The following is a 128,634-nucleotide window of genomic DNA, read 5'->3' on the forward strand; positions in this document are numbered from 1 at the left end:
CTCTTGGCTGTAGTCAAAAAGGCTGGGGGAATTTGTGGCAGTTTTCATGCAAGTGATGTTTGAGTGCTGTAATTCCCCCCGCACCCAGTGTTGCATTCTGGGTTGTATCTGGTATTTAGTGAAAATACGTTTTCAGTGGTGGTCCTGAATTTCTTATTTTCATTTTAGTCTCATGCTGAAGACTCTGCAATGGATCATCACTTCCGCAAGCCAGCAAATGATATCACATCTCAGCTGGAAATCAATTTTGGAGATCTTGGTCGTCCTGGGCGTGGTGGCAGAGGTGGAAGAGGAGGACGTGGACGCGGGGGGAGAGCTAATCGCGGAAGCAGAACTGACAAGGTAACAGTTCTTTCTATTTACCGTACTTTTCGCTCCATTGGACGCACCTAGTTTTTTAGAGGAGGAAAACAAGAAAAAAAAGTCCTTTGCTTTCTTGAATTCTCTTAGGCATAGCAGCCAACTCCTAGAGGTCTAGGTGCCTTTGCCCCCCATTAAATATTTGAGGAAGCTTCTTTTGCAAAAGGGGGAAAGCTCCAATTTTTTTGAGGATCAGCGCAAAGTTGTGCAGCTTTTTTGCAAATGGGAAAAGCCCCATGGGGGGGGGGGGTCAGCTCACAGTTGTGCATCTTTTTTGCAAAGGGGGAAAGCTCCATTTTTGAGGATCAGCTCAAAGTTGCTGAGCTTACCTTGCAAAGGGAAAAATCCTGTTTTTATGGGCTTCAACTCACAGTTTTGCAGCTTCTCTAGGAAAGGAAAGGGACCCATTTCTACAGTTTCCAGACAGATAATCTAATCAGCCAGTCTCATGTCGCTGGGGAAACAAGCGCCTCCCTCTGCAGACAACAATTGAGGCCTGGGCAAGGGGCCTCGGTGAGGCAGGAAGGGAGCTAGCTCCCTTATCTCCCTCCCAGATCTCTTGCATTCAGCTGCTGAGCGGGTCCTTTCAACATTCTCTTTCCCTCTTGTTAGCCTTTAGCTCTTTTTTTTAAAAAGCGTGATCTGACTTTCGCCCCTGGGCAATTTGGCTCCAGGGGCCACGCATTTGCTCCATAAGACGCACAGACAGCTCCTCTTACTTTTTAGGAGGGAAAAAGTGTGTCTTATGGAGCGAAAAATACGGTAAACGAAACAGGTTTTTGTATACTTATTGATGGTACTTAAAAACAACATGGGCAGGTTTTCAGTGACTAAGCTGCTGCCGGGCATGTTACCATAATATTACGCATAGATTTACCCTTCCAATCTATCGTAGTCGTTCCCTTTAGTCTAGCCTTCACACCTGTGCCCTAATTAATGGTCCTTTGTAGTGGAGCAAACAGTTAGTTTAAGAGGTGGTACTTATTTTAATATTAGTGGTGTTAATCCATGTGTGTGCACGCAGAATACATTAGTTTGCCACCATGAATTTGAAAGTTGACATAGGCTTGAATCCAAATCCCCTGTCTGAACAGTAGACACTTCTGCAAGTACTTTGGGTGTTACTTAAGCTTTCCCCCACATGTGCATGACTGAAAACTATTTCATGGGATCTTTAATCTTTGTGAAATACTAAGGGGTATTGCCAGAAGGAAGGGACTGAAATGCCCTCTTGACTGAGCTGAAACGCCCTCATACAAATTTGGATTTAAGACATTGTTTTCTTGACAAAATGTAGACATGCTCATGATGTTACCATGTATATTGCATGTGTTGTCTTTGCACACTTGGATGCAACTTAATTATGCCTATTTCTCAGGCAAAAACATGAAGTCCCCAAATGTGCTGGGTACCACAGCTTGCAAACAGCAATTGATACTCCAATGAATTCTCAATCACAAACAGGAATATTTTTCTTTATTGGCTTTAATGTGCTTAAAAAGAGTGTGTAGTCTATTTTCACTATGAATTCAGTTGCTGGATTTCTCTTTGAAAGGCTTTTCCAGTAGAACTAATTGAGAATCCAGCATTTCTGTTTTGTGATTTTGCTCATAATGAATGTGCAGATCCACACTAATACTTGTGTCTTGACTGTGTCTCCTTCTAGTTGGTTAAGGAGTTTGATGTGATCCACACACCCAGCCAGGTTGGTGACTTGTTTATAAATCTCTCAGGATGTGTATACAATTGTAGCCTTAATCCTGGTCAGACATGGTCAGGATGAATTAAATCATGTAACGCTTATCAGAAATTCTGGTTAAAGTATTTGCAGGCATTTTGATACTCTTAATTTGTGTTTGTTGTTTGATTAAAAACGACAACCTGCTTTCACATTTTTATTTGCTTGCCCAAAGCATTTATAGATGACAGCCATTTTTTAATCCTCCTGGACTCCCCCCCCCCAGCTTTGACATGTCTTCATTTCTGTAATGCTTGCATGTTGGGGCTGTTTGAGGTTGTATTGGGTATAAAATAGAAACACTGTAACCATTATATTATTAAGGTATTGTTTTTAAAGTTTAGACAGATCACAACAACCACAGTAACAGTTTCTCTCCATTCTGGAAATTGTTCTTGGTATCTAGGCTGTTGGGGTTTCTTAATGTCATCTAAAATGAAGATACCCGTTTACCATCAGCATACAACATAACATAGCATTTACATATGTAGGTTGACTTAGAAGTAACATCCGGATGAAACTCTGTCCTTATGTGGAAGTAGGCAAGACTTTACCATAGTTACATGGGTTCTAAGAATCCATTTTTCAGTACACTATCTCCAGAAATTGATTTGGCTTAATAAATGGAGTGTTGCAGTGTTATAATGGACTTGTGTATGAGTGCACATAATTGTCTACAAAGTATCTGAAGTAAGTTCAGAGAAGGCACCAAGAAGATCAGGGTCTGGTAGGTTTGTATTGGGAGGGGTGTTCCAAAATATTTTGAGGTTCTGGGCCAATCAGCAATCGGCTAGCCACATTCTGCACTAGCAGCCGTTTCCAAACAGTGTTCAACGGCAGCCCCATGTAAAGCGATCAAAAACTGAGGTTAACAGAGCATAGATTATTGTAGCTGGGTTATTCCAGGCCAGATAGGGTCATAGTTGGGCCACCAACCTAAACTGATGGAAGGCACTCCACGCCACCAAGGCCTCCTGTGATGGCAGTGGATCCAGGAGGACCCCCAGACTGCAGACTTGCTCTTTCTGAGAGTGTGTGTCCATATCTAGAGAAGGCTGCACACCACTCAGCCAGACAAGACAACCACCCACTAGCAGTGTCCGAGCCTTGTCTAAATTAAGCTTCAGTTTGTTGACCCTCATCCAGTTCATCATTACAGCCAGGCCCTGATTTAGTGCATTAATTCAATGTGAACATTCTGTTACTTATAGAATGCCGCAAACTAAAATGGTTACATGGACTCTCCAGATAAAGTACATTCTGTTTTTCTTTCAGTCAAGTGCTTCTGCTCCTGATGTTGATGACCCAGAAGCTTTCCCAGCTCTGTCCTAAACTGGATGCCCTAAGCCAACCCTGCCCCTTGTTGGGCCCTCCTCTACAAGGCTTGCATGCTTAAGGATCCTAAAAACAACTTAAGAAATTAAAAAGGGGACTTTCATTCATACCATTCACACCTGAAGACTGAATTTTACCTGTTTTGAAAATGAACTTCTCTTGCTACACAGAAGCAACAATATGGTAGTCAGTTTTGTATTTAGAAATGTAATGGTAGCAGGGATGTTTTCATAATTTTTTTCAGAAATTATGCATTCTTCATGGATACTTTTTTGTATTGCTGCTTGAAAATATGCGTTTCCAAACTTGAAATATAGGTGTGAACAGTGTGTACCAGTTAAAGCTTTCACTTCATTTGTTTTTATTTTTTTAAGTTAGGTTTTTAGATGTTTCCCCCCGAACTACAAACAATTTAACTCTTGCACACTCTTTTAATACTGCTTGGCAGATTGTTTTCAGTCCACAGTCAGCTGGGATATGTACAAAAATAATTTGGAAAATTGTTAGTACTGTGTGGAATACTAACTTCTGAAGTATTTTAAGTTTTTAATACTTAAATTCAAACTTGGAAAAGTCAATTTTCTTCTATCTTTGGTAGTTTGTGTATTCAAAGTCTTTATAGAAAATTAATATCAGATACTTGAAAAATAGTCAAAGCACATTGGTTTTTACTCAAATACCTTCTTATGAATCCAGCAGCTCTGTTTGGATAATTGGTCTAAGCCATTTAAAAAAACCTCGGTGTTACACCTCTCATATACATCTCTTTAATCTTACTCCCTTTTTTTCTTCAACAAAGCTAGTTGTTTGTTTGGTAAACTTTGTTTAAACTTGTTAATATTGTTGCTACCAAAAATACTTTGTAGACTGGAGCAACTTTTTTTTTCAAAACATGGGAGGTTGGGGAGCGGCATCTGTTTCTAATACAGTTCGTTTAAACTACATTTGGTATTTGTCTGGCAGTGCAGTATATCTACACAAAAATGCACATATACTGGATGCATTCAGGCACTTCCATTAGATGCAACCCTGGGCCTAAAGAAGAAACCAAAGGGCACTGTGTGCTACTTGGGAGGAGGATTGCTTGACTTGTGTAAGTTGGAGAACAAAGAGCATCAAAGTGGGACGGCTGTGGTCTCCGTGGGACAGAAACCAAAACCTCTCCACCTAATTGAAATGTGGATTTTTGCTCTTACTGCTTCAGCTCCTGGTCTTCTGCTAGCTGACAAGTGAATGTTTTATTTTCAGAGGGCGATTGTAAGAAGTTCTCCTTCCACTGTAGAATTTTCTTAATAGTTTAACATAATCCATGAGAACAGGAATGTTACCACTTTCAAAACACAAAAGGACTTGAACAGCAAATAATAAAAAGGACTACTTAGGCTTTTTGTCTGCAACTTTTGTTAGGAGGCTAGAGCAGGAAATAACCCATCTTTTCAAGGTTTCGACACTTTGAGGAGTGTGTAGCATTCATGGGTTTCTTAGATAGAAAGCTTAACGGTGATGCCCTTTTTTTTTTAAAGCTACAGGATGGGCAACAGTATTGGGCAGCTGAATATAAACTCAACGATTGCAGTGATCAGTTGGCTTGCATTATCTGAATGATTTTTTAATGAACATTTGTTTACATAAGCAAAGGTTACTGTATTTTATTGGACTTCTGGTACACTCAAATTCAGTATTGCAGCCAGGAAGAAGAGGAAAGATCACATTTTTAACTGTATGAAATCAATTTTGCCCCTAGAAGGGTGGTGTTAAAAATGCTAAGCATTCTTTCAAAGTTTTCTAGGTGCTTAGCATGGAAATATACCATTTTGGAGGTAGTCAAATTTCTTGCGTCAACAGGTACATAGGTTTTCAGTAGTTCTTTGTTCCCTGCCCCTCCTCATCTCATTGTTCAGAATATGTTGGAAAATAGTGGATGTTGTCTGTATCCTTAAAGAGCATTTTCATATAACCACTGTGCAAGTATTATGGTCCCCAAAGACATGCTTACTGAATAGGTTTTTTTTGCTGTTCTTTATATTCCCCCCTTCCCTTTTCCAGGCTAATAATGACTTCCCACCCCCAAACCATAGCCCCTTTATACCTGTTATTCCTGAAAGCCACTCATGCCAGGCCATGCCAATTTGATACTCGACACATGCTTTCTTCATCTTATAGCATATATGTAATATAGAACAGGCATAGGAAGGCTTCTTAAAGACAACCGATTTGCTGTTCTTTTAATAGCTGTATTCTTAATTTGTGTCAAGCTGTGAATTTTTTTCTCTTAATATTGGTGTGTGTTAAATACAGGTTTATTTTCATGCTCTTTTATAAAAACTTAAGGGAAGGTAGGCATTCTGAATGCCTCTAATGTCAGGCATCTTACCTGATTTCTGCCCTACAAGCCCCTAAATCTTTTCCCCACAGGATGGTGCCCTTGTAGCAGGTTTGGCAAAATACCTACCTGTATGTTCTAGTATTAGCTATTAACGAATTTGACCTCATTTTCTCCTGCTTGCTTATCCTGCTGTTGCACCACTGCATTTAGGGGTGATGCCTCTCTTAAAAAATATGGGTCAGTTGAATATCAATTGATTGGCTTATTTTAATGTTTGAGCATGAAAGTTCATCTTGCTTCAACTGACAGGCAGAGAAGTTAACCAAATTAGTAAAAGGGAAAAAGAAAAAGAGCACAAGACCTTCTAAGGTGACCCTAAGGATCAAAACTATGTCTGTTGTGAATATACATCGTCTTTCTGTTGGATGGGTGCAACATCTAATGGTTGATTACATCTTGCCCGATGAGATTCACTTGCATACCATACCTGTTGACTTAATAAAAGCAGGACTGATGCTTCTGGCTGTCTTGAGTGCTCAGAGTATAGATATGCATTCACCTTCAGCTGAATACTAGTTGGGGTGTGAACTGAAATAATAAAATAAATTGTAGTAAGGCAGCTGCCTTTTTGCAGGTTTGTGTGATCTTGGAAAATGCACAGATCACAGTATGGTGACTGTTTATTGTTGCTTTTCAGCAGACATGAGCAGGACATCTATCCTAATTCACAGAAGGTTTGCGGTGCACTGAAGAGAAATGTTGGCTACCCAGGGTCCTGCACTTCCTCTCTACACAATCCAGTTGAAGCTTTAGAAAAGACACTAAGGGCTATGTAGATTTGGGGAGGGGGGAGCAGCTCCAAAAGGGGATGCATTGGTTGTCTTCACTCTTAGAATAAGCATTATTTCACTACTTGCCTGTGATTTCAGGTTCATTGCGTTTGCCACTGCTTCCACCAGTTTAGGCTTTTATATCGTAATTGTATCTGTAAACACTTGGCCTTGGATCAGTTTTGCAATTTGTTGTAAGCTTGGGGGGGGTGTCTTGAGACTTGGCAATACATAAGGGAAGGCGTAAACAGAAACAAGTTAAAGAATACTGGATAACTTTTGAGCTCTGTTTACATCTCAAAGTGCAGAAGGGGTCAAAGAACCGTTTAGAAATACAATCTGTCAGCTCTTGCTGCCTTCTGGAGAGCTGTTAAATATGCAAAACTTGTTTTTTGGATTAAAAAACTAAAGTTGGGAGGATGCAAATAAGAGTTAAAAGTCAAGCTTTTTTCCCCTTTTTAGCGAGCTAACTCATAATAAGTTCCTTGGTTGAAAATCAGAAGTGGAGCTAGTATAATATTGCAGCCGCCACCTGTTTGATTCTTAAGTGTGTGGGAACAGGCTCTGGTTGCTTGGCAAGCAGAAGGAAAGAGTACTTTGCAGATGCTTAGAGGTGTTTTTTCCCCTAGTTCCATATTTTAGAACTCAAGTCCTGGTTAAGAAAAACAAACTTGTTTGTTTCTAAAGCCTTAAATTTTTCGAGCACTTGTGCATTAAACACTAACGAGTGACGACCTCTCTCTCTCTTTTTGTAAATTGTGCATTGCTGTATATTGTTACATTTGGTTGTATGAACTATATTTCAGCTTGTCTTTAAAATTTTCTGTACTTGGACAGTGCTTTATGTTCTAGGCTGATAGGGGTGGACGAGACTTAAATGAATAGCTGTGTGCAGAAATATTCCGCATTTTCTGGAATTTGCAGGCTGAGCCTGTGCATATCTGTTTATAAGCAATTTCCTACTGATTTGAATGGGACTTTTTGTAAGTACTTTGAATTGCATGCAGCTTTAGTTGGGTTGGTTAATTTTTGGAGTGGCATGTTTTGACTTCTCATACCTATCTTCGATCATGGTCCACATTGAGAGCAGGCCTCATTAACATTGGGTTATATCCAACACTCCACATTGGGAGTTGCACTTGCACAATGGACTTCTCCATTTGCCCCTCACTGTGTGCCTTCAAAGTCTGCCCTGGAGGGTCCTCCAACCCTCTGGAGCAGATGCTGAGGTATGCAGGAACCTGGAGAAGAGGGGAAGGTTCCATTGTGGTAGCTGAACAGTGTTGGATATGACCCATAGCTAGGATGTGGCTACTCATGTTGGAATGTGTTCTGTGATGGAGGATACAGTATTCCAGCTCTGTTCAGTGGAGGTTCGTTACAAATGTCCACCACCACTATTCTCATAAACTCAAATGACTGACTTTGGGGTTGCCAGTTTTGTCACTCATTTTTATCTTCCTCACCTGTCTTCGACCAAGTTATGCAGCTCCCCTGGTATATTTTTAATTGGAATCATTGATCCACCAGTAGCTCCAGATGTGAATTGATTCCTGTAGGTGTGGTCACACAAGTGTACACTTTGAAGGATGAAGCATACTGTCACTGGCTCTGCCCCCTGAGCCACCAGTTTGGCTCTTAATTGGCTGATCCCAGAATTCTAGTAAAAACAAACAGAAGCCTGAAGTTTGCCTGCCTCTGCTATGAAAATGCATACAGTGAAGCTTCTGAGGTTTTGAAATAATTTTCACTTGTGTGCACAGTAAGGTAGACAAGCTGTACAGTAAGCTATAGCATATTAAAATAATGGGACAATTATGAGCAAATAACTTTTTAGAAGAATATAGTCTGCAGAGCCCCATAAAGTCTTAGTGTTTGGAAATTAATGAACATGTATTTCTACAAAAAAAAAGAGGATGTGTAGATCAAATTCTGCTGTTAGCAATTTGCATACATTGCAGTAGAGATTTTGGGTTGCTTGACTCCACATATTTTTATTCTTGTAATCATATTTCAACATTCCTTGGTATGAACATAATACTCTGGAAGTTAGGATCCCTCAACCTGCCATGATTAGCCATTAGAAAACAATCCCCATTTATTTTGTGTGGTAAATGCACAGACTACATTTCTCGTTCATCATACAGTCATTTGGGTTGCTGGTCACAATGACTTGACTTCAATGTTGTAGGTTTTGAAGCAGTGTTCAAAACGGGTAGAAAAGGTAACAGCCATGTGGGACCTGGGTTGTGGGCACCAAAAAAGAATGTCTAGTCACCATTTTAATTCAATTATTTCTTCACACTGGCTTTCTTTTCAAGCACACATGCAGTAGATTGTTTGGTTTTCTGTATATAGAATGTCTTTTCTGAATACTTTAGGGGCTGTAGAGGCGGTCTCTTCAAGAATGGATAGGATCATAACATATTGGACTTTGTGGGTATAAAAGTGATGAGGAAAGCTGAAATACAGCTCTTGTGGGAATCCTCATAGTATGTAGCCACTTCTTTGGAAAAGCACTGTCTGAAAGTATATGGTTCCAGCTCGTCTTTCCTCTCATGTTCCATGCTACTTGAGGTGATCTTGTACCAAGTTGAGAGAATGGGTGTTTTTAAAACAAACAAACAAACAAACATCATGCTACTTGCACATCATCTGATTGTGTCATCACCAGGACCCACCAGGCAAATCACTTGTATACTTTAATAATAACTACTACTACTTGTACTCTGCCCATCTGACTGGGTTGGCCCAGTCACTGGGCATCTTCCAATGAGAGTATAACAAAACGGAAACAACAGATATTAAAAACATCCTGATACAGGGCTACCTTCAGATGTCTATGGAAAGTTGCATAATCGTTTTATCTCTTCAACATCTGATGGGAGGGCATTCCACAGGGCGGGTGCCACTACAAAGAAGGCCCTCTGCCTGGTTCCCTGTAACTTCTTGCAACGAAGGAACCACCAGAAGGCCCTCAGAACTGGACCTCCATGTCCTGGCTGGATGATGAGGGTGGAGATGCTCCTTCAGGTATACTGGGCAGAGGCCATTTAGAGCTTTAAAGGTCACAGGCAATGCACTGAATTGTTCTCTGAAATGTACTGTGAGCCAGTTTTTTTAGGATCAGTGTTCTACAGTCCCAGTGGCTGCTCCCAGTCACCAGCCTGGCAGCTACATTCTGGATTAATTGTAGTTTCCAAATCATTTCAAAGGTGGCCCCATGCAGAGTTTATTGCAATAGTCCCAAGTGGGAAGTAATGAAAGCATGCACCACTCTGGTGAGACACTATGTAGGCAGGTAGGATCTCAGATGGAGTTGGTAATCTCCCTCGACACAGAACCATCTTCTGAATTTTTAAAGAAGCTGGGATTGCTTCCTCTGAAAAAGAGATAATCTGAGCTAGATTTAGTGAGACACAAAGGGTAATGAAAAGGGGCTGATCCATGGTGCTCTTAACAGTAGGTGCCCAGCCAGAGAGTGAATTATTAACATATTATCAACAGAAAGCTTCCACCGGAACGTGAATCTTCACCAGGCTTTTCATTTTTCAAAAGAGTATAAAACATCTTACAAGTCAGTGTGCCCTCTGAACATCATTTTCTGGCTGTTGGCAGCTCCCAAACCCTTCTGTAAGGGGAAATTGACCACAAAGAAGGCTACCGTTCCCATCATACTGGTGGGATTGATGTTGCATGTCAAAAATAGGCATTTGGTGCCTCTGTTAGATCAGCGTTGAAACATTGCAAATCCAAGCTACTTTCAGACACAAGCTTCTGTCAAGTGTGGTGCATGGTGGAATGCTCCCAACACATGGGAAATGGCAGTTATTAGATTGGGTCTATACAACCTTAGATCAATACAAATTTCTTTGGGAAAGTGGTGAGAGCCATCACTCTAGGATAACACAATTGCATTTTGGGTGCATTTACGCTTTGCGTAAATCGATAGCAGCAAGGGTCTGTGTGTGCAAATGCTCAGAAGTACTGCAGTACGTGTGCTGGAGAAGCGCTCACAAGGCTACCTAAGAAGTGTATCTAAATGAACAAGGTGTGCATGTAAAGGTGGTGGTGGTGAAAGAACAGTCTTCTAAGGTTACTTCTGATGCAACTGATAAATGCAAATTATGGAGGGGTTTAGATCTTGTTGATGTAAATATTTGTGTCCTGTTGCAATATATCTTTGCTGTCTTGGAATTGTGTGGTACAAAATCCAGAATGTTGGGTCCAGTCTGCCCAGTTCCATGAATGGAAGGGCTCCACTCTAGTTGTAACTCCCCAGTGGAGCAATGTGTGGTTTTTGCAGATTCCCCCTTCTGCAGGTCCCACCAATACCACCTGTTTTCACACTCGCAGGACTCCATGCCCTCTTAGGTCCTCATTGGGCTGCTTCTGGGGGGGTCCCCCTCTTAGGATTTTTCTAGTTATTTCCCCCCTATTCCTGCAAACCTCTGGGTCTCTCTCTCTCTGTCTGTGTGTGTGTGTGTTCGTGCATACGGTAGTTTTGGAGACATCTGGACAACTGGGAAAGATGTAAATTGGAAATCGAGGGAGTGATAATGGAACAAAGTGTAACAAAAAGTGTAAATCCTTCAACAAGTTCTGTGTTTTAAAGACCTGCTCTTACGATCAGTTATTGGAGAACAACCCATGATCTCACTTCAAGGAATTTAAAGGCTCAAAGAAAACCACAGTATTTGTTTTAATCTCCTACCCTAGAAAGAACAAGAGGCAAGCTAAGTGGTGATGAAACTATTGTTATCCTTAAGTAATGTTTAAAACTCTCAGCCCAAAGCAGCGTGGCCAATGGGTCAGGGATGGTGAGTTTTCATCTGAAACCTCTGGAGGGCACCATGTTGGCTACTCCTGCTCTAGAGAAATGCAATGACGAAGGTATGTCTTGGGAGTAGGCATCAGTATCACAATAAACTGACCTCTGTTGGAACAAGCTTTTCAGGTTTGGCACCTCAAGCCACCTATATAGTACTGTCTTGTTCTTTTAATAAAAAAAAATAGGCATTGCAGACAACCTGGAATGGCTGCTTTGTCAAAATGGCATTTTTAATATCAAACAAGGCAAAGTAGAAATCTCAGAATTTTGCTGCCATAACAGGTGGAACCTGCCTTAAGTTACTACTCATTACTGCTACAAGAGACTCACCTGCCTTATCTGAGGCTGGCACCCAATAATTGGAATTTTCATTCAAGGAATTGGTAACAGTGATACTCTCTGTTAACAGGAGTCAGCTGAAGTTGTGCAAAAGTTGCCAGGTGCCTATGATTAAATAGCTGCAGAACTCATTTCAAGGCTGCAAGAAAAACGAAGGTTTCTGCTCCACTGTCACAGAGACTGAGTTGTTCCATTGAGATCTTAGCCAAATGGCATTTCATACAAGCATTTAGAAATGGCAAATTAGGAATAGCAAATGTTAAAGAAGGCGGAAAATTGTGAGAGCATGCTATAAAGGTAAGATTGTTTTAGTAAACACATTTTACTGTGGAAGATTTTATAAGCTAGGCAATGATGGTGTCTATTGGAAAGTATGGGGTTGTGTTTCAGGTTTCCTACATTGAAAATGTATGGGGAATCGCTTGAAAATGCATGCATAGGATTTGAAAATTAAACCATGTTTTTAGCTCTTCTCTACTTTTTAATTAATGCAATGAACTCTGAATCTGCATTGGTTTATTTTTGGCAGTGCTGATTCATTTTCCCTGTTTCTTTGTTCCTGCTGCTACTGTTGGGGAAAATATGGTTTATTACGCAGAAAACATTGTTTTGGATAGATTTTTATTATTGGGACGATGGAAACTGCAAATAATCACTACACTTTAGTGTCTAGAGCTACCTTGCCATGTATGAGATGAGGAAGAGATGATGGCAGTCTTAATAACCTGTAGAAGATGAGAGGCAAGTATTATGGTGGTATTATGTTACTACCATAATAGCAGCTGGCTATAAAGTGGCGCTTTTCTGAGGATATTCAGTGGATATCTGTTAATATTTCTATCTTTTGCCACTTTAGTATCCTATCCTGGTAGTGTGTTATTCTTACCACAACCCTTTTAGAAATTGGGACCTTATTTTTCCTGCATCTAAACCCAATAATCTAGACCAGGGGTTGCCAAACTAAGGCGCGGGGGCCAGATGCGACCCAGTCGCCTTCTAAATCCGGCCTGTGGATGGTCCGGGAATCAGCATGTTTTTACATGAGTAGAATGTGTCCTTTTATTTAAAATGCATCTCTGGGTTATTTGTGGGGTCTGCCTGGTGTTTTTTACATGAGTAGAATGTGTCCTTTTATTTAAAATGCATCTCTGGGTTATTTGTGGGGCATAGCAATTCATTCATATTTTTTTCCAAAATATAGTCCGGCCCCCCACAAGGTCTGAGGGACAGTGGACCGGCCCCCTGCTGGAAAAGTTTGCTGACCCCTGATCTAGACTGTGTAGGGAAATTATTACACAATATCATGATGTTGATTTAGATCAGGCATCCCCAAACTGCGGCCCTCCAGATGTTTTGGCCTACAACTCCCATGATCCCTAGCTAACAGGGCCAGTTTTTGGGGAAGACGGGAATTGTAGTCCAAAACATCTGGAGGGCCGAAGTTTGGGGATGCCTGATTTAGATACATACTCAGGCAATGAACTGTGTCTGTAAGATGGTGGACCTGAATGCCTGGACTTCAGGTTTTCCGGTTTCAAAATATTACTTCTTTAGGCTTGAGAGGCAAGGGCAATGCATCACATCCACATTGTTCATGGACTGTGGACAATGGATGCTTGCTATGCAATGGAGTAGAAGAGAAGGGGGCTTCTACTTGAGAGAGCAAACAGCCAGAAAGTCCCACTGGGCTCAAACATCTCCCTCACACTCCTCTGCATTGCAACCTGTTTGGCTTTTTAATTGGGAGCTTCATACACATTCAGGATTGTATCCAAAGAAGACATCCTGTTAGAACAATGGCTTTGACCTGCACAACAGGATTTCCTTTCCACATGTCCCCACATCTGTTCTAAGGGTTCCCTCAACCCTTTGGAGCAGATGGGCACACAGGGAGAAGTCTGGCTGCCTAGGCAGAATTCCTTGCCTAAATGGGCTAACTTGGCTACAACCCGCAGTTCTCTGAAACCACTTTTGAGATACATTCTCACTATTCTAGATGCGGCAACGTTTTAACTTTCATTTCTTGTGTGGCTGAGCTAGTGCAGCAATTACTACCTCATATTTATGCTGGGACCTAAATGAGGGACTTTGTCCTCGTGAACTTCCTCATGCTAGGTTTCACATAAAGGGGTGAGGGGATTAAGGGAGGCCTGTTGTGCTATATCCTATCATGTCTACTCCCATTAAGTTTAAAGCATTCCTGGATAAGATGTTACACAAATGTGGCCTTACTCTGTGAAAGAATCACAGTCCATTTGTATAGCGTCTAGAGTAAGCTTTCCACCAAAGGGGAATGCCTGTGGTAGAAAAGAGGTTCTTTGGAAAATAAATAACGGGTTTAGTTCAGATTCGCCGTTGTCTTCACCAGTGTCCATAATGGCAGGTGAAATAGTCGGCAAGTAGTCCACTGTTACATTTCCATGTGGACTGGCAAGGTACACTGAAAATTCCTGGCCTTGAATTGGTTCTTCGGGTCCAACCTTTCTGTACAAAGGCAGCAGCTGGTGCTGGCTGGCATCCTCTGTCCTGCTGGTGATCAAAGGGTCATAGTCCAAGTTTTTCACAATTGGATCCTCTCCCTGGAAACTGACAGCAGTTGGCCAGTTGTGGCTCTCTCCTTCCTCTGTGGGTTTGAAGAGGGACACATCCACAAATGGCATCTGTTGCCTCTTCATGAAGACCTCCTCTATTTGTAGAGTTTCGGGCTCTTCAGCGCTGTTCAGGTTCTTTAGGAACTGTGTAGAATAGAAGCTGCGTTCATCCTTTTTGAGGAGATAGGGGATGAATTTCAGTTCATGCACAATTGTCTACTACCTTTCCCTAAATGCAAACTGCTTTTCCATAAAAGCAAATGATTCTGCACAGGTATAGCAAATTGCAGAAACTAGCTCATCAGCAAAGAGATTTCTACAGGTGACACCAGTGACAGGCAAGCTTACCTCTACAGATGCGAACTCTCTAGCACATGAAGAGTTGGCTGGATCTGGAACAGCTTTCCCATGCCACCCACAAAGCAGAACAGAAAGCAATGAGGAAAGCCTAGAAGGAAACAGTACAAAACAATACTTTCAAATCTATTTGTGAAATACTAATCCAGATAGTTATGCAAGGAGACATGTTTCTAGCACAATATGCTGGGATTTTATACATGATGCTGTTTTCCTTATGTTAATGGGGTCTTTGCAGGGCCAAATGAAGTTGTCTGCCTTAAATGGCTTGGCCTCTATGTCTCTGTTTTATGATTATCATATATTCAAGTTAAAAATTGTAATTCTGGTTAGTATTCGGCTATGGTCCATTATCTTAGGGACTTGATGCTCCTAAACCTAAGAACCCCACACCAAAATGTCCCTATTATCTATATCTGCAACATACACCACCCCTGCCACTAATTCTGCTTCCTCAACCACATTGTGGCCGCTCACTTCTATTTCTCCTTTTCTCTTACTTTCCTTCGCACTCAAGCCATTCTCTGCTGTTTCTTTTTGCTCCAAGAAACTGCTGTACCCATGGAGCCCCTTAGGTTGGACCTTCTACCTCCTAGTACCAGGCATCCCCAAACTGTGACCCTCCAGGTGTTTTAGCTTACAACTACCGTGATCCCTAGCTAACAGGACCAGTGGTCGGGGATGATGGGAATTTTAGTCAAAAACATCTGGAGGGTCGAAGTCTGGGGATGCCTGTCCTAGTACTCTTGGCTGGGGAAGAGTCGCATCATGAAACTGTGTTTCCTATTTTAATTCTCCTGACATAAGCTGCCTATGAGCCACTATTGGCTCACAAGCTCTCCTGTAGCATAGATTTCCAGAGTATTCCTCAGAGATGAAGTACTGAAATTGTCAAAATCGGATTTGTTGATAACTTGTGAAAGTCACAACTTTTTAAATTCTCTTTGGAGCTTTCCGTTTAAAACCTATTGAGAAGTCAACAGGAGATTTGGAGTTTGGCTTTAATGAGTGTAGGGCCTGACCGTGTAACCTGAACACCTTTTTCCTATGTATGCATTTTTTTAAATCATTACTGTTCTTCAGTATACCATTTGCATGCTGTTAAATGTTTAGAAAGAAAGCATTCACTTACACTTGCCTAATGGATGGCACAAAGCAGAGGCAGATGGAAAGACCCACAATAATGCAGATAGATAGAGCAGGACCCCAGCTGGGTACATCTGTAAGAGCAAGATATCTGTTACTTTAGAAAGACTTATTTATCATAATTATGCCAACTTCTTCTAATGGGAAGAGAGCTTCAAAACATTCTCCAACCTATTGCTAAAAATCTGAGATGCACTCCTCTGATGCCTTCAGCAATTCTTGCAATTCTTACGCAGAACTAGTATTATTTCAGATTTATGATGCTGTTCACTGTGTTGAGGAAATGTCACAACTTTGTGGCATAACAAATTATTTGCATGCAGAAGATTCAATCTTCAGGTAAGGCTGGGAGAGACCCTTGCCTGAAATCCTGGCGAGCCATTGTCATTACAGACAGTACTGAGTTAGAAAAATGGTTTGATTCAGTATAGGTCAGCGTTTGCATTCCTAATGATGCTTGAAAGACCTCCAAAGAAGGAGACTCCACCACTCTCCTTGGTAGCAAATTCCACTGCCTGACAGTAAGAGCTGTTCGGCAGTGGAATTTGCTACCAAGGAGTGTGGTGGAGTCTCCTCCTTTGGAGGTCTAAGCAGAGGCTTGACAGGCATATGTCAAGAATGCTTTGATTGTGTTTCTTGCTTGGCAGGGGGTTGGACTGGATGGCCCTTGTGGTCTCTTCCAACTCTATGATTCTATGATAGGCAGAATTACATCTGAATCAAGCTGATAAATCCACCAACACTGGTGACCAAACTCTTCCCCAAACCTGTCTTCAATGCCAGTAGCTCATCCTGTAGTGTGCAAAGTTGGAAGTGCCTTCAGTGTATGAAGCCAAAACCTCCCCCCCCCCAATAATGACCTTTTATGTAAACCTCTTGTTTGTTTCCTTTAGGGCTCTCTCCAGCTTTTGTGGAAGCTGTCATCCATAAAACATATGTAGCACCAGGCTCTAGACTTCTTACAGAGAACGGCTGTGTGGCTGTATTAGGTATATCTGCGGGGGGGGGGGGGGTGTGTGTGAAAAGGAAGAGAATGAGGGAAATATGAGTATCAGCTAGCATCAAGTCACAAGGACTTTCTCCCATCCACACCCATCTTCCACCAAGCATTTGCAATAGTCTTGCAACTTCAATAAGCCCTTCTGAGCTTCCCCATCTGCTGCCAACCATTTCAGCTTAGGGTCTCACAAGTTAATTTGCTTCTGAAGTGAAACCCAGTGTAGCTCCTCCTTGTGCAGCAGAGATTGTCCTTCCTCCCATCCCCTCTGCAGCTCCTCCTTGCATATCCCTGAAATCTGCTCCAGAGGATTGGGATCTTCTCCAGAGCGTATTTTGAGGGTGCATCAAGGGAAAAGAAACTGGAAGTCCCTTTACGCAAGCAGGCACACCTCCACTGGATGTCTCCCAATATATTTTTGGGCAAAATTTGCTTTCACTGTGATTTCGCAGTAAAATGCCCAGCATTAATTAACAAAATCAAAAGAATAACAACAGTGCCTCGAAGTGATTTGTGCATCTGTTGTCATGTTGTGGGATGGGAGCCAGGGCACCCCTCCCCTCTGTTGAGAAACTTTGCTCCCATTTTTTCCATAGAGGGACAGCTCCAGATGTTGCAAGGCTCCCACACCTATCACCTTTGACCGTGATGGCTGGAGCCAATGGGAGTTGGAAGTTTCAACAGCATCTGTATGGTCACAGATTTGCCACCTCTGCAAAGCCCTAATTTTTAACAGATACCTACCATAGACTTTAGGGGGCACCATGGCAAATTGCTTTTGCAAGTATAACCTGAAGTGAACGGTGCAGCCCACTCGATCGTCCGGAATTTCCTGCCAGGAGACCAAAATGCTTCTTTCTTTTACTGTTGTGTTAATTTGAGGTCCTGTTAATGGGGCTGCAAAACATGAAATCTTCTTGAGAAATCTGAATTGACCATGTTGGGTCTCAAAGGTATATTTAGGTCTGGAGTGCCTTTGCCCTTACCTTTTGCTGATACATCTTCTGTTGTGGAAGCAGCTCTTCCTGCTCTGCTCTGGTAGAGGGCAAACACACTGATTCGATAACAGGTGTTAGGCTTTAGGTTCTCTAGAAAGGACAATAATGGTATTTGGTGTAAATTTGTCTATTGTGAGACCAAGCCTAGTTTGAGAGAAAGCATGGGCTGCACAACACCTGATATTAGTCATAGATTGAACAGAGGTGTAAATCATGATTTTTTAGAGCACTGCATTTACAAAGCTGCTGTTCCTGTGAGTCAAATGGAATGACCCAAATAAACAGGGAACAAAGGAAAATAATAAATAATAATGCTCTAGTGGTGGATTTGTTCTGTTTTGCCAGTTCTCTGAGGCTTCCCCAATGCTACCACATTATTGCTGTCTGGAGAGGCTACAGCACTTCACAAGCGAAAGAAAAATAAACCACAACTTTTGTGATATAAAAAGTTAGGGGTTTTTGGCTGGAAGCAATGGCTATGCACTGACTGGAAATGAAGCTTTTCCAAGCCCCTAAACTTTTCCAGTTGCAAACAGTATTGAATGTGGGATCATGTATGCCCACCCTGAGAGCATCATTAGCACAAATCATCCTGAATGCGCAATTAAAAAAAAGGACATGGAGGGAACCGAAAGCTAGCATTGAGTTTGATAGTAATAAGGTGTTGAGCAGCTTGCTTTTATTAGATGAGTTCAGCTCATTGAGACTGACAACACAAATTCCTCTTTTGCCTCCAGTGACTATGATGAGAGCTGCAGCTCAAAAGAGATAATCTCGTGCCATCTGGAAAAATTGGAAGGCAGAACGAACTATTGTGCAGTGCAAAGCTGCAGCCTAATGTGTGGGGTGTGTGTGTGTGAAGTGCTATCCAAAAAGCTATAATTGACCATCCTTTGCCAGGTTCTCAGAGCCAACCTTCCCCCTAATAAAGCCCACAGCGATGTCCACTGCTCTCCTCCTGTGCAATTTACCTGTTGTTGCTGTGAGATTGGAGACTGGGATTTTGAGCCAGGTTATGGGAGTTCTCAAGTGACTGCTGTGATGGAGCTCTGCCCACTGTAGAACATATCCATTGATAAAAGGGAAAGGTGCAATTGGGGCTTCCCATGCAACAGCGATTCTTCCGTTCCCCAGTGATACAGTAGAAAGATGGTTCGGGGGTGGCAGATCTTTTGAAAAGTTTTGGGGGGGGGAGGGAGAGAGAGAGGGACACCAGGAAAAAATATTAAATCCTTAGCTGAACACAGGAGTACAACATCAGAAATCAAAATTATCCAAGAGTAAAAGTAACTTGAGATGCAATAAGAACTGGAACTAAGCAATATGGATTAAGTCTAGGCTATAATAAATCATGCTTTAGTTCTGTTGATCATGGCTAACTTGTCCCATTGATTTCTAGTGAGACTAAATAAGAACTTGCTTAGCCTGGACCCAAGTGTAATTCTAAGTCAGGGGTCCCCAGACTACGGCCCGGGGGCCGGATGCGGCCCAATTGGCCTGCCAATCCGGCCCGCGACGACCCCCGCTGCCCGCTCTTACGGCGCGCAGCGCGGCAGCGCTCTTCCGGGTCGGGAAAAAAGCGCTGAAAATCCTTTGTGCGCATGCGTATGGGCCTCTCCCGACCCGGAAGAGGTCATTTCTGGTGCACTTCCGGGTTGGGGGAGGCCCATACGCATGCGCACAACGGATTTTCAGCGCTTTTTCCACCCTGGAAGCGCGCCGCCGCGCCAGTAAGCGCCCGTGCGCATGCGCACGGGCGCGCACTCCCTCGCCCGCCGGCCCGCCGCGCGATCGGCGCGGTGGGAACCGGCCCAAACGCCAGTAAGTCTGGGGACCCCTGTTCTAAGTCATCTGTGTGCCATTGATAACAAATACAGTAGCAACAATAATACATTATTTATAAAGCACCTAAAATTGCTAGGCATTATTATACAGGAACATAATAGTTACCATAATTAATGCCATGGTCCTTGCCAGTTATGGGTTTTCTCTTTCCACTAGGAAATTATGGGAGGGCTACCTGTGATCGAATACTAAACACAAAACTAAACAAAGCTGTGTGTGTACCTCCCTCCTCGGGACAATGCTGACCTATTACAACTGAAGTCTGGAGTCAAAAAATCTAATAAACTTAAAATGATGGTTTGCCATGTATAAAAATGAACATTCCAGTGTAGTTTTGTAATAGACAGAATCATATTGAAAGCAAATGAATTGGAGGAAAGGGTCTTACCTGTAATTCCTAGTTTAGTAGTGATATAAATGGGTTGGGATATTCCCCGTGAATTGTGAGAACAAATTGTAATGCTATAGTCTGTCTTAGGTATGATTTGTGAGAATATGGTCTGCACTGTAGAATATTTTTCTGTGGCTCTTTGATGCATCTGGTTTAGGGCCGAAAACATCACTCTATAATCATGACTTTTCCTTCTCACTTCTAATTTGCTCGTCTATTAAAAAAAGGGGGGGAAATAGCATATGTTTTTATTTGCATGTTTCACCAACGCCCACACACAAAACAAGTTTTAGCAGCAGTTTGAAGCCAGCGTTCATTCAGTTGCCCATAAGAGACTGGTTCAAATTACCTCCCCCCCCCCCCCGCCATGAAGCTCTCTGGGTGAACTTGGGCCAGCAACGTATACCCCTTCCAAGCATAACTGGCCTTCCTTGCAGGGGGATTGTGAGGATAAAATGGTAGTGGAGGGGCGTCATGGAAGCCTTCTTAAGAAACTCCTAAGGTTACCATTTGTTATATTTTAAAAGGAATTTCAACTGCATTTTCTAACACACATGTCACTTAGTCTAAGAAACCTCCAAGGGAAGCCAGGCTGAGAGATGGAGATGTGTTCAAATAATCCTCGTTAGTATTTATGGGTGAGTGCAGATGTGGTACTTGGCTTCCCATATTGAAGCAAGCTGCTGTCCCTCAAGTATCAGTGTAGCCTTTTAAAATGCAGGGTTCTTTCAGACTGCCCTCACAAAAGCCCTCTGATATTGTTCCAATTTGACAGATGGGGAGTTGGAGCTGAGAGAGAATGAATTTGGCTGCCACAGCAAAAGGAAACATCTCTTCTTCCCTCAGACTCCCTTCATTGTTTATATTACTACAATTTGATGAGAAGCTTGCTTGAGGGAAGTGGCTGAGTGGGTGTAAGTACCTTCACCTCCCACAATGCATTGCATGGAAGGTGAAGTGGGCCCATGGCTGGTCCAATTGTAGCAAGTATATTCTTCCCCCCCCCCTCAAAAAAACCCCCTCTCAAAGTGCTCTTGACAAAAAAAAACAGTCAAGAGTATACTTCACTAGCTTGGCACAGACTACTGGTACTTTCATTTTGAGAGCAGACTTGGGCACATGAACTACAAACTCTCCTTATTAATTCCCCTTATATTGAGGCTCCATGTCCCTTCACATTTAAAGCAGTTTCAGACCACTTTAAACCATCATGGCGTCCCCTAAAGAACCCTAGAAACTGGTGTTTGTGAAGGGTACTGAGAGATGTTAGGAGACCCCAACTCCCCTCAGAGAGTGACAATTCCCAGTGTTCCATGGGAAGAGGGATTGATTGTTAAACTACTTAGAATTCCAGGATTATTTGGGGAAACTACTTAGAATTCCAGGATTATTTGGGGAAGCCGTGTGTGTGTGTGTGTGTGTGTGTGTGTGTGTGTGTGTGTGTGTTAGTATTATGAAGCAAAGCACTGCCATTATTGAACTTCTTAGAGGGAATGTGAGGGAAAGACATCATAGTCCAGGGGTCAGCAACCTTTTTCAGTCGTGGGCCGGTCCACCGTCCCTCACACCATGTGGTGGGCTGGACTATATTAGGGGGGGGATTGAATGAATTCCTATCCCCCACAAATACCCCAGAGATGCATTTTAAATAATGTAAAAACATGCTGATTCTCGGACCATCCATCCGCAGGCCGGATTGAGAAGGCAATTGGGCTGCATCCGGCCCCTGGGCCTTAGATTGCCTACCCTTGTCATAGTCTACTAGCCTACTATTGTAGGGTGTGCCTCATTAAGGATTCTTAACTCTAAGAGGCAAAGGTGACAAATGGGTGGAACCAAGAATACCACAAGCTGAAGAAAGCACAGGTGAAACTGCAGCATGGCTTTCCTCTCTTCTAAGAAGCAGCCAGTATGAATGAGAATCTACTTTCAGTGTGAATAACAAAAAAAGGTAAGAAACTGCTTGTTTTAACAAAGCTGTACCAAGAATTGAGTAGCAGAGGGGAATGAGGGGGAGGCAGTGGTATAGTGGAACAGGAAGTGGGTATGTGGGGAGAGAAACTTTGCTCGTGGCCTTTTCCCATGGCACGAATGGTGTTATCTAGCAGAGCAACTGATACACCTTCATTGGTCTGGCATATGCATGGTTTCTAAGTTTGCTTTGTGGAGAGATTGGCATAGTGCAGGCATGGCCAAACTTGGCCCTCCAGCTGTTTTGGGACTACAACTCCCATTATCCCTAGCTAACAGTGGTCAGGGATGAAGGGAATTGTAGTCACAAAACAGCTGGAGAGCCAAGTTTGGTCATGCCTGACATAAAGGAAGGGTGCCTGTATTTTGAGTCGGGGATTTAAGCACATTCCAGAATTTTAAGTTTGCACATTTAAAGTGGATTCAAGTGCTCTGTTACCCTAGTGCAAAACCACATACTGTACATGAAAAGACTCCTTGCTGTTTGGAAAGTGACAGGGAAATGCATTGAAAATGTGGGATAAATGAATTATCAACAAGATGATGTGTAACACTTTGTAAAGCAATCAGAATGAATGCTTCATGAAGATCAGACCTAGTCTAACCAACATGTAAACTTTGTGCAAGTAAGTAAGGATGAATGCCTAGGTACCGTAATTAAATGGTGCTCATCTGGAGGCACCTAGAGTTGGAACCTCATCAAAGGAAATCAGTCCCTAGCCCTTGATTATTTCCCTCATTCTCTTACTACATGTTAGTACTTTACAGGTAGGTAGCCGTGTTGGTCTGATGTAGTCGAAACAAAAAAAATAAAAAAATCCTTCCAGTAGCACCATAGAGACCAACTAAGTTTGTCATTGGTATGGGCTTTTGTGTGCATGCACACTTCTTCAGATACCTGAAGAAGTGTGCATGCACACAAAAGCTCACACCAATGACAAACTTAGTTGGTCTCTAAGGTGCTACTGGAAGGAATTTTGACTACATGTTAGTATGAAGGAAGCCCCCCAAGCTGTTCCTCAAAAAGGCACTCCTTAAAGATAGGAAAGGAATGCTAGTCAGGCTACATTTCTGGGGGCCCCAAGCCATGACTCTCCCATGGACAATATATGAGCTTGTAAAATAATATAATAAGGAAATACTTTGCCCCATCATCTTGCTTAATGGGAATTTACAAGACCCCCGCTGTGGAGGGCCTCCGGCTTGCCCAACACAAGGCTGGAATGTACCAACGCAGCCAAGGCTGGAATGTATCAACGTGGCACTCCAGAACAGAGGGGTAGGATTGCCCCACCCCACAGGAACAAGGGTATATAATGTAGCTACAAACTCAACACAGTGTGTTTTGTGTGAATTTAACACAGATCACCTTTTGCTCTGCTTGCATGCACAGCAAAATAAAGCTCTTTTCTCTGAAAAACCCAGTGTCATTTGACTCCTTTCCTCCTCCACGGTGGCCATGTTGGACTAGGCTCTGGCTGGCAGCCTACATTTCTGGGGGCTCGTCCGGGATGGCCCCCCGATGGGGGAGTGAAAGGAAAGGGTGATGTCACCACTGTGAACAGCTCTGGGGCGTCGCCTGACCCAGCGCGCACATGCTAAATTTGCATGAGGGAAAAGGACACGCTTAAGTGAGTGGAGACATAGTGGTGGCGAGAGAAACGGGCGCGGCCGCAGGGGAACGGACGTCCTGGGGGTAAGGTAAGCCCAAAGGCTTGGGAAGGAAAAAGCCCACAGCAGAATTAGGGCAGGGAGACTTAGCCAGTCTCCCGGGAGTGGTCTAGTAAGCACGCACTGGATGTAAGACGTGTCAACAATCCTCCCATAGGGAAATGGAGCAAGGCATTGGGAGAGCTCCGGGGAAGGAAAATAGCTAGGTTGGGAGGGGGATATTGGGAATATGTGTGTGAAGAGTGGTTCCACCTCTGTGACTGAAGTGTATGAGGCGTTGGGGTCCAGGACCACTGACGAAGCGATGTGTGGTTCTGTGAGTGAATGATTTATTGTTCTTAGGAGTAAAGAGGTGGAACAATGGGAGGTAGGGTCAGCAAACAAGGCTGCAACCCCTTGCAGTATTTTATAGACAATTGGAAGAAAGCAAAGAAAGCAAGGAAGAGGTAGCAGCAGTCATGACGACCCCCTTGTGCAGTGTGTATGACGCCCCAAGGGTCCTGGCAGCGGCAGGACAACTTCCCCTCCCCATAATTAGTATATAATTGGAGGAATCAGACCAGAAGTTCTGAGCAGGACCCAGAGAAGACAATTAAATTGTTTGGGAATATTAAAAAAAAAACAACCAACAACAACAACAACAAAATATGACCCAACTTATGATGATTGCATCTATTTATTGGATGCCTTGCTTAGTAGTGAAGAAATCAGGAATATGAAGGGGCAAGATAGCACATGCATGACACCCAAGTGCCAGAAGATTAGTGGAAAAATAGGTACCCATGCCACAACCCCAATTGGGATTATAACACTCCATATGGGATTGCCTCCTTGGGAATTTATAGGGAGACACTCCTTCATGGAATGAGGAGGGTGGTATGCAGGCCAATTAATATGTCCAAAGTATCAGAAATCATATAGTAGTTAGATGAGATGCCCACAGAAGATACACCCCGATTAATCCGTGGGCCAGCATGCAGTAGTAAAGGCAGCCTTCGTGGGACAATCTGCCCCATATATAGATGTATAGAGAGAGACAGAGAGAGAGAGAGACAGAGAGAGAGAGACAGAGAGAGAGAGAGAGAGACACAGAGAGAGGGATTCAAAAGAAGGATAATTTCATGGGGAAAACTCTGGATTGGATGCTAGCTTTAGCCCAGAAGATTTATGGACAGAGAGAGGAAAAGGAAGTGCAGCAGAAGGAAGAGAGGAGAGGAGAAGAAAGCAGGAGCAGGAGGGAAAGGGAGGAATGGGCCCTGCAGGCAGGTTCCCATTGCAAGTGGTATATGATAATCCCTCAATGACACTGTCAGGAAGCTATGGAAAGTTTGGGAAAGGGAGAATTGACTCTCAATCTGAACTGATTCCTGTTAATACAGATGTGGAATATTTTTCCAGCTGCTTTTGTCAGGAAAAATGTTTTATTTTAAAAGGAAAAGCTTATCCCAGTGAATTTAAATTTCTGAATTTAATCAATGGGACTTTTAATCAGAAAAGTTTACAGCACAGGCACAAGTGACTTTCTTTAGAATGACAAATGATATTAGCCTGTGGAATTAATTTCTGCAAACAACCAATTCCTGTACCAATATGCAAATGCCCACAAGTTGAAAGCCACACCAGGACCAACTATATTTAATGAGACTGACCAACTGAATTTAAAGTATAAGATGAGCTCTATTTAATGAAAGGAATTGGCTTGGCAGGATTGGCACATCAGAGACTGTGAAAAGGGGGTTGACCTTATTATCCGCCCAGCGTTTTGGTGCAAGAAGCCTCAGCAAGACTTACAGTATAAAGTGCAGCTTGATTTTATATCATCAGACTGTTATAAGAGGCTGAAATATCCGATGCATAACTTTTGTGCAATTTTTTTTTCATTGAGATTTTATTGAACTGGGTGAAGATTTATTTCATCTCTCTTGGCCAAGTACCGGGACTGTTAGATTCATTGGCCTATTGATTATTATATGAACTATTGGAAATGGAGATGGGCCTACATTCATAGATTGTTTATGGCCTTGAACAGGGGCAGTTTCCCCTGTGTTCTATTTTTATCCTTTTTACAGGATCATGTGATGCTGCCTGGCTATGAGATTCGGCCGATTCTATCACAGGGACGAAAGGTGGCTGGCATCACGGAGGTCAGTCGCTGGGTTCAACTACCAGAGGTCTGAGGATCAGTGGAACTGGGAACAGCAATGCAGAGGCCCTGACCAGGAGAAGAAGTGTGGGTCAAAGACTGGGCTAACACCCTACTGCAGCCCCAGTTCCTGGACAGCCCCTGAAGCTCACCATCTCCAGAGGACAGTGGAACCAGCAGCCTGCTGCCATCACCCCAGCTGATGGCCCTACGCACGCTGGAAGCTTGAGGACAGAAGGACAACACGGGACAAAAGAGACTGTTATCATATAGGAGGATCTGTAACTGTGAGCTAACTGTTCGATTCCCCGATAATTAAGAACAATCTATCCCTGTCCAATTAGTGGAAGAAACAATAGGCCCCCAAATTGCTTATGCTGGGCCTATTGTAGGGGGATTAGCTGCGCCTATCTAGCAGTAGTTTGCTATTCTTGTGGGTGCATCTACCTCTTAGAGGCACATTTTGAGGGGGGTTATATCCACATACGCAGCCTACACTACAAATGTACTTGTCGTTTTGCTTAAAATGATCTCCTGTCGCTTTTCAAATGGCAGCCTTTAAAACTAGAGACTTGTCTAATCTGGCCAGAGTTCCCCTCTGCTTCCTACTACAAAGAGACCAGGCGGGTAGAACAGAGCGCAGATTTCCCTGTGCCAAACAGCAACCCCACAGTTTGCCTTACTGCACTTCATAGTGGGTGGGGCAGGGCAGGGAGGCTGTGAACCAAATAGACACAAGCTCTTGGGCAGACAGAATGCAACACTCTCCCCCCAACCTTAAAAAGCCATTCAAGAGATTTAATAGAAATGGGATTAAGATACAGACAGGGTTCTGTTTAAGCCATGAATTCTATTTTAGATTTGCCCTGAAATGAGTGGAATAACTTGCAGGTCTCCTCAGTGTGAGTGGTGGGTATTTGGCCTTGCTACTGCACAACTATCAGCAGCCCCCTCTATGGAGTAGGGTTGGTCCTAAGTGCCTTGGGCTAAAACTCATCAGGGCAGGGTGGGAGCCCTAGAAATCTGTTTGTAAAGAGTTTCAGCATGCATATAGGGTCACAAGCTGCGTGACAGGCTGGCTGGAACTCCCAATTGCTTCTCTTTAGAATGGGGCGGAGGCAACTTCCTTCTTTGAAGCGCTGTTGACCCCGCGAGAAAAAAAAAAAGTTGGAACCAACATTGGGCCCAGAATGTCTGGAGGGCCACATTAAAATAAGCTTAGGGCCACATGTGGCTCCAGGGTTTCAGGTTTCCTAGTGCTGCTTTAGAAACTAACTCCTCCTTTTCAGCCCTCTGCTAAGATGGGGAAGGTGAGCAGGGTAATTGTAGGCACTTAAGACACACACACCCTCAGAAGCTGGCAGAATTTTTGCCAACACACTGAAGAAGGGGGAATCAAGAGCATATTGAACTTTGATGCATGGCTATGTTTCAGTACGTGCGTTCTTTGGGAATTTTTAGAACGTGTGATTTAGGTAGGTTCTTCTTTAAATGCAGACTGAATCAAAATTACGCCCCAGTCTAACCTCTGGATGAACACAGAAAGCTGCAAGATAATTGGACCATCTAGACCAGGGATCCCCAGACTAAAGCCCGGGGGCCGGATGCGGCCCAATTGCCTTCTAAATCCGGCCCGCGGACGGTCCGGGAATCAGCATTTTTTTTAACATGAGTAGAATGTGTCATTTTGTTTAAAATGCATCTGTGGGTTATTTGTGGGGCATAGGAATTCGTTCAGTTTTATAAAAAAAATACAGTCTGGCCCCCCACAAGGTCTGGGAGACAGTGGACCGGCCCCCTGCTGAAAAAAGTTTGCTGACCCCTGATCTAGACAATGTACTGCCCACACCACAGCCTTCCACAACTGAGGGGACTCCAAATGTTTTGTACTACAATTCCCATCCACCCCAGGCAGCATTGCCTATAGTCAGGGGTAGGGATGTGCATTAAGTCTGTATTTTTGAATTGCTTACAAAATATGTAATTCGCTAGGCTATTTCATGCCTTCATCAAAGCAAGCACACATCAAGTGAGATTCTGTGAGTGTTTATAGGATTACGATGCCCTGAACTATATTATTGTTTTGGGAACAGTTTTTTTTTTTTTGGAGTAGGGGACATCTTGCTTAAGTATCCTGCTAAGTTAGCTCCACTTTTTGCAAGTAATCTCATTAACACATATATTGCACTCCTGTAGTACAATTATGTAAACCAAAGAGTGCTAATGATTGCGTGGCCTGAATCCACGTGATGAAACATGCACCAAAGTTTTCAAAAACAATTACAAAATCTTAACGCAGGCAAAGAGCGCAGGGATGAAGGAGCAACAAAATTACGGCTCTTCCCCTCACCATTTTGAGGTCTGCCAGGCTGGAGCAATTTTAAGTACTTGTGTTAAAGTTATAGATCAGGGATGCGGAGAGCAATATTTGCTCATGGCCACCTGCACTCTTGCCAGTTATAGTTTTTATAGTTTAAAGGGAGATTCCCTGAAGGACCAACTGCACACATACAAGCTTGCCCCGGTTCTTATAATCAATTTCTATTAGATTTGGGACAGGACCTTTTGATGGTGGCCAATTCCACTAACAGCATGGAGTGCTTGGTATGCACACTAGGCCCCGCCAAAGTAATCGGTGGAATGCCTTTCCTCCCTGTGTCGTGGAATGAGACTACTCTGACCAGCCCAGTATTTGAATTTGATTCCCTGAATGCCCATTTGTGGAATTCCACAATCCCTCTGCGAGTCCACCGACTCACAGGATGGCATTGTGTCCACCAAAGGAAAGGGAGCTCTCACAATATAACATACGAAGGGCTATCCCAGTGTAACCAAACGTACGATGCTACCACTGTCCAAATTAAGAGCACATGGGATATTGCAGATAGCCTCAATTTTATAGTCTGAATAGCCAAAGAAGGGAGCACCAGTACCAGCACCAGCAGTATGACAATGGGAAGGATGGGACATGTCGTGGCTAAATGACATATTCCCGGGGTTGGCATGGCTCAAGGGTTTGTTAATGATGTTCTTAGGACCTATTATTATTTTATTGCTTCTTTGCTTATGTATACCCTGCTTCTTGCAAATGTACCAAAATATGATGCAGCGTATTGCTAATGAATCCATAAGGCCCCGAATCCTTGCCCTTGCAGAATATCAACCCCTCCCCCTGGACGAGCTAGGAAGCTGTCCAAAAGAAGAGGAGGGAATGAAGGAAGCCCCCCAAGCTGTTCCTCAAAAAGGCACTCCTTAAAGATAGGAAAGGAATGCTAGTCAGGCTACATTTCTGGGGGCCCCAAGCCATGACTCTCCCATGGACAATATATGAGCTTGTAAAATAATATAATAAGGAAATACTTTGCCCCATCATCTTGCTTAATGGGAATTTACAAGACCCCCGCTGTGGAGGGCCTCCGGCTTGCCCAACACAAGGCTGGAATGTACCAACGCAGCCAAGGCTGGAATGTATCAACGTGGCACTCCAGAACAGAGGGGTAGGATTGCCCCACCCCACAGGAACAAGGGTATATAATGTAGCTACAAACTCAACACAGTGTGTTTTGTGTGAATTTAACACAGATCACCTTTTGCTCTGCTTGCATGCACAGCAAAATAAAGCTCTTTTCTCTGAAAAACCCAGTGTCATTTGACTCCTTTCCTCCTCCACGGTGGCCATGTTGGACTAGGCTCTGGCTGGCAGCCTACAAGTAGTTTAAATGGTAGCACTTCTTTGTACTTCTATGTACTTCTTTCTTCTGTGCATTTGCAATGAAAAGCCAATGGTTGCATTTCTGCTAGGAAAAGGTTTTTTTTGGAGTTGTAGGCCATGTTAGTCAAACTCAAAGTAGGCCCGTTGAAATTAATGGACATGACTAACTTAGGCCCATCAATTTTAATGGGCCTGTTGTGGGTACAACTTCCTTGAATTCAACCTGATGTGTTTTACAAGTTACACCTAGGCCACCAAAAGCACCACTGAATTCAATGGGGCAGGCTATTCATAGAATTGCAGTCATGCCATATGGCTGATCAGGGATGCAATCCAGCCAAGTTCTAACAGGCCAACTATTACACCACCCTTTGTCAGCTCACTATTCTATGGAATGTCAGCTGATCCAAAGAAATTCGGAACTATGCTATGTACTTTTGCTCTTTGAAGAGGAGTTGTTTTTCTAATGCAGTAATGGGGAACCTGTCAATTACCCAAACTCCCATCAACCCCAGCCAGCTTGGCAGTTGGAGTCCCAACAAAACCTGGGCAGCCACAGGTTTCCCACCCCTAAATTAGGGTAAGGAACTATTACACTTTTGGTTTACAGCAACACCCTCAAAATGGCGTAGGTGCGTAGATATTCTTACCTTCCAAAAAAGTGTAATATTCTGCATTTCAGAAGACACATCTTCCATTAAATACCAGACATCAATTGGCTGAAATGGTACTGGATGAAGGGAGAAAGAAAAGCTTTATAACACATTGCATAGTTGATTTGGGTGTGGTTTTTGCAAAGTATTGGACAGCACATAGAAAACAAATGGGAAGGAATAGTTGCTTTATCTAGTGGCAGGTCCTCACTGAAGAATGAGGTAGGTTGGTGTAGTTGGAGCAAGCGAGGTGTGTGTGTGTAGGTGGGGGGGGGTAGTGGAAAGGTGATGTGCCTGAATGGCATCATCATCATGATGTGTTGTTGCTTCCTCCCCTTACTTAGCCATCTTTTCTCTGTTTTCTTTGGTAACTGTATTATTACTTCCTCTACAACCAAAGTAGTAGCTTGGCTAGTTCTCCACGCTGACCTATGGCATTGTTTACCACAGAAACCAACCAGATCTTTCTTGGAAGCCCCTAAACCGAGATGATGAGGGCAATAGCCCTCCCTCACTGTTCACAAATGCATGCTGTTTCTGATTCCAGAGGCAGCAATAGCTATCATGGCTAGGAGCTATTGATACCCTTATACTCCATTTATTCCAAGCCCTTTTAAAAGGTTTGCAGGTATTACTATAAAATGTCAGTTGCCGCAAACGGGCGAGAGGGTGACGTTCACACCTCTTGCTGCATCTGTCAGTGACAGGAACTGATTATGTCACTAGTGGTCAGTGATGCAAGGGTGACAATTTATAGTAACGTCTTTCTGTGCTCGACAGAAACCCACAAAGACATCAAAGACCATAGCTACAAATTGTTGCTGAAAGTTTTCTAAGTGACAGAGGAAATGAAAGCTTTGTGGCATGGTTCTGTGCGATGGTCCAGTTTGAAGGAAAGTGGACTGTGTTTTTTATAAGTATGAAGCAGGTCTTGCATGTTAGAATTTGAATACCTTTCAACTGGCCAAAGGCTGTCATGCTCATGCATCAGACTTACTCCTGCAGTGGAACCTTCTCCTCTTTAGCTCCTTCCTGCAGCCTTCCGTATACAGTACCCTCAAAATCTGCTCTAGAGGCTTGGAGGACCCTCCAGGGCAGATATTGGAGCCTGCAGGGAGAGGACAAGGCAGGGAAGTTCTGTTGTGCAGGCCACACAACATTGGTTCCGCATCCTTGCTGTGTTAGTGGGTATTCTGCATGTATACCTTGTTGCCGATTTGTGATGACTGCTATGAGAGCTTTTCACTATAGACCCTTGATTCCTCTGATCTAGTCTTGTGTATCTGTTTCACCGAACAGAGAAAAATATTTCTTTCTTATGTCTTGTTTTGTTGCTTGGGTCTCCAGGCTATATGAATATTATTTCTATTCCTCACCGAATTCCTATGAGATGATAGTCTGGCTGCGAGCATGAATGTGTTATCCGTAGCTGATTTCCACATAGGTACAAAAATAAATGCTAGGCATTTCAAAATTGTATCACCTGCTTCTGTTTGAAACAACATACTCCAGTCACTCCATAAGCCTTTGTTGGGCAGGAACTTGCAAGAAACCTGGAATTTGTATGCTATATCTGGCTTCAGGTCATGTAGATAATATCTTCTACTGTTTATATTTTCAAGCTTGAATGAAAAGGAAAATACAGTGAACATCAAAATAACATAGGAAGCTACTTTGTGCTGAGTATTGGTCTATTCTAGCTCAACTTTCTCTACATCAGCCTAACCTGGTGCCCTCCAGAAATTTTGGGTGACAATTGGCTGGGGTTGATGACTGGTTTTTTTCTTAATTTTTTAAAATATAAACTTTATTGAAATTCCAATCAAAATTATACAAATAAAATACATACAAATAATATAATATATATATAAACAAAACAAAACATACCTATTACGCAAAGTATATAAATTAAAAACCTACTAGTGAATAGCTAAATCATAGCCTAATTCGGATAAATCGTATATTAATATTTATCAAACAGCATAATTTATTTTATCTTCACAAAAACTCTTCCATAAATCGACTTCCACTTGTCATCGTCCCGGGCTGGTAAATTCACATACTTTTGTACTGCTTTCCTTTACTTTCCCTCTTGGGATCTCTACGGAGTATTAAAAATAAATCCAAGTCTTTATTAAGGGGCACTGCTTTTTCAAATAGTCTCCAAATTTCCCCCAATTCTGATTGAATTTCTGATTGCTGCCTCCTCTGATTGAATTTGTCAATTTGGCCAATTGTATATAGCTAATTACTTTTTCCTGCCATTCTCTGATACTGTTTTTCTCAATAACTGGCAATTAGAATTCTCGCTGCTACCACTGCATACAAAAAAAACCTTTTTGTCTTGTTTATTTATATCTTCATTTACCATTCCTAATAAGAAAGACTCCGGGTTTTTTTTTTAATGTTATTTTTTTAAAAAAAAAATCAATTCCTCAAATATTTCGTTCCAAAAGGGTTTTATTTTATCGCAGTGCCACCATGTATGTATAAAGGTCCCCTGACTGTTGCAGGGCACCAGGTTGCCCAAGACTGACTGGCCAGCAGCTCTACAAAGCTTCAGGTAGGAGGTCTTTCCCAGCCTTACCTGGAGATGCCGAGGACTGAACTAGGATAGCTCAGTTGGTTACAGCATGGTGCTGATAATGCCAAGGTTGCAAGCTTGATCCCCGTATGGGACTCCTGTATATTCCTGCATTGCAGGTGGGTGGACTGCTGTGCCACTGAGCGCCAGCCTTCCATAGACACAGAAGGGTTCTTTGCACAGGCATAGAAAGAAACCCCAGCCATCCTGCGGATGCAATTAGTTTATGGTCCAGATATACATCGCAGGGGAGCTGCACTGTTTTCTAAACCAAATGCTAGGCTGATGTTTCCCAAACGTGGGTCTCCAGCTGTTTTTGGACTACAATTCCCATCATCCCTGACCACTGGTCCTGCTAGCTAGGGATGGTGGCAGTTGTAGTCCAAAAACAGCTGGAGACCCAAATTTGGGAAACACTGTGCTAGGGCCAAGCCAGGACCACAAGTACAGTGGTACCTCTGGTTACAGACACCTCTGTAAGATGCTTCAGGTTACAGACTCCGCTAACCCAGAAGTAGTACCTCAGGTTGAGAACTTTACCTCAGGATGAGAACAAAAATTGCGCAGCGGCTGTGCAGTGGCAGCGGGAGGCCCCATTAGCTAAAGTGGTACCTCAGGTTAAGAACGGACCTCTGGAACGAATTAAGTTCTTAACCCGAGGTACCAGTGTACTATATACTAGGTAAAGGTAAAGGGACCCCTGACCATTAGGTCCAGTCGTGACCGACTCTGGGGTTGCGCGCTCATCTCACATTATTGGCCGAGGGAGCCGGCGTATAGCTTCCAGGTCATGTGGCCAGCATGACAAAGCCGCTTCTGGAAAACCAGAGCAGCACATGGAAACGCCGTTTACCTTCCCGCTGTAGCGGTTCCTATTTATCTACTTGCATTTTGACGTGCTTCCGAACTGCTAGGTTGGCAGGACTATATACTATACTATATACTACTAATTGCTGAATGGAATGAATGCTGCATCTCCTTTACCACAAGGCCTCATCCTGTCTCTTCAGAGGTGTGTTCAACTGAGGAGTAATTAACAGTGTTGGTGCCATTAGCACCTCATTAACCCATTAAAGTTGAATGGAACAGCAGGTTGTGAGGTCATTTCTTTCACTGTCACCTGGAGAATCACATGCTTTTTTACCTTATGCTTGGTGGTGCATTTAGGTGATTTTAGACCTTATGATCCTGGTGGAGGCATCTCTTTGCATTGGGGTGGTTGGAATGTGGCACTTCAGACATATAGCTTCTGTCGTCCCTGGCCATTGGCCATGCTAGCTCTGGCTGATGGGAGTTGGAGTCCAAACAAGGTAAGCCACCCCTGCTTTAGATGGTAATGGACTTCACTTCATTTCCTTAAGAGTGTTTTAAGGCAGCCCTTCTGTGTTTAGGGGCCCTCCTCTTCCTTCTGCTAACAGGGGCCCTGGATATCAGCCCAAAGCTCTTCTCTAAATGCACTACTGCTTTTACTATGAGGAACTCTATGAGTGCAAGATTTACATACCGTATTTTTCCATCTATAAGACGACCCCCCTATTGGGGGGGACTCAGATTTAAGAAAATTGGGGTATATGGCCCCGTGTATAAGACGACCCCTAATTTTTGACATTATTTTAAAGGGGGGAAACCTAGTCTTATACACAGAAAAATACGGTATTATCTATAGGCTTACAAAATGGCGAATAAATGTATGGAGGAGCCCAGAGCCCAGAAACTTCTAGGTTCCTTGCTTCTGTTAGTAGAAATCCATTTAGAAGTATGATCTAAGTTGGTAACTGGGTTGTGAGTCTATACAAAGTTGCCTCTTTTGAAACTAGGATGACTGCAGAATCAGAAGTGTGTGCTTTGTGTACACACCAATCATATTTTTCTATGCTGCTTCTTTTTCATCCTTGCAGTGTTCAGGCAAGTATGTATACTCAGGATCATCTATGAGCAGGTTGTCCTGGGAGATATTCCAAGTCTAGAAATTCTGAGATAAATATCCAAAAAATAATTCCGTATAACATGCTCTTAATTCCTTCAGTATGGGTTGCTTAGGTTGGGTATGGAAAGAGGAATTTACATTGCTGTAAATAATTTGTAAACAACCAAGGCGTTTTGCCACATTAGTAATATAAGAATACATTTAGAAAACATTACCATGGTCCAAGAGTTGCTGTTCATTGGTTGGTATCTTAATCTAAAGTGTTGTGCCTCTTGTTGATCTTGCCACGAAATGTTGCAGTTTCTTGCATCAAAACCATCAAATGCCACTGAGAGGTTCACGGGTGCGTGCGGCTTCACTGATTTAGGGTGACCAAAAATACATTTGAATGCGATGAAATAAATGAAAACACAGAGATTAGTACTCTTGAAATTGCCAGTAGCCATACACAGAAAGCTTATACTAGTGATCCTTATTTTTTGAGGAATGAGCTGCAGACCCCTCTGCTGGATTGGGAACTGCTTGTGAAAACATAATGCGTCCAGCAATGTATGCTATTTTATGAGTCCATTCCTGTTGCTGTGCTAGGACCAGCCTGGTCAGCTGTTTTACATGGGGAGCCTTCACCATGTTCATTCAAAGAAGAGGACAGGGTCCAGCTCCTTCCCCCCGCCCAAATAATAATAATAATAATAATAATAATAATAAAATAACAGATGCCCCAGTCAAGTACAAATGACTGACTGGTAAAATGCTGATATGTGCTGGCATGCATTAGCCCCTGTGCATTTTCACCTCCAACTGTTCTTTATTCCCACTGCTATATATCACTATCTAGAAGATAACCTATTATTCTAACTATCTCTCTACTTGGGACAGTTAGGAGTACAGGTGTCTAACAAATCTAAAAGATAAACAGCACCTCTTTTTCTCTTTATGGGTGTCAGATTTTAATGGGAAAAGGCAGGTTTGCCACCATGTGCTTTTTCAAAAACATGCTAAGCAATATGGCCACTACGTGAAGTCCTCACTCTTCACACGACTCATTCATATGGGAACTCTGCAATCACAGCTTTAAAATAAAATAAAATAAAATAAAAGGTGATTCAGTGTTTTGTGTGTGAGTCAGGGCTGATTCATAGTACTGCCGTTCTCACAAGTTGACTACTCAACCGTGGCCCGAGTTTAATACGTCATTCTCTGTATACAGCATTTACTTTCATTTCTGAACAATTGTGTCCTATACCACAGAAGCTGCACACAACCCTCCTATTTCTGATATACTGTGATAGAGTGGGAGCCTGCAAACAATCACCACCATAGGAGCCAACGCCTAGTGGGCAAGATCCTTTTGCACTCCCCTAAAATATATGAGAGGAGCTCAGGTTGCACTGTGGTCTAAACCACAGAGCCTAGGGCTTGCCGATCGGAAGGTCGGTGGTTCAAGTCCCCGCGATAGGGTGAGCTCCCATTGTTCGGTCCCAGCTCCTGCCCACCTAGCAGTTTGAAAGCACGTCAAGTGCAAGTAGATAAATGGGTGCCGCTCTGGTGGGAAGGTAAACAGTGTTTCCGTGCACTGCTCTGGTTCACCAGAGCATGCTGGCCACATGACCCGGAAGCTGTCTGCAGACAAACACCAGCTCCTTCAGCCTATAGAGCGAGATGAGCGCCGCAACCCCAGAGTCGTCCGTGACTGGACCTAATGGTCAGGGGTAACTTTACTTTTAAAATATTTGAGGGGGCCAGGCAACCCCAAAGTTGATGGGCATCAGCATTCAATAGTGTGTGTGTGCTGTGTCTTGTAATTGATTGTGTGGGTGGGGCTTATCCCCCCCAAAAAAATATTTTATTTGGCACCTCTGCCACTGACCAAGTGAATTCTGGCACAGGCTTCTTTTGTTTCATTGGCTTTTTGGCGGGTGAAAGGAAATTGCACCCAAACAAATACTCTCTTGAAAGCCTTTGGAGTGCCAGCTAAATAATATGAATTTAATTGAGGCAAATTCCTGGCATTTACCTATGTCTATTAATGTGAATTGAACTGGTTGGGAAGAAACCTCCCTCAGTCCATTGGTGGCATTGATAACAACTGTATAAGTGGACTCAAAATTCAACTTCACTCTGAGCTCTACTGAGCCATATGAGCTATTTTGATTCCTTTCCTCTTTCCATACTGTTGCTTCATTGGTGGTTCCATTTGTTAGCCTGCAATAGAAAGATAAACCTGGATGAAAATGCCACCCCTTTTCTACCCTAAAAGAATGTTGCTTTGCTGCTGAGGTTAGAATAATTCCACACCCATAAAACATTGTGTGACAGTTAATGGAATACTGCTTAGTGTTATATTATACAGTATACAGTCAATTGACACTTCTGTTTAGCTGCAGATTACATGATCTGAACCCAGAGCTGCTTAGGTCCACGACTTGGGACCATAGCAGATGACACAATTAGCAACCCACAAAGTAGTTCAGAAAGCAGCGAGAAAATCCTAGAAGGAAACAGTACAAAACAATATGTGCAAGTCCATTTGTGAAGGACTAACCCAGATGGTTTCACAAAGAGTCATGTTTCCAGCACAAGTTCAATATGCTGCTGGTGGTGGGACTTTAGGAGGTTACGGTAGCAAGAACTCAGGCAACAGGCAGGTGCAATTGAACAGGAATACAGTAAAAACTGAGACACAAGTGAGACTTACTGTAATGTATAGGTAGTATCAAGGTAGGTATAGTGTCCTTTATCCCAAGTGCAAATGGTACTTCCATCCTTTCCATGCTGAATGCAGAGTATATTTTTGGGCTGGGCTGGATGAACTTAAAAGGAGACAACTTAAGTGGCTTAATATCTGTTAATAGGAATCCTTCCTTTGGCATCTAGGACTTGTATTTATCCATTTATTCTTAATTAAATGGGCCTGTAGATTACATGTATGCAAAGAGTTCATATTTGCTTATTTCATTATTTTTATTAGGAGAAAGTGTAAAATGGGATTGTGCTGCTGACCCAAAGTTCTAAAGCATGATTCAGAGTCCATCAATGAATGAATGATATAAGGGGGGGGGGGGCTGGATATCTAGAGATGATCAGATTTTGCCTGGTACAAAAGTGCTTGTAAAACTCTCTCCCTGCCACAAAAATTTTGCCTTGAGGAAAGTCATGCTGCAGATTATGCATGACAAAAGTAAATTTATTGCAAAAAGAAAAAGTTAGGGAGAGGAATGCCCTGAGTCTGATGCCCTTTTTATGCGAAGAGTTTGGTGCACAATATAATATTACTAAAGAATAAAATAGCTGAAAAAATAATACCCCCCTTTACACAGGTCTGAAAAATATGGAATGACCACCCCAAACTATGTCCCATTGATTTCATTGGGAAAGTACGTAAATCACTGGCTTAAATCTCTTTAATTTAGAATGGGATTTATAAATGCTTGACTTCTAGCTGGATTGTGCTGCTGGGCGCAATCCAGGGATGTCTCTGTGTAAAGCCCCACTGGGTTTTAAAAAAAGAAGTATATGGAAAAAATAATACCTCATGTTTCTATGACACAACGTTCCATTCCTCAGTAAATGAAAGCTCTTGACCGAAAGGCACCAGAGTCTCTTGATTTTGCCATCCCTGCTGCCATTTTGCCATCCCTGTTATATACATATATTTGTTTGCACACACACATATTGTCTGTGAGCACCGGCAAAACACTTACAGACAAAAGCACCTCCTTACTTCCAACATTGACGTAAATTCCACATACGAGCACTCCTTTTGGTTTCTGCGGAGAACTCCATTGGCATTTGAACGTCTGCTCCCCAAATGTGTGCTGTGAACTGTGAGCACTGACCCAAGAGCCAGAGCTGCTGTTTACTGCCGTGTGGTTGCGTAAAATAGTTATTGTACGTTTGTTCTGCAAATTGCTAGATGATCCACTGTTGTTTATCCAGCAGGACAGAATCACAGTTGATCCATTGGACACGACTGTGCTACTAGCATTCATGCCTCCCCTGTAATGCAGGAAACAAACATGTTGTGTGCTGCAATAATTTGTTGGAAACTTAATCAGCTTCGGATACCGCAATGGAAAATTGCTTCACCTACTGCCTTTATATGGTAAGAGAAATGTGTTCTAAATCAGGGTGTCTGGAGCAACCATCCTGATGCTGACAGCTGTTACCCCCCAATGAAAGGATATTTTTGTCACCATGTACTGCTAAACTTTAGAATTAGGGTTTAAACCTGCCAGTCCAGCATGCTGTGATTGGGAAGAAAACTCCCTCTCTCAGATGACTGATCAGGTGCAGAATGGTGGGATCGATTTCATCCTCGTCACAGGGAATCCCCAGCACCCACACTTAACTTTGTTCTGCGCTTTCTAGACACAGGTCTGGGCTTTCCAGGTCCTCTTCTCTAGCCTTTTACATAACTAATTGCACACCCCCAACCCTGTGCTAAAAGCATGCCTGCTGCTTTTGCTTCCATCATTGTTTAGATTCAGGCACACGATCAGAAAAACCCCACCTACAGGTGTCTTTTTCCCTTGCAATGAACTCCTGTGTCACTCGGCCAGATTCCATGGTGTTTGGAGGGCGGCTGAGCCTTGTGAAGAAGGGAGATTAAGGGGAAATGATCCCTTCTACAACTACCGTATTTTTCCGTGTATTAGACAAGGTTTTTTGACTCAAAAACCATGTCAAAAACGGGGGTTGTCCAATACATGGATAGTGGCATTGGGGGGGGGGGAGAAGCGGTGCGCCCGCCAGCCAGCCGGTTGGTGGGAGCGCAACTTCCTCCGATGCCGCTGTGCGTGGGAAACGATCTTTAGGGGGTGTTTCCTGCCTGCAGCTGGGGGGGGGGGGAGAAGCTCAACAACTTTGGGCCATCTCCCCTCATTTTCTTAAAATTGAGTCCCCCAAAATAGGGCGGTTCCTTATACACGGGGGCGTCTTATAGACGGAAAAATACGGTATGTGCCTGGCAGGCCTGACATTATTTAATTATAACACAGGGAGCAAGTGAATTCTTTCAGTGTATATACAGAAATAATACAGTTGGTGCTCATTTTAGTTTGAACAGTTATATTTTCCAGTGATTTGATCCTAATGAATTAATTTAGGGCTTGTCCATTAATTTTTCAGCTTGCCCTGTGCTTTCTAGGTAGGGGGGTCTGAGCAGTTTTCTGTTTGCATTGCCCCTTCACCCAGGAAAACTTGCTCTTTAGCACTGAATCGGAGCAAATGTCAATGCATGGAAAACCCGACTGACATTTGCTCTGATTCAGCGGTAAAGAGTGGGTTTTCCTGTGGGAAAGCTGTGTAGGGTTGCTATACATCCTCCTTTTCCAGGACTAAGTCCTCTTTTTCAGAGTTAAATTTCTGTCTGGGTAGATTTTTTGAATTTGCCAAAATGTCCGAGGAGTTTCCTTTGGTACCGAATTTTCCTGCTTCACTCTGGTGACCACCAATGTCACTCCCATGCGCACCCCACCATGGCATGGCCCTGCTCCCGCATCCCCTACCCCCTGCCCCAGTCGCTGGCAAATGTGTCCTCTTTTTTTCTTCTTCAAAATATGGCAACCCTAGCTGTGGGACAAATGGAAGTTTGGATGAGCCCCTACATGCGATCAAAAGCAACAAATGAGCCGTCTTATTGTAGACTTCTCAATAAACTGTAAGGTATATATGGCCATAGGGCAGATTCCTACACTCTCACACACAACTGAAAATGGCTGGAAACAATTACGGAAAATGAAATAATCATATCCCTTAAGGCTTAAGTAGTTCCTTTGTCAATATCAATGCAGGTTCTTTAGAGATAATTCAGCCTGTCTGTTTATCTGCAATTACAATTGCTGCAGCAATAGGCCCCACAGTCAATATGCAGTTCCTAGTAGGTAAATCTATGTATCGGTGCTGAAGAGTGATATACAATTAGGAATTCTGATGAGTGGTTCTTAACAATGTTTTAGCCTAATACATAAACAGAATATTTGTTAGAGAGCGAGAGAGAGCAATGCTACTCAACTGTTTTTCGATGCAAGTATTTGAGCTCCCAAAATGTACTCCTAGATTGAAAAAAGGAAAGGAAAATGTGATGCTTTCTGATAGAACAGTTCAAATAAAAGGAAGAGTTTTCCCCAGAACATACAGTTCCCCCAAATGAGGAAGGTTTCTTAACAGATGGAAACTCACTTGGCAAAGACAGTGTGGCAGGCCTAGTCCCCAAAGGATCCCGCGACTGGGATTTAGTGGCAGCCTGATAAAAGGTTGGTTGGGGACAGTATGCATTTGAATACCAGTGTCTGGAACATAGCTGTCAAGTTCTCCCTTTTTTTAAAGGAAATTCCCTTATGCTGAATAGGCTTCCTCGCGAGAAAAGGGAAAACTTGACAGCTATGGTCTGGAAACTGCAGGAGGCGAGAAGGCTCAGGACTCGCTCGCGGGCTTTCCATAGGTGTCTAGTTGACCACTGGGAAAACAAGATGGTGGACTAACTGGGCCACTGGCCTGATCTAGCAGGCACTCCTTATGTTGTTATGCTCATCACTCCCAACTGGGGGTGGTACTATGCATCGTGGCGATAGCAGGCCATGTTATTTGCATTCATAAGGATCTAGGCTTAACCTCTGAAACCTTCAAGATAGCACGTGATGAGAGAGACCTCTGCCTAAAGCCGTTGGGACTTGCAGTAGATCAGAGTAGACTGTACTGAGCCAAAGGGAGCCAATTGTCTTACTTGGTAGGAGCATCTTCATGAGAAGATTCTCAGGTTTGCGCCTGCTACGCACAAAACACTTCCAGGTTTAGGAATCCTACTGAGGGTGTTTGGACCAAGGACCCCCCCCCAACCCCAAACAGTGAAGCCACTATAAATACTTACCTATTCCCATGTGTACTAAAAGCCAAACCGTTAAGGGACCATGTGCCGTGAAGAACATCTTGATGCATGAGTTTTTGCTGGGGTTTGCTTGCCCTGTTTTAAAACAAACAAATAAATCTCTCTGGTGAGGGGGGGGGGGAATAACCCTTTAGCTACTCATCAAAGGTAATGGGGTTGAGGGATCTTTTCTACTTCTCAGAACAGTAAGGCAGAACACCACCACCACATCCCAAGCTCCTGGGACTTTTCAATGCAATGTTGAGCAGCTGGATTTTTACAAGAAACAACAGACAGTTACAATAAAACATGAAGCTCATTCTAGGAGCAGGGCCCAATTTTAGGGATTCCCCAGCTCTTTGTATTTTATTTTATTTGCCTTTCATGAGCAATATTTCTCGGGTTTCTTTTCTGGTTCATGACCAAATGCTTCTTCTTCTCTGTCTCTTCTGGAAGCACAAGTGCTTAAACAAAAACTGAGAAACAGAATCATACCAAAGGTCATAGCAGCCTTTGGTTTGCATCAACTCAGATAAACATACTACTGCTGATTTTTTTCAAAATGTGCTGCTCATAGTGTTAGAGTTGACAGGTCCTCTCTGAAAAGAGGGTGCCTGCGTCAGGGCAATGGGCAGCCTTCCTTCTATCAAGAACCACATTGCTGGTGGTGGGCAGACCCAGAGATGAAGATGTTTTGGATTAACTAATCCAGGATATAGACTGTCCTGCTTCCATTTTCACCATGGCTACCACAGATAACCCCCTAATCCCATGTGATAAACCCCACTGGGTTTAATGGGGTTACTGTCTAATGATATTTACCGATTAATTTTGTACACAAGACCAGCTACAGCTACTGTTCTGGAAAGCAAATGAAAGTAATTACTTTCTGACTTTAGTGTGACACACACACAACTGGATCCTCCTAATTTGTTGTCAGTTAGTTGGGTGGGAAATCTTTCCCTAAGGAAGTGCCAGTGCTGCATTAGATGCGGTTGCTGTAGTTTACTCACTTGTGGTCTATATTCAAATATGGTGGAACCATTGAAATGATTGCCATCCCTTGCCTGCCAAGGGGCAAAAGTGGGGTTTTGTTTGCCTCCGTAGGTTTATGAGGTGGAAGAGCAAGAATAGTGGAGACAGGTTAGGACTGTGAAGGGTTGTTAAATAGCAGCAATCCCATTCTATTTTGTTTGCTGTGCTGAAATAACTTAGATTGCACATTACAAGAAAAGGTACAATAGACATGAATTGATCTTTGAATCTTTCAGAGGAATTGCAAGTGCAAATGAATCCAATTGGAATCATATGTATACTGTATTTAATTGGGGAGTATGGTCAGCAGAATTCTGTACTGTCACGGTGGCCGGAGTGGGCTACTTCAGAGTAACGACTCTACACAGCTCTGCATTTTATCTTTTTATTGGTGCTGCGTATTTACAGTGTTAACGGCAGTGCTATTTACAAAGACACATCTGCTCAGCTTGAATCAGAACCTCCAAGTGGCTTTTGGTGCGTCTTGCGCCAGCATAACAACTTGGGGAGACCCATCCTCTTCCCCCGACGCTTTCTGCGCAATTCCGGAGTTGGGGGGATGGGTCTGCCCCCCTTCCTTCCCCCTTCCTGTCCCACCTGGGACGATGGCTCCTCTACCCTGCCAGAGCCTTGGACACAACTTCCTGTTTCCCCACTTGAGCTGGAGCTTTCCCTCTTTTCAGCCTCGCTCTGGGCTGGGCTGGAACTCAGGAGGGGAGGGACTTCACGATAGCCCTTGTCCCTCACATGTACGAACAGAAAAGTTCCTCCACAGTTGTTTTTGTCTGCAAAATTACTTCTGCTTTCATATGCTTTGTGCCATAGGTAATATAACTGGCAATAAGAATGTAACAACTTAACTAGTAATGTTGAACTAGAACAGGTGTTCATTATCTATACCTTCTGGGAAAAAATGAATACATTTTTCTTTCGAAAAACACTTTTAGCTGGATGAAAATGTCTGTGCCTTTAGGTGTTCATTTTGTTTCTAAATCTATCTTTAGTTATTATTTTTGGTACTATTGTTTTAATGATTCAAAGCTGTTTTTATGGTACGTTTGTAAATGAGTCACATTTAGAAGGCAGTTCAAAAAATTAATAAATAATAATGATGATAACGGCAACAAATTGGATTTTCGTATTTATTATCATCATCATTTGCACAGGTCTCTTTTTGACAGTGAAAGTGTGAATGTATAATTGACCTGAATCAACAAGAAGGAAAATTCAGTCAGCCCACATGGATCTAAAGCTAAATGTGTGCCATTAATGTTTTCAGACAATGAGCTATTGAACATAGGGGTGGGAACATTTGGCCCTCCAGAAGTTGTTGGGCTACAGCAGGCATCCCCAAACTTCGGCCCTCCAGATGTTTTGGACTACAATTCCCATCATCCCTGACCACTGGTCCTCTTAGCTAGGGATCATGGGAGTTGTAGGCCAAAACATCTGGAGGGCCAAAGTTTGGGGGTGCCTGGGCTACAGTTTGCATCAGCCCCAGCCAGTATGGCCAATGACGAAGGATGATAGTGGTAGTTCAGCAACATCTGGAGAACCAATGGTTCCCCATACTATTTTGTGTTACAATATAAAAATTGTGAAAAGGAAAATATAAGTATAAAGTGACCATTTAGAAAAGAATATATTAAGAATTGGCTTATCAAAAAACCTTACTCTGTGACTGGAAGAAGCTTTAAATGGCACTTCTGGCTACACTGCAGTGTGTTCCTTTTTATGTACGGTAACCATACACCACCTGTTGTTTTCAGTTATGCTGGCATTCTGGGCATGATAGTTTCTCCAAGATTTTAAATTGGTATGACAAGAGAGTCAACACCGCTCACTTTGCGTGTCTGTGTGTACAATATCAGCTTCACCCTCCCCCACATCTGCTCAAATTTAACAGATTTCTGTTAACGTTTCAGAATTACAAGGCCCAGCTAGAGAGAAAGGAAAATAGCTTGTGTGCCAAGAACAAAGGTGGTTTAATTATATCACCTTTGAATTTCCTTAAACAATTCTCTGCCTCTAAGCCATCTCATGTGGGTGACAATACAGTCACTGAGTACAGCTGGCATTGAACATTTGACTGCTGTTTTGAGGGGAAGGGAGGCAGGAGCAACCAAATAGGGCAGGGCTTTTTTCAGCCGGAACTCGCCGGAACTCAGTTCCAGCATCTCTCAAGTGGGTGCCATTGCCATTCTAAGAGAACAAGGGAGGCGTTCATGGTGAGTTCTGGCAACTCTTTTTCTAGAAAAATAGCACTGAAATGGAGGGTATTTTGCCAACAAAAGTATTCTGCAATAGCAGTACTTCAATAATGTACTATATTTTATATTTCCACATCCTCCAACATTTCCCAAATGAAGATAAGGATGGCCTTGTATTCTCCTTTGTGCTTCCACAGCAAATATTACTGCCCCTGCCACTATAACACATTGCTGTCTACAACAGCACAAAACTATCACCTTCGTGGGATTACTACCGACTGCTTCCAGCTCCACAGTCACTGTAGAAAATCGTTGTTTGTAGGAAATTTGGACCTTCTTTTTGAGCCTTTTCTTTCACCATCAGGAAGGAATATAAGTTTCTTCACTAAATCTTGTTCCCACAGTCTCTTTGGAAGATGGTGTGTGGCTATCTGGCTTGTTCAGGTTGATACGTCATGTAACAAGGCAAACCAGATGAATCGCTTTTCTTTTCAGTTTCTTTTACTGTCAAGCACTCAGAAATGGATGAGTGATCAGTCCAGGCCATTTACAAGAAAGAAGTGTGATTCCTTTTTACAAGAACTGTTTTTAATGTAGGCAGTTTGTTGAGGGAGAGCAGGGTGTGAAGCAAATACCTCACAGGTTTAAGTCGGAAAATATCAAATGCAGTCCTCATCCTCTTTGGAATTCCTCCATTGGGGACCAATTCATGGATTTCTGTCTTTAGAATCATATGTCTCTTCGCCTGAAACCATATATCCAGAAACCTACTGGGTACCATACTGTCTCCAAGTCGACCAATGCCATGAGAACATAGGAAGCTGCCTTAAAGTGTGTCAGACCATGGCTCCATTTACTTCAGTACTGCCTACATCAGGGATGTCCAACCAGTAGATTGTGATCTACCGGTCGATCCCCGGCTGATCCTGGTAGATCGCAGGATTCTTATCATATACAAAAAGTTACGGGGGAGAAGCTAAAAACCTCTGTGCAATCCTCCCCAAAAAAGCTCAACAACCGGAAGCTGCTGTCCAGGGTTTCAGGAAAGCACTTTTCCAAGCCCTACTTGGAGACCCCAGAACCTTGAACTTTCTGCATGCAAGGCAGATGTTGCCCCACTGGGCCATGGTCCTTTCCTCATGTAAAAATTAGAGGGGAGTGGGGATGGGAAAGTGAGAAACCAGTTGTGGGGCAATATAATGCGGCAGCTTTATAAAGCTGCTCTGATCTTCAAATATATCTACGCATAGACTCTTCCCCTCTCTCTTCACACCCACTAAACAATATAGAAGCCTAAAAATAAAGAAAAAGTACTCTTCACAAATGGGATTATTATGGAAAGAAAAATTGTGGGAGCAACAACCATTATTTGCAAGTGCCAGGAATACTAATTTCATCAATAGGAGAATTAAACAAGGAAGTGGGCATACAAATGATTTTTAAAATTGTGACATTTGTGATAAATTGGGGAAGAGTTGAGAACAAAGAAGATATGCTGTGGGGTTTTCAAGTGCCTAAATCCTTCGTAAAGGGATCAGTGAAATTGAAGCATTCCTTTTCAGAGCTATATATTTCCTAAAATGGAACCTGCTTGGTAATCTTCCACATTCCCCAATCTTGGACTACGTCTTACACACAAACACACACAAGTGATATTCTGATTTGTATAGCAGCTTTAATGTTCTAGTCTTCACTTTGAAATCCCTCCATCACTTTGTCCTGCTGACCATCTCTCATCCCCTGCTTCTTGCTGCAGCCATGCTTTGCACAGCAAGCTCATCTCCCTTTTCCCCCTCTCTCTTTCAGCTGTGTCCTTTGCCATGAAGCACCTGACTAGAGCAGCTTCCCCATCATTGTCAGGGACTTTTCCATGGATTTATTATTAATTTTGCAGTGTTACACAGCTACGGGAAGACTAGGTGGATGCTTTTTGGATAGCGTTTATGCTATAATAATGAGCTCCTCTCTGCCCTATGCCTGCACCACTTAGGGACCCTTTAAAAAGATTTATTTAAGACAAAATTAATGGAGGCTCAGCACCTCCATCTCCCCCAAAATCATTTGTGAAATGGCAAACACCAGCAAATCTCCTGTCACATCACTTTTTATTTAAAAAATAATGCATTATTTGTAGGCTCTGCATTTCATCTATTTTTTTTGGGGGGGATATATATATATATATCCTGTTTCCCCTTTTTTAATACGTAGTCATAAAGTAAGCCACGGCAGGGTTTTTAAGCATTTGAGAAATATAAGACATACCCCGAAAATAAGCCATACTTCCGCGCCGCGGAAACCAACCCCCACAGGCACCTCCACTCACAGGGTCACTCCATGCGGCCGGCACTGCAGGAGAGCGATTAGCTGTGAAGCGGCGCTCCAAAAGCTCCCGCTTAACAGCTGAACGCACTCCCGCCTTGCTGGCTGCATCCCTGCACTCCGCCTTCTCATCCACCGCCGTCCCTGCTGCTTCCATGCTTGCCACCACCGCTGGGCTCACTGCTTCTTCCTTGCCTGGCCTGGCCCGGCCAAGGAGCTTGGAGCGCCCTGCAGCTAGCGGCCTCTGTCTGGCCCGGCCAAGGATGCCTGCCGCCCCACCACGGGTGGCTGATGCAGCGCCGAGCACTCAAGAGAGCCCAGCAGCGCCCTGATCCGTAAACCGTACCGGTAGTAATAAAAAAAAAGACATCCCACTGAAAGTAAGCCATCCTGTGTTTTTTTTGAGGAAAAAAAGTTATAAGATGGTGTCTTAAAAAAGGGAAAACACTGTATACACCATTTAGAGATTTTTGAAACATGAATCCACTGCAACAAGATTTAACCTGGCTTATCCATTTGGTGTGATTGGTTTATTGTACTGGCTCAAGACTTGCTTAATTAAAAAATAAAATAAAAAATCGTTTGGGGAAAGCTTTTGGAAAGGGCCTCTATTCCCTCCTACAAGTTCTCCTTTAAGAGAGCTGCTTCCACACAAGGCATGAAGTGGAGCGTTTCCATGCCTTGTTCACCTGTTTGACTCTTTGGCAAGGCATTTCCTCCACTGTTATAAGGCTGCTGACCTCATCTCCACCGCTCATGTACATGCCTCTGACTCCTCCACTCCTCCACTTTTTTCTTTAGCAAAAGTTTTGATACACCAGGAGCTGTAGGATTTCTGTGGGCACTGCCCATGCCCAGCTGGGACCTTACCTGCACTATGTTCAAGAAGGGCTGTGAACCCATACCCAATGACCTAAGAGTAAGCTCTGTGAACCAAATAGGACGTTCTATTTTAAAACCATAGATCTTCCTATGGAATCAGAGGGAACAATTTGGCTTCTTTCTGCTTTAAAAAGATGAGGGGGAGTAAGCCACAATACTTTTGCCCAGCAAGGAGGCTTTTGTCCCTGATTTCTCCTCAGGTGCCAAGCAAATACGAGCTCCTTCTTCCCCTTCCTTTTCAGTTATATATCCAATGCTTTTTTCCCCTTAAAAATGTTTAGAGGTACTCTCATTTCAACTCAAGAAAATCACCATTTTATAGTTCAAACCAGGAAAAATAAATACAGTAAATGGACAAAAGTACAAAGATTCACAAAATGTTTAGGGGTATGCGTACCACTGCGTCCCCCCCAGAAAAAAAACCACCACTGTTTATATCTCTTATCTGCATCTATGCGGCAACTCACCCCAGTTCACTGCAGATGTAATTTCAAGTTCCTCTTCCCATCAGCACCTCATGGGCTGGCCACAGAGAAGCTGCTTAGAGCAAGCGTCGCTCTGTGTGTGTGTGTGTGTGTAAGCAACAAAGTTCCTGCCCGCCCATACTTGCTTCCTCACTCACCACCTGACAATTCTGTTTCTAGTCAGTAAGGTGCCATGTACAGCCACATTTCAAGGATTGAGCCTCACTCAGCCCCAGCTGGCTATTTCCCCCCATTCAGGTTTCTCTGTCGGTTGGATAAAAATTAAAACTCTGGCTTCTTTTATCCTGTCATGGCACTTTCTCTCCCCCTCCTACCTCTTGAGTGGTCGCTGTTCTAGTATATTTCGTAAACCAACTTTAATAATGGAAGTGTTGAGTAATTCCTTTTTAGGAGAGGAGAGGTTATAAACCAACTTGATAGTGAGGTTTTAAATCATTTGTTAAAAAGGGCGGAGCAAGTCAGTGCTGCAATTAGCATTGCACTAGTTTCTTCTCATTGGAACTGCAGATCTGTGATGTGAATTCCTGCTATTCAGGAAGTTCCTTCGTGGTGCCTCTGTCTTCCATTTGGGATGGAATCAAAGAAAGATAGAACTGCAGAGTTGGAAAGGAGTGTGCGGGTCCCCTGCAATGCAGGAATATTTTGCCTAATGGGAGGATCGAACCCTACATTAGCAAGATCGGTTAAACCACTGAGCCTAGGGCTTGCTGATCAGAAGGTCGGCGGTTCGAATCCCTGTGATGGGGTGAGCTCCCGTTGCTTGATCCCAGCTCCTGCCAGCCATGCAGTTCGAAAGCACGTCGAAATGCAAGTAGATAAATAGGAACCGCTACAGCGGGAAGGTAAACGGCGTTTCCATGTGCTGCTCTGGTTTGCCAGAAGCGGCTTTGTCATGCTGGCCACATGACCTGGAAGCTATACGCCGGCTCCCTCGGCCAATAATGCGAGATGAGCGCGCAACCCCAGAGTCGGTCACGACTGGACCTAATGGTCAGGGGTCCCTTTACCTTTTAGTTTCTTCTCATTGGAACTGCAGATCTGTGATGTGAATTCCTGCTATTCAGGAAGTTCCTTTGTGGTGCCTCTGTCTTCCATTTGGGATGGAATCAAAGAAAGATAGAACTGCAGAGTTGGAAAGGAGCGTGCGGGTCCCCTGCAATGCAGGAATATTTTGCCTAATGGGAGGATCGAACCCTACATTAGCAATATCGTGATTATTTCCCGTTTCATTGGTTAAAAACAACCAAAAACAACACACGTTCCCAAGTTTTGTTTGGGAACTACTAACACAACTCAGAATCCATACTCTGAAATCCATACATTTCAGGTCACATTCTCGCAATTGTTTGAACAAACATGTTAATATTTCAGAGACCATAAACCTATTTTGTGTGTGTTTGTGTGTCTAATGGCAATTTACCCTCTCCATCCTTTTCAAAACATATGTCATTGGGTATTTTCTCAACTACAGTTCCAATTGTTTTTTTTTTTTTAGTAAATTTTAGTAAATCAGGTCCAGAAAGATGACTCTGGGCTCTTTCAGACTTGCCCTTGCCCCGGGGAAACCCGATCTTCCTTGCTGAATTGGAGCAAACATCAATCGGGTTTTCTTAGGGCTGACATTTGTTCTTATTTATCGCTAGAGTGGGTTTTCCTGAGGAAAGCAGCAGGGCAAGGGCAAATCCAGGCATGCTTAGAAAGCCCTGGTCTGAATGGTTTCCCACTTGTCTTTGTGCTTTCTAGGCACAGGTCAAATGCAAGTCTGAATTAGCCCTCCATCTTTTACTAAGTGGGATTGGAAAAAGTCCACTTTTATTCCATTTGTAACTACTGAAGTTGTGTGAACAAAGGAATTTTAGAATCCGAGTACAACATAGTGACAAAGAAAATAAGAGGCATAGACCGTGGGTGGAAGAGATGGTTAGGGGACACGGAAAAACTGAAGGAGTTGGGTATGTTTAGCGTGGAGAAGATACGAGCGATATATGAAATGACCGCTGTCTTCAAAGGCTAGAAATATTGGAGCCGATTTGCTTTTTTTCTGCTTCAGAGGGTAAGACCTGAACCAACAGGATCAAATGACAAGAAAGGGGATTTTGGCCAAAAAGGGATTTTGGCCAACAAGGAGAACACCACAAGCTGCTCAACAGTGGGGAAGACTGTTGCAGAAAATGGTGGGTTTTCCTTCATTGCAGGATTTTAAACCAAGGTTTAAGGATGGCCAACTGATTCAGGCATACTGTAGCATTGCCTCTTACAATGTAGTTTTAGAAAAAGGTGTTTTACAAAACTTTTGTAAAATTTCATCATATACTTTGAAAGCATTTTCCAGAAAAACCAGGTGTTGGGCTGATTAACATTTGATGTACTTTTGATTGTATTTGTGGGAGCTGGGGTTTTGGTTTGTTCTTGTTTTCTTTTCTTTTCTTTTCTTTTTTTTAAAATATTTTTTATTGGATTTTAGCAAGAAATACAGAAAAAAAGAAAAAGCATACAAAACCACTTTGTCCATTCGTATTTCCCAAAATTCTTCACATCTTGTTTTCATTGTGTATTTTGTGTTCTTCCTTTGTATTTTTATGTTGTGATCTTTGGATGAAGGGTGGCATACACATTTAATAAACAGTAATAGTAAACTTTGATGTACCACTTAGCTTCACAAGGAGATACATGTTGAAAGAAAAAGCAAGAGAAAGAGGGAGAACGAAAACAAACTCCAATCTACTACTAACTTTTATAAAGATGTTTGTAAATGTATCCAACCTTCTCTTTTCAATATATTAAAACATATACTGGAGCATATATGGGGCAGAGGGAATCAGCAGCACAAGCAATTTATTTCTCTGTACAGCATATAACTTACTATCTACAAAGGATACAATTTTAATATCCATTTCCAAACCATCACTGCTATTAACCTCAAGCTAGCAAAATCAGCAAAAACTGACTGAGAATCTGAGACTGCAGGAGTCACCAGTTTCTTTTCCTCTTCTTCTATGGGCCACAGATTTTATTGTTAGGCTTGGGTCTTCCAGTTGGCGTTGCTTTGCAGTTTCATTTACTTGAAAAGTTCTGTTAGTAACCATTTAGCTAAACTAGTAACTTTCACATAAAATATGCTTTCCGCAGTTATTCTTTTCCTATTGTTATAATATTGTACTGTTCCTTAGAATGTTCAAAAGAGCTTTAACACAGGGCTGTCTCTAGAATAACCATGCAGTGCCGCCTCTCAGGCCCACATCCAAACAAGATATTGCCCTATATTCACCTAGATCTTCAGTCCCCTTACTATCTAGCAGAACTCTAGACATCACAATGTTTTGTGTATCCCCTGCCCCTGAGCCCCACTAGCAGCCAGTTATGTGGGGCTGGATTCAGCTCCACATGACACAATATAAAATTCTACTGAATGTTAGGGATTACAGTAGTACCTCTGGTTAAGAACTTAATTTGTTCCAGAGGTCTGTTCTTAATCTGAAACTGATCTTAACCTGAAGCACCACTTTAGCTAATGGGGCCTCCTGCTGTCACCACGTCAACGGAGCTCAATTTCTGTTCTCATCCTGAAGCAAAGTTCTTAACCCGAGGTACTATTTCTGGGTTAGTGGAGTCTGTAACCTGAAGCGTTTGTAACCTGAAGCGTTTGTAATCCGAGGTACCACTGTAAATGGTTAACAACACATCCACTGTTAGCAGAAACCAGACATCAGGGTAATAACTAGTTTGGCTCAACTTCAGCAATGGAAGAACATGAAATGGTCCTAGACCACTTATTACAATTACCCTGGGATGTCCAACCAGCTAATCTCAGTGACTGTGTAAATCTGGCAACCAAGATAATCAGGGCAGAATGGACTGCCCATATCACACACCCTTCAACCCAATTCTGCTCCCCATGCAGCTGTGAATATGAGATACAGAGTCTTAAATTCTGTCAACATTACCTGCTATAGGAAAATTGAGCATAATATTATTAGACTATTACTTCTTTGAATTATATATACCTGGTGCTTTCAAAGTGTTCTTTAGAGGACATTTCATTCACATTTACACTGAACTAGTCTTGTTGATATCAATTCATTGAGAAGTTAAATCATTGACCAACTAAGGTTAATCTAGTTTGGAAGCAGCAAGTGTCATCTCAAAATGTTTAGAAAGGAAGCAGGAGACATGGAACCTATCCTGTGAACCATTCATATATACTGCAATTGTTTGAAACATTAGGTTAGTTGCAGACTTAGTGATGTTTAGAGCTGACCAAGTGAAATCAACAGAATGCAAGTTAGTCATGACTTACTGAAGTCTCATAGGCTTCAGTTAGTCTACTCAAAGTATGCCTAAGTCATATTGCCTACCGTAGATATTATTTATAACTGGTTTTGAGATGAGATCTGTGAATAGCGGAGTCCATTGATCTTACTGTTCCCAACTCTCCTCTGGGGGGAAAAATGTTGCAGAGAAGTAGGAAAATAACTGGTTTGCATGCAGAAGGTCTCATGTTCAATCCCTGACATTTTGAGACACTGACCTGGTGCTCCGCTGCTAGTCAATGTTGACAATGCTGAACTAGATTGACCAGTGGACTAACTCAGTAGAAGGCTGTGTACACATATTATATTCTAGAATCTATGGAAGCTGGATTTTTTATATATATATGCAGACCACACACAATCTAGATCTATTGCATATTTTCGCCCCTGAAAAGCACTTCTTGAGAAACTGGTTTCATTCACTAAAGCTCATTACAGATTGATTCTGCATTAACCTGAAGTGTGTCCATTTGGAAACATATGTAGGTGGTTTCAGCAATGGGTGATGTATCCCCAGCTGCCCAGTGAGGCTGTGGGTGGGTGAATGCCTAGAGCGCAATCACCACTTCCTTCTTCATTCGCCTGGGGCATGTGCAGACAGGAAAGGGGTGGATAACCTAATAAAGGGCAGGGTTTTCACATGATCTCAAGTAACCACAACCACCCTTGTGGATGACAGGATCTAGAATCGATCTACATTGAAAGTAGCTTGTTGAGGACTAGCACAAATGATTCTGGACTGAGAAAAAAACTATATTTTTATGATACAAACGGAATAGTGTGTCAGGCAGCTTCCTATGTTCCTATGTTCACATTAATCCATCAAGATGTTTTCTAGTAGAAGCTCCATTTAAATTACTAGAAGCTGCACAAGAGCTCAGCTGTGTGTTGTTCAGGAAAACATCCCTTAATCTGCAGTACTATCAGCTGTGTGATCAATAATATAGTTCCAAAATAGACGCTTAGTCTCAGGGTTGTAAGTTTGAGCCCCACGTTGGGCAAAAAGATTCCTGTGTTGTGTTTAGTCTTTAGGGTAACTCAAAGCTATTTTGTGTGTGTTTGTATCATTGCATTTAGTGATGATAATGATCATATCCTATAGTTGAAGAGGTGGATATGAAAGGATTATTTTCTGTTCCCTAAATTTAATTGCTATTTGCAGTAGAACGTTATGGCTCTTGGCAGAACAGAAATATTACCCAATTATATAACAAGAAATGAATGGATTTCTATTTGAACTGCATAAAATGTCCGGAGCGCAACAACCAAAGAACTTTCTATATCATATGTCTTATGTGTGTGGCTTTCCTTTACTATTTCCTTCCTGCAAGAGCAACAACTACTAATTTTAGACCAACTTGCATTCTAGAGACTTCTTTGTGTTAAGTGTCATTTTTCAGTTTCTAGGAAATCATACGCCTTCAGATGTTAAATTTTCTAAAGTCAGCTACTGGTATATCCTCTCACTAAGCGCTAAATTAAGGTTGTGTGTTTTAGACACATCTTGAAAGCTTCTTAATAGGTATGTGACTTATCTTTTAAAGGGACCATGAGTAAACTACCGGGTATGTGGGGACTGTCCCAGTCCTGGCTCATAAGTTATTTCAGCAAGATGGTTGCTACTGCAAAATTTGCTTCATCATGGCTGGCTTTTACCTCACAAAGGAAGGTAGGAAAACTGCCTTTGCCACCTCCTGCCTTGACAGAGTCCACTGGTGTTTGCAGGAGAGGGATCTATGTGATGAGGGTTCTGTTGTGAGGAACATTCATATGCTACCTTGGCAAAATGAGAATGAGTTACAAGGAACAGTTTTAAGCAATGGCTTAGCCAGCCTGCAGTAGGTAGGTACTCCATGTCTGCAAAACAGGGGTAGGGAACTCACGTCATTCCTGGCCATTGTCCATAATGTGTTATAATGTGTGGGGCTGATCAAAATGGTACGTTTAGCAACACCTGGTGAGCCAAGGCCTCCCCATACCTGCTGTATTACTTATTACTATATTTAACTTCTATTCCCACCTTCCTCCCAAAGGAGCTCAAGACAGCAAATACATCCACATTTTAATAGCAAAAAAGCATTTAAAACATTATTTAAAAAACAGTTACAATTTAAAACATTATTTCATCTATTATTTCATGGCAGTATTCTGCAGCCACCAGAGGAATGTTTTTCAGATTCCTCTGGAAAGTTAATGACAATGGAAGCAGAAACACCCCACTAGGGAGGGAATTCCACAAACGGAATCATTATTGAAAAGGCCCCGTCATGGGTCAATGCCAACTGGGCAATGGTAGAAGAACAGGCACTTGCAGCTGGAAAGGAATTGACCCTCATTAGAAACATATTTGATCAAGAGCTGGGTAAACTGGGGGGAGGGGAGCCTCATAATTTGATTCTTCCCCTTTTTGGTGGCATTGGAAACTGATACAACTACAGTGGTACCTTGGGTTAAGAACTTAATTCGTTCTGGAGGTCCGTTCTTAACCTTGAAATTGTTCTTAACCTGAAGCACCACTTTAGCTAATGGGGCCTCCTGCTGCCGCCGCACGATTTCTGTTCTCATCCTGAACTGAAGCAAAGTTCTTAACCCGAGGTACTATTTCTGGGTTAGTGGAGTCTGTAACCTGAAGCGTCTGTAACCCAAGGTACCACTGTAAGGAGACAAGGTGTCAGGTATGGTGGAATTGTAACCAAAATAAAATTTCTCCATGTCTTGATTTGGGTCACACTTATCTTGCTGTTCATCATAATTGTGAATAATTCTTCCTTCAGCAAGACTATATGGATTTTGAGATATCTTTGCCGTTACCTGGCTTTGGCTCACTTGCTTGGGTTATCTGTAGTTACTTGCTGTGCAGTTGCTTGGTTGGACACCCTGCAGTTGCAGCTGATGCAGTTCATAACCGTGATAGGCTCATACGATGAAATCTTTTGCCTTTTAGAAGAGGATTCACAAGATGGCATTCTGGTCTCATCTCATCTCGAGGTAAGAACCACTTATAATGTTTGCATAAAGTGGCATGAGAAAGTAATGCTAGGGTTGCAATTGCAATTGCAGCTGTTTTGTTTTTTTAAATTGGACAACGAGAACTGAGAATGTTGAGGATACTTTTGAGTTATTCTACTTGAAAATGCAGAACAATGTTGTTTGTCATGGTTGCAGAAGTCTTATATTCAGTCCTAATAAGAAAGTCACTTTGCAACGTTTTGAGGAAAGTAAGACATTATATCGGAAGAATCTTCATTCACAGCATTCAAGCAAGAGAGAAGTTCATCTGGTATTAAGGTCTGTTCTTGAATATCTTCATCTGAAAGTAGGGGCTTCCATTGGTTTTCTGTTGGTGTGTGTGGCTCTTCATCTGCTGAGCTGACCATGTTGCTCTGTCCACTTTTACAGTTGTTCAAAACAAGACTGATTTTATCAAATAAAAATGTATTTTCATTGGTACCAACAATAGGCCATGTGGTAGCCATGGGAATTGGGAAATCTTCTATTAAACTACTCACGGGAAAAGCTGGGGAGTTTGTTTTTTTATCTGGACTTTGAGGATGTATTTCATAAGTACTGCCTTGTAAGACTGCTGGGCTAGAAATCTGAGGTTTGTAGCCATTTTCCTCCATCGTGTCCGAATTGCCAACAAACAGTATGTCTTCTGGAATGTTAACATTATCCAGAACTGCTTCTCTAGTTTCCTCTTTATGATCTATAACCTTATACTCCTTGTGTACCAGTGTCTCCTCCACTTCAGTTACTACAGTATCCTCATAATCGATGAACAACCCAGTGGAATTGTGTGTTATGCCACCATTTTCCCCCTGAGAAACAATTACAGAAAAAATTAATCAAATGTAGGCAGGGGGAGGCAGCAAACGTCTGTTCAGTTTCAGTATCTAGTCTAGAGCAATTGCTTTAACACAGAAATAACACATTATAATAAAATTAATTGAAGCATCTGTAAAACTGATAGGAAACCTGAATAAAAAGATGATAACTACATAAATGTTAAAATAAGGTTTGCATATGTGGATACAGGCAAAATCTATGCAATGCAACTTGAACCAATCTAGCTAAAGTTAAGTTGTGATTAACTTCATACTGTAGTTCCATTCTTTCCTCTCATGTGATGGGAATCTCATGAGGGTGAACGCCTGGCTAGTTCTATAGATAAGGCCTTATCCTAGGTCAGACTTGTCCATAATCTAGCCCACTATTGTCCACTCTGACTGACAGCAGCTCTTCAGGATTACAGAGTTAAGGCGGGAATTTCTTCATTGCTTTTCTTTACTTGTTGTTTGATACTAAACTATTTCCCCTTTATGCTTTTAAGTCAGCAGTTAACAGAGTTAGTCCATTTTAATTACTGTAAGCCTTTGTTTATGTATAGAAAGAGAAGAGAGTATTCACACTTCAAAAGATTACTTTTTGTGATTTAAAGTTAAGGTTACACTTGAATGTAAGAATGAAATAGCTATGGAACTAAGTTGAACAATAGGCGATGTATGCTGCTAATAGTAGATCAAGTCATATACCTGTACTGTATTAAATTGAGCAATTCCACGTCCAAGTAAATTTGGATCTCCTAATCTGGCAGTTTTATGTTGGACTTGTAGCAAGGGGAAGGAGTGCAAAGTCCTGATCATACCATGTAGAGAGATGAACATGAGAAGCAATAGCCAAATAGGCCCACAACATATTCTGAATGTATTGGTCATAAAATAAAGCATCCATATACAGGGCTGTTGTTTTTTTAAAAGTCATGCAAACATTTCTTCCTACAAATGCAAGGTGCCACCTTGCTTCACTCTAGTTTCTTTAGACACATTAAATAAACAGAATGTTGACTTGTGGAGTTACCTGAAGTGATTTGATCACACTGCTGTTCTGCACTCTAGGATAATCTTCAAAAAGCCATTTCGGTGTTAACGACCAAAATGCTGTTTTAACCCTTTAAAAAAAAGCACACATCATCAATTGCATTTTGGAAGAACTGATCATGGTTCAAATTCACTACTGGAGGGTAAATGCTTATGAAGTTTAGATAAGGTTGAGAGCAGAATTATATGTAATTGCCTTCAAATGCAGTTACCAAGAAACACAAGTGAAATTGGGTTTGGAATGATTTTGGTGCAAGAGTGGCAAGCAACTACAGTAGGAGGAGTGCTAAACCCTTTTTCTGTTCTCCCAGAGCCCTTTCCCAGGTCACCCCCCCTCACCCCCAGCACATTTCTGGTTGAGAGAAAAATAACTCTGATGAGGAAAGTGGAGAAAATCTTTTGTTGAATATGTCATAGGATCTTTCTCTTGCTCACCACTTCTGTGCATGAAGTTACCTCACATCCTGCTTTTCAACTGTTTTACACTTGAACCCACAGCTTTGCCATCAATTTCAACCTAACTGCAGTCAGATACTACATCTAAGCACCAATCTTTCATCAGCCCTAAATAACTTTACAAATCAATTACGAAACCATCACCCTTGCCCTGCTTTAATAAGGGAGAATATGCATGCAAACAGGCACTGCACACACATTTTCCAAGGCTGGAAAGTATGCTCCGAAGACTAAGGAGAAAAGTCTGGGAAAACACTTCAAGCTTGTACCTCTTAATGTTTGTAGCAATCAGACTCAAAATAATTATAAATAAGAAGAACATTCCAAAGCCAGTTCCCCACAGAACACCACCACCATCATCACCTTAAGAGAGAGAGAGAGAGAAATGATCAGCACTTTGATTTTACACTATATGTGTATTCATAATTTACTCAGTGTGCACCTCACTTGCTGAATAAAAGCAATTCATCATAACATTATGATGCTTGACCAATTGCTTGTGAAGTATAGATGTATATCATCACAGTGCTTTGTTCTTGCTTTTGCGCAACCTGCATCTTAGAAATGTGGCCTGTATAGACAGTGGTGAAGCTGTATGCTCCGGTACCAGGGGGGCGGAGAGCAGACGGGGGCGTGGCTGGCGCGCGTCCTGGGGGCAGCTGCAATAGTACCCCCCTCCCCAATGGTGCCGGGGGCAGTGTGCTCCCCTCGCCCCTCCCTTCCTCCGCCAGTGTGTATAGACAATCATTTGCCTCTACTCATAGCTGTTCACATGATGCCATATCAACCACTGAATGGGTAAGCTGATGCACCAAGGAGGGCTTTTCAAATTGTCAAGGTTTCTTATAATGTTTTTCAGTACAAGGTGCCATTGAAACTGGCTGGGAACCTTATGCTTATTATGAAGCTTTGGTTTGACCATGCTTGACAAATTCAATAGAACTCATGAATATGATGGCAATGGCACTTGCTACTCAAGATGCACATTGTTAGCCTTTCTTATCTTTAGCAGAGTGATAAACATGTTTAACTAGAGAATTGTGTTTCCTTGGCAAACTAGATAATTAGATCCACATTTGATAAATCAAGTCTTGAGTAAATTCTGAGAGGTATCATGCCAGTTTGATGGAATGTGAGATATGGAGCAAGATAGCAATTGGTGGTGGCAGGTTATGTTTACTGAAGAGCAAACACGTCAGCTCACCCCTGTTGTTTTATGTAGACCAAATCTCCTCTGTGTGCCTTTATCCACTCGACTGACAATTTTAAAGATCAACCATTAAAAGTTCATATGAGTATTTTCATATTGTATATTCAACCCAGGATGTCTCTGGATTGAGAATAATTTGAGTTAGCTCTTTTATGTGTGAAAACACCCTGAACTTTCATTTCTCTATAATCACGTCAATGAATTCTACACTCAGTTCCCACCTCTTTGAGATCTTATCACTGGCTGGTGTAAAAAACAATAACAACCCAACAACCAAAAAACCCTCCCAAATCTGGTAGCACAGAAAACCTCTCTTCTGGAAACCTGACACAGAGACATTTCCTACCGTTGGTAACCGCAAATATATTTCCTGGACCATTATCAGTGTCCTGAGTCTGATTTCCCCCCGGCAATGCTATTCAGAGAACGGGAGAAAGAAAAGCAAAAAAGAAAAATGACTTTCACTGTGGTACAACAGCAAGTGCAGCTAATACTTCGTTCCCTTGTATTGCGATTAGTTTACCAAAAGCCCTTTTTCCCAAGGGATGAAACCCTTCAGTACTTTCATTTAAACTGCAATTTGTATTTACTGGCTGTTGGATGAATATTCTCAAAGCTGGAGTTGGTGTAAATTTGTAGCTCCTGTGAACAAGCAACATAGGTAACTTCCAATGACAAACTTAGTTGGTCTCTAAGGTGCTACTGGAAGGAATTTTTTTATTTTGTTCCATAAAGGGAGGAATTCATCTAGTGCAGGCACCCCCAAACTGCGGCCCTCAAGATGTTTTGGCCTACAACTCCCATGATCCCTAGCTAACAGGACCAGTGGTCAAGGATGATGGAAATTGTAGTCCAAAACATCTGGAGGGCCAAAGTTTGGGGATGCCTGATCTAGTTCATCCAACACAATATTTCCCTACACCACTGTAAGCAGCTCTGACCCCTCCACGTGCTATTGAACTACAAATCCCATGATCTCTAACCACTGGACAGGGTATTCACTGGCAGGCAGCAACTCCCCATGATTTCCCAATTCTATCTGGAGAGGCTGGGGATTGAACCTAGGACTTCTCACATGCAAAGCGCGTGTGCCATCACTGAGTTACGCTCCCCTGAGGGACTGTATCTCTCCTAAAACTCAGCCTTATGATCCAGCCAACATATCTTTTGTAGTGTAGTGTGGGGTGGGGTGGGGATTGTCTACATTTATTCAGCATCAGTTTGGAGTTTCTTTGTGCCTCACTGGCCTCCAGGTTTGAGGAGGCCCAGGGTAAAGCATCCTCTAGTGCACCCCTTCTTGGTTGCAGTGCTAGACAGCTGCATCTCGCCACCCTTTCCATTTCCCACAATGCCCCTGAGTGATACCAGGTTGAGGTCATTCTGCGAAATTGAAAAGGTGGCTTGATGCAAATGCTTTCCATTGCTCAAAGTGCTCTGCCAGCATTGGGGGGGCAGGGGCGGGGGAGGAGATGTAAGGGCACAGAGACCTTAGCAGCTGCCTAAGGATACCAGGTGGCGACACTGGCCCTGCCAAAAAGAGTGTTTGTTGGTAGCTATCCTTGGTAGGATCTGAAATTGAATTAAATGAAATTTCATGAAAGTATTATCTATTTTGATAAGAGTGCTTGACCATTCCAGACAATACAATTGGATTTCCCAAGGTTATTAATGTTTTTAAAAAACAACAAAAATGTTCATGTTCTTCTACTTCTGATAAATTGTTTTATTCATAGGTATACTTTAACCAGTTTAGCTAACTAAATCAATTGCAACTTAACTGATTGATCAACGGAGATATCTGTAGATGGATGACACATCTAGTAAACCCACCCACACCTGCCGAAAACTCTGCCTGCAATAGCTGGCAATGGGAACTGCATGTGTATGTCTCTGGATCACTGCCATTTTATTTATTTATTTATTTATTTATGCAATTTGTATACTGCTCTTCATCCAAAGATCTCAGGGCAGTTCACAACAGAAAAAAACAAAATGAGAATACAAAAGACATAATAAAACAAAAGAAAAAGAAACAAACTAATAACCCCCCTCGTACATATTAAAAAGCCATAATTAAATGAAATTACATAGAACATTACATATCTTTATATGCCAGGTGAGCCCTGGACACAACATTCCACAAACAGGGAATAGATGAAGCACTGAACTAGGATACTTTGGGTTCACACCATTGCTCAACCCTAGCCAACTTAGCACATTTAGGGGTGCTAAAGTTTACATTCCTTTGATTTAGGGACTTAATAGCAGCTGATTCAGCTTTACCATGAAGCAATGTGCAGTGCTCAGTTCTTCAGGAAGTGCATTCCAGAGGGTGTGCTATTTTCTTTGTAGCATTAGAAAAATAAGAGAGCTCCAGTTCAAAAAAGGGGAAGTGTCATTTTGACTTTTCCTTTTTCTAGTGAAAATATTACTTGCACCAGCAGCAAATAGTAGAATGACTAGATATTCACCATCACCAGTCTAAAAAATGCATTAGTTCTCCATATTTCTGCCAAAATGTGCCAAAATGTCATTTGTGATTGAAATACCGAGTGGGCAGTGTGCTCCATTATGCTTAAGAAATGGAGATTTTGTGCAAACAACAGAATTGTATGGAGGTAACAGCAGTAGCCCTAAAATAGTTACTGTACATACAGTGGTACCTCGGTTTATGAACACAATTGGTTCCGGAAGTCTGTTCATAAACTGAAGCGTTCATAAACTGAAGCGAACTTTCCCATTGAAAGTAATGGAAAGTGAATTAATCCGTTCCAGACGGTCCGCGGAGTAAGCGTTCATAAACTGAAGCAAACTTTCCCATTGAAAGTAATGGAAAGTGGATTAATCCGTTCCAGACGGGTCCGCGGAGTACTTAAACTGAAGCGTTCATAAACTGAAGCATGGGTGTAATTAGTTCCGGAAGTCTGTTCATAAACTGAAGCGTTCATAAACTGAAGCAAACTTTCCCATTGAAAGTAATGGAAAATGAATTAATCCGTTCCAGATGGGTCCGTGGCGTTCATAAACCGAAAATTCATAAACCGAGGTGTTCATAAACCGAGGTTCCACTGTATTATAATTTTTCATTAAACACTGCCGCCTTGTGGTCTTTGGAGCCACAGCAAATTCTAACAAGAGAATGTGATATGATGTGGCAGTAAAAGGAAATTATTAGAGTAACTGGGATGTTGCAGCTATTAACCGTGTGGTGTAATATCTAAGTTGAGTTAGAGCTTTAGAGAAGCAATCTCAGGAACATGTTTTCTGCAAGGGTTTTTAGTATGTATGAAATATTCGTCATTTTTGGCTGGAGTTATGGATTTGCCAAGGAACCCATGCAATTCCTGCATCTTTGTGTTCAGAAAACTTCCAACTGCTGGTTTTCTGCCTGCTATATTGAGATTACCCCTAAGGAGAGGGTCCCTTCAGACACTCCTGGGTGTTAAGATTAGCAGAAAGTGCCCTCTTGGTAGTTCCACCACCCTCAGAAGTTTGGGTTGTGGTGGCCCAAGAGAGTGCATTTTTTGTGACAGCCCTTCAGTTGTGGAATTCCCTCCTTGTGGAGGTGTATCTGGCTTCCTCACAATACAGCTTTCACTAAATGCTGAAAACGCATCTCTTCACCCTTTGTGTTTTCAGGGCCACCCTATACTTGTGATTGACATCTGCCTTAACTGGGTTTTTTTTTACTTTCAGGTGTTTTAAACTGTCCTGGGACCTGTTGATGAAGGGCAGATAATAAATTTAATAATATCAAACCCATCTGGCTGGGTTTCCCCAGTCACTCTGGGCGGCTTCCAGCACATATAAAAACATAATAAAATTATTATTACTATTATTATTATTATTGAGGACACGGGAGTTGGATCTGTATGTAAGAGCACAGTAGTACACCTTGGTAGACAGAAGGGTCCCTTGATTCAGCAGTGAAAGCCTGTGTATTACTTTGAATGGAATCCAGTAATACTTTACATAATTGTGGTATCTACTATTTCACAATAATCTGCTTAATCAAGGCTGAGCATAAAAGTCATTCCAGCAAACATTACTTTTAATTGTCCTTGGCAAATTCACCTAATTCCTATCAAGACATTATTATTCATGGTGTAGAAATGATTTGGTTAGCTAACAGTCTTATACTGCATCTCTGATGGAAGAACTTTAAAATCATCAAAAGATGTAATACAACTAAAGGCTACACCACAAGTTAACAGAAATGAGCAAGTATGTCTGATTTAGTATGTTTCTTCTAATTATGTGAAAGTCATGCTTATCTTTAATTTCATCTACGCAGGTGAATCAGGGCCAATTGCTGCTCTCTCTGGCATATATACGCACAGAGGACATATAAGATTAGTATGGCTCTCACATCTTCTACAGAGCAATATGGGTACATGTAGCAAACAAATGTGTGTACTGTACATTATTTATGAAACATGTCCTTGTCCACACCTTTCAAGGAAATGTTTAATTCCAGGTAATGCCCCAAAACTATCTTATTCCAGTTTGAATAAGATAATTACCATATGCACATCAACACATTGAAAAATACTATTTAGTCAGGTAGATATGACCAGACCATAGAGGATGTTTAGCTCAAACACAGTATGAAATAGTGCCAGTCCCATTACAATGGGTACTTACTTGGGATGGAACAGGCCTTGCTGGTGCCATCTTGATACACAGCATACACTGAAATGTTGAAGTTATGCCCCATTCTGACATTTTCTGTAAGGATGAGGTTTTATTCATTTATTTTAATGGTGAAAATAAGTTCTACTGTATAATCTCTAAAAAAAGGGGGTCATGAGTTAAAACTTCAGAAATAAGAACCAATGAATTCTAATCCCAAGATTTTTTTATGACTTCTTGGGGAAGTGTGTGTGTGGGGGAGCAGAAAGTCATTTTAAAATGCTTTTATCACATTTATATATCCCTTTCTCCGCGTCAGCTCAGAGAAACTATGTGGGTTTCTTAGATTTTGTTTCCCACAGTAGCTCTATTTGTCCATGTTGATTTTGGTAGTCCTTGCTGAGTTTACTTGTAGGTTTGGTATACTTGTTGTCTTTTGGATTTAAACTAGATTTCCTCTGCAAAAAGATGCTTTCTTGGTGACCAAGGTTGAGGAAAACAGATTTCACTAAAAGTGATTCTGCATGTTTGCAAAATCTACTCCTGGGGCAGCAAACTTGGTGCTCTCCAGATGTTGTTGGACAACAGCTTCCATCATCCTTGAGTATAAGATAGGTTGTCTGGGACGGATGGGAGTTGTAGTCTGAGAACATCTGCAGGGCACCATGTTGGCTGTTCCTGAGCTGCTCAGTTATTCTGGGTCTAAGAAGCTATGCATGTCATCAGCCCAACATATCATGAAGGCCACTAAAAAGAGTTGGCTTGTATTTTACCTTGGATATATGTTGTTGTGTTTTGGATGGGGACTTTTTTCCAGGCAAGTCCATGTCTGAAATCTGCAGACGTCCATTCCACTATGTAACACAAAACTACTTTTCCAATGGATTGGGGAGGTTTCCATACAACAGAAATCCCTTTCTGTTCATCGTGGTTCATTTGCATGTTGGTAGGTGGTGGGAAATCTACAGGGAAAAGCAGCAGGGATGACTTGACTGTTGTCTAAAATCTAGCCAAATATTTGAAATAGTTTTGCAATAGGAAGAAGGTGCCCTTGAAATGAGTGAAGGGTGTATTGATGGGGTGCATACAGTGGAGTGCAGCTTCTTCATCTCCATCTGGCACACTGGAAATCAACCAAGTGAGGATATGGACATTTTCTTTAAGCTAAGTGCATACACTAGAAAGTTCAATGTCAATAAGGATCAAGGAAATTGTATAACTGGAGGGAAAGAACCCAGAGAAACATTCCTCCTCCTCCTCCTCCTCCTCCTCCAAGCTCCCTGTCAGCTGTTATACTCATCCACCCATGGGCAAAAGAGGGCCTGGGACCCTTGCCTGTGATGTCATCCAAGTATGGCCACATTCCTCTCCTCAAATCCTGATCTGCTGCTCCTGCAGCAGCAAGATAAGACAAATGCCTTCGCATACACATATGCATTCCAGTGATATCATCAAAGTGATGGACATTTTGCAAGTATAATATATTTACCACTTGCTGCAGTTGCTGAATGATTAAGCCCAGAGAGTAAACTTGGGCTGATTTTATGTTAAGCATCTGTGTTCTCAACATTTATAGGCCAATCTACAACCCAAGTGGATGGTGGTAAAGAGCTAGAATTTTGATAAGGTTCTCTTCTAGCATCACATAGTTATCTGGAATAAAAATCTCTGTTCCTCAGGGATTGTTGTCCTGAGCTGGACTCTCTAGGAACCACCAATTCCTAAGGAAGCAGAACAGCTAGAAGCATCCTGTGAAGTTAGAAAGGAGAAGCTTGTCCAAAACCAGGACAGAACTGTGGAATTGCAATACTAGCTTTCTATCTCATGTTCGGAGAGCAGAAATGGAAAAAAATAATTGTTGTGATTATTCTATTGGATCCATCTAGGAGTGCAATCCCATGTCCATCTATGTAGGCGTAAACCCCTCTGGCATTAACGGGACTGCAAAGGTGTATTTCTTAGACACTGTCATTCACCTAGGGGGACCAGATGGAAAAGAGAACAGAGATCCTGCACCTTTTGTACAGAAGAGGGAATTTCAACAAGTGTAGCTTGTTATACAGCAGAGGCGGATTGAGGGCAACATGACTGGTTCTCTTTGCACTGGGTGTCAAGCGGAGAGAACACCTGTAAGTACTTGCCCAGCCATGGGAAGGAGGTGTGAGGGCTCTGACAGCTTCCTAGGGTCCTAGAGTCCTCCGTTCTCCTTTCCAAAGCCTAGTTAGTGCTTGCTCAGTTTGGGAGGAGGTGGGAGGGCTGTAGGACCCTCCCACCTCTTTCCCAAAGCCCAGCATGGCATGAGGGCTGGGGAGGGGCACCAACTTTTGGCCTAGCTCATGGCACCATAGTACCAAAGTCCACCCCTACCTGTAGCTGTATCTGCTGAAATCCCTTCTTTTGCACAGCTATTTAAAGTGCAGGAATCAAGTCCTCTTTTGCATCTGTATATTCTTTATGAATGCCGACTCATTTTAAACTTGATAGCTGTCATTCCCGTAATGTCCTCAGTTGTGTGTTTTTTAAATAGTCATGATGGCTAAGACATAATATTAAAATGGAATTTGATATTTTTAGTTGACAGCTTTTTGCTTTAGCTTTCATACTTTTGCTGAAATGGAATACTTATCTGGTTTGGCATCTCCAAAACTGGGATTGTAGTAATGGATGAAAGTAGTCCTGTTTGTTAATACATTATGCTTCCAAAGAGAGCAAACTAGAAGTAAAGACAGCTATACAGTTGGGTGTGTGTGTGTCTGAATGTTGGGAAATCATAGGGTCAATTTCTTCTCTGACACAATTTAACAATGCATTATCCATTTCTCAAAAGTTTTTAAGTACAGTACTGTACTGCTTTTATCTTACCATGGAAACTATGGGGAGGTTGGTTCACTGTAATATTCGCAGGTTTGGAACTTCCTTTTGAATTATGTGCTGTCACGTGGAGAATGGTAACTGCTGGGGGAACCAAAACTTGGCATTTTGTTTCTGTCGTTTTACATAAATCCACAATTCCTCCTTGATTTTCATAGAACACCCTGTAGCCCAAAATTCTTCCTCTGCTCTCCTTAGGAAAAAATGGCTGGGATGTGGGAAGGAAGAGAAAGCAAGATAATTGCCTTTAGAAAGCTGCATTGTGGGGTTGTTGTTGTTGTTGTTTGGGAGGGGGTGTTCATGCAGTTTCACATGCACAGCACCTAAGGGGAAAATGTGATTAAACCTGCATTTCCTTAGCTGCTTGCCAACCACTGCAACAGAAGCCACTGCAAAGAAGGGCCTAACTCAGGCATCCCCAAACTGCGGCTCTCCATATGTTTTGGCCTACAACTCCCATGATCCCTAGCTAAGAGGACCAGTGGTTAGGGATGATGGGAACTGTAGTCCAAAACATCTGGAGGGTCGAAGTTTGGGGGTGCCTGGCCTAACTGTTAGTAGTCACTAGGAGTGTGGGAAAGCAGCCAGGGAAGGCTTGCTTAACTCCTTCCCTGCTGCTTCATAGCTCCAAGTTGCCCCCTCCCCAGCAGTTTTTCCTTATTTAAATAAATTATTAGAGTCAAGTAAGAAGGTGGCATTTCTAATGTTTCTGGTATGCAGTTGTGTATTTTTCCTAGCCTTTACAGTGATGTTATTGAGTCAAAATACAACCCCATGGCAGATTCTCCCCAGTATTGGCCCCAACTGAAGAAACTGCCTTATATTTTTAATACCTTTCTGAATTCTAGACCTTATGAAAATAAGACCACCCTGGACTCCCTCAGCCTGCAATGTGTGCAGTCTGCAAAGGAGGACAATATCACCTTGATTAAGATGACCACCTCTTGGCTACCATTCGGGTAAGCTGGCCCCAGAAACCTCCACACATCGAGTACTGAAGAAGGTTCTGCATATAAACAAACAAACAAAAAATATATCTGAAAATGAGCGTTTTTTTGCCCACTGACTTTCAATTTAAATCATGGCTTGATCTGTTACCTGTTGTTTTGGTCTTGCACATATAGAAAAGAGCATAAGCATCTATTGCAAAATCCTAACTACAGGTAGGTAGCCGTGCTGGTCTGACGTAGTCGAAACAAAATAAAAAAATTCCTTGCAGCAGCACCTTAGAGACCAACTAAGTTTGTCATTGGTATGAGCTTTCGTGTGCATGCACACTTCTTCAGATACACTGAAACAGAAGTCACCAGATGCTTATATATAGTGAGACGGTGGAGAGGGGTATTCTTCCCTCCTTGTGTTGGGAGTGGGTGATTGACTGACTGATAGCTGTTGACGACTGTTAACGACTGCAGTTGGTCTTACAGGGAAAAGCAAAGGGTGAGATGGCTAAAGATAGCTTTATCATGTATAATGAGATAAGAATCCAATGTCTTTATTCAGACCTGGTCTCTCCATGGTTTTAAGCTTGGTAATAAGTTGCAGTTCAGCAACTTCTCTTTCCAGTCTATTTCTGAAATTATTTTGTAATAAGACAGCTACTTTGAGATCTTGTATAGAATGTCCTGGGAGATTGAAGTGTTCTCCTACTGGTTTCTCTAGCTTGTGATTCCTGATGTCAGGTTTATGTCCATTTATCCTTTAGCGTAGGGTTTGGCCTGTTTGTCCAATATAGAGAGCTGAAGGGCACTGTTGGCATTTGATGGCATACACAATGTTAGAAGACGAGCAATTAAACACATCTTCTAACATTGTGTATGCCATCAAATGCCAACAGTGCCACTTCAGTCTCTCCAGTATTGGCCCCAACTGAAGAAACTGCAAAATCAAATAGTACATAACTAAAAGCTTTAAAATAGCAAGAAAGAATATTTAATGACATTAGAATCTGGAAAGAGTTTATTGCTGCCATTAGTAGGTGCAAATGTGTTCTTTATTTTTTTAAAATCTCTATCCACATCTATATATAAATTTATCAGAATTGGGTATGGAGAAGGAGTGATGGTCTATCTTGTTACTAAAGAAATCTCAATAAAGACCTCCCCTCAGAATTCTGCAATTTAAGGGCACTTCAGTCACATGTGTTTATAGGTGCTGATTCCTTGGCACCCACTCAGCCACATGGATGAATTGCCTTGGTTGTATGAAAGACCTGCCTCGAGGTAATATACAATTGTTGGCTAGTGGCCAAGGCGAAAACCGGACCAGGTTTGTGAGGGGAGAGAGAGGGAAGCAGCAGCCAAGGAGGCGCACGACAGCTTCTCGGGAGACGGCCAGAGAGGGGGTGGAGAGAAGGCGCACTGTATGAGGGGGTGCTCGGTGGGTCTCATCAGCACGGCCGCTGGACTCAACGCCCACCGTCCGGGCTCCCTCCATCCCAGCTGGCTCTCCTCCTCCAGCTCGGCAGAATGGCTTGGCGGGCAAGGGATTCCCACGGCCAAGGGAGAGGAGGAGGCGGCAACAGCAGCAGCGGAGGAGCCAAAGGACTTAGTGGCTTGTTGCGCCCCTGGGGCGCCCCTGAGAGGCCAGTGCCCTGGCGCCACAAGCCACTAGCCCCTATGGGAAGGACGCCTCTGAGCCATGGGCCACTTTTGGGGAAGGTTCCCTGGTCTGAGCTGAGAATGACTTGTAAGCAGCTTAGACCATAACCAGGTGTGTACCTGGAGCTGGTTACGGCTGACAAGGTTGGCCCTTGCCAAGGGTGTAGGGACGGGGTGTGTGTGTAAAAGTTGCACATCTCCACTCTGGCTTGGAGTGGCTAGGAGCCTTCCCGCATGCTCCCAGGGCCACTCCTCTGCTGCCCTGGGCAACCAACACCTGCTTGCCAAGGGTGCAAGGGATCCTAGTTATGCCTCTGCCTTAACCCATTCTATGAGTCTGCTTCTAATGGGGCGTTATCCAGGCTCTTATGCAGAATTCAGGATCACTAGTGTTCTCCACTGCTAGGCTACATTGTTTTCCAAGAATACAGCGTTGCTTCTTAGTGAGTTAGGCTTTTGAGCTCCTCACTTCCTCAGGCCAGGCTGACCCTAACCATTAAGCAGAGTGAGGCAGCCACCTGAGGCAGTCAATTTTTAGGTGTTCCGAAAGAGCAGGCTATTGCTAGTTATTAAATTTATTACGACTGTGCCAGGTAGGGAGAGACACACGTAGATGAGATCATGTGCCTCATCTACTAGAATAACATGACCATCGTTAGATACAACGCGCCTTGACTTAGAGTGTTTGGGCACTGCTTGTTGGTCATCTTCAGAAAGTCCCCAAAGCCAGCTAAGTTATTGAGGCAGAAAATGCCTCAAGCACCTCTCCCACCTACCAGGCAGTAAAAAAATAAAATGAAAATCCATTGCTGCCCTTTCATGGCCCACAAAACCAGCTGCAATGAGGTAGTCCTCACTCTGCCTAATTAATGAGGCAACTGAGCTTCAGGTAGCAAAGCATCTTTGCTCAGCCCTGATTCAGGCAACAATACTGTGGCTAATTGATTACAGTGGTACCTCAAGTTAATAACTTAATTCGTTCTGGAGGTATGTTCTTAACCTGAAACTGTTCTTAACCTGAGGTACCACTTTAGCTAATGGGGCCTCCCGCTGCCGCTGCGGCATGATTTCTGTTCTCATCCTGAAGCAAAGTTCTTAACCCGAGGTACTATTTCTGGGTTAGCGGAGTCTGTAACCTAAAGTATCTGTAACCCGAGGTACCACTGTATTTGACAAAACGACAAGTATTCGCTAGTTGGCAGACTATGCCCACAAGTTTTGGCTGAAACAGAAATAGGTTGTGCTGAAAGCCCAAAGGCTTCCATGAATTTTAACAGCTAAGAAATTCAAGAGGTGCAACTTTTCTCTAGGGGAGTGAGGAGAAGAGCTTCAGATGATGCATTCCTCCCAGCCATGTATTAAAGGTGCAGCAAGAGGTAGTAAAAAGGGAAGGCTTTTATCCCCCCCCCCCCATGGATTAAGCGGTTGAGTTCTTTGTACTATTTTGTTTTGCCAGCAGGGGTCACTACTACTATTTATACTAAAACAGCTTATTGTGATAAAGGCTCCTAGAGGCCTAAGAGCCAGGGGTCAGCAAACTTTTTCAGCAGGGGGCTGGTCCACTGTCCCTCAGACCTTGTGGGGGGGCCGGACTATTTTTTTTGGGGGGGGGGATGAACGAATTCCTATGGCCCTCAAATAATCCAGAGATGCATTTTAAACAAAACACACATTCTACTCATGTAAAAACACCAGGCAGGCCCCACAAATAACCCAGAGATGCATTTTAAATAAAAGGACACATTCTACTCATGTAAAAACATGCTGATTAACAGACCATCCGCGGGCTGGATTTAGAAGGCGATTGGGCTGGATCCGGCCCATGGGCCTTAGTTTGCCTACCCATGCCTAAGATTGCACTGCAGTGGCATGTTAGGCAAATGAGGCTGTGTGGCTCAGGGTTTCGCCTCCTGTTGTCAGCCATCCTTGGTTGTGCCTTCCCCTGCCCTCTGAGGATGCCACTGTTGTTGCAGATGGAGGCAAAGCCAAGCCTAATGCTGCTACCCACCCTGTACCTCTCATGCCCTTTAGAGGGAGCCTGCTTAGAGCAATTTAGGCCTGGCCTAGTAGATATGTTTAACTTCTTTCCTTTATAGCCTGCTTAGCTTAAGATGCTGTAAAACAGACACACACACACGAAATTGGGTAGTCAGCTCTGACAGAAAAAGCGGAGTCCAGTTGACGGATGTTGTACACATTGTGTGTGTACCTAGGTAAAGGGACCCCTGACCATCAGGTCCAGCCATGACCGACTCTGGGGTTGCGGCGCTCATCCCACGTTATTGGCTTCCAGGTCATGTGGTCAGCATGACAAAGCCGCTTCTGGCGAACCAGAGCAGCACACGGAAACACCGTTTGCCTTCCCACTGTAGTGGTACCTATTTATCTACTTGCACTTTGACGTGCTTTCGAACTCCTAGGTTGGCAGGAGCTGGGACTGAGCAACGGGAGCTCACCCCGTTGCGGGGATTCGAACCGCCGACCTTCTGATCGGCAAGCCCTAGGCTCTGTGGTTTAACCCACAGCGCCACCCGCGTCCCTAGTAAGTGTGTGTACTTACTCATTAATAAATATCTGTACAGTGCTTCTAAATTACTGTGTTGAATATGGAGCTTCATATAGAAGATAGCACACGCATCACTTTGGGAAGTTCATTTGCCTGCCTTGCTGGCCTCATAGCCCCTTTAGGATGGGCAGATTTCAGGCTTGCAAAATCTACTTTTGTTTCTTTTAACAAAAGATCAGAACCATAAGATCTGATCAGTGGAAAAAAAGACATAGAACCAAACAATTCTGGAACCAGGAATTACCAGAACTAAGCTCATAGTCCATCCACACAAAAATCCACTTCTGGTTACATAAGGCTACTTGCCTTATGAGGAACAATTTGGGGAAACTGGGTAAAGAGGAGACTGAGAGGAGATATGATAGTCATCTTCAAATATCTAGGGCTGTCACTTGGAAGATGGAACAAGCTTGTGTTCTCCTGCTCCAGAGGGTAGGAGCCAAATCAATGGCTTCAAGTTATAAGAAAGGAGATTGAGTAAACACCAGGAATAACTTTTTGACAGTAAAAGCAGTTTGACAGTGGAACTGACGTCCATGATAGGTGGTGGACTCTCCTTTCTTGGTGGTTTTTGAGCAGAGATTGGATGGCCATCAGTCAAGGATGCTTTAATTGAAACTACTGCATTGCAGGGGGTTGGATGAGATAACTCTCAGGGTCCCTTCCGACTCTACAATTCTATGATTCTCTATAATGTCTAAGGCAGCTTTCCCATTCCTAATGCCTCACTGACAACAGGACTTACTTCTTAGTGAAGATGCATAGGATTGTGCTGCAATTTACTTTTATTTGCATATAAAACTTCAAAGGGAGGGGGAAAGGTTGTTGCTGACTCCTCTGCTGTAGAGACAGGATAGGCACAATCATTTCACTTTTCAATTTATGAATGAATTTCCAGCTCACATTGTATTGTGCAACTGAAACTGAAATAGGGTCTATACACTCTCTTATCAGGGGATTTTCCGTGGACTTTTAAGATTTGTAACACCACAATGAGGTAATATTTGCTACCAAAGTGATACAATCTGTAGAAGACAACACAGGAAATAAGAGCGCAACCAAAGATATAATCAGGTATTCCAGTTCCTGAGCTGATCAAGGCACAGCTTCCTTTGCACACTTGGTGCTGAAAAATGTGCTCAGAATGTTATGCTTGGCTGGCTTGTTGCAACTTAAACCCCTTGACGCGTTCCTGTAACAATCCTCTCTGTACAACTGAAAAAAGGACTTGGAGGTCAGGGAAGAGAGAGCAGTGAAACTCACCTGCCTCAGGAGTCATATGCACTGCAGATTTGCTCCATTTGCTCCCAAAGCTTTGGGCATGAGTTAGTTTGCATCTAACTTGAAACTCATACTCCATGTTTGCATCCAAATTGTACTCAGTTTGATGTTCCCTTTTAAAGTCGGCATCCCATTTTCTAACCTAAAATGGAAAGGCAACAGGACAATTATGTATTGTTCTATCCACTGTCTAGATCAGAGATTCCAAAATCACCGCCATAAAAAAAAAAGTTCTGCTGTGTCAAGAGAATTTTTTTTTCAAAGCATTTGCTATTGTGAGGCTAAAGTCAGGGATCTCTGTATAAAGGTGAAGTGTATATTCAGTTTCTTTTTGGTTTTGTTGTTGAACATTTCAGTTCAGAAAGATAGTGTTCCTCTGTTTGTTTGTTTTTAAAGGGAGATACTAGTCTGGATTAACCTACTTTATAGCATGAGGGCTGCTCAGACCACTCACAATTAAATACTGTATAAGTAAAATTGTACCAAAGGAATATCTCTTCTATTTCAGTGGATGGGATACCACTATTAAAGAGTGAATTATGCTGGGTGTAGTCTGACTCACTCAGTTACATTACATGTTGTAGAAGAGAGATACCTACAACTTAGAGCATTGTTTGTATGGATTTTGTGCTCATGATAACAAGCTCAAATAAGTGTGTGTTCCTTTCTGTATTGCTATGCCTAGTATAAACAACAACATAGTACTTTCAAGTGTTCAAAGTGCTTCACAAGCACTATCTATCTATCTATATATATATATAAATGTAAAAAGGGCATTTGGGTGGATCTCCACTTTTCTCCGAAACCGCTTGACCGATTGCGTTCAAATTTGGATACAACGTCCCATGCGAATGTCCGAAGGATCTTATAACGTTTCCTAAGACAAATGTCTCACCTGGGCCACGTTAAAACCCCCGAAACCCTGTGTTCAAGAACTCACAACTCACCCTACAGCCAGAATCAGGAGACCTTGCACAACAGCGGCCTCTAGCGGCGGCTACACTGGTACTGCAGGTAGGAAAGCTTTCCTCTCCACAGCAGCTTGGCTTGGCTTTGCAGACTAGGCCGAGGAGAGGTTTGCAGACTAGGCCGAATAGAGGTGGGGGCTCCCCTGGGTGAGGGATGGGGGAGAAGGGGGCAGGAAAGGTCATGGGTCGGGACAGGGTGGGGCCAATCACAGGGATGAGCCGGGGGTTGGGGGAGGAGTCTGAAGGGGGACTCTGAGGGCCCATTTAACAGACTAAGCCACAGCAACGAATACCTGACATACAGGCCGGGATACACCACCCCCGTCCCCAGGGAAATCGCAGGGATGCGCTGGGGGCAGGCAGGGGGTGGGGGGAGTCACAGGGATGAGCCATGGGGTGGGGGGAAGAGGGGGTACAGGGAGGGGACTGGGACTAGTCACAGGGATGTGATGGGGATGGGGAGCGATGCCTCATGGGTCGGGACAGGGTGGGGACAGTCACAGGGATGGGGCAGAATAGGTCATGGGTTGGGACAGAGTGGGGAGGGGGAGTCACAGGGATGAGCCACAGCAATGCATGGCCGGGCCAGCTAGTCTAGATATAAAATTACACCTGTAATCCAAATCACTCTTAGCCCTCATGTAGCAGATGAGGGGACTTAGGTTGAAGAGTGGCTTGCCTAAGGCTACCTTGTGAGCTCATGGCACAAGGTCAAATTCAAACTAGGACTGTCTGATTATGTTCATCCTTTTAGCAACTATGCTCAGTCTTTTACCCACTATGTGAACATTTGTAGTCCCAGATGTTTGTGCACTACAACTCCCATCATCCCTGACCACTGGTCACGCTAGCTAGGAATGAAGGGAGCTGTAGTACAATAGTATCCAGGGACCTAACATCTGGGAAAGGCTGCTCTATATTATCCCAGTTAGCATGTTTTCTTCAAGTAGGAACAAAATATTATGTGTGGACTTTTTATGTATACTAATACATCCCCCCCCCCATATACATACAGGAGAGTTGGCCCTGTATACATGTAGTTGTGTATCCATAAGTCAGTGATAGCAATCCTTACATTATTAAGAAACATCCAAAGACAGTGTACTACAGATGGGCTCCAAGTCTTTGTTGGTTGCAAGTTTATTTCATAAAATAGAGGTGAGGAAACTCTTTCCTGCTGAGGGCCACACTCCACCAGGGTAAGCTGTCAGGGGCGGTATTTTGTCAGTGGGTGGGGCCACAGCTTTAAATATTCATATTGATTTTTGACCTAGATGCTCTTTGATTAATTGTATTTTTATTGCTTCTTCTATTTCTTGTATTTCATAGTATTACTGTTTGAATTCTATGGAATGCAAATTGCAATACAATACAATATAACATATAAAAGAAGCAATAAAAATCTACCAATCACAGAGCATCTAGCACAGCATATTATAGTTGCTCCAGCAGGTAAAAAAGACCCTTAATAATATTTAAGTGGTCCATGGGGGGGGGGAAGCTTGCAAACCACTCACATAGTACATGATAGTGCCAATATGTCCTAATGTGTGTCTGCGTGCACACAAACACACATGATATACACATACTATTTGTCTATAAAAAGAGTACAATAAGAAATAAAAAATCAGTTTCACCAAAACGCAGAAGGCATATGAATATTTGCAACATATGCATCCTATGAGCAGGGAACATTTCACATCAATGTCTTTGTAAAACTCTTGTATTGGTAAAACTCTGCCTAGGAAGCTATTGAAATCTTACTACAGTGGTACCTCGACTTATGAAGACAATCCGTTCCGCGGCGCTCTTTGTAAGTCGAAGTCTTCGGTTGTCAAAGTGCCCGTTCTGCGCATGCATGAAGTGCAATTTTGTGCTTCTGTGCATGCGCGGAACGTGTGCACCGCTTCTGCGCAGGCGCAGAATGCACACGCGGTGACAAGACTTCTGGGTTTGCTGACTTTGGAAGTCGAAACCTTCAGAAGTCAAGTCATTCGGATGTTGAGGTACCACTGTACTATATAAAGTCATGCATGGAAGGTTTAGCACCAAAACCAATGAAAAGCAGCAGCCAAGCCACTGCTTATGATACACACAAAACCCAGAATGGGTTGCCTCACATGCCAAGTTTTGCCCGTCTTCTCCTTGTATCGTTCTTCGCAATAAGTCTCATTGATTGCAGTTTGCTTTTCCCAATGTATTGTAGTCTTAAATAATGGAGAGTCTACAATCTGGATAATAATGGGTGTAGCTGGTGCCACTAAAAGAGATAAAACAATGTTAAATCAAGTCTCTGCTGATGAAACTATCATCATTATCATCATCATCATCATCATCATCATCATTATAATATTGCCTTTCAAGAATTAAAACCAAGGTTGTCCGCAAACAAGGTCAGGGAGGCAAAAAGAGTACATTGTAGAAGGCCAGTTTAACCAACTCAGAGGAATTATGTCCTAGTACAGGCATCCCCAAACTGCGGCTCTCCAGATGTTTTGGCCTACAACTCCCATGATCCCTAGCTAAGAGGATCAGTGGTCAGGGATGATGGGAATTGTAGTCCAAAACATCTGGAGGGCCAAAGTTTGGGGATGCCTGTCCTAGTATATGGCTAACTGGGATATATATTGCTCCATGTGTAGTTGATTCTAGCTGTTTTTTACCTCAAGCATTTAAGTATTGGACCACAAGCCAAGATCACTGTCTGCCACAAGCATAGAACAGGTACAGCAAGCCAAATGGCTCTGTATGAATTAAGTGGGACAACTAATTTCTAAACATTCTCAGTATGAATTATGAAGACCAGGTCCTGGTTTAATCTGGTTCAACTCAGCAGTGAAACAATCTCCTGGTGCTATTCTGATCGCCAGTAGGATAACCAGCATATTAAGAAATTAGGGTGGTCAGGTTTGGAATTGTGGAAGGTGTGTGCTGCACAAAACTTCAGACTATATGCAATTTTGTTTCCTGTACTTCCTCTTTTATAGTATGGGTAGCTGCTATCTGGGCACACTCCTAATGTAGACAAGGTATCAATCATGCAGTCTTCAGTAGTTGTGCAAAGCACTATAGCCATAAAACTAGTGCCTCTTTCAAAATATAGTAACGGCATGTTGAAACCTGCACCCACAGAAGGAAGAGGCACTCATGGAAGAACCTCTTCAGCTCTCAGGACAGAAGAATCCACAGAGCAAATATGGGACCCAAGATCATGCCTATAAATATACACCAAGTATCTGTGCACCACTCCTTTTAATAGCAAACTCAGGTGCTGAGGGCCTCTGTGAAAACAAGAGGTTTGCAGCAGTACAGAATAAACTAAGGAGACAAATCTCAACAAAAATAGTCCAATGGGTACTCAGCAGGCTCAATAGCTGCAGAATGTTGACAGATGGTGAGGGGAAATTTGGGGTTGTGCAGACTTGTCTGCTGTAGGTGGGCACGGCTGGCTACTAATACTCCTATTAAAGGTAAAGGACCCCTGACAAGTCCAGTCGCAAACGACTCTGGGGTTGCGGCGCTCATCTCGCTTTACTGGCCGAAGGAGCCGGCGTTTGTCTGCAGGCAGTTTTTTCCAGGTCACGTGGCCAGCATGACTAAGCCGTTTACCTTCCCGTTTACCTTACCTATTTATCTACCTGCACTTTGATGTGCTTTTGAACTGCTAGGTTGACTGGAGCTGGGACCAAGCAACGGGAGCTCACCCTGCTGCAGGTTCAAATCCACCAACCTTCCGATCGGCAAGCCCTAGGCTCAGTGGTTTAGACCAGTGTTTCTCAACCAGTGTGCCTCCAGATGTTTTGGGACTACAACTCCCATCATTCCTGACCACTGGTCTTGCTAGCTAGGGATGATGGGAGTTGTAGTCCCAAAACATCTGGAGGCACACTGGTTGAGAAACACTGGTTTAGACCACAGCGCCACCCGCATCCCTATTAGGAGGCATTAATAGGTTGCAGCATCTTGTAGGTGGTTATTATTATTATTATTATTATTATTATTATTATTATTATTATTATTATTATATTTATACCCCTCCCATCTGGCTGGGTTTCCCCAGCCACTCTATTCTTAAATCTTCCATCATGATCTTAATCTTATAAATTTAGTCATATACTAGACTGAAAACAAAATCAGCTTTTCAAAAATAAAGTTTAGAAATTACTGCACACTACCTAGATCATCAAGGTGAACATACAGTTCTTCTGAGCAGTTTTTTCCTAAGTGATTTTCAGCGCAGACCCCAACATAAAATGTTTGGTTTCTCCACATTTGACTCAGAGGGATGGTACCTGAGGCATTGTTTGCCGGAAATGTTTTATTTTCTTCTCCCTGAAAACTATAAAGATCAAACAATCAAGAAGCCTATTACTCTGCTGTAACTGTAAACTAAAAATCTAAAGTAACTGCTTTTAAAAAAGCAGATTACATTGCACTTGATCTTAGCCAAGAGGCCTAAAAGCCTTGTTAACCATACTAAAACATTTAAACACATAAAAGTAGATAAAAAAGCAAAAAGCAAAAAAATAATATTATTAATAAGAAGTAGGTGTTGTTCTAACATTGTTGTAGAGGCATGTGGCCCTTTGCTCTTCCTTTCTCAGGGCCCTGTGATTAAACTGTGAGACCATGAAATCCCAACCTGGTCCAATGGCAATCTTGTCATGGATGTTGAAGTCACTCAGAATTATTGTCTGGGATCCACCAATACCATTCTCAAGATGACCTCAGCCAGGTTGGTCAGGGAGAACGTTGTGCAGCTGGGTGGACAGCATATCAACAACATCCCTGTCTCTTAAGACGCAACTTCAGGTGCTGCCCTGCTCCAAGGCAGAGATTTCACAGTGAGGGAGAACAAATTGTGAACCGCAGCAAACCCACCTCCCCTGGCTTTCTAGCCAAGCTTTGTGCTGCACCAAATATCCAGTGAGGCAGAGCAGGGTAAGATCTGCCCCCTCATCTCTCCTACCCACGTCTCAGTAGCTACACCAGGTCATCACACTTGTCCATAATTAGATGATGACTGACCTGTCATGTAACGTGCCATTTGGTCCAAAGCCAATTGATCCCCTGAAGTGAGCGGAACAAGAGTTTTTTTTGTTTTTTGTTTAACTGTGTCTGGGTCATGCCTATTTGCTGCCATAATGTTTATATTTGCAAAATAATAATAATAATACAAAAACAGACTGGGAGAAGCTATTTTAAGTGTGTCCTGAGAGTTGGCCACCCCTATGGGGACGTTTTACACTCCACCCCACATCCTGGGTTTGAGCTGGAACCACCCTGGGCCATCACATAACGCAAACTGTTGTTGAAACTCATGTTGAAAGTGCATTTTCATCGCAGATTGTGGACCTGCTGTTCACGTGTTATACAAGCTCCAACCATCCTTGGCTGCTTGAAACTAATTTCAGCCAAAGCACATGCTGCTAGACTGCAGATTGAGGCATGTTTGCCGCTTCTGCTGAGCATGGAACTCTCTGATATAAGAGGTGAATCATGACTACCACCAAAAGGACACCACTAGTGACCTGCTCTTGCCCCCCACCCCCACTCCCTGAAAATGTAAGTAGGACACCAACTTTTTTTCAGTCATCAGCACTACACCACATGCACGATCGTCACTGGTTTGTGAGTTGTCTCTCAACCACAAGTTTAGTCCACATAGTCAGACCACAATGTCAGTTGCAGCTTTGCCGTGTCTTAATCTTTGGTTGAACTCACAGTTAACCTAGTTTAGGAGCAAACTTGACATTACCTGCAAATTCTTGTCACCTAGCTTCCCAACAATGTCTTGTATGTGCTTTAAAAAAGAACGGGGGTGGGGGGGGAGAACCGGACTCGGAAGGCTGCATTTTTAAGCAGTGGAGTGCTGATTTACTTAACTGTTTTACAGTGAGCTGCAAAAGTTCGCCCCAGCCAAATCTCTGCCTCTCTCCACAGCCACCCACCCAATTCCAGGTGCATATTTACACTTGCAAATGATCACCTGAAGTTCTGTGGGGGTGGGCAGCAGCTAGGGGTGATTATGTGTCGCAAAATGGTGCTGAGAAAAGCATCAAGCACCCTCCTACCCATAGCTTCTCTGCTCAAAATTGCAGCCCGCTAAAGGCTACTTTCCATTAAAAATAAGCAAAACTGTTGAAATTCATCATAGAGTTGAAAGGGACCCTGAAGATCATCTAGTTTGATTTGAGATAGATGCTTCAATCAACTTTCTTACCTTTTCAAATATAGGTTGTACCTAGTGCTTAATTGTGTGTTCTTGCCTGGGTCCCAAGTGCATGTCATATTATCGGAATACTCATATATGACACAGGTTAAGTTGGCTGGCATGTCCGGTGAATCTACAAATTACAAAACATGTAAGATTCTGTTGATTCAGAAGACATAAAGGTAGTTAATGGGTGGCTTATCAAGTGACTAAATACTTTATCATGTCTTCTGTTACTCTAAATCACATCTTTTCCAAATACTTTTAAAAGAGCTATTTTCCTTAAGAAGAAGAACAATCTGAGCAGTTTGAAGTTACAGGCTTGAGCACACTAATGTGAAAGTTATACTGAAGTGAATGGGGTTCACTTATAGGCATGTAGTTTAGGAGTGGGCTACCAGTCTAGCAAAGAATTTTTAAAAGTTCTGCAACCATTATGCAATCCTTTATTATCTTGCAGTTCATTGTTCTAATGTCAAAGCTTGAAACTGGTATTTCACCAATACTGGCCATTTTTAAAAGCACCGTGAGATTAGGTTTTGCTCATCTTTTAAACCATCTTTATGCCTAAGCTGTGAAGTCTACTGGTCTGAAGTTAAAGCTCACAGCTGTTCTTCTTCTGATCTGCCTTAACTTTTCAGTTAGTGGGTATCTCTCCTCCCAGTGGTTCAATATTATATGCCAACTGACATATGTCCAAATATCCTACTGAGGCTAGTGATATACCATATACTATCAATGGAAAAGTGTTCATGGTAATAGTTGTTAATTTATACTACCAGTGACATGTATTGAAATTGTTGTTGGCTGTAGTAATATATTATTCACTTGGAAACAAGACATTTCTATGCACTTTAATTTCAGAGTAAGCTCCACTGCATACAGTAAAAGGTAAAGGGACCCCTGACCATTAGGTCCAGTCGCGGACGAATCTGGGGTTGCGGCGCTCATCTCACTTTACTGGCCGAGGGAGCCGGTGTACAGCTTCCGGGTCATGTGGCTAGCATGACTAAGCCGCTTCTGGTGAACCAGAGCAGCACACGGAAATGCCGTTTACCTTCCCGCCGGAGCGGTACCTATTTATCTACGTGCACTTCGTGCTTTAGAACTGCTAGGTTGGCAGGAGCTGGGACCGAGCAACGGGAGCTTACCCCGTTGTGGGGATTCGAACCGCTGACCTTCTGATTGGCAAGCCCTAGGCTCTGTGGTTTAACCCACAGCGCTACCCGCGTCCCTTACTGCATACAGTAGAAATTACTTAAAATAAATAGACACGTTACTGAGTCAGTGAAACTTACAGTGGTACCTCTACTTACGAATAACTCTACTTACGAATAACTCTACTTACGAATGGAGCTCCATCCGCCATCTTGGATGCGGTTTAGATAGGATTTTTTCTACTTACGAATTTTTAGATAGGGTTGCTTCTACTTACGAATTTTTTCTCCCAATCATTCCTATGGGATTCGACTTACAATTTTTTTCGACTTACAAATGTATGTTCAGAACGCATTAAATTCGTAAGTAGAGGTACCACTGTACATCAATGTGTTCGGCAGTGCGATCTTTATTTTTTTACACACACACACACACACTTTTTATATGTAATAGCAAAGCAGCGTACAATATCAAAAATACAAAAAATGTAAATTTATAAATAAAGCAGCTGCTGCTGTTGAGTAACAAGTGTTCAGTGGGCTTGTTCCCTAGATATTAGGAGTGTTTAGGATTGCAGCCTAAGATCAAATCCCTTAGCTAATAATTTTTAAATTAAAAATGTAAAGCCCCACCAGCAAAATGTCATCCTAACCTATTTCCAAAGGGGGTAGCCTTGTTAGTCTTTTGCCAAAACACACAGCAAAGAGTCTTGTGATGCCTTTAAATACTAGCAGTTTTAATATTGCATAGACTATAGTTTACTTCATCAAATGCTTGCCTCAGTGGCTGATCATTTCAATCACTAACCCATTTTACTTCCGAAATTAATTGAAATGAATTACAAGCAGCAAAATTACCTACATAGCATACACATGAATTACTTACAGCCCACGCAAAATTCTGTTCCACATATTAGTTGGTTTTTTCCTAGAGGACATACAGTATAACAAAGGACTGTGGAAAATGAAATGTTATAATCATGAAGTTGAAGTTGAACTGTAGTTTTGTTTATAACCAACACCAATCTGTCCTCGACCTCCCTTTGATTTAGACGCATACGTTTTTTAGCATTCTGACAGACATCTTTATCGGAATGGCAGTTTATAGTAATATTCTGGCCCATTTGAATCGTTGAAGCTGGTTCCGTCCACACCTTCCCATGACAATGTATAGTATCTGGGGGGGAGGGGAATAAATTAATTGCCATAAATATCTTAGCAATTTTTTAAAAAATAAATAAATACACAACCTAATCAGTTACCCACTATCTGGCCAAAATATTTCAGTGGTACTCCTATAATCCCAAAATCTAATAAAATCTTGAAAAGATAGAGCAACAAGCACGATCTGAAACATCAAACGAGTCCTCAGGTATGGAGGGACTTAGGGACAAGTTCCATATTTTTGTTAGAAGATCAACAAATTCATATTTGAGTTTTATTAGAACACTTGAGTGGATACCACTCGGACCTGGTGATTTTTCAGTTTTCATTTTGTCAGTAAGGCCTAGAACTTTGTCTCTTATCACCACTATTTGCTTCAGTTCCTCAGACTCCATTCCTGCGGTTTTATCTTCCACCGTGAATACATTTGCGAATAATTTGTTCAGCTTCTCTGCAATCTCCTTATCCTCCTTTAGCACACCTTGAACTCCCTGGTCATCCAAAGGTCCAACCACCTCCCTGGCCAGTCTCCTACTGCTCACATATTCTATTTTTGTCTTAATGTTTTTAATGATAAAGCACTGAGGAATCTATTTAGAGGCATAAACTAATTCTCTTTTGACTGAGGAAAAAGATAACCTTTTAAATGTTTTTTATCAAAAAGGAAATGGCAATTTGAGCTGAATCACTGAAAGTACAAATACTATTTTAAAAATAAGATTAGAGGCCTGTATCACTGCTGACAAATGTATTTTTGGGAATGATATGAGTAGGAGATGGAAAGCACTTCCTAGAACCATGTTTCTACACATTTTCAGTAATATCTAACTGAGAACAACTTCCTCTGAGTGTGGGTCCCATGTGTTTGAAGACAACATATACTCTCCATAGAGCTCTATAAGGAAATCCCCGATTTGTATTGCAATCCAAAGCATGTTCACTCAGAAGTAAATCTCGCTCAGTTTAATGAGGCTTATTCACATGTAAGTGTGCAGAGGATTGCAGCCTTCACCCCCCACCCTATATTTCAGTTCCATGTGTTCCCCTAAGATCTAGTCCTTCCTTTTGGCCCTCATGGGTTGTTGGCCCAGTTCTCAAGCATCTTTGTTGAGTACATCTACTAGTAACTAGGAGAATATAGGTACTCAACAAATAATGTTTGGTAATCTATCATGTTCCCTGTTTACCAGGACTGCCATACACTCAGATTTTCCCAGTTTCCCGGACATTACTGGGATTTCAAAGGTGGAATTGACGTCTTGGGGGGGGGGGGATTTCTGAAATGTGGCACTTTGACCTGGATCTTAGGCAAATCAATCGGAAAATCATTTGGGGTGTCCTGGTTTTTTACTTTTTGAAATATGGCAATTACATGAAAGGTTCTCCAGGTCAGCCTTCAGTTGTCTGTTGCAATGACCTTAATGCTGAAATCAATCCTAAGATGGATACAAAAATATTTTTCTTATTCTTTCCTAACACTGGAACTCAAGGATATCCAATGAAGCTGAATGTGGGATGATTCAGGACAGATGAAAGAAGTACTTCCTCACACAGCACATAGTTAAACTATGGCATGGCTACTATCTACAATGGCTGTGTGCTGCCTCCACTCTCAGGGCAGTGTGCCTCTGAATTCCAGTTGCAGGGTGGGCAGAGTAACGTAGCAGTGGTGTCCTGCTTGTGGGCTTCCCATAGGTAGATCTGGCTGCCACTGTGAGAACAGCATGCTGGACTAGATGGGCCATTGGCCTGATCTGGCAGGCTCTCGTGTTCTTACAGTATGTGTCACTTCCTCGGACTTCTTTTCCTCCATAGGATGTGGGAATTCAAAATTGGAACCCGAGGCAGTGAAGGAATGATAGGTACAGAAATGCATAGCTTGATGGGTTAACCCACTGTGTATCTGTATTCATCCTTCCATCAAATAATCAAGCTAAGCAGCAACTAGGGTAAGTGTACGCATTATATCCTTATGTCATATTTGAACCACATTCTTTCCCTCAAATAATTCTGGGCACTATCGTTTGCTAAGGTTTACTGGGAATTGTAACTCTGTGGGGCGTAGGGGCAGTGCCCATGATCCATTGAGGAAAACAATGTATTTCGAATGTGCTTTAAGGGTATAGTTTGTACACAACTCTGTTTCCAGAAGCAGCTGCACAGAAAGAGTGCCAGTTATGACAAGCTCAACCAGTCTCAAAGCCACTTCCCCACTTCTTCCTGGAGCAATGTTTCACATTAAAAAAATAAATAAATTCAAATTGGCCAAGAAAGAAAAACCACACACAGACACATTTTAAGGAAAACTAAAAACCTGGGTAAAGTTAGATGTGGCAATACCGGGGAGAAGGGGTAAACAGAGCATGAGCTGCAGCAGAAAAACCCACACTGGCCCCTGTAGGTAGACACGCCCATATGCAACCCAAGTTAATAACCAGTATTGGTTCTAAAGGTTGAGTGCACAGTGAGCAGATCTCCACAATTGCACAAATATAAGTGCTATGGGTCTATAAGCAGTTGGGCTTTGTAACGTGGATATTAAATTTGACAAAGGATTTTTATCCCTTTCACTGAGACCTCTTATCTGAGAACGACAAACGCTTCACATGAAGTCTCTTGGCCTCTAACAAATAACCCATCATGACTAGTTGTGTTTACTTATGAACATGGAAAATTAAACCCTTGCCCATTCAGTGTATCCTGATTATCAGCTCAAACCAAGTTCTCAAGTGGAAGACCATTCTAATAAAGATTTTTTTATTATTATTCCAAGTGACCCTTTTGCTCAATCAGATTCCCCTATTGAATCATTCTGTCAGGTACACACAATTAGCCTGGCCACTTTACAGAAACCACTCAGAGTCTCAGACTGATATTTGCACTGAGATATGACTGACTGACTCTGCTGTATTGCCAAGTAGCCAAATCCTACGCTGGCTCCATTGAAGGCTTGTATATAGGAAACATGGAAGCTGATATAAATTACTAGATTTCACAAATTCATTATCTCCCAGTGTCTTAGAAGACATAATACTTAACTTGCTCTGTAATTGCTGAACAATGGTGAGAAAGGACAACTTGGCATATTTTGCAGAAGAGTATGTATGATACCACTAAAATGTCAGCTGTAACCATCATTCTAACAATGTCATCTGCAAAAAAGAGAAAAAGCAGTGCATAAAAACAAAGGGAAAAATTATGGGAAAAATAGAAAGGAAAAATAGTTATGAGGACTAAACTATTTCCTAAAGAGTAAAGAAAAATAATGCCATAAAACATCAATGACAGAATGTTGAACAAAGACCTATTCAACTGGAAGCGGTGAAATTGGCATAGGAAATAAATTTCTGCAACCATACTTACCTCTATAATTAGTGCAAAATCGTTAACAAAACTTCATTAACGAAAGTACAGTGAATATTCATTTGTGCCTTGTATTATCCTGCTGGACAATAGTTACATAAAGATGTATCTATTTTAAGATAAACTCAGGAGGTAACATTGGGATACATAAATGAAGAATACTGCATATGAAAATCTGAAACTTGGGATGGATGGTGTGTTAGGGTAGGGTAGTACCCAGGGTTTTTTTTTTCAGCCAGAACTCACCAGAACTCAGTTCCAGCACATTTCAGGTGGGCACAATTGTCATTATAAGAGAACAAGGAAGGCTTTCATGGTGAGTTCCAGCCAGTGCTTTTCTTTCAGGGGGGAAAAGTGCCCGTACTGCATACCCTTGAGTACCCCTAGGGGGAAAGCACTGGTTCCGGCACCTCTTTTTCTAGAAAAATAGCACTGGTAGTACCTCTGGTGGGGGGGGCGTACCTTTCTGGGGTAGTTTGTTCACCTTTGGTCCCCACTCTGCACTCAGCTTTCACCTGTGGCTCTTAGAAGCTGTCACCAAAGGAATGACTTTGACTGGCTGGCTAAACAAGGTGAGAGTAGTTGATGGGCTTCAGATCCTCGGTAAGTTAAGAACTTCCTTCGCAAGTGAAGACTGGCTCCAGCAGATTGAGTGGATGAGACAAATAGTGGGTCCGACGGTCAAGGAGGCATTTTTTGCACATGTTGTAGAGGGAAGTGAGGGGCAGATGGGACTCATCAATCTGGGAAGGTAGCCCATCTAGGAGATACCTTGCAGCATATCTTCAGGATAAGAAAAGGCTAAGGAGTAAACCCTACACAAATCTGGAGTAGAGTCCCTAAGAGGGTTGGATGGCACCTTGCACATCTCCTTCCAGCAACTCCTGCAGCCCAGCTGGTGCCAAATGTATTGCTCTGCTTTCCTTTGGACCACATCAGCGAGGCCGACAACAAGGCTGGGGTGGAAAGAGCTACTCAAGGCTTAACTTTTACCTCCCCGTAACCCATCATCCCATCCCCAAACTCCCTTGCTATTGTAGAAGCAGTTGAGTGGTTCTTTGGTTCATTTCTTTGGATTCTGTCACAGATGGGGTGTTGGCTACTCCCGAGTAAGCACTCCACACATCCTCTGGATTTTCATAGTTTTATTGTGCATGCTATATACAGTGGTGAGATGTCTCAAATCATGTCTGCTCTGCATGGGGCAGAAGCCCACAATGGCGTCTCGTGGGCTCTGACCCCCCTTTTAAGACTGGGCATCCAAACGCCCCTCCTCCTTGCTCTATGGGTCCTCCGTGGTCCCAAACCAGGCTCCTGAGGTGCCGTTCTCTCTCCTCCCTCCTTTCCAGCCCCTGCTGAAGCTAGCTCCTCCCCTACTTCCCTGCTACCAACCTGGAGCTGAGCCACCAGGACTCTGCAGAGCCCTGGACCCGTCTTAACCCTTCCTGTTCCTGATTTGAACTCCCAGACTTGCTGCTGCTCTCCCATCTGATGGAAGTAAGCAGAGTGGGCTGCTCTCTGCAAGCCCTCTCTCTTACATCCACCCCCCCTCCAGGCTCCCCCCCCTTTCTGAGGCCTGGTTTGCCTGGTCTGATGTCTGTAAAGAGGGCTGGAAGCCTGACAGGTCTTCCTCCTCTGTAGTGTGTGTAAAATCCTGTTCCCAGTCGGTGCTGGGTGGCTGGTCCGTGTAGTTCCTTCCGTTGTCATCCTCCTCCTCCCTCTGGAAAATTGCTTCCGATTCCCGGAGGGCTCCTTGGGTCTGCGTCTCCCCTGCTCCCCACCTGGGATCGCCCTCCCCCTCTGTGTTCCCTGTGCTACTGACGTGTGGTGGTTTGGGTCTGTGGGAGAAAGGAGCGTGCAGTTCCAGTGTGCGGTCCTCCCCTTGCATGGTGTGCGTGGTTGCCTCCGCGTTTTGGGAAGCAGGAGTGCCCTGCCTGGCCATCAGACATTTTAACCCCCCCTCCCCCCACCGGGAGCCCGGGCTCGCTGTGGCACTGTAGACCTCCTCCTCTTCCTTTCTTTCTGGAACCTCTTGGCTGCCTTCTCCCTCCACCCTTCTGTCTAGTGTCTTTTGTGTGATTTCCTCCCCCTCCCTCCTGTCAGCGTCTTGTGTTGGATGTGTGTCACGTCCTCTGAACCTTGGGCTTTCCCTAAAGTGTGAGAGCAAAGACCTTTGACCCACGGGATGGACCTTCCTCGCTGTAGGTACTTCCCCCCTGAAGGTGACAGGGTTGATCTGTGTCAGAACCTTGAAGGGCCCCAGCCTTCTGGGTGCCAGCTTCTTCCCCCTTCCCCCCATGGGAAGGCCTTCTGACCACAGCCAGACCCTGTCCCCTCCGTGGAAGACCTTCTCCAGTCCCCTGTGATGGTCTGCCCCCTCCTTGTAAGCCTCATTGCCCCTTGCCACGTCTCCATCCAGTTGTTGGTGTACTGTCTCCCTCCTCTCACCCCATGCCTCAATAGGTGGTCCCCCAATCTCCCCCTCCCCCTGCTCTGGGAAGGCTCTGGGGTTTCGCCCAAGACTGGCCTTACTGGGTGTGAGCCTCGTGAAGACATGTACTGCATGCCCCTCCGTGGGGTTGTCATGATATTGCCTGAGAATCTTCCCTCTGAGGGAGTCCTGGGGCATATACCGGGCATCATTGCTAAAGAGTAACCCCTCTTTCTCTGCAAGCCCTTCCCCTGCACCCTCTCCCTCCCTCAAGTCCCTCCGTATGTTCTGGGTAAAAGTGTCCTCTTTGGTGAGTTGGCTCAGTTTCTCCTCCTGCATCCCCGCCTCTGCGTCGTTCCATCCGCCTGGGGAGCTGATGTGGTGCGATCCTGAGGATTCTCCTTCTTTCCTGCAGTGCTCCTTGCCGTCTGCATCTCCAAAGGTGAGATCTCCCCGGCGCTGGCTGCCCACAGGGTCATTGTCCATTAAGTCCAAAGCTAGCACTTCTGCGTGCTTGTTCACTGTCATCTTCCGAGAGGGGGTCTGTTGCGTGACCTCACCCTCCTGCAATTCCCGGCCGCCTACGGTCAAGACGCTCATGGGCAGCTCCCTTGGGAAAATGGGAATCTGATTCTGCTTAGCCAAGTCCACCGATAGGAAATCGTTGCTGCTGCCCCTGCGGAGAAGCCCGACTGTCTCCTGGGTCTGGCCTCTTGGCAGCTGCAGACTCACTTCCATCTCTTTGTCGTGCTGTGGGGTGTTACCGGAGGGCTCAGTTGTTGGTGCTCCGCCTGGCCCCTCCCCTCCTGATCTGGCATCCAGGCTTGTGTCTGTGCCTGCCTGCTCTCGCCATTCCTTCCTCTGGGGGCAGTGTTCCACCAAGTGGCTGGGTGCATTGTAAAGGCATCTCCCGCCTTTCTCTTCCCTCTGTTTTCCCGCGTCAGCGTTTGAAAGTACCCGCGCGGGCTTTGTCCCTCTGCATCACATCTGGTTGGAGAGGTCTGTTGCTGGGCTGCCTCCCCGGGACTGTATGGGAACTTGTGGCCGCTGCCTTTCCCCTCCGTCTGTCCCCTCTGCCCGGACTCGCCTCTCAGCCTCCTGCACTTCCACGCCACCATGCCTTTCAGCCTTAGAGCCAGCTTGTGCTGAGGGTCGCCCTACAAAGCGCTGGCCCGTGGCGGCAATCAGCTCCTCAGCCCTCCTGAGTGTCCTCTCTGCTTGTCCAGCCTCCGCTCCTCCGGCTTGGCTGTGTTCAGAGCTGCTCGGTTCAGTAAGCCTGGCTTCCCCTGTGCCCGGGTGCCTACCTGGTGCTTGAGCCGTTCCATAGTTGCAGGGTGCTGGCTGCAGCTTGCTCTCTGCTGTTCCCCTCACGCATGCCAATCCTTCCTTGGCATTTCTCTCTTCCGATTTAGATGCTGCCACGTTCCCAGGTCTCTCCCCTCGGGGTAGCCATCAAAAGATTGTGGGCTTGCTGTCACAGATGGGGTGTTGGCTACTCCCGAGTAAGCACTCCACACATCCTCTGGATTTTCATAGTTTTATTGTGCATGCTATATACAGTGGTGAGATGTCTCAAATCATGTCTGCTCTGCATGGGGCAGAAGCCCACAATGGCGTCTCGTGGGCTCTGACCCCCCTTTTAAGACTGGGCATCCAAACGCCCCTCCTCCTTGCTCTATGGGTCCTCCGTGGTCCCAAACCAGGCTCCTGAGGTGCCGTTCTCTCTCCTCCCTCCTTTCCAGCCCCTGCTGAAGCTAGCTCCTCCCCTACTTCCCTGCTACCAACCTGGAGCTGAGCCACCAGGACTCTGCAGAGCCCTGGACCCGTCTTAACCCTTCCTGTTCCTGATTTGAACTCCCAGACTTGCTGCTGCTCTCCCATCTGATGGAAGTAAGCAGAGTGGGCTGCTCTCTGCAAGCCCTCTCTCTTACAGATTCCAAGTTAAATGTAGGTTTGACAATACCATAGTACGCAATGCAAGGTCATTTTCATAAGTATTGGAGGGAGCTTTCAGACAGTTGAGATTTTACAGTTGGAGGAGTTTCAGGAGAAGGGAATTGATGAGGGAGGTGTGAGAGTTTCCAGAGAAAGATGAGGACTAAATATTAATACCCTTTGTATTGTTTGTCTGGTGAACATCAGAAGGGAGGCAGTAACAAGCATATTTAAGACCTTAGTGAAAATACCAGTATTTCCTTATGCACCCCTTTAATAAACCAATAATCTTAATTTAAAGTTCATCCTGTCTCTAGTGTTCATGTCCATCTCAACTCTAACCCTGCTGTATCAGCTATTAGGAGGTGCAACTGCAACAGTAAGATTCCCTACCTCTATTCCTGTTTTTATCATAAGGTAAAGGTAAAGGGACCCCTGACCATTAGGTCCAGTCACGGACAACTCTGGGGTTGTGGCGCTCATCTCTCTTTATTGGCCGAGGGAGCCGGCGTACAGCTTCCGGGTCATGGCAAACCAGAGCAGCGCATGGAAACACCGTTTACCTTCCCACCAGAGCGGTACCTATTTATCTACTTGCACTTCGTGCTTTCAAACTGCTAGGTTGGCAGGAGCTGGGACCAAACAACGGGAGCTCACCCCGTTGCGGGGATTCGAACTGCCGACCTTCTGATCGGTAAGCCCTAGGCTCTGTGGTTTAACCCACAGTGCCACCCGCACCCCACTGTTTTCTTTTTTATACCATAGCAAGCAGTTAAACATAAGCTGCTCTCTAGGCAGCCTAGGTTTGGGTAGTCTTTGTACAATTTTACTTAAACCACTTTACTATTCTGTACACACTGAATTTTGTAATTCAGGAGGACATAAAACCATCCTACTCTCAAATACTGTTTTAGTGCTCTAACTAAATGCATGTTTTCTCTTGGAACTTTGAAATGGGGATTCAGTGTTTCTTGTTAATTTCCCCCATTTAATTAAAGAGATTTAAAGCTGCAGTGCAGTGTCCCCAGTGACATGCAATGACTCTGGATAAAAGATCCCTAGATATCTTGTTTCTGAAGCTACATCTGTAGATACGCATGTTTTTCTGATGTGTGATTAGGGCAGGCATCCCCAAACCACTGGTCCTGATAGCTAGGGATCATGGGAGTTGTAGGCCAAAACATCTGGAGGGCTGCAGTTTGGGGATGCCTGGATTAGGGGGACAAACAGTCCTGCTAACACACTCCACAAGAGATCTCGCTTGCAGAGAACCCAGTTGGAAGAGCAGAACCCTGAAAAAAACACAATTCAAGCAGCTCACACTGACAAAAGCAAGGCATCCCCAACATGCAAAGCCAGGGACAAAATAGGAACAGTGATTTACAAGGTTACCTACAGGATAGGTAACTAGAACAGGAACCAACTCTAATAGCTAGGGACAGCAAGACGGCATGTAACCTTTATCTAAATAATATTTAATCTTAAAATAGAATGCTTCAGCACTAGTATGTGCTTCACCACATCTGTCAGGGGAGGGTTCTATAGCCTAAAGAACTCTAGTGTAGATGTGTGTAGAATAAAGCAAGGGGAAGAATAAAAGCAATATCTTAACAGAGGCAGGTGATAGAAATAGGGATAAACCTGTCAAACAGGAAGAACTGGTGCCTATGGGAAGATCAAGACCATCCCTATTATACCAGCTAAGCACAAAACATCTTAACATTGCATGCTCTGAAATTGCTTTGAAACAGTCAAATGCTAATAATTTTTAACTGCTGTAGAAAATATGTACACCCACTTATTAACAGCATAGTCAAAAAAGAAGAAGCTGTGATACACTGTAGTTTAATCCTGCTAAAAAAGATTTGGAAAACAACCCCACATATTTCAGGTTTATCAATTGTATTGAAGATATCGATAGATTTACCTTATTCTCCATCAGGCCATGTGCCCCAGTTCCACGCTTAACTTGATTTCATTACTAATAGTTGCAGAATAAAACTTTCCTTCTTCCCTAATGTCTCTTATTCAGAATTCACTGCTGCATGAATCAACAGAGAGGGGGGAAGAGAAGCAGTTGGTGACCTACATTACCAATAATTTGAGAACAGCATATTGTTTCTAGTTTAAGAAACTTCTACTCTGTATGAGTCAGTCTGTTGGAAAACCCACAGCTCTTAAAAAAAAACCTGCCTCCTTTCTCCTAACCCCTCCCACCTCCTTGAAGCCTGCTTCTAAGGTAATTTTAGGTTATGGGTTTCCTATCAGATTTCTGTGAAGTGTGGGTTCCTTTCTGGGGTAACACCTGGCCACTCACTTAAGTTTATCAAAAGAATGTTGATAGCATTGATATGCCAGCAACCTGTCTCCATGGGAGCTAAGAAGGCAAGCTAGGGATGGGGGCAGCTTATATCTGTCTGAAAGAGGAAAAAAACAGACTGCAGTTTAAGAAAGAGGAAAGAAGCTGAGTTGGGGTTCTGTAATGAAACCTAGGCTGCTGGAGATTTGATATGGTGGGCTCTGGTTGTCTGTTGAGTGTTTGAGCTATTTTCCCATCTATGCTCAACCTGTGTATAAGTAAATAAACCAAAATACTATGCCAGTACATCTCTAGAGATTGCCTTCCAAAAGTAATGAAAGCTGAGTAAATGCTGCAGTCCTGGAACTCTCACTGCCCACCCTCTCACTATATATCAGCATCTGGCGACTTCTGTTTCAGTGTATCTGAAGAAGTATGCATGCACACGAAAGCCAATGATAAACTTAGTTGGTCTCTAAGGTGCTGCTAGAAGGATTTTTTAAATTTTGTTTCGACCAACACGGCTTCCTACTTGTAACTATGCCTGGAGAACTGCAGCAAGTACAATATTGCATTTATAGCATGCCCTAAGCCCAGGGGTCAGCAAACTTTTTCAGCAGGTGGCCGGTCCACTGTCCCTCAGACCTATATTTTTTTGGGGGGGGGGATGAACGAATTCCTATGCCCCACAAATAACCCAGAGATGCATTTTAAATAAAAGGACACATTCTACTCAAGTACCTGTAAAAACATGCTGATTCCCGGACTGTCCGCGGGCCGGATTTAGAAGGTGATTGGGCCGGCTCTGGCTCCAGAGCCTTAGTACTTACTTACTTACTTACTTACTTACTTATCAAACCTTTATTAGGCATTTTACAAATAAAACCATATAGACTTATTGTGTGTATGTATGCCGTTACCCTTTGGCCAATGTCAGATAGCAGAATCCCACACTTTCACCTTGCTGGAGTTCCAGACCACCCAAAAGAGGGGACAGCACACGTTGACGGAGCGTACTGTACAATGGACAATGAAAGAGAATATGCTCTACAGTGTCCGGGACATTCATAGAACATCTGCAGAATCTCTTGTTTCTAGGAATGTTTTGATATCTTCCCCTGACAAATGCCGAGGGAAAAACATTCAGACGGGCCAACATAAAAGCCCTACGTTGGGCTGGGATTATTAGTGATGTAATTGGCTCTGCTATCTAGGATATTTAAATCATAGAATATAGGGGAGCAAATTTTGTTTACAGCTGCCACAATATTTTGTCTCTCAACATCCTTTAGTCTAGTTAGGATATTATGGAAAATGTATTGCTCGCTAGAATTGTACATGGGCTCCAACTCGCCTATAGATTCAATCTTTTTTTCAAGGTACTGATACCATCTTGATTTATAGGAGTCTTTGAGCAAATCAGAGAGCAGACTTGATGGGGAGCAGCGAAAATGGCAGCGTAACCAGTATTTTATTGAGGTGGTCCAAGCCCAATATTCCATTGTGTGTATGCCTATTTCTGCACACATTGTTTCATATTTGATAACAGTTGGGAGTCCAAGAATACGTCTCAGGAAGCTGGAGTGAATCTTTTTAAAATCACTGTTATATGCTTGGACCCATAGTGGGATTCCATAGAATATCTGGGATAGCACTTTTGTTTGAAATATCTGGTTGGCTGCAGGAATAAATTGATTACCTTTCTGATAATAAAAACAGGCAACTGCTGATGAGGTACACTTTGCCTGTTTTATGGCATTTGTACGATGGTTTGCCCACCCTAAATTGCTCTGGAATAAAATTCCCAGGTACCTATAGATTTTCACTTGTTGGATTTCTTGCCCTCTTATTTTCCATTTCTCTAGTTTCCAACCATTCGAGAAGACCAAAAATTTTGCCTTCTCATAGAGAGTTTGTTAGATTCGCAGTAAAGGATCAGAGAAGATCTAAGACATTTCAGACCCAAGCTCGTTAATGATAGTAAGACAGCATCATCTGCGTATAATAAGAGATGAACTGGTTTCTGATTAAGTTTGGGGGCATGCGATTCTATTTTTTGGAGGTGATCTGGCAAGTCTGATAGAAATAAGTTAAATAGAAAGGGGGCAAGAATACACCCTTGTTTTACCCCTTTTGAGTTTGGAATATCTGATGAAAGGTGACCTTTGGTATTAAGTTTGACTTGACAGGTATTGAAAGAGTATAGATTTTGTATTAGAATCAATAAGCGCTGGTCAATTTTTAATTCAGCGAGTTTCCTCCACAGCTTTGGGCGGTCAATTGAGTCGAAGGCACCACGAAAGTCTACAAAAGCAGCATATATCTTAGATTGTCTTGGGGATCTGTATTTTTCGACCAAATGCATAAGTATAAGGCAGTGGTCTAAAGTAGAGCAGCCTTTAGAGAAACCTATTTGTTCTTTTCACTGGTAAATTTAGATTTTTCATCCAGGTAAGGAGTTTAGATAAAATGTGCTTAGCGAAGATTTTTCCTATCACTGATAATAGGCTTATTGGTCTATAATTCCTTAGTTCTTTTGAGTCGCCATTTTTAAAGATTGGGATAATTATTGATCTTAACCATATCTCAGGTATGATCCCATTTTTATCGATGAGAGTAAACAATTGAGCTAAGGGTTCTGCCCACCAATCTATATATGTCTTGAATAATTCTATCGGTAAACCGTCTGGCCCAGGAGATTTCCCCGATTTGAAATTTTTAACTTAGTTTGCCTACCCATACCCTAAGCTCTCTAGGTTTCTAATCTTTTAGGGTTTGAAAACAGTCAATTAAAAGTTAATTTTGTCAGGGCAACTTTCTCTAATTATCTGTACCAGTGCAAGTTTTCAGCAGTATTCATATCAAAATTGTCTAGCCTTGGTTCTACCTTGGTTCTAGCCTTGGTTCTTGGTTTCTAGATAGTCAACTCTTTATTCAAACCAATCATTGCTCTTCTCTTCTGCGAGGGTACCTGCAACTGGTGTTCCATACTACTAGATATTAATCTGTTTCTGCAAACACTCCAAGAACCACCAGATATAGCTGACTCCATGACAACCCAAAATGGAAAAGTCCAGCTCTGTGCAACCTTTGAGGAAATGGAGAAACTTGCTTTTTGAATGGGTGTGATTTTTGCTGTGTGAATAGGACATTGATAGCTGGTCTGAGGATGAGGAAAGTGTCAGCAGTAAATAACAAGGATATGAAATCCAATCTTAATGGATAAGAACTTTAGAAGGACATCAAACAGCAGCACAGCAGATGAGGAAGCCATAGCAAGACAGGTGGCAATGACATCAGTTTCTAAGACAAAGTTGAAATGGAATGTAGCTATCAGACAATTTGAGAACATTCTAAGATACTGGTGACATTTCCCCCTGATAAAATGTGGGTAAACTGGGGAGTGCAAAGGTTCTCAGCCCTTTGTGACCAGCTCTAGACAACATAGAAGAATCTGTCTCACCTCTGATCAATATAAAACACACAGAATGAAAGAGTATAGGTCACTTCTTCCACTTATACCCCCCTCCCCGCCTTCCTTTCTTCTTCCTTTTTATGGCAGCTATGCACTTTGGTAGCTGCTTATAATGCTGAATTGGGTCCAGGCCTTTCTGTGAGTGGAACGGCTGCTTCTGGTACCTAGGCTCCCTTCTGCCCTTGGTAAGGAGCTATATTGGCCTCCTCCCACCCTCATCCCTTGTGGCCTTGGCAAACAGTTGCATAGCAACCTCACCACATTTGTTGCAGATGTTTACACACACACACTAAGCAATGTGTATCAATCAACATTTTAATTCCTTTCAGGTGCAATCATGAGTCTACTGCCTTTTCTGATGGTTAAATTTAACCCACTTGAATGTATTTTCAAAACCAGATTAACAAGAAGGGTATTGTGTTTTGTGCAAGTGTGTGCATATATATCTCACAACTGAAACAACTTATTGGTTCAAAATTGGGAAAGGAGTTCGACAAGGCTGTATATTGTCTCCCTGCTTATTTAACTTATATGCAGAATTCATCATGTGACAGGCTGGACTGGATGAATACCAAAATGGAATTAAGATTGCCGGAATAAATATCAACAACCTCAGATATGCAGATGACACAATCTTGATGGCAGAAAGTGAGGAGGAATTAAAGAACCTTTTAATGAAGGTGAAAGAGGAGAGCGCAAAATACGGTCTGAAGCTCAACATCAAAAAAACTAAGATTGTGGCCTCTGGTCCCATCACCTCCTGGCAAATAGAAGGGGAAGAAATGGAAGCAGTGAGAGATTTTACTTTCTTGGGCTCTTTGATCACTGCAGATGGTGACAGCAGTCACGAAATTAAAAGACGCCTGCTTCTTGGGAGAAAAGCAATGACAAACCTAGACAGCACCTTAAAAAGCAGAGACATCACCTTGCCTACAAAGGTATAGTTAAAGCTATGGTTTTCCCAGTAGTGATGTACGGAAGTGAGAGCTGGACCATAAAGAAGGCTGATCGCTGAAGAATTGATGCTTTTGAATTATAGTGCTGGAGAGAGTCCCATGGACTGCAAGAAGATCAAACCTATCCATTCTTAAGGAAATCAGCTCTGAGTGCTCACTGGAAGGACAGATCGTGAAGCTGAGGCTCCAATACTTTGGCCACCTCATGAGAAGACTCCCTGGAGAAGACAGCCCTGATGTTGGGAAAGATTGAGGGCACAACAGAGGACGAGATGGTTGGACAGTGTTCTCGAAGCTACCAACATGAGTTTGACCAAACTCCGGGAGGCAGTGGAAGACTCTGGTCCATGGGTCACGAAGAGTCGGACACGACTAAACGACTAAACAACAACAACAACATATATCTCACTATGTTCTACAGTTGTGGCTGTGGACAGACAAAAATAATTCACCTGAGTAGTAAAGTTTTTATTGTTGCTTACTTCCATTAACAAAATAAACACCTTTAGTAAGTTAGAAAGAATGCTGGGGCATATTGGGGTCAGGGGAAGGATTTAACATGTTTCTAAAATGGTGACCAGGAAGGCAGAAGGGTGCAGTGGGATTTTAATGTTGGAAACTGCAACTTGGAATGGTTTTCAAGCATATGTAAATAGCTGCAAAATCTAAACAAATGTGATTTCTAAACTTAAGTGTACATTGGTTTTTGTTTACAAAGAGGTGGGTGGGTGGGTGGGTGGGTGGGTGGTATCTTAATGTGTTTAGTCCTGTGTTATTATAGACATTATATAAACATTAGTCCTGTTTAGTCCAGTGTTATTATAGACATTATTTACTGGCAAGCTGCCTGAAATTAACACCCTATTTATCTCAATGGAAAAGGCTGTAGATCAGCTTTGTAAAAAATAAATTGCTAAATATACCGTATTTTTCTGTGTACAAGACTATATTTTTTCCTAAATTGTTGAAGTTTAAAATAAGGGGTCGTCTTATATACAGATAGTGCATAGAGCATTTTCTTCATTTTGAGTCCCAAAAAAGGTGTCTTACACACGGGGGCGTGTTATACACAGAAAACTATGGTAATCACTTCTGCTTTGTAATGGGGTAGAAGAGCTGAAAATAATACCAATATATTTCACATCTGGCAACCAATGCACCGCTTGGGTTTCATATAGTACATGGGTAAAGGTAAAGAGACCCCTGACCATTAGGTCCAGTTGTGACCGACTCTGGGGTTGCGGCACTCATCTCGCATTATTGGCCGTGGGAGCCGGCGTACAGCTTCCAGGTTATGTGCCCAGCATGACAAAGCCGCTTCTGGCAAACCAGAGCAGTACACGGGAACACCGTTTACCTTCCCGCTGTAGCGGTACCTATTTCTCTACTTGCACTTTGATGTGCTTTCGAACTGCTGGTTGGCAGGAGCTGGGACCGAGCAACGGGAGCTCACCCCGTCGCAGGGATTCAAACTGCCGACCTTCAGATCAGCAAGCCCTAGGCTCTGTGGTTTAACCCACAGTGCCACCTGCGTAAATGAGTAGATGAGTCCAAAGCTTGGGACACAAATTTTCACAGCCCTCTAGCAGCTATGGTGGCTCATTTCCTGGAAGTAATATATTTAACATTAACTCTGGAAGTTAAAAAGTTTCGAACCTATTCATTTCTAGTCATGTGATATTTGTTAGACTGGAAGCCTGCTTCTTCTGAAGCTGAGCTAGTCACAGATGATGATGACATAATGGATGTAGAGAGGTTCTGTTAGAATCTGATCTGGGGGTTTGTCACAGAAGGCCTATATGGAGGCACAGCAGGTAAAGAATCCCCTCTTGATTCTGTTGCACCTTGCTCCATACCGGTAGATTCCTGGGGCATTTCCTTTCTTTCAAGAATGTTCTCCTAACTTGCAAGGCCATCATGGCTTTTGATCGTGGCCTGGCCTCAAGGCACTGAGGATCAAAGGAATTTGAGCTTCAATGAATCTTTCTTAACTATGCATATGAATGACTGTCCTTAAAAGTCAAGGAAGAATTCAGTGCCTTAGGCTCCCTGCATCTCACTCCATTCACATACTTGGTGCTGATCTTTCTTTTTCTTTTCTTTTTTGGTTCTTGTTTTTCTCCAGTCTCTACTATTGGAATTTCTCACGCTGGGAAACTGGAATAGAAGCCCAAGAGGCTAACATGTTATCTGGTCTGCAAATCCTATGAGCCTCTGGAATGAAGATCACCTTGAGAAAGCAGAGATTGTTTGCAGCCTCCCTGCTTCTTAATGATGTAGGTATTAAAAAGAACCAATTTCAGATTCCTTTTAGGTTTAAACCTCAGGCCTTGTCAATCTGCTTTTTTCCTGAAAGATTCTATGGACAAGTGGATATCACGGGAAACAACAGGCAACAAGAATAAGCCTTAGGAAGCAGCTTTAGTCTGTTTAAACATTTTATTGCATGTGCCCCAATTATTAAGCAGTGAGAGGTTTCAGGTGTCCTCTGAACACAAGCCTTGAGTTTGGTGGCCTTGGACTGAAGGCCACTGTAGAGTGGTAAAGGTTGTGTGATGAGTTTTATTTAGGTCCCAGCTCCTGCCAACCTAGCAGTTCGAAAGCACGTCAAAGTGCAAGTAGATAAATAGGAACTGCTCCAAGCGGGAAGGTAAACAGTGTTTCTGTGCGCTGCTCTGGTTCGCCAGAAGTGGCTTTGTCATGCTGGCCACATGACCTGGAAGCTGTACACCGGCTCCCTCGGCCAATAGAGCGAGATGAGCGCTGCAACCCCAGAGTTGGTCACGACTAGACCTAATGGTCAGGGGTCCCTTTACCTTTACAGTATACATCTGGAAGTGGGTGGTGCTGTGGTATAAACCACTGAGCCTCTTGGGCTTGCAGTTCGAATCCCCACGACGGGGTGTACTCCTGTTGTTCTGTTCCAGCTCCTCCCAACCTAGCAGTTTGAAAGCACACCAAAAAGTGCAAGTAGATAAATGGCAGAAAGGTAAACAGAGTTTCCATGTGCTGCTCTGGTTTAGGTGTTCCGGTGCGCCAAAAGTGGCGTCATGCTGGCTGCCTGACCTGGAAAAACTGTCTGCAGACAAACACTGGCTCCCTCAGCCTGTAAAGCGAGATGAGCACCGCAACCCCAGAGTCGTCTGCGACTAGACTTAACTGTCAGGGGTCCTTTCCCTTTCCCTTACAGTATATATCTAGCATGAGAAGGAAGTCTCACAGCAATAATATATTCCAATATATCTTGCTTCCCCCATTAGATTTCTAGGGGTCTCCCAAATGCTGTATGACAGGGGTAGGCAACCTCAGGCCCGTGGACCAGATCCAGCCCAATCACCTTCTCAATCCAGCCCACGGACGGTCCGGGAATCAGCATGTTTTTACATGAGTAGAATGTGTCCTGGGTTATTTGTGGGGCATAGGAATTCATCCCCCCCCCCCAATATAGTCCGGCCCACCACATGGTCTGAGGGATGGTGGACCGGCCCATGGCTGAAAAAGGTTGCTGACCCCTGCTGTATGACTTGATTCACAGTAGATGGCAAGCCATGCCCCGGTTCAAGACTGCCCAAGTCTTTGTTCTCTTTCACACAGAGACACACACACAGTGACATTACCTGCAGCTGAAGAGAGGGGGGAGAAAAAGGAACACATATCTTCCAGAAGGATATCCAGATAATTTTGTATCTTCGGTAACACACCACCTGTATTTTGAAATCTCTTTAGTTACAGTAAAAGGTAAAGGGACCCCTGACCATTCGGTCCAGTCGTGACCGACTCTGGGGTTGCGCGCTCATCTCGCATTATTGGCCGAGGGAGCCAGCGTATAGCTTCCAGGTCATGTGGCCAGCATGACAAAGCCGCTTCTGGCGAACCAGAGCAGCACACGGAAACGCCGTTTACCTTCCCGCTGTAGCGGTTCCTATTTATCTACTTGCACTTTGACGTGCTTTCGAACTGCTAGGTTGGCAGGAGCTGGGACCGAGCAACGGGAGCTCACCCCGTCACAGGGATTCGAACCACTGACCTCCTGATCAGCAAGCCCTAGGCTCAGTGGTTTAACCCACAGCGCCACCTGGTTTACAGTATATGGAGGCAATTATTATAGGATTGGGGCAAGATCTTAACAGACTGGTTTCTATACTCCTGCTAATCATTGCAGGGGTATAGAAAGAGGACAGAGTGCTTGTCTTAAATTGCTGAGACCTGGGTTCAAAGGTCCACTGCACCATGAAACTCACTGGGTTTTGGTAAGTCATGATGACAAGGCATGGTTCCATGAGAACTTGGAGAAAAAGTGGGGAAAAATATATAATTGAAAAACATGTCTTATGCTGCTGTGACTTTCATAGCAGACAGTGTGTAGTTTTTTTTAAAAAAAGCCAAAACATTGGTCAATCTGGCTGTTTCACACTTCTTGTGTTGCTGCTCCTTTGACCAGTCAGAGAGGGGCTGCAACAGCAGTTTTAGGGCTGAAGTCTTATGAGCACTTAGGAGTAATTCCCCCAGTGAACACAGACTTATCTCTAAGCAAACCATTCATGAATAGAACAAGGAAAAACTTTCAGAGCAATCCTGCAGATCAAACAGTTTCTATGCAACTGTGAGCAAAAAGTAAAATGTAACATAAGCAGATATTTATTTATTTAAAAGCTTAAACACTTCCTGTTCTGGTCCCTATTCTCCCCCCCCCCCCATGGTATTTTTATGTTGTTACAAAGGTTGTGCACCACTCCCAATCTCTGCCAAGCAATACCAGCAGATTCATTCTTGTTCCTTCCTTCCTTCCTTCCTTCCTTCCTTCCTTCCTTCCTTCCTTCCTTCCGAAAAAAGAACCTTGCTCTAGGGAATGAGGAATAAACATGGTCCAGAGAGTACTGGTAAAACTCGATGTAATGAAGGGATATGAGAAGAAAATACTTAGCAAATATGAGTTAATTGAGGTACGTATAATATACCTACCGTAAGCCATAGGAACAGTTATGACTCCGTTTTGAAATATATCAAAATCCATAGTTCGGCAATACCTTTATTAGGGTGAACCAAACCATTGTAGAATAGGGAACAAGCTTTCAAGTTCTCTTGAACTCCAGGCTAAATGTTTTGTACTGTAGTAGGGAACAGGGAGAGAGAAGTAAAACAAAAGCAAAACAAACAGAACAACAACAACAACAAAATGGCTTCATGTCGGTATGCATTTAAACCAAGTCCCAAGATGGATATTGCAAACTTGACTATATAACTCTCAGCTAGATGCTGCGGGTCACAGGCTACATGCAGGATTCTGTGGCAAATGTTTGACACCTACTTTTGGAAACACCGAATCTAGCAGTTATGCAGACCTGCCTCCAACCTTAAGCAAAACAGTGCCTTTGTTAGGCAAAGAGCAGAAGCAATGAAAAACTTGACAGTATTTATATTAGCAAAGCTGGATATTAATTTTAGATGATGTTGTAGATTTTTTTTAAAAAATCAATTGAAGCCAAATTGGTTAGGATTACCTAGTGGTTGGAAGACATGTAATCTTCAAAAAGTGTATATTTGAAATATGTTTCTTGTGGTATAACTGTCAGTTGCAACCAAACCCTAGTGAATGGATTACTCATTAGGTTTCCAAGAGCAAGTCCCTAGTATACAGGTTCTACATGGGAACAATCATAAGAGCAACTCTTGTATGTGGTCCCATGTATATTTGTACATCTGTATGCCTTTATGCACATACAGTGTCCCTGTCACAAAAAGAGGGTATGGAGTGTAGTGATGTGGAGCAGAATATTTCCCAGCGCTTTCTCTTTCCATTGAAAAAATTCTGATCCCTAAGTTCACTGGAAACAATGAATGGATGACAATTGCAAATAAAATATTAGGCAACCTTAGCCCCTCCAAAGTTTTAGCTTTATTTGCTACATACAAGTAAAGTAAACAAATTAGGCCACTCTCTAGGGCATGAGAAAAATTTCCAGTGCGGACTGAAAATTTTCCAATGCAAATTCCTCTGGTTTTCCAATTCAACATTTTCCAGAAGTCCCTAATCATAACATCATGTAAGGAGGGCTTACACTTGTACATATCTATATTCTTCTGCAGTAGGAATTGTGCCCAAGTTTACATAATAAAAACAACTGGTCAAAAATAACATTAATATAAAGTAATAAAATTTGAAGCAGCATTCAAACAAACTCCAAATTCAGATAAAATACAACGAACAAAGAATAACATTTAAGTGCTAAAGGAAAATAATAAAATCGTGGGAATGGAACATTAAGGCCCAAGCAAACCAATCTGTAAACCACTAGTAATACTTTGGCCACCTCATGAGAAGAGAAGACTCCCTGGAAAAGACCCTGATGTTGGGAAAGATTGAGGGCACTAGGAGAAGGGGACGACAGAGGACGAGATGCTTGGACAGTGTTCTTGACATGAGTCTGACCAAACTGCGGGAGGCAGTGGAAGACAGGAGTGCCTGGCGTGCTCTGGTCCATGAGGTCACGAAGAGTCAGACACGACTAAACGACTAAACAACAACAAACCAATCTGGTGGTACATTCAACAACCAGGGTTTCACTTTCACTTATAACCCACACACCCCACATTTGGTGGGAGTCCTTGAATAAGGTTCTACCTGCTAACTACCTGCTCACCCTGTATAAATGTAAACCATCAGATCTTAAAATGCCATTTTCCCCCTAGCCCTCATTGCTCTCAAGGAAACCATTCCATGAAGCTGCCCTGGAACTTTCTGCCCTTAGTGAAAAACATGAAACACTATACCAGTGAATGCTGTATCTTTTTTATTATCAGTGCCGAAAGCTGGGGAGAATACAGGTAAACCCGTGTGTGAGAACTCCACTGACATTTGACTTGAATCTGAATTATGAATTGTCTCGGCCTGCAAAATCAAGTATTTCTGGAACTCCATCCGCTCAGCATGTTATTCAAGATGATCAGAGCGCAGTCCAGCAGTCACAAAGGTGAGACACCCACCCACACCTTAAGTTCATACCGGTGTTTATTTTTGGTAGTTAAGTCCATCTTCTTGAACTATCTCCATACTATAGTTTCCCCACTTGACTCCACAGAATGCTTTGTACTGCTCCCTGAACCCTGGTCTGATACACTAGTAAGTAAGGTGAACAAATAAGGTGGTTCTTTATGATTTAGTGTAGTTTCTCATCATTAAAAGAAAAGGTCCTTATTTAGAAAGAGGTATGTATAAACACTGAATGTTCTCATTCATATTCCTTGCTTAATTTAGAATACTTTGTGGACATAATCATTACAGTATGAATAAATGTATACTGTATGGGCGCATAGTGGGTATGGAGCGTGTCCCATGGCGCTGCCTCGATGGCTAGAGGTGCAACCAAGGCCCGGGCTGTCTCGAATACCTCGGAGCCGCATAGACTGAGGAAGAGACCCCGCTTCCGCTCATCGGACACTGCCGTCAGTGCATTTGCTTGGAGGAAGCAAGCGAACCGAGCGAGGTATGTGTCCCATGATTCAGAGGCTGGTGCGAATGGCGGTAGAGGCACGAATGAAGCCATGGTTCCGATGCTGACGTGGATGGCGATGGAGGGTGCACAGTGCTCTAGCCAGAACAGTCAGCTCTGAATGTGATTTCACTCAGTGATCAGCTCATTGCGTGTCCGATTCTGGCTGTGCTCTCCTGTCCTTCAATCCCACCTCCGTCGCCAGTGTTAAGTTGTGGGTAAGCAGCAGAAGACACGGCAATTCTCCAAACAGCTCTTTATTTGAGTCAGGACAGAACTGAACTGAAGTGCTGAGCCAGCCTGCTTTTATAGAGGCTGGCTCAAACAATGTAACAAAACATCATTCAAAATTCCTTCCTAAAGTTCCCTCCTAAAACAACTGCCTCGGACCTGAGGGAAAGCTATATACAGTGACTTCAATACATAACAGTATGTATACAATTTGCAGCAGGTACAGGATAGGTTTAATGTTTAAATTTGTGTCTAATAAAATAATGGATTAATAATAAAATATATTTGATTTAACCGTATCCAGCCATATAATGATTCCTGTAGTTTACAGCTGTTGTTGTTGTTATTGTATTACTGTTAGGCCCCAGTCTCAGTCAACACAAAAGAAGGATCACTCTGGAAAACCTGTTGTGAGGCTATTTAGTGCTCCAAGCTACCTGAAACGTAATCAGAGAGGTATGTTTGCTGTTTTTATTTAAAGCAGGGAATTGGTTTGGAACATTCCACTCCTTCCCTCATTTTTAAAAAATACTTCTGCAACTAGGGTTCCCCCAAGCCTGATGGTACCTTCCTTTTCTGTGTTGATGGTTTCATTTTGATTCCAAAAGGATCCACACTAGGAGAATGTGGTCAATATTAGTATGCAATACAGTCATACCTCAGTTTAAGTACGCCTCGGTTTGAGTATTTTCAGTTTAAGTACTCCGCGGACCCTTCTGGAATGGATTAATCCACTTTCCATTGCATTCAATGGGAAAGTTTGCTTCAGGTTAAGTACGCTTCAGGTTAAGTATGGACTTCCGGAACCAATTACACTCATACCTCGGGTTAAGTACACTTCAGTTTAAGTACTCCACGGACCGGCTGGAACAGATTAATCCACTTTTGATTACTTTCAATGGGAAAGTTCACTTCAGGTTAAGTACGCTTCAGGTTAAGTACAGACTTCCGGAACCAATTGTGTTTGTAAACAGAGGTACCACTGTATAATATAGGATATGGGATTGCCTTAAATCTGATGATACCTCTAACCATTCCAGATGTATTTTAAGGCATGCAGAGATGTGTACTTGATGCTTGCACTGCAGTCATCAAATACTGCCCACTGAAGACAAACTCTGAATTATCCCAGTGGACTTCAGTGCTGCACAATTTGATTTTTAATAGAATTTTTTTAAAAAAAATTGCAGTAAAATAGCATTGGTCACTTCCTACAAAGCATGTACAGTGTTACATGCATGTATCAATTGCATATAAAAATAAAAGTTGAGTGGGGACACTGTAAAATAACTGAAACACTGAACACATTGTCAAGGATTTAATTATCTGTCACTTAACCTCTCCATAAGGAAGCATGAGTAGTGGAGGTCTTACATTAACATCACTTCTATTTACACGGTGATCACACATTATTTAAATGATCATGTCCAGTTTGAGCTCTAATAACCCTTCAGTGTTGCATTAGGTGCTCAGAAAGAGCCAAATCCCAAACTTTTTCTAGCCATCCTGTCAGAAATTGTCCTCTGGACTCTTTTTCAGCGGACTGTTTTGACCTTAATGTGGGAAGCAAGAATAGAATCATGTCAAGAGGAGACACAAAGGCAAGAGTTACAGCAACAATTCCAGATGGCGATGGCAGAATATGATTTCTTAGAAGATGAAGCTTTTGAAACTGAAGAAGACGAATGTGAGAATGACAATGATGAGGACTATGATGATTTAACACAAAATGAAGCCCATCACGAAAAAATGATGATTTTACTCTACAAAAAGTTGGATGGAGTGCCTCCCCTTCGAGGGGGGCACGATTGGATTTACTGGAACTCCAGAATGACCACAGGGAAGAAGGAAAAATTAAGCAGAGAAGAGAAGAAGCTCAGGGGTCTGATATGGAGGCCTGGATGGCAAAAGACTGTAAACAGGGGGTGGGGTGAAGGGAAAGTGAAGTTGTGACTGTAAGGATGGGTTAATAGGATTATAACTGGACTGCTGACTATGGAACTTGCTGGATTGGTGGGGTGGAGCCGGTACTCGGGGGGTGTAAGGTTAGTTTGGGAATAGTTATAGGTTTAAAAAGTGAATTGATTCTGGAAAAAGGTGAAAATATGGAGGCCTATAGAGGGGTAAAAATTAGGCACGGGAAGAAAAAATGGGAGTTTGATTTCTCAGTGATTGGACAATAGGCGAAAATGATAATAGTTAGTTTAAAAGTGGTACAAGATATAAAGGTGTATGTTATAAAATATGAACTATGAAACTGTTGAAGATGATAAATAAGGGAGGAAAACCGGGGAATGGGGGGAGGGTGGGGAAGCCCACAAAATATGGTTTAACAATTATGAATTTAACAATTATGATGAATTTTTTTTTCTTTTTTCCTTTTTGTCTTTTTTTTTCTTCTCTTTTTTTTCTTTTTCTCTTTTTGTATTTTCTTTTTTTTTGGTATGACAATAGATGGTTGGATGGATGAACTCCTGCGTACTGCCCTGGTTCACTGGAGCTCCCTGGTGGCAGGGGGGGGCTTCGGGGGCAGGGGAGGGGGAGGAGGACAGAAACCCAATCATAAAATGGACCACTTCTGACTGTTCACCTGCGTGGGATACTTCTGTGGCAGGGGAGGACCCATGGAGGGGGGTGGGAAGAAGGTGGTAAAGGTGTTTATGTATGTACCATCTTTTGTAATTTGTAAAATCAATAAAAATTATGTTTAAAAAAAAAAGAAATTGTCCTCTGGACTCTTTACAATGAGAGCCAATCTCTAAAGGTAAAGGGACCCCTGACCATTAGGTCCAGTCGTGACCGACTCTGGGGTTGCGCGCTCATCTCGCATTATTGGCCGAGGGAGCCGGAGTATAGCTTCCAGGTCATGTGGCCAGCAGGACAAAGCCACTTCTGGCGAACCAGAGCAGCACACGGAAACGCCGTTTACCTTCCCGCTGTAGCGGTTCCTATTTATCTACTTGCATTTTGAGGTGCTTTCAAACTGCTAGGTTGGCAGGAGCTGGGACCGAGCAACGGGAGCTCACCCTGTCACAGGGATTCGAACCGCCGATCTTCTGATCAGCAAGCCCTAGGCTCAGTGGTTTAACCCACAGCACCACCTGGGTCCCTAATCTCTAAAGAGGCAGCAGTAAACAGCATGGCAGTGTGTTCCTTTTTTCGCATGAGGGGAGAGAATCTAGATCTGTGTCTAGTGACAGAAGAGCCAGAGCTGGGGTTGAGTTCGGTGGGTGACCAATAATATTAGAGACAACATCAAAAATGTGATTTATTCACATTTTTATGTTTTTTCAGTGAACATGGAGGCTCTAGATGGAGGTTTCACGCTCCTGAAACTAAAACAAAGGCTTAAACCTGCTCATTCCGCCACAGAAGTTCAGAAAAGACCTGGGAGAGAGTCAGAGGTGAGCCATGCTACCAAGCTTTCCTTGCTGTTTCTATAAAATTATTTATTGAATGATCTAGCACACTTGTATGGTAGGTCGGTCAACTGGCTCTTATTTGCTGAAAAATTAATCGGTGGTGGTGGTTAGTTAGACATTGTTATTTTTGGTCAAAACGTACGTTTACATGATGTATTAAAGAGGAAACCAATTAGATTACCACTGATGGAGTAAATTTGCATGGCTTTGACAGTGTTAAGCAGCCTGGGTTGTTTTACAATGATGCACAGGGTTGCGTAATACACCAGTTCTGTGTTACTGCCAAATGTTCCCATAATAGTCTGCAGAAGAAAGGGATGTTCTCCTTGGGGAGGATAGTGTCGATCATTCTGATTGCCTGCTAAACCCAACTATTTTTTTAAAAAAGGTTATTTTAGATAAAAATAATTAAAATAGGCAAACACTTTCTTGAATATTTATTTAACAAATATATAACCTGCATAAGTAGTAATTTTTGTAATTACAAATTACATTTAGAGCCAGGCACTATTTTTCCTATGAAATTATCCTTAGCAATACAATCCTGTTTATAGGACCCTCTGTTATAGGATCAAAGAGGAATAAATAACCTGCATGTTTTAAAATATATTAATGTGTTCATGTTATTGTCATCCAATACGTGGTTCCCCTTCCTTCACATTTTATCCTCTCAACATCCCTGCGAGGGAAGTTATGCTGAGAGGCAATGACTGGCCCAAGGTCACCAAGTGACCTTCATGGCTGAGTAGGAATTTGAATCTTGGTCTCCCAATTCCTAGTTCAACACTCTATCCACTACACTTTAGGCCTGAGACACCACCCGAAATATAGCTTTACGTTGACTACAGAGGCATTTTGAATACAGAAGAAATGTGACTAGTTCTTGTGTAAATTGATATGGGACAGTCTTGCGCGTGACATGATAAAACCTAACTCAAAGTATTAAAAGAACATTTGCAATTTGAGTCAATTATATCAAAGACATGTTGTCTTCATATGCCTCTATGTCATTTAATTGTAGCCCAAAGTGATATTGCTTGCATAGCATAATTGCTGTAAGTCTGTATAACTGCTTTGACATATGCACAAAAAATGTTTCCCAACAACCAGGCTGAAAGGAAATCTCTGAGTGGCATGGATGATTATCACAGGAGTGTATTTACAGGAGCCAGTCGTGAGGATGGACGGACAACTGCTGCTGTGAGAAAAGGTTGGAGAAAAATAAACAATAAAAATGACCAATAAAAACCATAGTAGCAATTACATAGCACTTTGGCTTCACAAATGCCTCAGTAATTTGGAAGAACCATCTCTGTGAGAAACAGGCCATCACTGAAAATGTCATAGTCCAATTGTTGAGTTTCACCACCAAAGGCTGGGAAAACTAGCGATAGTTCTTGAACTAGCAGCATTTGCCTAAACTGGAAGAGCAGACAAAGATTTATTTCTGTGTATATTAGTCGGTACATCTTGTGCACTTCTTAAAACAAATTTCCTAACCTACTGAGTATAAAATATTTGTTAGAATGTATTGTACTGTTTGCTAGAATGTATTGTACTGTATAGTTATATTTTGATTTATATGTAATTATGATGAAAATAATCAAGATGCTTATAATTTCATTGAAAAACAGTAGTTTAGGACAGGTATGGAGGTTCTCTTTGTGGCTTGGTTATAAGCAGCTTATAAATGACAGAGGCTCCAAGCTGAGCTTTAGTATCTGAATCAGCTCTCAGACCAACCATGGAACCACAGCAGTGCTACCCTGCACCCTCATATTCCCTACTTTATCCAACTTCAAGTTATTATTTAAAATAAGCTACTATGAGTGTTCTCTGTGAAAAGCCACTTTTATCTTGTCTATGCCATTGTATTTGTGAGATGTAATAAATTTCATTGTCATTTCAGGTGTTTATGATGATGCCAAACATGGAGTTGATCAGGAACTGAAGAGAAGGGGTAAAGTCAAATCCTGTACAAATGTCCATTTGTTACAAGATAACCTGAACAAAAGGTAACCAGGAATAATAGTGCACATAGATTTCTTGTTATAATGCATTAGCATAGCATTTAACTCAGTGGTGGCTAAGCTATGGCCCTACAGATGTTATTGCACAACAGCTCCCACCATGCCTGACAATTGGCCATGCCAGCTGTGGCTGGTGCTAGTTCGAGCCCAGCAACATCTAGGCTGTCACAAGTTTTAAAAAATTTTTTAAAAAATCTTTATTGAATTTTGAAAACATTTACATGAATAAAATCAAACAAAATTTTACAAAAAAATTCCCATGCATATTGTATTTGACTTGGATTTTTCTCAGTTTCCCCCCCTACCCCTACCCCTGTTTCCCTCACCCCCCTTTGCTTCTCAGCCTACACCGTGCTACTCTATGACTTCTATATTTTACCGCATACCGTAATTTTTATAATCACTAATTATCTCTCTTGTGTTTCTTCTTCTGTATTTCCTTTTTTCTATGTCTAATTGTTAGAACCTTTAAATTTCTGGTAGGAGATCTGGCTTTTCCACCTGACTTTTTATATAATCTGTAAACAGTTTCCAATTATTTCCACTTTCTTCTGATTTTATTCCTTTAACTTCTTTGTATTTTATTGCCAAAATATGATAGCTTAATAATTTATGTTGCCATTCTTCCTTATTCGGGATTTTGGGGGATTTCCAATCTTTTGCTATCAGGAGTCTGGCTGCTAGTCTGGAGTCTAACTTATTAGACATCTATCTTTGGGCCAAAGACAAGTTAGCTATAACCTGATCTGATTTCTTTATTTTTAGTCACATCTTTATTGTATGAACTGCAACACCAAATTACCGGTAAAACCAAATTGGGAGCCCTTGTACGGTTCCCCAAATAGCGGCCCCCTCTCCCAAGAAGGAATGCATGAAATACGGTGCCAGAAAATATTAATCGATGTAACAAATGTACTACTATGTAAGCTTTCAGGGGCTACCACAAAAAAGCATGTGCAGTTTCACAGCTTTCACCAAAACACAATCAAAAAGTACTTCAACAACTTGGATAAAAAGAGCATACTCTGAGTAGGTGCAGTTTCATATTTCACAATCCCTTTTCATTTTTGCTTGGCTCAATCACCAACTCTTAGCCTAACCACCCTCACATAGCTGTTGAGAAGATGTAGAAGGAGACATAAAATGGCTACAAAAGAGGATGGGGTGATTGTATCAGGCATCAAATTTTGGTTCCTTTAACCAAAGTGATGTATATATAAATGTACTGTATATATAAAGCTCCATTTTGGGAGATACCCCACCCCTGCAAATTAGTACAGCTTCAAGGCTTCAGCCAATCTTAATCTAGCCCGACTATTGCATGTTTTATCAATGCACAAGTCCTACTTGTGTTCAACTACACAGGGGATTGATTCCTAAGAGTTGTCGTCTTAGGCCTGTTGCCACTGGAGAGAAGGAGACTGGAATGCAGAGTGGCATACTTTATTTTTTAGTTTTAATTTTTTTGTAGATAATATAGTAAGGAGTCAGTATTTTCCTATGTCCTTTTAAAATGTGGCTTTTTTGAGGGGGTTGATGGGTTCTTGCGTTTATTTTGATTATGGGGTTTTATATTTTGATTTTATTCAGTGAACCGCCCTGAGACCTCCGGCTATAGGGCGGTATATAAATTCAATAAATAATAACAACAACAACAACCCAGTAAAAGAATAAAGCTGCTCCAAACTTCCAGTGTTCTATCCCAACAGGAAAAAACCCCAGGATTCTTATGGACTTGTGTCCAAATATCTCTCATCAATCATAGTTCTGACTTCACTCATTGGCTATAAACACTGAAAGGCAGGAGCAGCCACTCGCTCACATAAATTGCTTAGTAGGGCTAGAGGCTTACTTTTTATAAATGAAAGCTCATATAATTTATTATACAGCGGTACCTCTACTTAAGAATTTAATGCATTCCGAACGCACATTCGTAAGTCGAAAAAAATTGTGTCGAATCCCATAGGAATGCATTGGGAGAAAAAAATCGTAAGTTGAAGCAACCCTATCTAAAAATTCGTAAGTAGAAAAAATCCTATCTAAACCGCATCCAAGATGGCGGACGGAGCTCTGTTCGTAAGTAGAGTTATTCGTAAGTAGAGTTATTCGTAAGTAGAGGTACCACTGTACAATAAAAATGCAAGGATGTCATAATGCTGTAGTGTGCTTGGCCACAGACAGATGGCACTGTGAACTACTGCACCATTGTAACAGCATTGGAAGGCAAAGAGGAGGGAGACAGGCAGGGAGGCAGGAGGCCAATGCAGGTGGGTGGGTGAGCAGTGATTTATTGATACTGATATATTTTTTTAACTTGTGCCTTCCTTGGGATTCTCCAGATTCTGCTCTCCCCCTTTTGTGCTTGGGTGGTGTAATTTTGGCTAAAATTAGTGTGGGCACTATCCTCAAAATTTCAGAAATAAAATAGAAGGTTATATAAAGTAGCGGGGAGAGGGCCTTCATTTGTAGCAGTTTTATATTGCTCTCCTCCCTATCCCTCTCCTGCTGCCCTGCCATAAAAAATAAGGAATATGTAAGTCAGTGTGTGTGTGTGTGTGTGTGTGTGTGTGTGTGTGTAGAGCTAGTGGTTTTGTTTATTACTAGTGGGACACATAAAATGCAAAGTCAACAAATGCCCATAAAAACAATCGAATAAAAATCAGTAAATATTATTTTGATACAGTATCATTATTTCAAAATATATTTAGATATTATTTCCCAACAATTCATTTAACACAACAACCAATACATCATATGATTCTATTTTATCCTGTACCTTATGGTTCTAGGTAAAGGGACCCCTGACCATTAGGTCCAGTCGCGGACGACTCTGGGGTTGTGGCGCTCATCTCGCTTTACTAGCCGAGGGAGCTTCCGGGTCATGTGGCCAGCATGACTAAGCTGCTTTTGGCAGAGCAGCGCATGGAAACATCGTTTACCTTCCCGCCAGAGTGGTAGCTATTTATCTACTTGCACTTTGACAGGAGCTAGGACCAAGCAACGGGAGCTCACCCTGTCACGGGGATTCGAACCGCTGACCTTCTGATCAGCAAGCCCTAGGCTCTGTGGTTTAACCCCCAGCGCCACCCACAGCGCCTGGTATGCTTCAAAGCCAGTAGTAATACCACTATTAACAACAACATGCTTTTTCAATGTGCCAAGCACCTTGCACAGGTTAGTCTCAGTCATTCTTACAACAACCCTAGGTCACTGTCATTGTCCTCCTATTGCATAGCAGTTCAGCAGGTGGCGCAGGGCACCATGGCACCAGCCCGCCAGGGGGCGCCATGAGCTGCGCCCGCCCGCTGGCCGGCCGGTCCGCCGTGCAGCTGCGCCCACGGCAACTGCGCTGTGCCTGCCCGCCCACCCACCGCGTAGCAGTGCCTGTGGCAGCCGCACTGCACCCACCGCGCTGGGAAACGGGGCGGGGGGGGGGCCGCCGGAGGGATCCATCGCACCACGGCACCAGGGGCGCTTAAGACGGCCCTGGACACAGCATTATTTTTTTGGAAACAAAAGGGAGGAAAAAGAGTTCTGAGCTTAGCTTTCAACACATAACTGAAGGAAGTTTATTCTATAGGGGGACTGAGATTTCCATGGACCATGGACTATAAAACAAAGACATGTAAAGACTCACAAATATTATTAGAGTCAGAGAAGGCATAAAAAGAACTAAGTATTTATTGAAAAGTGTTCTATATTTGTTACATATTAGAACCATAAGGCTGGGACACGGGTGGCGCTGTGGTGTAAACCACAGAGCCTAGGGCTTGCTGATCAGAAGGTCAGCGGTTCGAATCCCTGCGACGGGGTGAGCTCCCGTTGCTCAGTCCCTGCTCCTGCCAACCTAGCAGTTCGAAAGCACGTCAAAGTGCAAGTAGATAAATAGGAACTGCTCTGACGGGAAGGTAAACGGCGTTTCCGTGCACTGCTCTGGTTTGCCAGAAGCAGCTTAGTCATGTTGGCCACATGACCCAGAAGCTGTACACCGGCTCCATCGGCCAATAACGCGAGATGAGTGCCGCAACCCCAGAGTCGGTCACGACTGGACCTAATGGTCAGGGGTTCCTTTATCTTTACCTTTGAAGCATACCAGGCAAATAATTGATCTGGTGGTCTTATCTGAACACATATATACATGCATACATACATTTATATAGCACTGTATCATAAAAAATATATCACAGTGGTTTACAACAATATAAAAACATACAGTACAACCAAACAATAAAATCATAAAAAGTTTTAAAAAACAAGTTAAAAGCCAAAAGGAATGACAAACAAACATCAGTAAACCATTGTAGGAATGCATTCTTAAATCCCTACACAGGCCTGGCAGAATAGAAAAGTTTTTAGCAGGTTTTTAAAATTAGGCACAGAAGGCACTCACTGAATCTCAACTGGCAGGGTGTTCCACAGGACTGGGCTGATAACACATTACTGTACTTTTGAAGAATGTAATATCAGGGGTGGAACTAGAAATATTCAGTAATATTGCTTATTTAATTGTTTGGTGACCACTTATTACTGTACTATCACTTTTTTTTTAAATGCAGAGACACTCTTTGGAAATGTGACTTAACCAATGAGGAAAAAAATATTAAGACCCACTTTGAGGATGCAGTACTGAAAAAGGAGAAGGTTTCTATACCTCTCTGCATTGAGGATGAAATAGAAAAACCAAATGCCAAAGTGATCAGAGCTGGCAGTTCAAGGCCAAAATGTGACGGTTTACCGGTAATATCATCTCCCCACCACTACCACTTCCACCTGTTTAATGGGTTTTTAAAAAAATAAAATTCTATAGGTTAAGAAAGTAGTTACCTTAAGAATTTCACATTCTGATCTCAGTGTTAAGATACCCGCTGGAAGAACAGGTTACATGGTTTGAAAGAATTCTCATTGCTAATTACAAGAATGTAAGGGAATTATTTATGAAGAACTGGTTGACAAAAATGGAAATCCCCGTGGCTTGATATATCAGTTAAATCAGTAGCTGTCTTAGGCAAGAGGTTGCTAAAATACATCATAAACAAATATGTTTAAGGACCAAAAGAAGACATTTTGTGTTGTATATTTTAAAACTCTTTTATTTTTTAAAAAATGGGGAGGTGTATTCAACCAACTACTGCTAAGCATAGACAATTGAAATTAATGAATTAAGTCATGTTTCTAACCTCAATAGGCCTATTCTAACACCACACAGAAAGTCCATTCCCATTGGATAGCAGCTAATCAGCATTCTGTTCAACTAATGCTGACGGTAATATTCAATGTTTTACATTCTTGCCATGTTATATGTTATCTTGACCATAGTCACATGACCTTTAGCAACTGGCTTAACTGACATCTAAGCCCACAGGTGTAATCTTTTTATAGGACCTGAGTGAAATGTGTCACAAAATGTGGGAAAATATGCATTTCTGCATGTTTTACTGCTGAATTAAACCCTCATTGCAACACTAACATCACTGGCAGAGAGCAATGGGAATTGGTATTACAACAAAGATTCTTATGACACCTTAAAGACTAACACATTTATCATCCCAACACATTTTCCCCCCAGACTAGTTTCTACTTCATTAAATCAATGAAATGTAATCTTCAGTTGGCAACTGCTTGGATATAAAACGGGGAAGTTGAAGTTAAATGGTAATGATATGCCAAAAACAACAACACACCACTCTGTGGCTGCATAAACACCATACTTTAAGCACACAACACATAGGATCCTAGAAACTGTAGTTTCTTAATGGTGCTGGTAACTAATTATAGCTCTGTGAGGGGTAAACTTGAGTTCCTGGGATTCTTTTTGTTTCCAGGGGGGAGGGCTTATTGAAATGTATGGTATGTTTACAGCCTATATTTCAGTTAAGAGTGGAAATCTATGCACAGATACCCTTCACAACAGCAGCAATGGGAGATAACACAGATGTTTTTACATTGCTAAGTAAATAAACACCTACAGGGGAAATGGAATATTCTTGTTCCAATTCAAACAAATTAAAGGAACGAAACCTCAATATAAGTTGTAATTTGGCTATCCTGGGAGTGTAGTCATCAGCTCCTGGGGCTGAGGCACTTTGCCGCCCCCCCCCCATGTGTTTGGGTTTTAGCCACAGAAAGGAGGATTTAGGAGTCTCAGTAGGTCAGAGGTCAGCAAACTTTTTCAGCAGGGGACCAGTCCACTGTCCCTCAGACCTTGTGGGGGGCCGGACTATATTTTTGGGGGAGAAATGAAAGAATTCCTATGCCCCACAAATAACCCAGAGATGCATTTTAAATAAAAGGGCACATTCTACTCACATAAAAACACACTGATTCCCAGACCGTCCGCAGCAGGGGCATAGGAAGGGGGGCGATAGGGGCACTCCGCCCCAGGCAGTGCAATCCCGAGGGCGCCATCGTGGCTCCCCCCCCCCCGCACTGGGCACCCCGCCCCAGAACGTGTGCCACGCCCCCAGCCCTGCCCCCGCCTGCTCTCCGCCCCCGGTGCCGGAGCATGAAGCTCCGCCACTGGCCCGCAGGCCAGATTTAGAAGATGATTGGGTTGGATCCAGCCCCCGGGCCTTAGTTTGCCTGCCCATGCAGTGGATCACGTCAGAAACATTAGCCTTTAATCTAGAAATAAAGGAACAAGCAATGCAAGCAACATAGCAGAAGTGGTAGATTCTGATGCTCAAGGAAAGAAGAGACCAGCTTTGATTATGTTCACCCACACTCCATTAAACACCAGCGTGCACACTGGTGGAATTTTTAGATTCCAAATTTAAATACTATTATGTGTTTGGAATGCAAACTGCAACGGGTGATATCCAGTGTTAAAGAGCCATTAAAATCTGAGTATTACTTAGTTGGATATCACCTAATATGTTAATTTGTTTATGGGGATCTTAGATTAGCAAGGATGGAACATAAAACATTTTTCACCAATTAAAAAATGCATGATGCTATTAGATTCATTTTGCATATTAACAGATTAGCAAATGCATGATGCTATTCCTTAGATTCATTTGGCATATTAACAGATTTCTTTTTCTCAACTCCAGTTAGGATTAAGAAGCACTGTGAACAAATCAGAAGACTTTGTTTACAAACTACTATCCCTCCATCACCACACACAAATGACTTCATGTTTTCAAAGCATATAGATTGGATTTTACTAATAGTACAAATACAAAAATGGGGCCAGCATCATACAGTGCCTTAGAATGCTGAGCTTGTATATGGGAAATCTCATTTCAGTCAAATCACTACTTAACTATAAAGCTGTGTGTAGTTTTGGGCAAGTCATTATCTTAGACTTACAGCCTTGCCCATCTCATGGGGTTGTTGTGAAGCTGAAATGCTAGTCTGAGCTCTTTGAAGAATGAGTCATGCACAAAGGAAACTGCTTTAGTATGACTCAGTATGTTAGATCACGGGTCCATCTAATCCAGTATTGTCTACACTGACTGGCAGCAGCTTTCCAGAGTTTCAGACAGGAGTCCTTCCTATCCCTACCTGGATATGTTCATGTCATGAGTCACTTAGTGCCTTTGGGTTCAGATCTGGGATGGCAGACTGGAGGAATGGGGAGGGGGGATTGAGACAGTAGAGCAAAGCCTTTCGGAAGAAAGCTCTTCCCTGGCAGACAATACTGGAACAGGAGTTCTAGCTGCTTCCTACCTGTGCTGTTGGTGGCTGGAGAGACCTCAGAGCTATGACCTGAGGTGGCTGAACTGGATTTAGCGGGCACAGGTCTAATAAGCACTCCCAGGGTCAGACAATGCCTCTGCTGGTGAGAACAGATGCACTTGCCCTAGCAGTGTGCGTGCCTACAGGCTAAACATTCTCACCAAGTTAATAAAGCTTGCCAAGTGGGCAAGAGAACTTGTTGGGACACCTTCACTGTTCTCATATGGTTGTGATTCTGGCCTGGCTCCTAACTCGGTTAACTCCTCCATCCTGTTTGTAGGAGTTTTGGGACTGAGTTAACCCTTCTCTGTTGTTGCCTCTGTACTGTACTCTGCTTTATTAAAGGTCTTTCTCTTGTTCTGCTGCAATGTCTGGGCTGGGAGCCAGGACTTTCAGGGACTGAACTGAACCCCAGGCAACCAAAGTATGAGCTCTACCACTGAGCTAGGCAGAGCATATGTGTACAGAAGGCACGGGTCTAATCCCTAGCATCTCCACGGAGTGCTCCGAGAGAGTTCTACCTAAAATCCTGGAGATTTGTTGCTAGTCAGTGTAAACCAGACATCCCCAAACTGTGGCCCTCCAGATGTTTTGGCCTACAACTCCCATGATCCCTCACTAACAGGATCAGTGGTCGGGGAAGATGGGAATTGTAGTCCGAAACATCAGGAGGGCTGAAGTTTGGGGATGCCTGGTGTAAACCATACTGGGATAGATGGACCAATATTCAAATTTAGTATAAGGCAGTTTTCTGTGTTTATATAATTCTAGAAAACAGAAGTTAAAGGTTTAGGTGACAGTATGATTTTCGCCTTACATACCGGTATGTATGAATATATCAGTTGTGTTGATGTGAAAGGTTTTAACATTTCTCTCCTCCTCTCTCTAGAAGTCAAGTGAATCATATCCCGTCTATTGCCACAATGAAGGATATGTAAAGAAGCATGCATTGAATACATGTCTTTCTATGTATGGGGATGGAGCATTTTATGGTGTGAATAGGAGTGGTGAAATATGCATGCAGCTAAACCCGGTCCTACGAAATAACTATAAAGAATCCATTGCAATCACCAGAAGTAAACAAAATTCTCCCCCGAATGAAACTACAAAGAGGAAGAAAAAGCCAGCCCTGTCTGGGAAACCAAAGCGCATTGCTGTTCAGATTTTATCTGTGAAGAAAGCACCATGTGATGATATCTTCACAAGTTCTCAGAAAGAGATTGTTCAGAAGATGAGTGGAAGTGTCACAAAAACTTTCAGCAGAAATATGGTCCCTGAAAGGAGTATTCCAACAAATTTGCCTCAGCCTCAGAAAGAAAGCCTTGTGGTATGTGGAGAGAATCCATTGCTGGCCATATACCGTACTATTTCATCTAGAAGCCTGATTTCAGGAATAAAATCCCAACTTCCAGATTTTTTTGAGAAGGAGTTAGCTTCCGCCGAAGAACCCCGTAAGAAGGATAGAGTGCTTTTTGTGGACTACATCCCCATCTCAAAGCCAATTCCAGTTCCAAGATCTGGAAATAAACTCGCAAACCACCACAAATCCGTCCCTTCAGCTCGCAGTTCATGCTCATCTCATGGTTATGCTAAAATCATATCAGTGGAAAGCAGCAAGTCTGAAGTGAAGTACCAGGATAATTCACACCAGAAACCTTTTCTGGATGAAAGCAGGGCAAGCAACATGGAACTCTCAGCCCAGTCCCCAACCCAAGAAGACAGTGAGAGGTTAACTGGGCCAACATCATCACTATCGCTAAGGAGCTTTCAGGAAGAAGTAAATAGTAGCCTTGAGCCCCAGAAATCAGAATTGGCCACACATTCAGAAGAGCAATGCGCTGGGTCTGCACACACTCCAGTTATAAGCATACCAACAGCAGAATTTGATGCCTCTGAATCCCATAGGGATCAGAGCATGCAGAACCTGTTACCTGTGGGTAATGAAAAGTAGCATCAACCTCTGAAATGACTGTTGTGTGAAGTGCTTTCTGTACCGCTAATAAATCTGTACAATAACCACTTCCCCCAAATCTGTTGCCACAATGTAGTCCAAAGGGATTGCAACTAGTGAGGGAGGTATCTTTGTCAATATGTAGGTTTATTATTATTATTATTATTATTATTATTATTATTATTATTATTATGAATATAGTAGTTTGGCAGTAGAATATCAGATGCACTGAAGCAGCAAATGTTGTGTGCCATCTGATGTTTTCAGGATGTTGTGTGCCATCTGATGTTTCGCCACATTCTCATAATATGTGATGTTGCATTGGCATTCCAGTACTGTACTAATTTCCACTCCGGGAGGGGAACGTGAAGGCTGGTAAATGGGTCAACCAAAGCTGCCTGGTGAATTCCTAGGTGCATGCTCCATATTACACCAGTATTGAAAGTGTGTTGCTGGCTACTAGGTGGCATCCAAACTCGGTTCAAGGTCCTGGCCTTTAAAGCTCTAAATGAGGTGTAGGAAACCTCAGCCCAAATGCAGACCTCCAGCCCTCTATTATCTCACTGTTGGGACTATGACCAGGTCAAGCACCTCCCAATGTTTTTTCATGGCTGGAATGTGCCCTTGAATTGTGATGTTCCGGACTTGCCAGGATAGAGGTGTGTGTATGCATACATAGAGACTGCAAACTTCTAAGTGGATCAAATAAGCCTGCATTGTTGCACCCACTACTCTACCTGACCCATTTTTGCCTCTGGCCTGTAGTTGGATGAGTTGGCCCCAGGGTGGCAGCCCCAGGGAGGAATGCAGAAATCAGTGCCTGTCCTGTAGCTTCCTGCAGGAATATTTTATTTATAACTCAAATGTTCTGGTTTGTGGGTATGTGTTTGTCCTGTTTTTCACATCAGAACCCATGAAGGGTTCATTTAGTCCAACCCGCTGCGAATGCAGGAATCATAGCTGAAGAATCCCCGAGAGAGGGCCATCCAACCTCTGCTTCAAAACCTCCAATGGAGGAGAGTCCACCCCCTTCCATAGAAGCATAGAGTTGGAAGGGACCCTGAGAGTCATCTAGTCCAACCCCCTGCAATGCTTGGAATATGCAAGTGGCCTTTATGGGAATTGAACCCACAACCTTGGCGTAATCGGCACCACAGTCTAAGCAACTGAGCTGGGCCCAAGGGAGTCTGTTCTACTGTTGAAGTTCTTTTTGTTGCACTACAGCATAAGAGTGTCCCTCCAGATAGCAATAACATGTTATTTTGGGGGAAGTATAGCAGAACAACTAGCAAAGTGGAACAGTGTGCGAATGGTTCAGCAGCACAAATCCAACATGAATGCATTATCATTGCATCAATGACGTTGCAGAATACGCTTGAAACCCCCACCAATCTAGAGCGGCCCCTGAGCTCCGAAAAGATAAAGATAAAGTAATTCTAGTGAGTGCATATGGGAATAATTACCACTATGCAGTCATGTCATGGAAATTGGTGACGTAATAGCTATACCTCTTCAATCCTGCATTATGCTAACCACATAATATGAACCACCTATATACTTAAGGAAGCGCCTGTGGCTCCTTATACAGTATGTAAAATGAAAGAACTTTTTGAACTGTTGTATTAACTGCTGCTAAGCTAGTCTTCCATGTACCTTATAGTTGCATCCTTTATTAACGCAATCATATGGGAACTGCGGCATGGGCATAGCCAGGATTTGGGGAGAGGCAGACTTTATATTTGGGGGCTCCCAGAACAGAGTTATCTACACCACAATTGGTCAGTTAGTTTGGTATTTTAATAATAATAATAATAATAATAATAATAATAATAATAAATTTATACCCCGCCCATCTGGCTTGGTTTCCCCAGCCACTCTGGGCGGCTTCCAACAGAATATTAAAATACAGAAATCCATCAAACATTAAAAGCTTCCCTTCAGATGTCTTCTAAAAGTCTGGTAGTTGTTTTTCTCTTTGACATCTGGTGGGAGGGCGTTTTTATTTATTTGAGTGGGGGGGCTGCCCCCCAATGCGGCGCGGCTAGGTAGGTTAAGCGCAGAATGGAGCTCCATGAACCTACAGTATAAGTTTGCGCAAAGGGCCTCTTCTCACGCCCCGACAGACGTGGCCAGCAAGCGTGTTGGCGAAGCTGCACGTGATCCATTATCAACACGTGATTATCAACACAAGAGACTGTAGTTTTCCTGCTAACCTGCCGCCCCCACCTTATTACCAGACGTAGCAGCCACCTGGGCTTCCCATGTGGTGGCGTTAGCTCTGCGCTGTGGCTAGTAAATAAGGGCATCTTGTGCGCGCTCGGGGGAAATTCTGTCGCCTGCCTCGCTTGCTGTGTGTCTTAGAACAGTTTCCGACGCGGCGGCTTGGCTGAAGCGACGCCGCCCTTTCGCGGGCAGGGGAGCGATTTGGGCGCGCAGGAGGACTTAGGACGCACCCTACTCTTTCGGGGTTGGGAGAGAAAAAAGCCCTTGCCGCTCAGAAGAATAACAGGCCGGGGCGCCCTAGCCAAGGAGCAGAGCCCCGCTGCGCCCCTGGCGCGCCACGGCTTTGCGCGCTCCTCCTCCTCCTGCTGCGCCCTCCCTGCACGCCGGCGGGCAGCCCGCCTTGGGCCCAGCCTCTCCTGGCTCCCGCTCCGCCCCGTCTGACGTTCAGCTTGCAACCATGTCGGCGGCCGCGCGCAGACGTCAGGCTTCTGGCGTGAAGGGAGAAGCCCCCGCCGCCGCCGAAGCAGCAGCAGCTCGCGGAGATGATGAGCTGGGCATGGCGGCGGCGCCCAGCCTCACCGTCTGCCTCAAGCTTCTGGCGGCTGCCTTCTACGGCTTCAGCTCCTTCCTCATCGTCGTGGTCAACAAGAGCGTCCTCACCAGCTACGGGTAAGGGAGGCGGGTGCGAGAGCTCCGGGCAAAGTTCGCCGCCGCCGGCGCCAACCAAGTGCGCCGGCCGGGTTGCAGATTAACTTGCGCGGAGAAAGGAGGTGGAGCAGGCCGGCGTGGGCGCTGACCTGCAGGCGGCCGCGAGGACTCGGCTTTGTGGCTGCTGCTGTTGCTTCTGCAGAGCCAGCTCCCAAGTTGCTTTCGGAGGAGGAACGCTCCACAAGCCTCCATGTTCAATAGCGTGGGGCGGTGGTGGTGTCTCTCTCTCGCTCTTCCCAACTTCCAGGCACGGGCATTTGCAGTGGGCACAGCGCACGCCTCCGCTCCCCTCCCCCAGATACATCTATGAAGGCCGCGTGTAGATAAGATGGCTTGTTCAGAAGTTGCCAGGCGCCCTCAAACCTCCACCCCCAAAACGCAAGGAGTATTTGGGTTAGAGAGCACAGGGCTGCGATTCTGTAGCTGTTCAGCCTGTTGGCTCCATTGAACTCAGCAAGCTTTGCACTGTGCAGCACCATAATTTTCAATAACGCGAACGTTGGGGTTCAGCTTTGCTTCTTGGTGGCACCCAGTTTTAAAGGGTTCGTTGGAGCCGTTAAACATTCCCTTCTGCGTTTCTTTAAAAAAATGTCCCTCCTACTGTGTGCACTTTGTGTATACGTGTGTTTACTTCCAGAACAGACACGTTATAAGAAGCCACTGATGCCGCCATCTAACTGCTATGCAAATACAGTTCAGCGTGTTAGGACTATGCATGCAAGGGTGTTGGTTGCTGGAGGCAATTGATTTTTTAAATACATCGAGTTCTTGGTTATTACCGGTCCATATATTTGTTATATTTGAGGCAGGAGAGTGAGCCACAAGCCACTTTTCCTGCCAAAGGCTAGCTTTTTTCCATTATGTATGATTTGCTGAAGGTTGCCACTGTTTAATTTGTCTGCTGTTTGTTACAGATTTCCTTCCTCGCTGTGTGTGGGACTAGGCCAGGTTAGTTGGAAATTTTGAATAACGATATTTCTAATTGGGCCAGGAGAGGGAGAGGCAAAATAGTGATCTCTCTTGTTCCTTTCACAGATGTTGGCTACGGTGGTTGTCCTCTGGGTGGGAAAGGCACTCAGGGTGGTGAAGTTTCCTGACTTCGACAGAAATATACCTCGAAAGGTATGATATTTCTCTCATTTACAAAGCCACTGGCAGAAGTGTAGTTCTTGTCGTGCATGCCCATAATGGGGAAGAGTGGTCTAAATTGTTCTGGTGTATGTATATTCTGTAGAAAGAATGCAAGATAGAACAACTTTCAAGGAAGGCATCGAAATGCATCAATACAAGTACTGCTTGCTGCTCATGACAAATTAGAAAACTGTTTTAAAAGTGCTGTTAGGTCATTCCAGTGCATTTTTATTTTCCTTTTGTACAGGATTAATTAATTATGGGCAGCTGTGAAACTGCAGCAAAGAAGGCAGATTCCAGTATGGTCTAACTGACTTGTTGTAGTATGACTTTCCAGAGTTGCTATCCTACTTTGGGTGAAAGAATCTGATAAATGTAGTTATAGATGCTAATCTGTAGAGGCCAGATAAACAAGCAAACAAAACGATTTGGCACAAATGCCGAAATGGTTTCTGATTCATGTGATGTTAAGGTAACACGGCTAAATTTGTTGATGAGAATTGAGTCAGTGCAGCCATGTACAGGGAGAGGGCTGAACCTTTTTCTAGTTGTGCTGCAGTCCTCAAAAAACCACACAGACTGGAGCTGCTTGTTGTTTGCTGTGGAAGAGGAGCCACTCTCATTCCCTGTGCATCTCAAAGACTACCTTCCCATCATGCATTTAGTATAATGTTTGATTTGGCCCTCATAAGTATGTTCTGCTAGATTTGAAGGGTTTTATTCCCAGTTAAGAACGCCACATGGTACAATCCTATGCAAGCTATTTATTTATTTCCCACCTTTTTCCTTGACAGGGACTCAAGGCAGCTTACAGATAAAATACGAACAGCTAAAAATATAGGGGGGGGGAGATAATTAAAAACAACAACTAAATATTAATAGAATTAAATCTATTAAAAATGCACAAATCATTACAAACAAAGCAGCACAGCACTCTCCCGTTCATTAAAAACAGTCGGTTCCCAAAAGCCCTACACTTGCAGAGGGGAAGACAACAAGGAAGGAGTCAGTCTAGCTTCTCTAGGGAGGGAGTTCCAAAATCTGGGAGCAGCCACTGAGAAGGCTCTCTCCCGCTACCTTTGAGAGTCTCAGAACTGAGAGAAGCATCTCCCCCTCAGAACCCAGGCAAGTTTGTATGAGGGAATACTGTTTTTCAAATAGTCTGGACGTAAGCCGTGTAGGGCTTCATAGGTCAAACCCACCATTTTGCCTTGTGCCTAGAAAGAGACCGGTAGCTAGTTGGAGTTGTTGTGGCAAGGGAGCGCACCAGGGGCTGGTTCCTTATAACCAGCCCCTGGTCAAGAATCTGGCTGCAGCTCATGGAGCCAGTTGAAGTTTCAGAGCGCTTTTCAAAGGCAGGCCCACGTCATGCGTTACTCTTGCCAAATCAGACATCTCAAGGAACGGGTGCCGCTAATGTGATAGCTTTAATTGTGCAGGTGCAAAATTTGCAATCACAGTGACGTGGGCATCCGTGCTCAGGGTTGGGTCCAGGAGCATACCCAGACTATGAACCTATGTCTTCAGGGGGAGTGTTACCCCATCCAGCACAGGCTGAATCCCTACTCCCTGTTCTGCCTTCCGACTGACCCCAAGAGCACCTCTGCCTTGTCTGGATTAATTTTCAGCTTGTTCCTCTTCCTCCAGTCCAGGAGGAATGTAGCCACTATAAAACGGGCATTGACCACTCCCTTCACCTTCTAAGCCAGTCCTTCGCTGGCCTTTTCAATGAACCAGGAAGAGCAAGGATCCAGCACAGATTCCAAAGATCCTGTCCACGTCCTTGAGCTGCACAAGCTGAAAAAATTATCCACTAACATTGCTCAGGCAAGGGCCAAAGTTACACCCACCAGACCTGTATCAGCTTACTTAGAAGGGAGTCGTTTAAATCAAAGGGACTTGCCTCTTAGAGTAATTGCCTGCGGAATATACGTCCAGAATGCGGCAGCTAGACTGGTGACTGGGAGCGGCCGCCGGGACCACATAACACCAGTCCTGAGAGATCTACACTGGCTCCCAGTACATTTATGAGCACAATTCAAAGTGTTGGTACTGACCTTTAAAGCCCTAAACGGCCTCGGTCCTGTATACCTGAAGGAGCGTCTCCACCCCCATCATTCAGCCGGGACACTGAGATCCAGTGCCGAGGGCCTTCTGGCGGTTCCCTCATTGCGAGAAGTGAGGTTACAGGGAAACAGACAGAGGGCCTTCTCAGTAGTGGCACCCGCCCTGTGGAACGCCCTCCTAGCAGATGTCAAGGCAATAAGCAACTATTTTACTTTTAAAAGACAACTGAATGCGGCCCTGTTTAAGGAAGTTTTTAATGTTTGATGCTGTTTTGTTTTTAATATTCGGTTGGAAGCCGCCCAGAGTGGCTGCGGAAACCCAGCCAGATGGGCGGGGTATAAATAATAATAATATAATAATATTATTATTATTATTATTATTATTATTATTATTATTATCCATGTTTATATTATTTCTGAAGGTCCCCCAAATTATGCTTTCTGAGGTTGGATTTAAGCATGATAGGGCATGTAAAAGGAACATCGCCATGTGGAGCATCATGCTTAAAAGAACATCAGTTTATACAAGTCTGGTTTACCATGAATTCCTGGTGTGCCACTGATGTACATGTACGGATCAATGACCTATTTAACATAGCATTAGCTGTGTGTATGCATCTGTCTATGCGTGTTCCTCTTCCCATGCCCACTCTCAGTGTAACTTTGAAGACTGAATGTCCGTGATGTGACAGAAGGTGTTATGTTTGTGTTTCCAGAACTCTACATAGTCTTGAGGAAAAAAGGAAGGATGTGTGTTGCTGGTGTTGTAAGTCAGAATGCGAAACCATAATAGCCTAATATGCAAAAGCTTTTATGCTACAGTTGAAGCATGATTGTGCATTTCCTAAGGCTTGCTATGTTGTGTGCCTGCTGGTCAAAACTGTTCCAGTTGCAAAACACACACACACACAAAAACCAGCAACAAGAAAACTGCAAATGTTTTGAAAGGTTACACAGCCAACTGACTTTACCTGTTTATTGAATGTTATTTTATCCCTCTTATAACTTTCTAGACTTTTCCACTACCTCTCCTGTATTTCGGGAACCAAATCACAGGACTGTTCAGCACAAAGAAATTGAAGTATGGATAATAAGATATGATTTTATTAAGCTTTTATTTAAAAAAATATTGAGCTTTTATTAAAATGTAATCTGAATTCTGGTTGGTCTGTACTTAAATTTGAAGGGGCTTTTTGATTACTTCAGATTTAGTGAATGAAAATTGTGTAGAACATTTGTTTGTTTATAATTTATTTATATGTTTCAGTATACCATAATTCTAATATCTGGTGTCTTGTCGCAGTTATAAATAACAAAACAATTGGCATTAATATATAACATAATTCAACTATGCATATTTGGTAAAAAATAATTTAGAAGGACATAATAAGTAATCATCAAGTCATTTAATTAGCTCTTTCAGATTCTCTGTAAATCATTTTAAAAAAAAACAACAACCCAGATTACCCCAAAAGGGTGGGATGGGGCGGGGCTTCAGCTGGTTTTCTGCTCTCTTCCAGCACATCCTTAGTTACTCAGGTGAGTTGTATTGAGTTTAACGAGGCTAACTCCCAGGGGAGTGGGTATAGAATTGTAGTCTTAAGATGCTTTTCAATAGAGCCCTGTTGATTCAGTATTTTAAAAAGCAACACTGAAAACATTGAGATAAGTTTCTTGTTACTGCATCAATCTGTCAAGAGCTGTGGAATATCAAATGCCAAGGCCTACTACCCTCTCTAGCTGGCATAATAATAATAATAATAGTAATAATAATATTCATCCGTAGATCTTAAGGCCATTCACAACATAAAAATACAAGATTAAAATCCAAAATACATATTAAAAAACCCACACCAATAACTCCCTCTCCCTCCACAAACATATTCTGTAGATTAAAAAATTCCTTCAGTAGCACCTTAAAGACCAACTAAGTTTTTATTTTGGTATGAGCTTTCGTGTGCATGCACACTTCTTCAGATACTTCTTCAGGTATCTTCTTCAGATACTTCTTCAGGTATCTGAAGAAGTGTACACGCACACGAAAGCTCATACCAAAATAAAAACTTAGTTGGTCTTTAAGGTGCTACTGAAGGAATTTTTAAATTTTGTTTCAACTCAGACCAACACGGCTACCTACCTGTAACTATATTCTGTAGAGTATGCTACAGAAACGTTAGTGCATGCTAGCTCCAGCTGGACAAAGGTACTCCTGGCCACAGCTACATCCTGGAGCAAGGCTTTGTCCAGGAGCACTCCCAAGCCTGTGAACCCTTCTTCTTCAAGAGCAATGTTGTCCCATTCAGAATAGATTGTATCCCCATTTCCAGATCAGTGGTTCTGCTAACCCTGAATCCTTTTGTTGTGTCTGGATTAAGCTTCCATTTGCTCACCCTTAT

At 42.9% G+C, this 128,634-nt stretch overlaps 5 protein-coding genes and 1 long non-coding RNA gene across 9 annotated transcripts in view; 4 read left to right on the forward strand and 2 right to left on the reverse strand.

The window, feature by feature from the left end:
• The window catches only part of SERBP1 (SERPINE1 mRNA binding protein 1), a 25,738-nt gene extending 19,455 nt beyond the window's left edge, over nt 1-6,283 (forward strand). For both annotated transcript variants that reach the window (XM_035121748.3, XM_035121749.3), the window contains exons 8-10: nt 169-342; nt 2,027-2,065; nt 3,374-6,283. In XM_035121748.3, coding sequence (XP_034977639.3) covers nt 169-342; nt 2,027-2,065; nt 3,374-3,430 — 270 coding nt within the window. In that variant the 3' untranslated portion in view covers nt 3,431-6,283. The remainder of the gene's footprint in view (nt 1-168; nt 343-2,026; nt 2,066-3,373) is intronic.
• A 5,346-nt stretch (nt 6,284-11,629) lies between these two features.
• Nucleotides 11,630-51,247, reverse strand: IL12RB2 (interleukin 12 receptor subunit beta 2). 2 transcript variants are annotated; one of them, XM_088673924.1, is made up of 17 exons: nt 48,527-51,247; nt 41,617-41,709; nt 40,762-40,801; nt 38,470-38,744; nt 37,444-37,558; nt 36,763-36,950; nt 34,961-35,103; nt 31,718-31,856; nt 30,232-30,311; nt 20,082-20,298; nt 18,820-19,017; nt 17,837-17,938; nt 17,595-17,747; nt 16,714-16,848; nt 15,840-15,927; nt 14,699-14,798; nt 11,630-14,521 (listed from the first exon to the last, which is right to left on the reverse strand). In XM_088673924.1, exons 2-17 carry the CDS (start codon nt 41,672-41,674, stop codon nt 13,988-13,990), a joined length of 2,565 nt encoding a protein of 854 aa, XP_088530050.1. In that variant the 5' UTR covers nt 41,675-41,709; nt 48,527-51,247; the 3' UTR covers nt 11,630-13,987. The 2 variants fall into 2 exon arrangements, with proteins under 2 accessions (XP_088530050.1, XP_088530051.1); XM_088673925.1 differs by lacking the exon at nt 48,527-51,247 and having other exon boundaries at nt 41,617-43,770.
• LOC148685031 (uncharacterized) lies at nt 23,053-31,708 on the forward strand. 2 transcript variants are annotated; one of them, XR_015951017.1, is made up of 2 exons: nt 23,053-23,756; nt 25,756-31,708. It is a non-coding gene; the product is annotated as an uncharacterized LOC148685031 (long non-coding RNA). The 2 variants fall into 2 exon arrangements; XR_015951018.1 differs by having other exon boundaries at nt 25,796-31,708.
• Nucleotides 51,248-54,904: 3,657 nt separating the features above from the next.
• On the reverse strand, nt 54,905-85,988 carry IL23R (interleukin 23 receptor). The gene is made up of 14 exons (XM_088673927.1): nt 85,901-85,988; nt 82,573-82,875; nt 80,539-80,662; nt 78,491-78,654; nt 76,436-76,575; nt 73,330-73,489; nt 67,824-67,906; nt 66,892-67,108; nt 64,803-64,991; nt 64,042-64,125; nt 59,744-59,812; nt 58,457-58,550; nt 57,712-57,802; nt 54,905-56,672 (listed from the first exon to the last, which is right to left on the reverse strand). Exons 1-14 carry the CDS (start codon nt 85,986-85,988, stop codon nt 56,049-56,051), a joined length of 2,430 nt encoding a protein of 809 aa, XP_088530053.1. The 3' UTR covers nt 54,905-56,048.
• A 16,183-nt stretch (nt 85,989-102,171) lies between these two features.
• Nucleotides 102,172-120,425, forward strand: C7H1orf141 (chromosome 7 C1orf141 homolog). Its single transcript, XM_060277461.2, has 8 exons — nt 102,172-102,252; nt 104,111-104,280; nt 105,392-105,486; nt 108,325-108,434; nt 109,563-109,662; nt 110,362-110,467; nt 115,039-115,219; nt 119,049-120,425. The coding sequence occupies exons 1-8, from the start codon at nt 102,172-102,174 to the stop codon at nt 120,108-120,110; spliced, it is 1,905 nt and encodes a 634-aa protein (XP_060133444.2). The 3' UTR covers nt 120,111-120,425.
• Nucleotides 120,426-122,758: 2,333 nt separating this feature from the next.
• The window catches only part of SLC35D1 (solute carrier family 35 member D1), a 25,031-nt gene continuing 19,155 nt past the window's right edge, over nt 122,759-128,634 (forward strand). The window contains exons 1-4 of the mRNA XM_035121364.3: nt 122,759-123,002; nt 123,956-123,989; nt 124,077-124,163; nt 127,252-127,319. Of these exons, the coding sequence (XP_034977255.3) occupies nt 122,791-123,002; nt 123,956-123,989; nt 124,077-124,163; nt 127,252-127,319 (401 nt within the window). The 5' untranslated portion in view covers nt 122,759-122,790. The remainder of the gene's footprint in view (nt 123,003-123,955; nt 123,990-124,076; nt 124,164-127,251; nt 127,320-128,634) is intronic.

This window comes from Zootoca vivipara, chromosome 7 (genome assembly GCF_965207765.1).
Source record: "Zootoca vivipara chromosome 7, rZooViv2.hap1.1, whole genome shotgun sequence".
NCBI classification, from domain to species: domain Eukaryota; kingdom Metazoa; phylum Chordata; class Lepidosauria; order Squamata; family Lacertidae; genus Zootoca; species Zootoca vivipara.

Excerpts from the sequence above, each read along its gene's own strand:
- IL12RB2 (XM_088673924.1), bottom strand. The coding sequence starts at position 41,674 with ATGTTCTTCACGGCACATGGTCCCTTAACGGTTTGGCTTTTAGTACAC. Across the intron at positions 19,018-20,081 it reads TACTAAACTAGGAATTACAG|ATCTGCCACCCCCGAACCAT; the intron begins GTAAGACCCTTT and ends ACTTTTCAAAAG. Across the intron at positions 14,522-14,698 it reads GAGAGTTCGCATCTGTAGAG|GATGAACGCAGCTTCTATTC; the intron begins GTAAGCTTGCCT and ends CTCCTCAAAAAG.
- IL23R (XM_088673927.1), bottom strand. The coding sequence starts at position 85,988 with ATGATGGTTACAGCTGACATTTTAGTGGTATCATACATACTCTTCTGC. Across the intron at positions 64,992-66,891 it reads ACCTCCCCATAGTTTCCATG|ATTTCCCACCACCTACCAAC; the intron begins GTAAGATAAAAG and ends TTTTCCCTGTAG. Across the intron at positions 58,551-59,743 it reads TATATTTGCGGTTACCAACG|GTGATGATGGTGGTGGTGTT; the intron begins GTAGGAAATGTC and ends CTCTCTCTTAAG.
- C7H1orf141 (XM_060277461.2), top strand. The coding sequence starts at position 102,172 with ATGGTCCAGAGAGTACTGGTAAAACTCGATGTAATGAAGGGATATGAG. Across the intron at positions 109,663-110,361 it reads AACTGCTGCTGTGAGAAAAG|GTGTTTATGATGATGCCAAA; the intron begins GTTGGAGAAAAA and ends TTGTCATTTCAG. Across the intron at positions 115,220-119,048 it reads CAAAATGTGACGGTTTACCG|AAGTCAAGTGAATCATATCC; the intron begins GTAATATCATCT and ends TCCTCTCTCTAG.